Source organism: Vombatus ursinus, unplaced genomic scaffold, assembly GCF_900497805.2.
Source record: "Vombatus ursinus unplaced genomic scaffold, bare-nosed wombat genome assembly UNPS02008996.1, whole genome shotgun sequence".
Classification (NCBI taxonomy): domain Eukaryota; kingdom Metazoa; phylum Chordata; class Mammalia; order Diprotodontia; family Vombatidae; genus Vombatus; species Vombatus ursinus.
Window position 1 is genome coordinate 12,672,923 of NW_020948774.1, and position 130,272 is coordinate 12,803,194.

A 130,272-nucleotide genomic window follows, 5' to 3' on the forward strand; every position below is an offset into this window, starting at 1 on the left:
TTCTTTTTTATTAATTTCTTTTGATTTATCAACAATCACTTCCATATGCTTTTGAGTTTAAAATTTTTCCCCCTCCTTCCCCACCACCCTCTACAAGACGGTGCACAATCTGATATAGGCTATACATTTACATTCCTATTAAACATATTTTCACATTAGTGATGTTGTAAGTAAAAATTAAAACCAATAGGAGGAACCATCAGAAAGAGGAAACAAAATTCAACAGAAGAGAAAAAAATAGCAATTTAACTTCCATAGTTCTTTCTTTGGATTTGTATAGCATTTCCATCATGAGGCCTCTGGAGATGTCTTAGATCCTCGTATTGCTGGGAAGAGTTAAGTTTATCACTATTAGTCATCGCACAACGTGGCTGTTACTGTGTACAACATTCTCTTGGTTCTGCTCACTTCACTCAGCATCAAACCATACAAGTCTTTCCAGGTTTTCTGAAGTCAGCCTGTTCATCATTTCTTATAGCACAATAGTATTCCAATACATTCATATACCACAGCTTGCTCAGCCATTCCCCAATTGATGGGCATCCTCTCAATTTACAATTCTTTGCCACCAGAAAAAGAACTGGTATAAATGTTTTTGTGCATGTGGGTCCTTTTCCCTTTTGTATGATCTCTTTGGGATATAGCCCTAGAAGTGCTATTGCTGGGTCATGCACATTTTTATAGCCCCTTGGGCATAGTTCCAAATTGTTCTCCAAAATGGTTGGATCATTTCACAACTCCACCAACAATGCATTAGTGTTCCAATTTTCCCACATCTTCTCCAACATTTATCATTTTCCTGTTTTGTCATGTTGGCCAATCTGATAGGTGTGATGTGGTACCTTAGAGTTGTTTTGATTTGCATTTCTCTAATCAATAGTGATTTAGAGCATTTTTTCATATGACTATAGATGGTTTTAATTTCTTCATCTGAGAACTGTCTGTTCATATCCTTTGACCATTTATTAATTGGGGAATGGCTTGTATTCTTATAAATTTGACTTCTCCATATATTTTAGAAATGAGTCCCTTATCAGAGAGACTGGTTGTAAAAATTCTTTCCCAATTTTCTACCTTCCTTCTAATCTTAGTTGCATTGGCTTTGTTTGTGCAAAAACTTTTCAATTTAATGTAATCAAAATTATCCATTTTGCTTTTCATAATGTTCCCTGTCTCCTGTTTGGTCATGAATTCTTCTGTTCTCCATAGATCTGATAGGTAAACTATTCCTTGCTCTCCCTTTGCTTACAGTATCTGCCTTTATATCTAAATCATGAACCCATTTTGACTTTATTTTGGTTATATGGTGTGAGATTTTGGTCTATGCCTAGTTTCTGCCATACTCTTTTCCAGTTTTCCCAGCAGTTTTTTTCAAAGAGTGGGTCCTTATCCCAGAAGCTGGGGTCTTTGGGCTTATCAAATAATAGATTACTATAGTCATGGACCACTGTGTCTTGCATATTTAACCTATTCCACTGATCCACCACTCTATTTCTTAGCCAGTACCAAGCAGTTTTGATGATTGCTGCTTTATAATACAATTGAAGATCTGGAATGGTTAGGCTACTTTCCCCTCCATTTCTTTCCATTAGTTCCCTTGATATTCTGGGATATTCTTTTGTTATTCCAAATGAATCTTGTTATTATTTTTTCTAACTCTATAAAATTATTTTTGGGTAGTTTGATTGGTATGGCACTGAATAAGCAAACTAGTTTCGGTAGAATTGTCATTTTTATTATACTAGCTTGGCCTACCCATGAGCAACTGAAGTTTTTCCATTTATTTAGATCTGACTTTATTTGTGTGAAAAATGTTTTGTAAATGTGCTCATAGAGTTCCTGGCTTTGTTTCAGGAGGTAGACTCCTAAATATTTTATAATGTCTACAGTAAATTTAAATGGAATTTTTCTTTCTATCTTGTGCTGTTGGGTTTTGTTGATAATATATAGAAATGCCAATGATTTATGTGGGTTTATATGTATTTTATTCTTGTGCTTACATAAATGTGAATAATGGATTTTCTAGCTCCAGGATAGTTACCAAAGATCACACTGATTCAGAGTACAGGAATGAAAACACATACAACTTAAACACATGTACATGCTTATGAACAAATGTAAAAAACATATACCTAACTCAATAGCCTATAAACAAAGATCACAATTCTCCCTTTCCAGGAACATCCCATTTCCCCCCAGGACCATAGAGTTCTGCAGACTCAGCACCTCCCCAAGTTTGGACAGACTTTGGAAGAGCACTGAATTTGAGATTGTCAATAGAATATTCCTCTGCAAGGTCCATCCACTTCTCCCACTGGTGAATTCTTCTTGAGGCCTCCACTTTGTGGAGTGGCCCAGGACAGCCAGCTTTCCTCACACCCGGGACCTCTTTCTCCCACCCTTACTTTTCATCTCCCTTTGTATGTTGTCTTCTCCCATTAAAATACAAGCTCCTTGAGGACACGAACTTTTTCTCTTTTGGCTTGTACTTGTACCCCCAGAGCTTAGCACAGAGCCTGGAAGATAAGTATCCTTTCTTTTTTCCTTCCTTCCTTCTTTCTTTGTATAACACCCTGACAGTCTAGTGAATCTCTCTCCCACAGGATCCTAAACAATCCCCTCCGATGATTTGTAGTACCATCCTGTGATTTGGGATCCTCCCATAAGGGGTAGGTAACCCACTTTGTAATTCCTAGATAGCCAACTGTTTCCCATCAGACCTATACTATCTGATTAGCCCACTGTAATAGCAAGGAGCAAAGCCAAGGCCTTTTGCTCCCCTAGTTTCATAGCTTTGGCTCCTCCGACTATATAAGTGTTGGTGGGGCATGGAGGAGAGTGAAGAGCAAAAAGGTCTCTTATTTCTCTGAGAGACACAGTGCTTAGGAAAATCCCCCTTTCTATACAGAAAGCCAGATATCCAAATTTCAAGTTTGAGATTACTTATGAGGTAAAACCCAAAGCTAGTGCTCTCAAGAAATCTCCCTTCTGACTAGAAGGCTAGATTCTAGAATCACACTGGCAAGGAAATACCTTTCTTTTCACTAGAAGTTAGGGGTTCTTTTTTGCTGTTGTTGTTCTCTTTTTTTTTATTAATGTATATTGATTTATCAACAATCACATATGCTTTTGAGTTTAAAATTTTTCTCCCCCTCCCTCCCCACCACCCTCTCCAAGATGGTGCACAATCTGATATAGGCTATATGTTTACATTCCTATTAAACATATTTTCACATTAGTGATATTATAAGTAAGAATTAGAACCAGTAGGAGGAATCATCAGAAAGAGGAAACTAAATTCAACAGAAGAAAAAAATAGCAAATAGTATGCTTCAATCTGCATTCAAACTCCATAGTTCTTTCTTTGGATGTGGATAGCATTTTCCATCATGAGGCCTTTGCAGATGTCTTAGATCCTTGTACTGTTAGGAAGGGTTAAGTTTATCAATATTAATCATCACACAACGTGGCTGTTGTTGTGTACAATGTTCTCTTGGTTCTCCTCACTTCACTCAGCATCAGACTATACAAGTCTTGCCAGGTTTTTCTGAAGTCAGCCTGTTCATCATTTCTTATAGCACAATAGTATTCCATTACATTCATATACCACAACTTGTTCAGCCATTCCCCAATTGATGGGCATCTTCTCAATTTCCAATTCTTTGCCACCACAAAAAGAGGTGCTATAAATATTTTCATACATGTGGGTCTTTTTCCCATTTGTATGATCTCTTTGGGAAAAAGTCCTAGAAGTGCTATTGCTGGGTCAAAGGGTATGCACATTTTTATAGCCCTTTGTGCATAGTTCCAAATTGCTCTCCAAAATGGTTGGATCATTTCACAACTTCACCAACAATGCATTAATGTTCCAATTTTCCCACATCTTCTCCAACATTTAACATTTTCCTGTTTTGTCATGTTGGCCAATCTGATACGTGTGATGTAGTACCTCAGAGTTGTTTTGATTTGCATTTCTTTAATCAATACCGGGAAGTTAGGGGTTCTGGAATGACATTGTAAATAGTTAAGCTCTCTTGATCTATGAGGGTGGAATGCATATAATTAGTTCCTGAAGACTTCTCCAGGATACTCCACCACTGTCTTAACTGCCCTAAATCCACCTTCAAGTCAAAAGGAAAAAGACAGGCAAAATATAGCTAGTAAATTTCCTCATGGGCTACATGGACTAAAGTTTCAAGTACTTTTGCCCCAAGAAAGTCATTAATGATTCCTACAGTGCTCTCTGCAGAAGATAGGTAAAAGGCAAAGATAAAAAAGAAGCTCAGAGTCTTTAATGAAGAATTATTTTAGAATCAGATAACTCTTTTGCCCCAAGAATTTGAGCCAATCAATTCATCTTGGGGGCTTAATTAGAAGTTATCTTTTTTTCTCTCGAAAAATGTATATGGTCATCTCCATACATTCTGTGGGGAAAGATATGGGTATTTAAATGTTACAGGTAAAGCTTACTTCCCAGTAAATTCTTTAATCAAACTGATTAAGGAATTTTCTGGTCACTACAACCCCCATTCTCCACTTCCCCTTACACTGGATATAGGTTGAGGTCCATGACCAACTTTACATTGAGCCAGTAACCCTGGGAAATCCTCCACCTCCTCAGCAAAAGAGTCCAGGGAACTCCCAGAGAGCTGAATATATAGTCATTAAATGACTTAGGAGCTTACTTTCTACAGAGTAACAAATACTTCTTGAATTATAACTATGTCCTCAGAGATCCAATTATTACTGCAGTTACCAGATCTCTAGAACAAGTGGAGACTTGCAGTCAAATGAATGCAATTTCAGTGAGGGCCAGGACTATTTAATTTTCATCATTGTAGCTCCATTGCATAAATGTAGTGCCTGGCACATAAAAGGCACTTAATGAATGTTTGTAAATTGTTTGTTTGTTTGATTGATTGATTGATAGCACTCCAGTCAACTGTTTCACAGTTGACAACAAGCAGTAAATTTAATGTAGTCAACAATATAGCTTTATCTTTTACACATATCAATGATTAGGGCAAGCACTGGATTGGGGAAAGAACAAAGTCCCTCTTAGACCCACACAGCAGAAGGAAGTCCCTTTCCCCACTTCTTCTTTTTCTTCCTCTTCCTTCAAGGGATGGGTGGGTACAGAAGATGGAAAGCCTGAGGTTGCTCCTCTTTGCACTGAAGGTTCTCCACATCCCAGTTGGGATATTGGGCTGGCAGCAAAAGGTAGAGGTTGCCATGTGCTGCCACAGATGGAGGTTGTCTCTTTGAGACAGACATAAGACACAGGGCATAGCACCTTGCCACTTCTTCACCTGAGGCTTGAGATCAGGTGGCAGTAGGAAATGGTAGACTCCTTGCACAAGGGGAAGTCATCTGGGGGTAGATGGAAGATGCCAGGCCAGGACCGTTGCTGCTACAATAGGTGCCTCCACTTTCTCTCTTCAACCCTTCCTTACAACCTCATCATTACACCGAAACTATACTCTCCAAATTTGCCATATCCAATGGCCTTGTTTCAATCCTCATCATTCTTCACCTCTTTCAGACTTTGACACTGTTGATCACTCTATCCTCCTTGATATTCTCTTCTCTCCAGGTTTTCAGGACACCACTCTCTCTTGGTTTTCCTTTGCTGCATCCTCATCCAGGTCATACCCTTTAACTGTAGGTGTACCAAAGAATTCTGACTTTAGTTCTCTTCTCTTCCTCCTTTATACAACTTCACTTGGTGATGTCCTCAGATTCCACAGATTTAATTACCATGTCCATGGTGATAATTTTCAAATCTATCTATTCTGCCCTAACCTTTCTGCTGACTTTCAGTCTCACATCTCCAACTGCCTTTCAGATATTTCAAACTTGATATCCAGTAGACATCTTAAACTCAATATGTTCAAAACTAAACTCATTATCTTTACACTCCTCTCCCCTTCCTCCCCGAATCCTACCCCCAACATTTCGCTATTATTGTCAAAGACAACACCATCCTCCAAATCCTTTAGGTTTGCAACTTAGGTGTCATCTCCAACTCCTACCTCTTACTTCCTGCAGCCAATCTGTTGCCAAAACTTGTTGATTTCACCTTTGCAACTTCTAATACTTCTCTTCTCCAACATTGCCACTGGTCTTGTGCAGGCCCTCATTACTTCATACCCAAACTATTACAATAGACCTCTTCTGCCAGAAGATCAAGTCTCTCTCCACTCCAATCCATCCTTCACTTAGCCACCAAAGTAGTTTATCTAAAGCACAGTTGATTGACTGTTTGAGACATACAAAGAATTCTGAGTTAGTATAATAACATTTTTCCTTACCACAGAGAATATTCGAGATTTTAAGATAAAATGCATCTGACTTAGACTGACTTGAGTATCATTAACAAATTAATCTGGAGTCTATAACCTTAGACAGCTTAACATAGATACAAAAATACTTATTTTACCAGAGTCATTCAGGATTATAAATCAATATCATAGATCAAATTATTAGGCATATGTTGGGAAAATGAAGAAGGGGAGAACCAAGGAAGAGGGAAGACAAAGAAGGCTTAGTCCAAGGGATAGTCTACTCTTTAAAAGGTTTTTTTTTTTCTTTAGGATGTAATAGGTTACTTAATAATTGTCTTCCACAAAAAACTTGCAATGGCCCGGCAATGAAAAGTCTATTACTGTTACATTATGAATTAGTACAACTTAGACACCTTGTGTGTGCTTTGTCTGGGATCCTTTTTGATATATTTGTTGGAGTACATATAAGACAGCTAGGTTCCTCTATGGTCTTTCACATCACCATTTTAAATGGAAACCTAGACAAGTAGAATTGGGCAATTTTAGAGTTGGAAGGAGCCTTAGAAATCATGTTGTTCAAAGCCGAGTTTATAAATAAAGACAAGGATGCCAGAAGAGCTTGGGTAATCAGCTCGTGGTTGCACATATAGTGGCAGAGGTGAGACTAGAAACTTCGTCTTGACACCTAGTCCAATGTTGTTTTTACTTACTAGACTATACTGTTTCTCATCACTATTATCACCATGGAATGGAAGAGCATTTATTAAGCATTTACCCTGTGACAAATGTTATTGAGACAAAACCAGCCAATCACTGCTCTTAAAGAGCTCACATTCTATTCTATTTGGCCCGATGGTCCTTAGGGTATATCAGTAGGACTCATGGCAAAGCCCAGATCCTTAGAGAACGTTTTTGGGAAAAAGAGGTCCTGGTGGGAATCTGGGTGAGTGGAGCTATTAGAAGGTCTCGCATCTTCCAGTGGGTTCTTCTCTCCATCACCCAAAGGTGGTTAATTGAGGAAAGTTCACTATTTCTGCACTTATTACAAAGATAAGTTCTTTGCTGTGTTGCTTCTAGTATCTGCTCAATGCTTTCTTACATTTATTACACAAATAAGAATTATTTTCTACTGGGGATCCTCTGATGATGAGTAAGAATGGCCCCTCTGAATAAACACTGCCACACTCAGTGCTCCCACTAAAGCGTTTCCTACATTCTTTACATTTATAGGGTCTCTCTCTGGTGTGGATTCTCCAATGATCAATAACCTTTGAGATTCTCCTAAAGGAAATGCAAGAAAAATGATGATACATTTCTGACAAAACACCTATGCTATTCCAGGATGGTTTTACTCCTATTTTCGTAGATTTAAAATTTGGGACACTGGGAACAATAGGAGGCAAAGACCAGAAGCTAGCAGGCCTCACATTTTGCCTCTTTGGAAGTGTTTGTCTTAAAGAGTAAACTTGAGTAAATATCAGGAACTAAATTAGCTTTTCTTGTTTTTGGTTTTTTTTGGGGGGGGGTGCCCCACATACCAGCTGTTTTGATACCCATAGCAATATGTATTTACCATTCCACAGTCCATATACCAAATGACATATAGATAATATATAGATGAACTAAAGAATACCAGTAATAGTTGTGACTATAGTAAAAGATAATCACACAAGATTAAATAGATATATTTCTAGGTATTTGAGGCCCATTAAAAAAAAGTTAGTTCCTATGTCCTGCAAATAAGCTGGCTTTTGAATCCTTATGGCAAATATTCAGATGGAGAGAGAACAGCACTGTCTTTCAAGCAGCCATATATTTAGTTTATGTAGAGAATTAATATAGTTGGTATGGATAACCTTAAGGCAAAGGAACTTGTCTTGGCATCTCAATATTGCTTGATTATCTTTTTTTCTTACTAAAAATCTCTTTAATGAGAATGACTTAAAAGCTTGTTCCACTTATTTCATATACTTTAAAATTCCACTAATTATTTTACTTAGAACTAATTCAATTAAATTTTCATTGTTTCATTAATACTTGGAGTTCAATTCTCTAAATTCCTTGCTCAGTATTGTTCTTAATTATTTTCTCCAATTTCATTCTGTTTATTTTATTTAGTATTGAAATCTGTACCTTATTAACTTAAGAATGTAATTCTTTACTGTTGACCTTAGTTATTGGGTTTATTCTTGGGGTTTTCCCTTTGACTAATAATAGCTCTGGTCTGATTTGTCATCTTACCAAACATGGGGGAAACATCTCTGTACCAAATTCTTACACCACGACAACGTAGAAGGCTGTTCTCCCTTCCTAAACCAGCCCTGAGAAACACTGTCACACTTATTCTAATCTTTTTTTTTATCCATCTGGGTAACAAATAAAAGAAACTGCTTCTTTCAGGCAGGAGGTTCCTTTGTTCTAGAGTCTCTAGCAAAAGACAGGGTTTCAAGTTCTAATATTCACCATTCTCTGATAATGTGTGGGGCTTGGCTCTCTGTAATAATCATATACCATTTCCTTACAAATGGTTTCCTACCTCTGTGGAATCTGAAGAAAATTAAATATATTTGGACTTGTTAATACTCACATCAACCTCATAAGGTTGTTGTGAGGACAAAATAAGATAATTGCAAAACGTACTTAGCACAGTGCCTGATACCTAGCAGGTGCTATATAAATAACTAAAACCAACAGTAAGTTCTCTAATACAGATACAATCTCTTCACCACTGGAGGGGAAAAGGGTGGATGGGTGGAGGGCGTAGTCCTGCAGTCAAGTCTGAAGATCCTTATTATGGTTCTAGCATAGCTCCAGCACTAACAGCTCTAAGAACTGTTCCTTTGTGTCCATCTCTGGCCTCAGCCATTGATGGCAAAGGTCCTAGAGTTGGCCTCACGATTTAAGTGTCTCCTGGTATTAGAACTGCCTGGAGTCTTGAAGAATTTTCTGGGATCCAAGAAGTATCATCATCTGCCACTGTGACTATCAGAAGCCCCTTCTGCTCATCTGGACAGTGAAGAGCTAAGGCTCCAATCATTTTGCCTTAGAATTTCTTCCATTCACCTGTGGTCTGTGGTTGGGATATAGTCCCTTCGAAACATTCTTCAAGTGACAGCATAAGAGAGCAGATCTCAACTGGTCCTTTTAGAAGGATCCTTTGTGCTCCACATATCAAGGTGAGTACCATGAGATAATGGTACTATTGCAGGGGTCTTCAATATGGGTGCTGTGTCTATACTGCTAGGAAGGTGTATTGCAGCGAGGAGGAAAATTAATTTTGGGACAGAAAAGATTAAAGGTAGAAAAGCAAAGATAAAAGGAAAACTTGTTCTCTGTTGCCCGTAAAAAATGTTTCCATTGTTGCCTTTTAGAATAAATTTTAGGATTTATGGCAGCATCAGACTGAGACCAGGGTATCAGTGCACGTATGATCTGTCTCTTATTTAGTCAAGCACTTTTCTGTCGTGAGTATGTAACTCTTAACTAGAGGCAGCAAATGAATTCATTGAGTAAGGGAGCAAAACTAGATTGAATTGTACAGAATGTAGTTTTGGGCCAGGAAACTCTTCAGAGAGACAAGTCTTGATATCATGCGAAAAGCTCTCTGAATATGAGGGCGGGAGACTGGCCACATCTGCAGGAGAGAGGCAGGGAAGCGCCATCCCAGTGGAGTGCAGTCAGGCCACTGCCCCGCTCTCCAAGACGAGACTATGGAGCTCTGGAGGACGACCTAGTTGTTATCCTTCGTTTTTGAAGAGGTCCAAAATGACATCACTATGCTGGAGTTAAGTTTCAGTACCCACCTCCTGTCCTGGAGGGCCGGCAGTGGAGTCGGGAGCTGCACTCCACAAGACACGAATACATATAGAATCTACGGACCAATAGCATTGAAGCCTAAGGTCAAGACTAAGCTTAGGGTCAAGATGAAGCAGAAAACCCTCCTTATACTTCTTTCTAGGTTTCCTAGAGGCTTCTTAGGCTTCCAAGCTCTCTAACTTTTCCTACCACTGCATGGGTATTACAGCCTGTAGACGAGAGGGGAAAGAAGCGGCTTCCCAGACGCTTGGTCTCCTGCATTAAAATGTAAACTCTTCAGGGACCGGAATGGTTTCATTTTTGTCTATATCCCCAGCGTATATCATCACGTCTGGGACACACCGCTTAACATGACTGAGGGAAACTGATAAAAAACAAACAAACAAACAAACAACAACAACAACAACAACAAAAAAAAACACTGCTCCTTCCCCTTTCCCGCAGTGTTATTTTACTTAGTACCACTTGCTCCACGAGTTTCAGCCAAAGTTGATTAAAATTTTTTCTTTAATATTTTCAATGCTGAGGTTTTGACTTATGCCCCTGCCTATTGCCTTCAGGCAGTGGTGTGTGCTGAAGCCAGCTCAGATCAGGGTGTCGTTTGTTAAATTTTCAACGTGAGCATTTACACCTCAGAAATCTGCAAACTACAAATCAGGGCTTGATTTATCGTTTTGATTGTCTAGACTTAAAAGTAATGGAGAAAATTTTAGTGCATATTAAACTTAAAAATGTCTCCTCACCCCCAACCCTCCCACCACTACGTTGGTTGTTAAACATTTTATCAGCACACCTATGCCTCCAGCATCAGAATAAATTTCCGTTTGGCTTTCGAAGTTCTTAATAACTTGTTTCCTTCCTACCTTCTCACACTTGACTCTTCTCAAGGCACTCTAGGTTCCAGCCAACATTTCCTCTTGCAATTCCTCCGTGACATTCTATCACCAGGCTTCACGATTGGACATCGTAGTTCCCCCTACACCTAGAATCTGGAATGTTCTACTGCCTTCACATCTGCTTCTTGGTTTGCATGATGTCCTTCAAAACTCAGCTCAAATCCTACCTACTCCAGGATGCCTTTCTGCCTCACCCCCACCACCCTCTGGGATAATGCCCTCTCAGATTTCTTTCCATTTACTCTGTATATACCTTGTATTTACCTAATTGTATACTTGTCGTCTCCACCCCCACCCACTCCCTTAGAATGTAAGCTCCAGGAAGGCAGATTTTATTTTTGCTTGTCATTGTATCCCTAGCACTTACTAGTGTCTTGGACACATGCACTTAACACTTGACAATCTCCCTATGAATACTGAAGATTTATCCAATAATTTAAGTGACATGCCCATACAAAACTGGAGTTAGGTGCCCAAAACAAGGCTGGAGCTCTAAAACTGTCACACCATATTGGTAGATTTTATATCTCTACCACTCAGAGACAGAAGGAGCCTTCTCATGGTATGTGATTCTTCTTTCAGCGTTCCTTAAATTCTCCATAAGGGGTACAATACAAGAGACTGAAAGTTCTCTAGCATTTTTTTCCCTCTTTACCCTGCAACTGGACTTGTGATTTTCGATGGTATAGGGACAACACAGGTCCACAGCCACTCTGAAATCACATTGCCTTAGTTGCCTGGAGCAACGAAAAGATTAAGTGACTTGCCCAGGGTGTAGCAACCAAGTGCTATTCAGTTATGTCTGACTCTTTGTGTCCCCATGGACCATACTGTCCACCGGGTTTTCTTGGCAAAGATACTAGAGTGGTTTGCCATTTCCTTTTCCATTGGAATAAAGCAAACAAAGGTTAAGTGACTTGTACAAGGTCACACTGCTAGCGTCTGAGGTTGGATCTGAACTCAGGTCTTTCTCACTCCACTTTCTCACTCTATCCACTGAGCCATCTAGCTGCCTCCTAGCAGCTGGCAGGACTAACAATAAGGCTTTCCTGTATGGAAAGGCATTTCTCTCTATCTACTATGGTCATGCTGACTCTCCCTTTCATTCACTAATGCAAATACAATTCTATCTATCCCACCTTTCCTCTCATTTTCTCTGAAAGTCCCCACAATCCCCACCCTTCCCCATCAGAGAGGCCCTCAGTAATTCATGTTCTTTTATGCCACATAAGTACTTTATGCTATTTTTTGCACTGGTCATTCTTAATAATGTGTTGTTTGTTTACACCCATGAGCCTTTATACTATCCCTAATATAATTCAGATTTCAAGATTTTATAATTTGTAACCATGTAGCATCAAGAGAATATTAACTTTATGCACAGAAGAGCTTTTGCAGAAGTATGCAGTTTGGGATAAGTGAAAGCAGTGCCCATGTAATCAGCACTTCCTTATCCTCTTCCTGCTCAGTTTTGGGCCTAGCTCACTGATCATTGGAAGTTTTACGAGGCATGTACACTGATTATTATTTATTTATTTATTGGTGAGGCAATTGGGGTTAAGTGACTTGCCTAGGGTCACACAGCTAATGCACTGATTGATTATTCAACTGGTCCCAATCAGCTCCATGTTTGCCTCTGGATAAGATGCATTTTTTGCTTACTTTTTAGGATATGGATGGTTAGACTCGGTCATTACTACATATTTCACCAAGAAAGCAGTTCAGAAACTTTGGTACAATTAAGACAATGTCATCTGGGAAGAGAAAACAGAGAACCTTGGTAATAGTGAACCTTTTCATGAGGACAGTATTTTCATAATGGCAAACACCATCTTTTGGTGTTAACTAATAGGGGACTGCTGAACTAACATATCTCAGTTAAATCTGTCAAATTCTTGAAGGATTTTTTTCCCCCTTTTTACCCCCCACATTTCTTGAATGATTTTGATGTGCACCTAGGAGGAAAAAAAACACCACACCTTAGAATTTTTAAGACGACATTTTGCTCCAAGTTAAATATTTTATTAAATCAGTAAAAAATGGATGATCTTATATTCTCTACACAGCTCAGCTGTTTGTGTGAAAGTCATTATGTTGGTTCAAACCCATTCTCACTAAAGAAGTTTCTGAAATGTTTTCCTTTCCTGAAATGAAACACTATAGGTCTTGTGAAGCTTGAATTTAACTCTGTATCTACTGTATGTGTGTGTGTGTGTGTGTATATGTATATGTATATATATAAAAAAGACCATTGTGGAGTCATGTCTTCATGAACCTTCAAAATAAGAGGACTAAATGTAGCTACTTGTAATCAGTATGCTAAAACTTCCACCAAAGCCCTACTCTAATGCTTCAATAAAAGGTGGAGGTGACTCTTGTTCACAAGGCTTTGACAACAAAATGCAAGCTCTGTCATGTCTTTATCATAGAAAGGTTTTGAGTATGGGCCTCATAGTGTACTGCCTATTGTCTGGAGTCCAACCAGACTATGTTTAGAGAGGTGTCACCACTAGGTGGTTTTTTTTTTTTTTCTGCAATAGCAACTTAGGTTTCAAGGTAAAATCCAAGAAAAAAGATCCTAAGAAGTAGAACAGCAGTGAGAGATGAAGAATGTGATAGAAGAAAGAAACAAAGACTACCAAAGTAGTAAATATTATTTAGGCTCTTTGCATAGACTGGAAAGATGGATGCTCTGAAGAAGCAACTGTCAGCACTCCAGTAAGTGATAATGAGGTTCCACAGGAAGATTATCCATTGAGAGTAAGAGGGAAAAAAGATGAGTACCAATGGTTGGTAATCTGAATGTCAAGGCAGTTATTTGTCCATTTAACATGAACAAAAGTGAGATCTACCGTTTTAGTAAGGCAAGTAAATGGTATATGAGGTGAGCATTCCCAAGATTTGTGATTCATGAGGACAAATAACAGTGTTAGAAGGAAGTTACAGTAGAAAGTACTGCTAGGCAGTACAGAGTACAGAGCATTAAAGTGTTAGGAGCAGATATGGTATTATCTACTACTAACTACTAGTAGTATTATCTACTACTAACTAATGCCAGAAGCTTTGGAAGGAAAGGTAGATTTGGAAAGAGAGTTGGTTTGGTAGATGATGTCTAAAAACAGGATTTGGGTTTTTTAGATCACAATTTAAAATGCAGGAATCATAAATTTAGAGCTAGAAGAGCCCTGAGAGTCCATCTAGTCTCCCCTACCTTATTTTATAAACAAGGAGGTTGAGACTTGCCCAAGATAATACAGGTAATAAGGGGAACACAGATTCAAACCAAGATTTTCCTACTCCAAATACAACATTCTTTCCATCATACCATGCTGCCTTTTTGATGGACTCCTAGGCAGTGACTGATGTAATGAATAAGGACTGGTTAAAAAAAAAAAACAAAGGTTTTTTTGCCTAGAATCTTACAATTCCAATCAAGAGCTGAACAAGCTCTTCAATAAGCTGAAAAAAAGAAAGGGAAAAGGACAAAACTTCCTACAGCCATTCACCAAGCCAGATAGCACAGAGGATAGTATCTACTAAATTTCTATTTAGATAGAATATACTCAGTATATATTTCAGGATAGAAATACTCAGTAATTAATAGGAGACAAAAATCTATAAATACCCTAGAAATAAAATCCATGGCACAAAGTACAAGCAAACTAGAAAAATTTTACTTCATTAGATATCCCTGAAATTTTGTGAAATAGGACTCATGACTGGAACATAGTTCTAAAGGGATATAATTCAGTGAAAAGATAAATAAAGGAAAGTGGCATAGAAATATTATACTAAGTAAATACACTCACGAGAAAAAAATCCAGGAATCATATTGGGGAAGTATCATGGAAAAGCATTTGGCTGAAAATGAGGAGAGGGAAAACCAAAAGCAATATTGTTATTGTTGTATACTATAGGCCACCAGGACAGATGAAGGAAATAGATAAACTATTTAGGAACAAATCATAATTCTGTTACTGATACATGATTAAGTAGTGAGAGAGGATACCTGCTAAAGAGTTCTCTCTGCCAAAAAACAAAGCAGTCATTTTAATGATATTTTCATCCTTTTGAAGCTAGAATAAGGTAGGTGGAGAACTGCTGTTCTTGAATTAATTCTGGCCAATGAAAAGGAATTGGTCTTGAAATAGAAATAGTTAACAATAGCCAGCATTTACACAGTACTTCAAAGACTGCATAGTGCTGTACATGTTACCTCATTTGATCCTCATGAACAATCCTATGAAGTAGGCACTATCTTTTTCTCTACTTTTTCCAGGGAGAAAAATGAGGTTAAAAAGTTAAGTGACTTGCCCAGGATCACATAGCTAACGTCTGAGGTAAGATTTGAACTTGGGTCTTCATGACTCCAAATCCAACACTTTAGCCTACTGTACCACCTAGCTGCTTACAATAATAAAAAAAAATGATGGGATTCTTATAGAGGTCACTTCTCCTCTATCAGAATCTGTGATAGAGAATAAAGTTGGGCAACACCTGGCATATACCCTAGATTCTGAGACAGTAGCTTTCAGAGGATTCAGGGAACAGATATATAAGATTTTATGGGCCTAAAAGTCTTTAGGGTGAATTAGCCCAGGAGGGATGGGAGGCTCTCTCAATACTGAAATTCTGAAAATATAAACTATTCCTATGAGAAAGGAAAAAGGGATACATGTGGAAAGACCATTATGGAGACAGAGAAAAGTCATCAATCAACTCTGATTTAAACATATAGTAATTGAAGATGAATACAAGACCACAGCACAGTCCTTTAAGAATGGTATCAGGACTGCTAATGCTCAGAATGAACTAAGGCTGGCAAAGAATGCTAATAAAAACAAAGGGTTGTGGGGGTTTGGGGTTTGTTTTGTTTGTTAAAAAAAAACAAAAACAACCTTACAGTATGGTGAGAGTAAAAAGTTCAACAAAGAAGGGACAGAACCACTTTATCACTGATAATGGCTCAGTAGTCACATCTCCCAATTTTTTCAGGAGCTGAGGATGTAATTCATCTGGGCCAGATGATTTTAATTCATCAAAGAAAGCCTTTTTCTTACTCTTTCTTTACGTATCTCAGGTAGCAACTCCCTATTAGTTGTTTAGGATTTTTTAAAAGGTTGTTTAGGGTTTTTAAAACTTGTTTTAAAAAATTATATTGGTAGAAAAAGGATGATCAAAATGGAATGGGACCTCTGCTTGGGGTGGGTGGGATAAGTGGCAACAGAGAAAAAACAGAGCTTCTCAATTCTTATCACGCATTTGTCTTCTCAGTCAAGAAAGATGACCCTTATCCTGGATTTAACAGAATAAAAATGGCTAATAGGGAGGTTGGACAACAGAAGAGGTACCACAAGATTGGAAAAGGACAAATGTACCCATTTTCAAAAAAAGGAAAGAGACCAGAATCTGCAAACTATAGGTCAGTAATCTTGAATTCCTGAAGAAATCCCAAAGGAGATCATTTAAGAGATAATTGGCAAACACAGAAAAAGAAGGGGTGATTTCATGAACAGGCCATGCCAGACTAACCTAATTTCCTTTCGTGACTAGATTAATACTAAACTAGCAGCTAAGGGGAATGCTGTAAATATTATTTACTTAGATTGTATCAAAATTATTGATAAAAAATATCTCCTACTATTCTTGTAAAGATGATGGAGAGATGTAGACTGGATGGCCAGACTCAAAGAGTATTTATAAATGGTTCAACATTAACATGACAGAAGGCCTGTAGGTAGAATATGCTAGGGATTTGACCTTGGCTACTTGCTGTTTGACAATTAAATCAATGACTCCAATAAAGCACAGATGGCATACTCATTAACTATCACTAGAAGTTTTCAAACAGAATCTGAATGAGCAATTACTGAGGATACTGTAGAGGAAATTCTTGGTTAAGTGTGTGATTGTCTCAGATGCTTTCTGTTTGCCCCTGCAAACTCTTAAATGCTGTGATTCTGGAAAAGGAAAAGAGTATTTTATAGCAGTAATTTTTATAACATTTAATAGAGTAATTTTTTTCTGAAGATTTTCCTTCCTACTTATGGCTGACAGAAGATGAAGTAAAAATGGTTGTTAGATTAAAATGGGTGTTACTTGGAAATACCTGTTCCCTTGCTGAGTTGGAAGATACAACCCCAACTTCTAATTGCCACCCATTAGACTCCTTCTACTGAGGAGAATGTGGGTCTGGGGATGTCTCATCCTCAGCCTATGTCAGCTTTCGTGTTAGCAGAGTGATGAGGAGCATGCTGTGCCACTGACCCACTGGTAATAGACCATTAGGGTGAAAATCATCAAGATAAACACTGACTCTGATGATTTAACCAGAAGCTTATCTCATTTATGCAATAAGGTACACCTGAGATGTAGGTGATGTCAGACAGACTTAGGGCTGAAAGATACTTCAGGATAAAAGAAAAATCAAGTTTATTATATCTAGTTCCATTGTTACCTTGACATACACACTACTGAGTGAACCCAAACAAAGGGCTGTTCAATCTTAAAATCTTACAGACCACATGCATATGTAATACACCATTAAAACCAAGAATATGTACTTTTTCTAAAAGCAAACTACAAATAATTCTACTTTTCTTCTGACTTTTACTGATTTTGTATATATCTAGCCTAAGGCCTAACAACCCTACGTTCCCAAGTCCCTTAGCATTCCTAATTTAAGCAGAAGTGGACAAGCAATTACTAAGGGATTAGAGAGATTCCTATTTCCTTTCTTAAGCCCAAAATAATCCTTGAGGGTAGATAAATTCTTCACAGATAAGAAGCTTGTGATTTTATATTCTTTCAATCTTTGCTTTCTTAGATTGCAGACTGGCTGATTATTTGGTCTTATGAGTAATAATGGATATTGTCTTACGCAGCCAGGCCTTAAAAAATTAGCTTGTACGTATTCCCCAAACACATAATAAGTGGCAGGAACTAATACTGAAGGGGGTAGGAAGGAAGCCGAAGACAGCTTAAAAATTCATTAGTTGATAATCCATACAGTGAACAATACATACTTTCATTTAACAAACATTTATTAAATTCCTACAATGTGCTCAGCACTGTACTAGGCACTATAGGATACAAAGTAAAAGATACTGTCCCCTGCCCGCAAGGAGCTTACAATCTAGCTGTAAGACAACACAAAGTGAATCTATAGTACTAGCTAGCTCTTATCATTTAGGAAGTACAAGATAATAAAATATAAACTATGAGTAATCAGTGTAAATAATGTGAGATTAGTTATGGAAAGCTGAGAACAGATGATTTGAGCTCCATCTTAAAGTAAGTAATGGACATGGAATGATTTTAGGCTAGAGCAATTCCTAAGCAAGGAAAACAGGATGAACAAAGTATTAATAAAAAAGGCATATGAAACATATATGAAACATATATAGAACATATTTAGAACACATGAAAAATGGTCTAAAAAATCTGAACTAGCTGGAAGCAAAGAGTAACAAGAAATGAGATTAGCTACTTCTGAATAGCAAACTGATGGAGGACCTAGAGGGCAGGGTAAGTTTAAATTAAATCTGATAAATAAGGAATCATTATAGGTCTTGTGGGAAAAGATGCCATGAAAGTAATGTTTAACTTGTGCAGAATACATTGGAGGAGGTATAGAAGAGATGGGGAGAGCAACCACGTGACTTAAAATAATTCATGTATATGATAACGGGCCAGTTTGATGGGAAGAGTGGCTGTGGAAATGTAGGCTTAAGGTCTGAGACATAATGCTAAATAAGAATCTAAGTAGGTGGCACTGCAGAAGGAGAGCAGTTCAAAAGAATTAGAAGGTTGAGATATCAGTAGATTTAGAGGATAATGATACTATATAGGGTAATGGGGAAATTGAGGTGATGCCATTTTGGGAACAGGGAGAAGAAAGGGAGAGGAACAGTGATTATACAGTTTTCTTTCCAATATATCAAATTGCAGGTGTTCATGTTAGGTATATCCCTTTGAGTCTGTGCAATAGGCAACTGGAAAAGTAATACTAGAAGGAGATGATATCCCTGAAGAAATGGGTATTGAGGGTAAAGAACAGAAGCTTAAAAATTAAGCCCTGATAACCAGAGTTCAAAGGTTGGGGGAAAAGACCCACAAAAAAAAGTGGAACATGTTAGAAGAACCATGGAAATATAGTTACAGAAGAAATTTTAAGGAAGATGTGATCATACTTGTTAGATGGAGTTGTGGCAAAGAAATATGAAAACTGGAAAGAGACCTTTTGGTCTGGTCAGGGCATTAGTGATCATTTTTAATGACTACACCTACGTGGTGAGAATGGAAGCAGAGTTATAGTTCAAGGACTTAGTAAGAAAATAGAAAGAGGAATAGATAACTCATTTGACAAGGCAGAAAAGATAGCAAAGAAATGAGGTTATTACCAATTTAAGAAACTAGGAGGTGACTAGGTGGCACAGCAGAAAGAATGTTGGAGTGAGGGAGACTTGTTTTTAAATCTGGCCTCAGACATTTACTGGCTATATGACCTTGAGCAGGTCACTTAACCTCTGTCCAACATAGGTTTTTCAACTGTAAAATGGGAATAATAGCACCTACCTCCCAGAGTTGTTGTGAAGATCAAATAAGATACTTGTAAAGCACTTAGCACAGTATCTGACATATAGAAGGCATTTATAAATGCTTATTTCCTCCATTCCAAGAAGAGTAGAAGAGAAATAAGATTGTAGTTGGAAGAAGTAACTGGATTAAGAGAAGGTTCTTCATATTTCAGCCAGTGGGTGAACTAGAACTTTTGTCAATTCTTTTTTTTTTCCATCTCTTATATTGAGGACAAAACCTCCACTTTCATTCACTTTGCTCAACATATCTCACTTCCCCTTAACTGAGAGGAACATTAGATGTTTTAAGGTAATTGCTTTATTTATGCAGAGTAATTCTCCTAAACTCCATGTCCTATGGGCACAGCTCTACATATTTCCTCTTAACAGAGAAAAACAAAATGACAAAGATTTGTATTTTTCACCTCATCCCGAACAGACCTAAGACTTACCCTAAATGTAAAACAGAGAAATTTAATTTTTGTTGGGTGGCAAGGCACTTAACCTTTGTGGATCTCAGATTCCTCACTTGTAAAATGAGTAATCCATCCCTTACAACTTCAAAATATTATGATTTTAATATATTGTAATACTGTAATAAAAAAACAAGTGGTTTTGGAAAAGCAGTTATACGTCATGACAGTTGGTGGTTGACTGGGAAGGGAGGACAACTGATTTTAAACTAAAAAAGGAGGGAGAAAACTGCCTAAGTTCTTTTACAAAGCAAACTACCAAAGAGAGCAGCAATTATAACACAGGAAGAATAATTCACAGAAAGCAAAATTTAAGCAATAAAACCCATGGTCTCAAGTTAGGGATAGGGTCAACTAGAGACCTGAGTGAAAGATTTTGTGGCCTGAGACCTATGCCTGGATTATAGTTCTAGAATACTTTACTGAAAAAGAACAGAAGAGATTAAAAGGGTACAGAGTGGTATTAAATATAAAGAAGATGAACTCCAAAAACCAGAGTGGGAAAACTTGAAAGCATCTGGGTGAAGATCAGCAGAGGGAGAAACAGCAGTAATTCTGTCATGAGAGTATATTATAGACCTACCTGGACAGGATGAGGAGAACTAAATAAGGAGTTCAAGAAAGAGAACACAGGAACATACTATAGTGATTCAGGATTCTGATTATCTATGTATCTGCTGGAGCTCTCTCACTGCCCAAATAAATTTTTGCTTTGGCATTCATCCTTCTAGAAGCAGATGGGGGGGCGGGGAAGGAGAGAAAGATAGAGAGAGACTGGGACACTACTGTTTTGGACCTGATTCTTATCAATAAAGAAACAATGAGAAGCATTTTAGAATTTATGACAGCAAAGAAGGTTGCTAAGTTTAAAATGCACTCTAGATTTTGGCAGATTTTGAAAGGTTCAAAGCAAGAATAGAAAAAGTCCCACGGCCCAAATCGACAGGGTAAGCCCCCAAAGGGTGGAAAGGTCTCACAGAATAAAACTCTGAAGACAGACAGACAGACACACAAATTTCAAGGAGTAAGGTGAGTCTAAAAGAGGCAAAATGTGGACTAGCTTTGGTAGAAAACAGGATGAATAAAAAACACGGCATGATGCTATAAAGTATAGAGACTAGAGGACTAAAGCTCAGAATAAGCTTCTAGATAAGCAAGAAATGAAATTTTTTTTTAGGTTTCGTTAGAGTATCAAAGAAGGGATAGGCCTAGTCTTGGAGTGGATTAGATGATGATGAAAAGACTGGAAAGGATAAATTCATTAATTCTTACTTTGATTTTATTTTCTCCATCAAGGTGCATAAAGGCTGAATGCCTAATAAGGATTTGACATCCTAAGTAAGAATACAATAAGAAAGCTCCTGAATGTTATCTGTTCCAAATAACTACACATCAAAGATACTGGAAAAAACTGCCAGATATGGGTGATGAGTCACTGTTAGTAATCTTTCAAAGACCATGATAATTATCTTCAAGTATCTGAAGGGCTGTTAAGTAGAAGCATCATTAGGCATTTTCTGCTTGGTCTCAGTGGGAAGAACTATGACAATGGTCAGAATCTGCAGATTTAGGCTTGTAACAAGAAAAAGCTCCCAACCAATTAAACCTATCTAAAAGTGGAGTGCCTGTCTAAGGAGGTAGATTACTCATTAGTGGATATCTGTATAGACTGTACAATCTCTTGCTGGGAATGTTTTAAAAAGCACTCTTGGTCAAGAATGGATTGAGGATGGCCCCTGGGTCTTTTCCAACTTTGAAATCCCCTAACTATAACTGTAACATTTTAGAATGTAAGCTCCATGAAGGCAAGTACTATTTTCTAAATTGTTTTTTAATCTCCCCTAGAATCTAGTAAAGAGGTCTCCTTACAGAAGGCACATAATTAATGTCTGTTGAATAAATGAAAAGGGGAGGGATAAGAGACATGATAGAGTCCACATCAAAGATGTTTTTATTGTCCATCAGAAATCTCACCCTAAGGAACATGTCTGTACACAAAATATGTCCTAAGCAAAATCTATATCTTAAGGAAACTAAGGAAGAATAAGAAGAATAAGAATCTATAGTAGGTTAGTGAGTAGGCTTGGTTCTGGAATTTTCTAAATCATTACTTAACAAGTATATATCTGAAAGGAGCTTTCTACGGGATTATCTATGGCTGGATATTACAATGGACTAAGAGACGGGAAGTGAGGAAGGGGGAAGGGCTAAAGATTTCGATAATGAGGTATTGGGTGACTAACGGAGAAGGGTCAGTGTAGAAGGCAAGCAATATGAGCTGAAACTAAATATAATACTCAAAAACACAGTTTGGTGGGGGGAAATTTAATTAAGGAAGGGTGCCATAAAGATGTCACATGGGAGATTTTAGTGGGGGGCAGGGTAAAAGGAGGAGGTTTGATCTACTATAACATATGACCTATAAGGTTATGAGATTAAAAAAACAAACACATATGAGAATCTGATTTTGTCAGTGTTAAGTAGGGAACTCTTGCTTTGGAAGGGAAAAGTCCCTTCCACTACCACAGATTACAACCCATCTATGATGTAGATGTGTCCAAGGGAACTGATTAAGTCACATATAATTGCTTGTGACATACCCAGCATCACAAAATTACTGTCAGAAGCAAGATCTGAAGCTAAGTTTTCCTAACTCCAAGTCCAGCATTCTATCTACTATTCTATACTGCTTCTCATATACCTCTAAATAATTGCTATCCTTTTAAAGTAGTTACATTAGAAGACCTTATAATCATTCCAACCAAGTAAATACTCAAAGCATTCCTTGAGATTCCTTTGGAATTACATTCAGATACCATATCACATGCTTTTTAATATCCTTACAAGTGGAAAATCTTTTGATTGATGGTATCTGGTTTTCAAAAACAACCCAGAGGAGTCTGTATCCAAGCTACTAATAAAGGGATTATCAAATTGGAAAATACAATTTTAGAAAAAATTTTGAGTTAAAACTATTAGTAATAGGCATGAGTTTCTTGAATGACTTTTAAATTGGCTCAGAAGCTAACTACAAATAAGGAGTTCCAAGGAAATCGTGAGGAGTAATAGTATCACTGGAAAAACCATATGGCTTCCTGATTTCTGGTATGGTAGTTTAAAATATCAACCTCTCATTTTATAGTCACACCTCATATCCTGGAAACCTCTGCGAGCAGAGAATTATGATCATCAAGTTCATGGTGTGTCCCTGGTGGTTAGTCTGCCTGATGGAGAGTAGAGATGGAGGTCAATATAGTCCAGGAGAGAAAGGACCTTTAAAACTGAGGTTATGCCTGGGTTATCAAAACAGATGCTAAAATCACTGAAGTTAATAGCCAGAAACAAAGAAAAAAAAGAACAGTATGTACCAGCTGCTTATGTCATTTATGGAGGTTAAATCCAGGGTAGTGACAAACAACCCAATTAACAAGCTGGATAATAGAGAACATGACAGAGAACAGAAATAATGGTCCAGAAGAAATGTATATTCTTTAGAAATATTTTATCTTGAGCCTCTGTTTTTCCCCAGTCTGTGGCATCCTTAGTGTTGCATGGCATGGGTTTAGCAGGGGGAGCTATAAAATAAAATTCACTTGGACAGAAAAACTAGGCAAAGGTTTCTGCTCACCTATTTTTCTAAATTACTCTTACCATAATTACTTTGCTTTCACTTCCTTTGATGACTTCACCAAAAGTAATAGACATAATATTGGTTTGTGTATCCAAAGGAGTCAATAAATGACATGACAAAAAGAAAGACCCTTTGGGTATGGTTTTTAAAATATAGCATTCTGAATTCAAATAGCAATAAAGAATTCACAAACAGTGGAGACAATCACAGAAGCATTTACAATAAAATGTGGATATATTAGCATGATGGGATTAAGTATTTTTCCAAAGTTTTTCTATGTCTTATAAAGCTTGAAGTTTTTCATGAAGCCTCATGATATTCTAAAGTAGTACTATACATCCAATTAGGCACATGACAGTAATTTCAACAAAGATACATGAAGGAAAACAATGAGAAAGACAAAATGCAGTGGTGAAAGAAGTAGTAGTGGCTCTCAAATCCATAGCTACTTGACCAGAACCACAGTTAAATTCCTTGGGTGGTAAATAAGCAGCTAATTGAAACACATTTTTCAATTTCAGAGAATAAACAGGCAACTTAAAAGCTTTGTCCCATTACTTAAAGGGTCAAAATATCAGTAAATTTTGCCCAACTTGCTCTGAAGAGCTAGTATAATGTGGCTATACCATGTGAATTCTATGATACTAGATAATAGATACGGTTATAACAGTGACTAACTTTTCACTCATTTACAACAATGACAGGGACTCTCTCCAGTGTAGTTTCAATTCAAATTCAACAAACATTTATTAAGCACCCTACTAGTTGCAAAGCACTCTTCTAGGCTCTGAGGGATGGCATCTAATTCTCTAATGGTTGAATAATGCCTGAATTGTAATTGAAAGCTTTCATACATATTATGTAGATTCAGATTTTTCTGCACTGTGTATTCTCTGATGTCGAATAAGACTCGACCTTTGAATAAAGGCCTTTCCACATGCACTACACTGATAAGGTTTCTCCCCAGTATGGATTCTCAGGTGTTGAATAAGGCCTGTGTTCCCATTGAAAGCTTTCCCACATTCTTTACATTTATAGGGTCTCTCTCCTGTGTGGATTCTTTGATGTTCAATAAGGCCTGACTTCTGACTGAATGCTCTCCCACATTCACCACACTTGTAGGGTTTCTCCCCAGTGTGGCTTCTCTGATGGCCAATGAGGTGTGAGCTCCTCCTGAAAGTTTTTCCACACTCATCACATTCATAGGGTTTCTCCCCAGTGTGGATTCTCTGATGTCCAATAAGGTGAGAACTATGACTAAAAGCTTTTCCACATTCATTACATTCATAGGGTTTTTCCCCACTGTGGATTCTCTGATGTAGAATTAGGCCTGCACTCTGACTAAAAGCCTTCCCACACTGATTACATTCATAGGGCTTTTCCCCAGTGTGGATTCTCTGATGTAGAATAAGTCCTGTGTTTTGACTAAAGGCTTTCCCACACTCCTTACAATGATAGCGTTTTACTTTGTTGTGGATATCCTGATGTGAAAGAAGGGCTGACCTGTAACTGAAGGCTTTACCACACACATTACACTGATAAGGTTTTTCCCCAGTGTGGATTCTCCAGTGTCGTACAAGGCCTGAGCTTTGGGCAAAGCTCTTCCCACATTCCTCACATTTATGTCGTCTTTCTCCGGTGGTGGGGTTTCCTCGCCGTCGGTCTAACCTGCCCGTATATTCACTAGCTTGTCCATGGTCAATACTCTCAGGAACATTTCCATTGCGTTTGGCAGTTCTCTCTCCATTTGGTTCCATTTCAGCAGATATTACCTGTTTCTGAGTTAAATCCCTGTTCTCACTCCTGGTCTCACCACCTGAAACAAACCAAAGAAAGCAAATAGCATCTATCCCCTGAGATGGGAGAGAAGAGATTGTTAGAAGAGGAATAGGAAAATTTGAATGGCATATGTATTAGGAGTCCAGGGCTTGACAGCAAAATGGTAACACATTTCAGGAAAGGAAGTACCAGGTTTCAAGTAAAAATACCAGGATTCAAGTAAAAATATCAGGAGACAACAGTGATGTAGAGTTAGCAGACAGGGAGGACAAAGCTCCCAGCCAGAGTTAATCAAAGAAAATGACAAAAGTAATTCTATGTATTTACCCATTCCTAATTGTTCATCTAGATCTTATCTTTCTCATCTTAGCATGAAAGGGAGAGGGAAGAATAGGAAGAGCCTAGAAGAATGACAGATGCTCTGTTAATGTGTACTGTTTAAGAATGTTTTCTAAATGCTAAATCACTATTGATTAGAGAAATGCAAATCAAAACAACTCTGAGGTACCACATCACACCTATCAGATTGGCCAACATGACAAAACAGGAAAATGATAAATGTTGGAGAAGATGTGGGAAAACTGGAACACTAATGCATCGTTGGTGGAGTTGTGAACTGATCCAACCATTTGGGAGAGCAATTTGGAACTATGCTCAAAGGGCTATAAAAATGTGCATACCCTTTGACTCAGCAATAGCACTTCTAGGGCTATATTCCAAAGAGATCATACAAATGGGAAAAGGACCCACATGTACAAAAATATTCATAGCAGCTTTTTTTGTGGTGGCAGAGAATTGTAAATTGAGAGGATGCCTATCAATTGGGGAATGGCTGAGCAAGTTGTGGTATATGAATGTAATGGAATGCTATTGTGCTATAAGAAATGATGAACAGGCTGACTTCAGAAAAATCTGGAAAGACTTGTATGGTCTGATGCTGAGTGAAGTGAGCAGAACCAAGAGAACGTTGTACACAATAACAAGCACATTGTGTGATGATTAATACTGATAAACTTAACCCTTCCCAGCAATAGAAGGATCTAAGACATCTCCAAAGGACTTGTGATGGAAAATGCTATCCACATCCAAAGAAAGAACTACGGAAGTTGAACTGCTATTTTTTTTCTCTTCTTTTGATATTTGTTTCCTCTTTCTGGTGGTTCCTCCTTTGGTTCTAATTCTTCCTTACAACATCACTAATGTGAAAATATGTTTAATAGGAATGTAAATGTATAGCCTATATTAGATTGTGTGCCGTCTTGGGAAGGGTGGTGGGGAGGAAGGGGGAGAAAAATTTTAAACTCAAAAGCATATGGAAGTGATTGTTGATAAATCAAAAGAAATAAAAAATTTAAAAAAAAGAATGTTTTCTAACTGTAAGCTGGAACCTAAAAAACCATTCCCTTGAAAAGAACAGTGGATAGATGGTGGGAAGAAGTATGCTCAGCATGCTCAGAGCAATGTAGCCAGGTTGGGGTCTGAAGTCTTTAAGCATCAGGTGTTCAAAGGCTCTTGGAAGAATCTACCATCTAATTCTTGCCAATAAGTGGGGAGCTAGGGTCAGGCCACCAAAAAGGTATATGGTCAGACTAACAGAGATCATCAGTCTAGGAGGGAAGCTCAAGCTGGAAGCCCAGAAAGGGCATGGAGGTTTTTACTTATGACTCTGACTTCTGGAAGCACAGGGACTGGTGCCAAACTAGTGCAAAACGTATAAAGTTAACATAACCACATAGGATAGAACCAGTTACTACAATGCAACTTGGTAAGTCTAAAGTGAGAGAAACTTGGCCCCGTGAATTGGGGAGACTACAGAAAAGAGTTGTCTGTTTCAAGTCCTAGGTTTCTATTCTCAGACCTGAGGGTTGAAAGAAGTAGATTGGAGAGGCTGACCTGTAAACCATACCTGCAAGGTCAAACCCACAAACAAAGAGAACTATAATTAACTTCTCATTAAGAACAAGGCCTGACATATGCCATTCCATAAGGAAGAGGAAAAAAAGGGTAACTAAAAGAACATTCTATTTCTCATACCTGGCATATAGGGGAAGGATTCATTCATTCGTAAGAGCTCTGTGAGTTTCCTCTTTAAGTTATTATTGTATGTCTCCTCTAGTGTCTAATCATAAACTCTTTTAAAATAATAAACCCTAGGGGGCAGCTAGGTGGCACAGTGGATACAGCACTGGCCCTGAAGTCATGAGGACCTGAGTTCAAATCCGGCCTCAGACCAGACACTTGATACTTACTAGCTGTGTGACCCTGGGCAAGTCACTTAACCCCAATTGCCTCACTAAAAAAAACAAAACAAATAAAATAATAAATCCTAAAGAAATGCTGGGTGCTATTTCCAAAAGCAACACAAAGGAGTAAGGAAAATGACTGTTATGAAGAAAAGATACTTGGATTTGAGTCACTTGAGTTATGTGACTCTGGGTAATTCACTTCATTTCCTTGGACCTCAGTTTCCTTACCTATAAAATGAGGGAATAAGCTAGACAATCTCAGAGGTCCTTTTCAGACCCCACAATTAAGCTGAATAATGAGAAAAGGTACTAGGTGGTACCATGAGTCAAATAATGGGACTTGGGCACAGAACCAACAGAGGTTGAATGGATTGTAAAGGTAATCAGAGTCATCTAGGCCAAGCCCCTAGTTTTATAGATAAGGTGAGGAAAGGAAGAAATTATTTAATCTAAGGTTAGGTGGTATAGTGGTTAGAGCACTGGAGGTGCAATCAGAGATTTGAATTCAAATCCAGCCTCAGACACTTACTAGCTGTGCGACCCTGGTCAAGTCAATCAACCTGCCTGCCTCACCTTTTTCATCTGTAAAATGGGGATAACAGCACCTACCTCACAGGCTTATCGTGAGAACCAAAGTGAATGGTTCATTGTCTGACACACAGTAGGCACTTAATAAGTGCTTATTTCCTTCCTTCAATGTCACACAGGTAGCTCGGCAGAGCCAGAATTCAAACCCAGGTCACTTGACTAAAAATGTATCATCTTTTTTACTCCATCTTATAAAAAAGTTTTTTTTTACCCCATTGGCTTATGGAGTGACTTGGCTTCTCTATTTTCGTCTTTCTTAATGCTGAGCCCAATGGGAGGCAGAATGTTGTAGAAAAAAGAAAATTATTTTTGTAGTAAAATTCCAGCTATTATCTATGTGACCTTGGGCAAGTCATTTAACTTTTCTTGGCCTCAGTTTCCTCATCTATAAAATTGTGTGATTAAATTAGATTATCTCAAGCCCCTCCTCATTCTAAATCTATGATCTTTACAGGTGTAAAAGGCTCAAGAGAGAAAAGATATAAGTTGGACTTTGGTTTGAATAATTAATGGAGGAAGAATATCAAGAATTAAAGGAATGAAGGAATTGCTAATTCTATGGGTCATTTATGGTAAGAAGATCTAGCAAAGGTAGTAAGAATGGGAAAATGTCAAGACTGGTTAAAAAAGGTAAAAAAAGGACAAACAACAGTAAATAAAATTTGAAATCTCCATGTCAGATATCTATCTGGGAACTGGGAAGATGGGTAAGGTAAGAACTAAGGAAAAAAAACAAATTTATTTGTTTCCAACCAAAAGTAACAAAATGTCCTTTGGAATAAGAGAGCAAGAACATGTTGCAGGAGCTCTTTTTATGGTGGCCAAGAAATGGAAATTGAGGGGATGCCCATCAATTAGAGAATAGCTGAACAAGTTGTTGCATATGAATGTAATGGAGTACTACTGTTCCATAAGAAATAACAAGCAGGAAGACTTCAGAAAAACCTGGAAAGACTTACATGAACTGATGCTGAATGAAGTGAGCAGAACCAGCACACAGTACACAGTAACAGTAACATTGTTTGATAACGAATTTTGATAGACCTACCTCTTCTTAGCAATGCAAGATCTAAGAAAATTCCAAAAGACTCATGATGGAAAATGCTATCCACATCCAGAAAAAGAATTATGGAGTCTGAATGCAGATTGAAGCATATTATTTGCTCTCTCTCTCTCTCTTTTTTGTTTCTTCTTTCTCGTGGTTCCTCCCATTGGTTCTAATTCTTTTTTACAACACGACTATTGTGAAAATGTTTAATATGAATGTATATGTAAAGCCTATATCAGACTGCACACCATCTTGTTGTGGGGGGAGTGGAGGGAGGGGGAGAAAATTTAAAATTCAAAATTTTATGAAAGTGAATGTTGAAAACTAAAAATAAATTAATTTAAAAAAAAAGACACGTTGCAGGCAAGCTAGGCAGTGACTAAAGTACTGGGCTTGAGATTCAGGAAAACCTGAGTTCAAATCCTGCTTCAGACTCTTACTAGCTGTGTGACTCATGGCAAGTCACTTAATCTCTCTTAGCTTGTTTCTTTATCTGTAAAATGGGAATAATACCACCTACTTCAAAAGCTGTTGTGAGCAACAAATGAGATAACATATTATTTCAAGGTCTTAATATTTTAGTTACCTGAGCCTAAACTCAATTGAGTCCTTCTTACACTTCATGGCTACTATCCTATGAATAAGTCAATAAAGTTTTAAAAAATGCTAATCTTCTGTTGGTCCTTACCCAAGGAGTACACGTGGCCATAATTGTCTGGCCTGCCATCGCTACAGAGGTCTTTCTGTGCTGGATCAAGAAGTCCCCACTCCTCCTGAATGAGAGACACTGCCATGTCCTCGATCTTCACCAAAGTCTGGAACGACACAAAATCCCCACTGAGGTCTATTATTATTAGGTCTACCCCTAAAAGGTACAGTCCCACTACTCTAACCCAGAGCAAGGAAATGAACTAGCAGAATCAGTGTAGAACAAAAAGGAAGACAGTATATTTGATGAAATGGGTAGAGTGTTGGGTTGAAATAGGGAGAAAAACAGAAAAGGTGACCATCAGAAAACCAGAATGGATCTCTCTGGGAAGAGGTATTTAGGGTAAATACTCTAGGTAGAACCCACTAGAAGCTTCAGGATTATAACAAAGAATCAAGTAGCAGCTACACTGTCTTAATGAGGAGTACAGCAGACCATAGCTCACCTGGAACCCAGCTGTAAGAAGTGCAGCTGCCATCTCCTGGTCTCGTGGGTTTCCCTTCTGAGACGAAGCAGGAGCCTGGGAAATGGGCAGAACTAAGAGAAAAGAAAGAAGGCATAAACAGTATTAGCCTTGTCCTCAGGCCTCTCCTCACTAGGAGCCTGTGGGATTTTGAATTAACTACCCACCAATTTCAAACTTGTCTCTTACATTTCTGAAACCTACAATGGATATTTTGAAACTAGTTTTATATTTCAGGCTTCTTCCATTCTATACTTGAATGCTCTACAGAACTTACTTCATCCCTTAAACAAGACTCTCTTTTCAATTTCTCCATTACTATCAATAGCATGACCAAGTGTGACAAATAGCCCCTACTGCTTGTGTCTTAGTATAGTATCTCTTGGATCCAGATCTTTGATTAACTGTCCAATTAACCAGGGAACCTACCTGCAGAACTAATTTAACTTAATTAATGCTTTCTCTAATGTCTTCTTTGACCTCCAGTGCCCACTTCCTATCATAAAACTTATTACTAAAATCAACACAGATCTACCCAGTTTAGAGTTTCAAGCTTCAGAGCTTTTGCTCTGAAAGTTCACATTTAGTAGTTAGAATAGGAATGAAAGGGAAACTAAGTGAAATCACACGGTTCCATGGTGAAAAGATCTAACAAAAGTAATAAGTAAATGGTAAACACACTCTACTGTAGAAGCAGAGGAGTGTGAACAGATTTGTGGTATTCTTACTGACTTTTTGAACTCAGTGGGTTACCAACCTTCCCTAATACATGTGATTTTATTTATATATGTACACACACACACACACATACACACATGTGACTATCAGCAGGCTAGACAGAAATGCAATGTATTTATCTTCAGGTTCTTCTTCAGTGCAGTCTTCCCAGAAGTAGAAAGAAAGGTACTGGGCTCCTCTCCGTGGCATAAAAAAAATCTTTAGGAGTTTATTATTATGTCTCTGTCAAGGTTAGAACTCTTCAGTTCTACTTCCTTTTCCCACAAATTATTCAAATAAAAGCTGTCATGTTTCCTCTGTTCTTAGTAAGGTAAATAGTTTAAGAACATCTAGGAAACCTAGTGGTGATCACAAAGAGATACATGGTTTCATTAATTACAGATCAGTATAAACTAATCTTATTTCCTTTTCTGAGGGGTTACAAAAACTAGTACATCAGAGGAATACTATAGATATAGTTAGCAAGATTTTTGATATTCTGGTGGAAAAGAGGGAGTCATGGGCTAAGTGACAGTATAATGAGAAAACTTCAAAACTGGTTGAATAGCTTGACTCAAAGAGTTGGTTCCACGTCAATTCAGAAGAGTTCTGGCTTGGTTCTGTGCTGCTGAACGTTTTCATAAATAATCTGGATAAAGTTACAGATAATAAATATCATAGATTTGGAGGTAGGATGTACCTTATAGACCACTTAATCCAACATCTTCATTTTATAGAAAAGAAAACTGGGGCCTAGAAATGTTAAGTGAATTGTCTGAGGTCATATAAGTAGCAAGTGGCAGAGCCAGGATTTGGATCAAGGTCTCAGACTCCAAATCCAGTGCTTTCCAATGCACCACAGGCTTATCCAATAAGCAGACAACGTAAAGCTGGAAAGAACGCACAATAGATTGGATGATATTTAGGATCTAAAAAGATCTTGACAGGTAAACTCTGAAATCTAAAACAAATTTAATTAAAATAAATCTTAAGTTAAAAAAAAAACTTCAAAAAAATAAGCCTGGGGGGGCATGATTAGACAACAGTTTATCTGAATAAGATCCAAGGGTTTTAGTGTACTATTGCTGTTCATTGTCCTTTGGGGACCATAAGATCAGGAGGTGATGCCATGACATACAAGTAAATTGGATTTAAGTGAGAGAGGGCTCTACAAAGTCACCAGTTTCACTTTCTCCTCAGGAGCCATCTGGAGAACTAAGGACAAACCACCTCTGTGAGTAGCAGGAGCTGACCCACTGGGGACTCAGCTGAAACTTCCTAACTTCCTTTCCTGGGGGTGCTCTGTCCAAAGGAATTAAATTTTGGTGTCTGAAATCTTACAAGATATCTTGGGTTTTACCAGCTAGATTTCTTTCTTGAGGTCTAAGCCTTAAACCCAAATCACTGGCTCTCACTGATTGGTCAACAATAGGTTCCAGGCCAAGCCCCACTTGGTCATTGTCTGGGCCTGGACTGGCTCTGAGTGAATGTAAATAGCAATTGTTTCTATTTTGGCCAGAAACCCTGAGGGTCTTCCCCTCCCAGATTGATTTTTTTTTTAGAACTAGGTAAAAGAGGCTATTTTTTGCATCCTTTCTTACCTAGCCTTAATCACTGAATGGCATTGTCTCAGTCAAACTAAGCTCTATTAAAGACCTTAGCTTAAAAAAGGCCAAGGTCTCCCACTGTATCCAGGGCCATCTCCAGGTATATTGATCTAAAGGACTATAAGCTGAATATGACAACAATATGACAGGGCAGTCAAAAAAGTCACTATGATCATGGACTGCATCGTTAGACACTGTTTCTAGGAATAAGGAAATGATGTTCTGATTTAGTCAGACTATATCTGGATTACAGTATGCGGTTCTGGGCACATCAGTTAAGGAAGGCCATGGACAAGCTGGTGAGCATGCGGTGGAAACCACTAAGAATAGTGAAGGGCCTTGAGTTCATTCCATATTGGTTAAAGGAACTGAGAATGTTTCGCCTAGAGATAACATGATCTATGACTTCAACTACATGAAAAAGGAATATGAGTTATTCTGTTTGAACCCACAAGGGCCAAACTAGGAGCAATGGGAAGTTACAAAAAAGCAAATTTAGGCTTGGCATAAAGAAAAACTTCCCCCAAATGCAAAAATGAAATAGCTAACTAGGGAGGAAGTAGGGTTCCCCTCATAGAAGGTTCTGAAGTAAAAGTCAAATGGCAATCATTTATGCTGTGGTGGGCATTCCTTTTCAGGGTAGGGTTGGACTAGATGGTCACTCAATTTCTCTCCAATTCTGAAATTCCGTAATTATGATTTCATACCTTATCAATAAGGTCTGTACCTGATAAGTTACTGTTTAATTAAAATATTTCCTGTTCTTCAATTGAATCAACTCTTTCCACCAAGTTAATGTAGTACCTTTCTATCAAGGGTCTCAAGGTATAGACAGAAAGCAACAGTTCAATGTTATTTGTTTCAGGTACTAGATGCTTGTTTTATTCTATAAATTAAAAAATAAAAAAAAGAATGCCTTTCTTAAGACAGGACTTAAAAAAAACTATCTAAAGAGCTTCCCTGCCACCACTATTCCTGTGTTAGGTCTTAGTTACAATGGCTCCTCAAAAAAGTCTATATTATTGTCTAATTCCAGCCTTATTTATACCCCAGCTTTAGGCTGAGCTGTTCCAGTATGCTCCTATTGCTCAAGAGACTCTTCTAATTTTTCAGTTTCTGTTGCTGGCTTAGTCTGAGCTGATATTCCTGTCCTTTCAAGGAGTAGTTTTATTATGACCCCAGCTTCTACTGAACTCCCTAACTCATTCCTCTTCTCTTTACTATTTAAATCAGGGTGTAGCATGTGTTCAGGGAAGACTAGTACTTCTGGTGTGAGAGCTGCTGAGCCCTTTTCATGGCTACTTTCCACCTTTGGTGTCCACCTGATCCACCTAACTCTCACATGTGGCTCCAAGAAGCTGTAGCATGTACAGCAGCCACGCCTTGGTAAATTGTTTCAGCAAATGGGTTAAACAAAGTTGAGGATAACCAAGGGGTCTCAAACCAGTCGATGAATTAGTCCACCCCAAGCATGCGAAGCATTCCTGGTGGAATGGGCAGATGGGAACAATTTGTTCCAATGGCCATGAAGACAGCTGAAGCAGGTGCTGGGAAGTGCTTAGAGCTTGGTTAGATATTGAAGACACCAAGGTCATCTACTGGATCTTGAGCCATCACTAGTTGTCTTGACTTGGTCATGCCACTGGACTGTGATGATTCTGGAACAAAGAGTGAGGCTGACGACTTCATGCAACTCTGCCTCACTTAAATCCAATTTATGCGTGAATCAAAAGACAAAATCTATATAATTTTGCCATTGTTACCTATCTCAAAATCCTGTGGTGACAGGCAAGTGACTAGCAGCAGGTGTGCATACATTGGGAGTTGTAGTCACAACTCTGCCCAGGCCATAGGGTCTTCTCACTGGGATTCAGCAGTCCCCTTGGGTGTCTGAGCATCCTTTTAAGGATCACACTGCTCATCTTCTGATGTGAGGAATAGTCTGGAAAAGGTGCCCTAAAAATTGTCTTTTAACCCAACCCTGGCTTGATTACCAAGTCAAGTGGGGATTCCACCCTGAAGTCAAAACACAAAAAAATGTACAAAAACTTCTACAAAGATGACTCCACTCACCATCAGTACATGGAATATGTGCACACTTATAGACAACACAAAATCCAGTAGACCTGAAAGACAGCAGGTATCACATTCAAATAGCAGCTCTAAGTGAAACAAGGCCGGCAAATGAAGGCCAGATTACTGAAGATGGAGCTGGATACATGTTTTTCTGGAGAGGCTACCGTAAGATGGAACACTGTAAAGTTGGTGTAGTTTTTGCAATCAAAACTAATCTAGTCAACAAGCTTGCATGCCTACCGAAAAGAGTAAACGACAGGCTCATGACAATGTGATTGTCACTTGCAGGAAAACTCCATGCCACTATCATCAGTGCCTATGCTCTCTGATGATGTCAAAGAAAAATTTTATGAAGACCTGGAGACTGTTCTCATCAATGTGCCAGAAGAGGACAAACCGATAATTCTGGGTGATTTTAATGCTAGAGCAGGCTTAGACCACCAGACATGGCAGGGAGTCTTTAGGAGGAATGGAGTTAGAAACAGCAACAGCAATGGTCACTTACTACTGAAGACTTGTACATATCATAACCTTCTCATCATCAACACTGTCTTCCATTTACCTAAATGCAATAAAACTTCATGGATGCATCCTCGAAGCAAACATTGGCATTTAACAGACTATGTGATTGTAAGGAGAAGAGACAGACAGGATGTGAGAGTGATGAAGGCAATGTGTGGCACAGAGTGCTGGACTGATCATAGACTTATCCTCTCCCGAGCTAAATATTCACATTCAACAAAAGCAGTGGACCCAAGGCAAAATGATTACCAGAAGAATTAATGTCAATAGATTAGAGCATTTCTGAGCAGGAACAGTTTATTTCTAACTTGGAGGGAAAGTTAGGCCAACCCTCAGTTGGCAACAGCAGAGCAAAAAAGGAGTGGGCAGCTTTTAGAGATTTGGTGTACAGCACTGTATTTGATCATCTGGGTCAGAACACTCACATACTTCAAAACTGGTTTGACAAAAATGTTGGGGAAATTCAGAAGCTGTGAAGTAAAAAACGAGAACTCCACAGGGTTTATCAGCAGGATACTTCATCCATCTCTAAGGCAGCATTTAATTCCATCAAAAATAAAATACAAGCAAAAGTTAGAGAGATGCAGGATTCTTAGCTCAATAAGACAGATGAAATTGTTTTATGCTGATAGCAACAATTAGAAGTGCTTTGATGATGCCCTGAAGGTTATTTATGGGCCAAAGACCAATGGTACTGATGCAGCACTACTCAGCACTGATGGAGTCACATTGATTAGCGATTAGAACATGATCCTAGAGAGATGGGCTGACACTTCCATAGTGCTCTAATTGAAAAGGAGGTTTTGAATGCCATTAGGCTCTATTCGTGTTGCAAAGCCCCTGGTGCTGATTCTATTCCAGCTGAGATTGACAAGGTGAGGGACCACTGCTTATACAAAAGCTGACTGAAATTTTCTGGATTATGTGGCAAGAGGAGATTATCCCCGAGAAGTTCAAGGATGCCTCCACCATCTATCTCTATAAAAGTAAAAGAAACAGACTGTCCTGTGACAATCACAGGGGGATCTCTCTCTTAGTCACTGCAGGCAAGATTCTTCCTCCTTCACCTGGAAGATGGTCATCTACTTGAGAGCCAGTGTGGCTCGAGAAATGCCAACAGCGGAACAGAAGTCTGTACACAATGTTTGTAAATCTGATCAAAGCCTGTCAGTCACAAGGGCTTACGGAAAATTGTCAAAATTTGGTTGCCTGGAGAAGTTCATCAGTATTGTACATCAATTTCATGATGGCATGCTTGCCTGAGTTCTGCATAATGGACAATGCTCTCGAACTTTCCTGGTCATCCATGGAGTGAAACAAGGCTGTGCACTTGCTCTCAAGCTTTTTAGCATGATGTTTTCAGCCATGTTATCAAATGCCTTCAATGAGGATAAACATGGCATTAAGGTCAGCTACCACACTGATGGTAAATTCTTCAACTTGAGATGGCAACAAGACAAGACCAGAGTGGAGAGAGTGTTGGTGCATGATTTTTTGTTTGCAGATGACTGTGTACTCAATGCAGCCTCTGAAGCTGAGATGCAACAAAGTATTTCTCTGCTGCCTGTGCTAATTTTGGCCTAACAATTAACACCAAGAAAACACTGGTGCTCCATCAGCCAGCACCACACCATCCATACATGGAACCATTAGTTACAGCAAATGGATAAGTATTGAATACTGTGGATAAGTCCACTTACCTTGGCAGTATACTTTCTAGGGATGTACACATTGATAATGAGGTTGACACAACCCACTGCCAGAGCTAGGTTCCGAAGGAAAGTGTGAGAGAGAAGAGGTATTAGACTGACTACCAACTGAAGGTCTACAGAACCACTGTGCTGATCTCATTGTTGCATGCCTGTGAAATCTGGACAGTCTATCAGAGCCATGCCAGGAAACTGAATCACTTCCATTTGAACTTTCTTAGGAAGATTCTGAAGATCACCTGGCAGGATAAGATATCAGACACTGAGGTCCTTTCTTGAACTAAACTGCCAAGCATTCAAACTCTATTTCAGAGAGCACAACTCCAATGGGCTGGCCATGTTGTTTGAATGCCAAACACACACTTGCAAAAAAGATTATTTTATGGAGAACTCACAAAGGGCAAGCACTCACATGGTGGTCCGAAAAAGTGATAAGAGGACACTCTCAGAGTCTCTCTTAAGAACTCTGGAACTGATTGTGTAACATGGGAGACACCAGCACAGTGTGCCCTCATTAGAGAAGGTGCTGTGCTCTATAAGCTAAGCAGAATTGAAATAGCTCAAAAGAAATGCAAGATGCACAAATTTAGAGAATCCATCCCAAATATTCATGTGGACTACTTGTGCCCAACCTGTGGTAGAACATTCTGAGCTTGTATTGGTCTGATCAGCCAGTCGGATGCACTGTAACTTGATTCTAGCATAGCAATGTCATTTTGATTCTCTTCAAAAAGGAAGGACAACAAGCAACCAACTATTTAAATCACAGTTGTCAGAACACCTCTTTCTTACTCCAATGAACATTAATTTATTTTTCAGCATTCATTTTAGTTTTGCTTATTTTTTTAAAATGTTTTACATATAGCTTTTTTAAACATTACAGTCATTTCTAGGTATACCTCCTTGCCCCAAACAACATGCACTGAGCACTCTCTTATAAAGAATAAAAAAGTTGAGCAAAACCAACTTACAGGAACCAATTAGATAGTATATACAAGTTTCTGCTTCTATTCTGAAAGGAGGGACGTGCATTTCATTGTCTTCAATGTTCATTTTAAAGAATGTAGTTTTCTGTGATGAAATTATACAGTAGAATGACTGGTTTTTCAGTAATCAATTAACTTTTCAATATGTTAGCATAGCTATTCAAAGAGTAACACATCAAAAAGTTATCACATATACAAGGGACTTAAATTATATTGATTCCAGCTTTCTAACTTCACAGTAGCATTTAATTCTTCTCCTTATCTCCACCCCACAATATCCAATTTCAAAGATTTTTCCTTTAAGATGATCATATGAATTGAGTCTTTCATTTTCATTTCCACAACTATAATCTATATATAATCACTGCCCTCTAGAAGATTTCTTACTTCTAATCGCTCCACATTTCAATCCATATTCACCTGGCTAGGGGAACAATCTTATTCATATACTATTTTTATGATACCACACTCACAGTCAGAAGTCTATAATACACTTTCAAGGTCTAAATTCCCTAGTTTTCTATTGTAGGTACTAAATAAAATTATTCTGTGTAGTTGATTAAACTTTTTACAGCACTTCAGTTCACTTATACAACAGCTGTATGCATTTTCTACTTTTATCATGTTCTATTCAGTGTAGTTGTTCTTTGTTAAACATAATTCAATGATTGTACATTATGCAAATTTAGTTATATTAAAAGTTGATTAATGTTCCACATATATAATATCTTACATGAATTTTCCCTCATCTCTAAAGTTAGGTTATGGAGTAGATACAATATTATTCAATTTTTCCTATACATCCACACTTAAGGAGGCAACAAGAGAGTTGGTAGTAATGCCAGTTTCAGACACTTAGGAAATTTCTAACATAGGCCAAAATGAAAGCTCATGGAGAGACAGTCATCTGAGAGTTCTTTATACAGATACCTATTTTTTCAAATTACGTATAACTAGGGATGACTATAAAGAGAGGTTTTCATGACTAAAAACACCCTAGCAGCTTTTAAAGCAGGGTCTCTTGAACTCAGATCAGAGCAAACATGAACAGTAAATGGGAAGCATACTTTAAGAGTAGCTAGGGAAAGTCATAAAAACAGGGGAGTTCAATTTTAGCGGGTATGGAGGGCAATAAAAATGATCATTGATTCAGAGCTCATATCATAGCATCTCAGTTAGAAGGAATAGCAGCTCTCCAACATGTACTTGAACAACAATCTAAAATATACCTGACAAGCGACTACAAAGCCCTTGCTTGAAGCCCTCCAATAGTACTCTGAACTCAATTCCACTGACATGCAGAAGGCAGCAGGAAAACAGAAAGTCCTTTCACTTCTTCTCTAGATAGAGAATAGATGTAAACCTTAAAGATTTTAAGTATATTTTAGAGGGAAATCAGTTAGGTGTGAATTAAATAATATGGTCCAGAACTCTACTGCTCTGGTCTTGAATATTAGACCAATGTAGTAGCTCACCTAAGATTTTTTGACCTGTCCCTCTTCACAGGGATGGCTGGCTGCTCAACACACTCCTCCCCTCCCCTTTGTCCCTTCTGTAAGCTGTGTACAGTAAAAATTGTCCTTACTGTATTTTTAGTTTTTGGTAATGTAATAAACATGATGGTGCCTTCTCTTAATACATCATTCTAGTCTCACTGGTGATTTTGTACCAAAAAACAAACAAAAAACAAAAAAACAAATAAAAAAAAACCCCAAACCACAACCTCCAACTTTAATAGCTCTAATTGATAGGAAGGTATCTTCCTTACATCAAGCCTAAATCTGCCTCTGCAACCACAACCCATTATCTATAGGATGGTAGCTGAGACCAAAGAGGAAAACAAAGGTAAAAAGGATACTAAGGAGACAGGTAGTTAGGAAATAGATAGAAGAATCTGACCCTAAAGAAGAAAGGCAAAATGGTCTCTAAGCAATGGAATTATTTAATAGGTGTGAGATTCTGGCCACGGAAGGCAAATCTGTTTCTGCTGAGGAGGAAGCAGATTCTTGTAATCCACAGAAAAATAAGGGGGATTATCCATTCCTGGCCCCAGAAATAAGAAATGTGTCTTGGTAGTAAATGACTTCTTCCTAAAACATACAGTCATGACCCTGACATGACTAATGAGAAAGTATGCTTTCTATTTGGAATGTGCATTCAGGAAGTGACAGTTTCAGGAGAATTATCAAACTTGAAAAATGGTGATTCATATGGGAACAAGTGATATTGCCAGAAGGAATCTAGAAACACTCTAGGGATTATGAAGTCCTGGGCAGGAAAATGAAGGAATCTTTACTATCTCTGGGTAATACTTTTATCCCCACTGCCAAATGAAAATAAGGGCCTTAAAAGGGAAAAACTACATAGTAAAGGAGTCACCAAGAAGATGATCTCAGGAAATGAGATTCAACTTTCTGGACTATGGAATCAAATATATTTGACCAGGAGTATATCTAATTAGGTCCATGAAAAATTTCTTTGCTATCTTGTTTTTCTAACTGGCTAAGACTGCTATCAAGGGTTAGATGAGTTTCTCCTAAGAACCAGTTGTGGTTTGTGAGTCAAAATTAGTATATCCCTCATATGCTAAGAAAGATTATTTGAAAATGATTTATGTTTATGACTCTCTGACCATTATTAGATGCCTTACAGATCACAGGTAACTTCTAAAATGCTTATTATATAGCTCTCCAATTCTCACCTTGTTCAAAAACACTGTGGTACTTCTAAGTCATACATCTAAATCAATTTCTTAGCAAAATTTTGGTGAGATTTATAAGCCAAATAAAATGGTAAAATGACAAAAGAAGGGTGTGGGGATGGGAAGAATTTTTATATCTGAAGACCTGATAATCATATTAAGAGAGTTTAAACTGAAAGTGGGAAAGGATGGAGAAAAGTACCCAGATACAACTGCTAAACCAATTACTGTAGAGAACAAAAGGTAAAGTAAAGATGCTTAGTAAATCACAGACAATGACCACAACTGGGAAGAGATGGAGAAATGATACTACTGAGTATAGATGTTTTTACATCAATATGTGGAAGGTGAGCAATAGATTTTTAATAAGAAGAAGATATAAATATGATCTAAGTATCAATCTGACTTAATTGGGTGGGATTAGAATATGGGAATGGAGAGGTACCTCTTGTGTGGAAACCCATCAACCTAAGGAGAAAAGCAGCATGGTAGAGAGCATTTGTATCAAGATGAAAGTAGGACAAAACAGGCCAGATATAATGAATGGCAGAATTATAATATGGGCTATCAGGAAAATCCTGACTCTTTGATGAACCAATTCAACTCTATACCATCTTCTACTTTTAAATCTTACCTATGATCATACCTTTCCAAACCCCAAAAGTGGATTAGCATTCACCCAGCATTCACTTCATTTCCCTCTTATTTACAAGTTGTTAAATGGAAAAAAGTCATGAAACCATACTGATTAGGCCCACCACAAATTCATGTTATTTAATTTCATCTGGGCCCTCACAGTAGCAAGGCTTCACAATAGCAAACCTTACTCTTCTCAAATTGATTCTATACCACTCATCATAGCAGCTGTTCCAAACCTTCTCATCTCTCTTCAAACCTTCCATGACACCAGCTCCCCAAATGTTCTCTGCTGAGGACCTGCCCTCATGTTTCATAGAAAAAAATAAGGCCATGCACCAAGAGTTCCCGGTCCTCTCTTTCTCATCTAACACTACTTCAGATGTGTTCCCACACTACATTCTCATTCATTACTGTCTCAAATGAAGAAATGGCCCTTCTTTCCAAGGCAAATCTCTACCTCACTAAATCTACCCTTGATACCATCCTCTTCATGTCTTCTCCTGCAGACTGTCCTATTATTATCCCCACTCGCTCTCTAATCTTCAGTCTCTCTCTAATTACTAGCTCCTTCCCTGATGCCTAAAAACAGACACAGGTCTCTTAATGTTCTAATGTCTTAGAACTTGGCCAAAAATCAAAGTCAAGCTTACCACCTTATATTTGGTAGACTCCATTCTCTTTTCTATTTTGAGATTAGGATGTGTGTTTGTAGAAAGCAGGGAAATAGACAGTAGATAGGAAAAGGTTAAAGATAAGTGAGAGAGTAGGGATGATGGAAGGGACAATCTGCTAGAGAAGATAGCATAGAATGGGAATGCTGTGAATGTTCCTCCTTAATATATGTCAGTTTTTTATTATCTCCTTAATACTCATCAAGCTGGGGTTAGTGGTGGTACTGGAGGGCTAAGTATTACTATTTTCTCTGGGTTTGTTAACACAAAGCACATTGCCTCCATAGTGTCAGGAGTCCTATGATGGGCTAGCTGGTTGAGGGCTATAGCATCACCTCCCAGGTAGGAGGTAATCCTACCTATTTTTTGCTGGTGATGGCAAAATAAGTAAAATGGGTGTTAGTGAGGAGCCCAGATATGACATCCTTAAGCTCTGTTTGAATTCAGGTAATTCAGTTTTCCAACCATGAAGTATCAAATCCACCTCATAGCCAGACTTAGGAGTAGCCAGGTGAGTAAAATTCCTTTTTAAAGAAACATAATGGGGAAACTGAGCCAGGAGGATCCCATCTTAGACTGAGGCTAAAATTGTCCTCTCAGCTTTTCCTGATGCTGACTTCCCACCAGTATCACATTTTCTGAGTAGCTTGTGGCATTTCTCTCAGATGGTGGATTATTGATTATCGATGAATTATTATGATCCATCAGACAACTCAAAATAAAATCATTTATGGTCCCATGAGCTTTTACTCAAACAGCAAGTTTCACTAATCACAGCTTAGGAAAAACTTTTCCAGGATTTACATCTCAAACTTAAATTTATCCTGGTGTAAAAAGTCAATCATTAGAGATTTCTATACACTTGAAAATTCTCAGCAAGCCATAACCCAACAAGCTTTTTGGCTAGTTTACACATTAAAACAATAACCAACAATAGCCTAGTGGTAACCAAATTATGAAAAGTTGCATGACATAACTGATATAACTGACATAACTGAAACTTGAAAGAAACCCATTACCAATCAGATGACTTCAATTTTGTTAAATTCATTTCCAAATTACTTTACACAGAGAATCAACATCTCATCACAAACAGTTAAAACCACAAATTTAAAAGAGCGTGCTTACCCAAGTTCGGAGGCTAGCATCTTTACCTTGAGCAGGATGTGCTGAACCTGGGTGATACTTCCAGGCAAAGATTGCCTTGGGGCCCAAGGCTGTTGCCAGGGGGGCCCATGCTGTAGCTGCTCTTCCCACCTCCTTCCTTTCCCAGGTGGGGGAGGGTGAAATCAAAGGTGAGGGGTAAAGGGTGAAACTCTTTTCTCCTATGAGAAGGATTAACAGATACCCTATTGACTCAAGGGAAGGGAGTGGGAGAAAGGAGTTACCAGGGTTGTAAGGAGGAGTTTCAAAACTGCTTAATGATTCAAAACCTCCACAATCTGCCAAGATAGTTTTAGCTGTTCTAACTTTTCCCTGTAACCTCCATAAAGGAAGATTCAGGGGTGTAGAGGGAAGGGGGTAAGTAAGCCTTAGGGAACCAAAAAGCAACTGCAGTTTTCCCCAGTTCCCTAGCACCGAGAGATTAACAGAATTGGACATACACTTCCAGATAAGGCATCCATCCTTGTCCTCTATGTTGTTGTGATTTTGGGGTCCCGGCACCTCTAAATCCTTAAATCTCAACATTTTGGTGGCTCATACAGGGAAACTGCCTAACCCCAAGTTTTTCTCCAGCCAAGACCAGAAGGTCTGTAAGCCTCCCTTCCCCTCCCTTCCTTTCTTGCTCTGTAGTTGGGGTTGCTCTCCAAGCACCTACTTCTTTTTCTCTCACTATCTTCCCAATTCTCTGCAGGTTTGGTTTCTGACTTCATCATTCAAATGAAATATCTTTGACCAATTTTATAGACGAAGAAGCTAAGGTAGCCAGGTTAAGTGACTTGTTCAAGGCCAAATATATAGTATCTTAGGCTAGATTTGAACTCAAGTATTCCTGACTCCAGGCTCAGTGCTCTATTCACAGTGCCACCTACAATCTCTGGAAACAAAGAGGAATCTAACTATAGAATGGAGGTTTTAGGTGTAATAATGCAAGAGAATGGCAAAGAGGAAGACAGGGACTGGTATCAGTAGGTTTTTGGCCTAAGCAGAGAATGATTTTGAGTTATTGATATAAACGAAATAAAGAGATGGAAGTGTTAAGCCATAGCACAGGGGTAATACTAATTTATGTGACTCAGTATTCAGAGTCCTGCTATAACAGTGGATGGTGAAAGCCTGTTTTCTCTCAGATGCCAACGAACATGGGATAGAAGCAGTCTGGGAGTCTGGGCTGTGCATTCTGGTTGGTAAATACCTGGTAATTGTGTTGCTAAGTCTTACTGAATTCAAAATTAATGCCAGTTCCTTTGCCTTACCCCAAGAAGCACAACCAGAAGATACTGTACCTGTGGAAAAATGTACTATAAAATGTTCCTGATATCTAAAAGCCTGGTCTTAGACTGGTGCTGGAGGCAAGAAGCCTTGTGTGGACGTTTGTTAGGGATAGCTGAAGCATTGTTTTTTTCAGATGATTTGATAAAGCTGGCCATGTGGCAATACGTTCTAATGGCAGTTCTCCAAATCCAGTCTCTGAGAGGAACTTAGATTGGACACACACCTTTCTGGGTACAGTAATGATAAATAAAGGCTGGAGTAGGTTCTGCTGGGGTCTAGGTGTCAACAGTGTCTCTACCTATCTGAGTGCTTTGTGCTTGAAGAGTGCTGAGGCACAGTTGATTTGCCAGGCAGTAACGAAAGGTATAGGGCAGAGTTAAGTCCAATCAATCAATTAATTAATATCTACTAAGCACCTACAAAGTTCCAGGAACTATACTAAGCACTGGGGATACAAAAAGGAGCAAAAGACAATCTCTTTCTTCAAGAAACTTAAAATCCGGCTCTAATTCTTAAAATCTGGCCTGCTTGCATTAGCGATGCAAATACTTAGATTCCTTAAGAGTCTGGCTAACATGGCAGATCTTTAATAAAACTTTCTTTAGCTGAAAGAAGGCTTGGGTGGAATTCATTTGGGCAGGACCTGCATGTTGCTATTTTGGGGTCCCAGCACCCCTAAACCTCAACATATGGTTCCCTGAACCTCAACATTTTGGTTGCCAGTACAGGGAACCAAATCTGAAGCTCTTCTCCAGCCAAGAATGGAAGGTATGTAAGCCTCCCCGTATCTCCTTCAGTGGGGTTGCTCTCCAAGCACCTAGGAAAGCTTGGAGGTACTTTTTGGGCAGACAGTTATGAGGCTGTCTCACACTCTGCCTGACACTCTCAGGGTCCTGGTCCAGTGGTTCAGGTTGAGGCCATGGGCACACCTTCTGTAGCAAAGAGGACAAGGACAGATGACCTATCCGGAAGCATATGCCCAATTCTGTCAATTCTCTCGGTGCTAGGAAACTGGGAAAACTGCAGGTGCTTTTTGGTTCCCTGAGGCTTATTCCCTTCCCTCTCCACCCCTGGATCCTCCTTCTAGGAGGCTACAGGGAAAAGTTAGAACAGCTAAAACCATCTTTGCAGATTCTGGAGGTTTTGTGATTGATCATTAAGGAGTTTTGAAACTCCTCTTTACAACCCTGGTCACCCCCTGCCCCCACTCCTTCCCTGCAGCCAAGAGGGTTAACCCCTCTCATCCCAAATCAGACTAGGAGAAGAGAGTTTCACCCTCTCCCCCCCATCACCCTTCCCACCTGGTGAAAGGAAGGAGGGGGAAGGGGCAGCAGTTACAGCATGGGCCCCACTGGCAATGGCCTTGGGCTCTGGGGCAACCTTAGCTGGGAAGCACCACCCAGGTTCGGCACATCCTGCTCACCAACACCTTGCCCCTCTTCAATTCCCAGCAGCCCTGGGGAGAGAGGGAAGGGGGATCGGTCAAGGTAAGCCAGCCAGCCTCTGAACTTGGGTAAGCCCTCTCTTTTAAAGTTGTAGTTTTTTTGTTTGTTTGTTTGTTTGTTTGTTTTGGCTAGGCAATGGGGTTAAGTGACTTGCCCAGGGTCACACAGTTAGTAAGTGTTATGTGTCTGAGGGGGAATTTGAACTCGGGTCCTCCTGACTATCCACTGTGCCACCTAGCGGCCCCTTAAAGTTGTAGTTTTAACATGTTAATGATGAGATGTCGATTCTCCGTGTAAAATAACTGGGAAATGCATTTAACAAAACTGAAGTCACCTGATTGGTATAAATCTCAGACTGGTAAACTTTTTGTATCAGTTATATCAAGCAACTTTTCATAATTAGGTTACAGTTAAAACAATTTGGCTATTGTTGGTTATTATTTTAATGTGTAAATTTGCCAAAAAGTCTTATTTGGGTTATGGCTTGCTGAGAATTTGCAAGTATATAGAAATAATCTCTAACAATTGGCTTTTTACACCAGGATAAATTTAAATTTGAAACGTAAATCCTGGAAAAGTTTTTTCTAAGCTGTGATTAGTGAAACTTGCTGTTTGAATAAAAGCTCATGGGACCCTAAATGATTTTATTTTGAGTTGTCTGATGGATCATAAAAATCCATCATTAATTAATAATCCACCATCTGAGAGAAATACCACAAGTTACTCAGAAAGAATATGATACTGGTGGGAAGTCAGCATCAGGAAAAGCCGAGAGGACAACTTTAGCCTCAGTCTAAGATGGGATCCTCCTGGTTCAGTTTCCCCATTATGTTCCTTTGAAAAGGAATGTGACCCACCTGGCTATTCTTGAGTTTGGTTATGAGGTGTACTTAATTATGCATGGTTAGAAAACTGAATTACTTGAATTCAAACAGATTTAAGGATATTTTATCCTGTCATTTGGGCCTTAAATCTTGTCCCTGCTTTATACTTTTACAGCAAATTTCTATAGACAGAGCAAACAGACAGTAAAAGATATAAGCACAATGCAAATATGTGAGATCTTGCTGTTTTGACCTGAATGTGTAGTCATTCCATACTCCAAATTACTGAAATTAAATCACAAACATCTTCAATTTGGTTTGGGGAGAAGAATTTCAGTGCAGTCAAGTCAATTCTCTTAGAGGGATGATAACCTATTTGGCCTAATCGTTACTTAAGTATCCTCTCAAGTCTTTTGTTATAATTGAAGTAAAAGTCAGTCTATAGCAAATTCATTTGTATAACTACTGAAAACTTCTTGTATAACTGGAAAACTTCTACCCACTTACTTAAACTTTTGAGAAAGTAACAAGATCAGATAATCCTGTAGGTCAAATGTAAATGATTTTCATGTGGCTCTTGCACTTTTACTTCTCCCCATATCTGGGCCCTGAAGTCTGTGAGATCTGTGTCTTCCAGATTACAGGCCACTCACCTACAGTTGGTATCAAACAGTGGATACCAATGTCTCCCCCATTGTCCCCTGAAAGCATCGTCCCTGGATGCAGCCTGTGCTCTGTTCCAATCAACCTCCTCTTTGGGACTCCCTCAAGGGAGGAACAGCTCTATGCCCCTTGTCAGCAGGAAGCAGTTTCAGAAGCTGAGACCTTCGCCCCTTATCACAAAAGAATTTGGGTGCCATTTATCTATGGGCCCTAGAAAACCTCATTTTGGACTCTCTTTGAACTCCCACTAGATCAAGGAAATCTCTAACATTTGCCTGAGGCTATAATCCTATCAACTGGCCTACTCCCATCTCCCAATTCTGTTTAATGTGGTCTAGACCTTCATTGTCTATTACCTCTCCATGCATGCCCCTATCCCCTCCACTTCCCACCCTAGATCCTCCCTAGACCCCTTCTGAAGTCACCTCAAACTACCTGGCCACTCCTAGATCCCTCCCTCCCACAGTCTTTCTGTATATAAGGTCCATCTGGCCTCCATTAAGGTGCTCAGATTCTTTAAGAGTCTAGTCAAGGGCTTAGATTCTTAAAATCTAGCCAATAGCTCACAAATGTTCAGATTCCTTAAGAGTCTGGCCAATGTTGGCTGAAAAAAAAAAAAACACAAAACTTAAAATATAAGGGGGAAGACAACATGCAAACAAATATATACAAAACAAGCTTTGTACAGGATAAATAGGAAATAATGTACAGAGGGAAGACACTGGAATTAAGAAGGGTTAGGAAAGGCTGCCTGTAGAAGGTGGAATTTTAGGTGGGACGTAAAGGAAGCCAGGGAGCTCTGTAAACAGAGTGGAGGAGGGAGTTTTCCAGACATGGGAGACAGATAAACAAATGCCTGGAGTCAAGAGATGGAGTGTCTTGTTTGTGAAACAGCCAGGATGCCAGTGTCACTGAAGTGAAGATTGTGGTGGCTAGGAGAAAGATGTAAGAAGGTTTTCAAAGTGGGAGGGGGTTAGGTTATGAAGGGCTTCAAATTCCAAAGAGAGCATTTTCTATCTGCTCTTGGAGGCAACAGGAAACCACTGGAGTTTATTGAGTAGGGGGCTGATATGATCAGACCTGTGCTTTAAAGAAAATCACTATAGTGGCTGATTAGAGGATGACTGGAGTGGAGAGAGACTTTAGGCAGGCAGATCCACCAACAGGCTATTACAATAATCCAGGAGTGAGGTGATGAGGGTTTCACTAGAATGGTGGTGGTGTCAGAGGAGAGAAGGAGATGAAATCAAAAGACACTGCAAAGGTGAAATAAACAGCTCTTGACAACAGATTAGATATGGGGTTGAGGGATAGTGAGGAATCCAGAATGAATCCTAGGTTATAAATTTGAGGGACTGGAAGGATGGTGTTGTCCTCTATGATAATTGGGAAGCCAGGAGCAGAAGAGACTTTAGGGGTAAAGATAAAGTCTATTTTGGACATACTGAGCTTAAGATTTCTACTGAATAACCAGTCTGAGATGACTGAAAGGCAGTTGGAGATGCGAGACTGGAGGTCAGCAAAAAGTCTGGGTATCTACCTCCCAGGGTTATTATGAGGATAAAATAAGAATGTGTATTAGGCTTCAACATATACCAACACAGACAATATTATGCTAAGACTAACAAGTTCAGGAAGTGCTGAGCTTGGATGCTAAGAATAATTGCTGAACCTTGGGAGCTAAGCGAAAAAAATATGTCAAGCATCATTCTGCCACAACATAAAGAAAAAGAGGGAGTTCTTTCCCATAATAAAAATCAAGTCACTTGGACATCTGGATAAAAGAGGATCCCAAGAGGGAGGAATGGTCATGATAAAGACTATAGATAAGAAACCTAAACCCCTGATGGAAAAAGCATGACCAAATGCAACCACTCAAACTGCAGCAAGGAGAATTAGCCAGGCTAACCATTAAACAAAGGATAAACACAGGTAATATCCAAAAGGATTTTAATAGGCTTGGCTATTAAGCTGAATCTAATAAAATGAAATTCATTAAAGATAAAGGTACAGTCTTGCACTTAGTCACACACACACACACACACACACACACAAATCAACTTCACAAATATACCACAAGTCCTAATAATTTTACCCCCACAAAATCTCTCAATCTATTCCCTTCTCTCCATTCACACAGCCATCAACCTAGTTCAGGCTATTTTCACCTCTCACCTGGACTGTTGCAATAGTCTCCTGACTGGTCTCCCTGCCCCAAGTTTCCTCCTTTCTCCAACTATCCTCCACAGAGCAGCCAACTTGAAACTCTTAAAACAAAGCTTTGACCATGTCACTCTCCTGCTCAAGAAGCTTCAATAACTTCCTTTTACCTCCAAGATAAAATAAAAACTTTTCCATTTGGCTGCCTTCTGAGAGTATGGTATAGTGGATAAAGAATAACTTTTGCCACCAGAATGATCTGAAGTCATCTCAGCTCTGACACATACTAGCTGTGTGACCATAGGCAAATTATATCCTCTCAGTATTTTACACAACTCTAAAAGTTACCAAAAATGCAAGGTCTTTTAGAGTGGAGACTTTTTTTTTTTAAATCTTTGTGTAGCACCTAACAGTACCTAGCAAACAGCTTACTGAATTAATAAACTGAATTGACTAGTTTACCTACTAGCTCATGATGTCTAACTACAACCAGATCCTCACTGTTACATGACAATCATTTTATTCTTCTGACTGATTCTTGCACTATATTCCCTATAGTAGCTGTTCTTTTTCTCTCCTCAAATCCTTGTTCTTCCTTCTCAGCAGATGACTTCACCTGCTACTTTTCGAGAAAATGAGACCATCTATCACAGCCTTTCTCCTCTTCCCTAACTCCATTCCTCAAAACCCTTCAACATCATCTCATTTTTTTCCTCCTTTGCTTCAGTTTTTGAGGAAGAAATGTTCCTTCTCCTTGTTAAGGACAACCCCTCCATTTTTGCCTTTGATCATCTCCTTTCCCATGACTCCCAGGAGTCATTTCCTCTTCTCTCATCTTTAATCTCCATTTCTTCAATCTCTGTCTCCTTTTCCACTGCCTACAAGCATGTTCACGACTTTTTCATGCATAAAAACACACAAAAACTTTTAATTGGCCCTTTCATTTCCCATCGATTTGATAACACTTCTCTCTCTTAGTACAAGCCCAGAAAAAGTCAGCTAATATTTATCACTTCCATTTTATTCTCTCTCATTTCTCATCCCTTTATAATTCAGTTTCTACATTGAAGTGACCTTGTTTTCTCTAAGGTTTCCAACGGTCTCTTAAGTACTAATCTTATGGCTTTTTCTCAGTCCTCATTCTACTATGGTCCACAATTTTTGTCACTCTGACCACCCCTTCATAATGGATACTCTGCTCCATGGATTTCTCAAACACTGTAATATCTATCCTCTCATCAGACCTCATCGATAATACTGTCTTCAGTCCTGGGTGAAATGATTTAAGGAAGGAGGGAAATTAGCGAGTGTCCAGAAGAAACAACAACCAGAATGACGAAGGACCTTGGGTTAATGCTGTAGAAACAAAATATTTATAAATAAATGAAATTAAGTAATGCATGAAGCTTAACTAAAAGTTGCTAAGCCTTTAAATTTACAAGCTAAAATTATAATTTACATTGGAAGCAGTGGATGCACTGGGCCCGGAGTCCAGGAAGATGTGAGCTCAAATCCAGCCTCAGATACTTACTGGCCGTGTGACCCTGGGCAAGTCACTTAACCTCTGTTTGCCTTAATCCACTGGAGGAAGAAATAGAAAACTACTCCAATATGTTTGCCAAGAAAACCTCATGGACAACATTGGCAAGAGGTCATGAAGAGTTGGACACGACTGGACAAAAACAGAAGTTGTTAATTAAAACAAAATAGCCTACATGGAGATTCCAGAATTCATTATAAGTTATCAGAAGACACTAACATTTTATACACACAAGAGATAATTTGATTTATTCTCATTAATATTCATGAAACAACGATTGTGTGATTATGTGGGAAAATGTGTCTCTTATACGTGGGAATATTTTTAACTCATCCTGAAAGTCCTTGAAGCAATGATACTATGATTTAAAATCAGGAAACGTAACTTCAAGCTCTGTTTCTAGATTGTAACTATGATTATGTAGTACTCTCTCTTAATTCTCCTCCTGCTTCTCTGACTGCTCCTTCTTAGTTTCCTTTATTGGATCATCATCCATCTACTACCTAAGTGTGGGTGTTCCCAAAGGCTCTTTCCTGGGTTCTCTTCTCTTCTCTTTAATCAACTCTTGGGAATTCAATTTTCTCTAAAGAGATGATGCTCAGATCCATATATCAAACCCTAATTTATCTCTAGTCTCACACCACCAACTCTCTTCTGGACATCTACAACTGAATCTTCTTGCATTTCAAAACAGAAATAAGTAAACTCATACTTCTCTCTAAATCTACCCCTCCTTCAATCACCTCTATTTCTGTTGAAGGCACCACCATTATGTCAGTCATCTAATTTCATAACCTAAGAGTCATCCTTATATCTTTTCAGAGCTTAGCTCTATCATATAGTAGCCACTTAATAAATATTTACTAACTTGATTTGACTCCTCTCATCCTAATATCTAAGTAGTTGCCTCATCTGGTGAGTTTTACACCCATAATATGCATAGCAGCTTTTGACTTTTCTTCACTCAGAATGCCACTACCTTGATTTGGTCCTTATCACTTCTTGCCTAGAACACTGTAACAGCCTTTTAAATGATCTCAATGCCTACAACATTTCTACTTCTACAACTCAACCTCCACAAAACTCAAAATAATTCTGAGTGACTGTGTCACTCCCTTGCTTAAAAATTTTCAGTGGTTCCTTTGACTTTAGAATAAAAGCTCTTTAGCCTGGTACTTAAAAGCCCTGTGTGTACTCTGGCCCCAAAGTACTTTCTAGATTCCATACTGCTCCATATTCCAGATAAACTGATTTACTGTTTCTCAAACAGTATTCCATCTTCCATCTTCATGCCTTCACATAGACTGACTCACCCACCCACACTCCTCATTTATACTTCTTAAATACTAATCTTTCAAGATTCATCTCAGATGCCACCTCCTATGCAAAATAATTCCATGATCTCCTCAGTTGTTAGAGCATTCTCTTCTTCTAATTACCTGGTACTTACCTAGGTCCATACTGTATCTCACCAGTAGACTAACTTATTGAGGTCAGGAACTGTTTCATTTTTGTTGGTTTTCTTAGCATATAGGAATATTTTAAAAATGTTTGCTGAGTTGACTTATTCCCACTTGCTCTGATTCTCTCACTTGTTTTCTGTCCTTCTTGGGAACTCCTGTCCCTTAATCATTCCACTTCTACCAGAGTTATGAGCCCCCATTTCTTACCTCCTTACTCAACTTGGACCCTGTGGTCAGTCATTTCAACCATACTTTTACTAACACCCTAGAATTGCCTGCCCCTTTGACTTTTTGCTGTACTTGCTTCACCAATTCCAAAACTTGGATAAACTCCACCATCTATCTCTTACATCTCAGACTTCTAAGATCTGTTACTGAAAACCATATAAGTATGTCAAATAACTACTATATGTTTAATACCTAAACTTACGTGTACCTTTCACTACTATCTTGCAATCCTTTTATTCATCATTTACTGGCTCCCAATTATATTCACCAAAACAGCTATCTCGTAATACTATACTATAAGTTCCTTGGAGGCAGAGATTATATTTTATCCATCTTTTGCATATTCCATATTACACAGAATGGTGCCTTACAAAAAATAAAAAATCATTTGTGGAACTGAAATGATAGACAAAGAAGTTAACAGACTGAGTTAAAGATTGAGAAGCTAAGAGTGTAGCACTGGACTTTTAAATTAAAAATATCAACAGATTCAAAGAGTAATTTATTGATACTATAATCTAATGAGTTAAGGGAAAGCTAAGGATGTCAGAAATATATTATACAAGGAAGTACCCATGATCTTCTCAAAATGTCCCTGAGAATCATCATCCTCTTAGAATCCTTCACTTTCCTTAAAACTCAACAAATGAGCTGGAGAAAGTTTATCCAGATTCCCTTCAATCTCCAATTGCTAATATCCTCAACTTTGGAAATTACTTTGTACATAATTTTGTATTTAATTTACAGGATTGTTTCCACCCAATAGGAATATAAGTTCCTTGAGGGTGAGAACTATTTAGTTTTTGTCTGTATACCTCCAGTGGCCAGGAGTTTAATAAATTTTATTGAATTTAATTCAACTGAATCCTCATTTTAGAGATGAAGAAACTGAGGCTCAGAGAGGTTAACTGACTTCCTTATGGTTACAAAATTAGTATGTGTCAGAAGCTGGACTTAAATCCAAGTCTCTGGCATTCTTCCTACTATACTATGCTGCCTCTCTTAAGTACACAAATACACAAACACACACAACACACCTGTGGATCTAGGCAGATCTATTCCATGTATTCAGACCTGAAGAATATGTTTCCCGAGTTAAATAATACTGAACACATAATAATTTCTTTGGGTAATAAAATTTCTTGGTAAAAACCTAACAGTCTAATACCACATTGTGTGCCCTTGGTTATCAAAGCTAGCCAAGCTGAGGGACACTAATAGCTCTCTCCCTAAAAAAAAGCATTTTATCTCCTATCCAGTACTTTATTCCTCAAATAAGAAAAAGCTCAAAGGAGAAAGGTTCAGATGGGACGAGATATAAGCTGACCTGTTCTGAGAAAGGAACTATATTTTGGCAAAGTCAGGACCTAGAGTATAATTGTGTGGCTGTAAAGATAGATGGAAATCTTACAGTTCTCTAGAGTTGATATCTAAGACTAATCACACTTAATGTGGAATTTTAGCCCCAGTTTGTAAGTACATAGTTCTTTAGATTTGTAAAAGTTATAATCATAGTTCCTGGAACTGGCCCATATAGTGATTTTATGTCTTGTTTCTTCAAACATGGAGAGACTAATACAGAAGAAGAAAACCACAGCTGTTCTAACTCCTCTGTAAATATTTATCACTACTCCCTTCCTGAATAAAATTCCATTCCTTACCTCTTTCTTGTAGAATCTGGGGATCTGAAGAGTCACACTTAAGTCCCATAGGCTGTGGCTGGATACTTGGTGGCTCTTGTGCTCCCAGAGTTGTTCTCTCTTCCCAGGGCATTCCACTGGCATGAGCTGGGACCTGGTGATATTGGGTTCAGACAGACTCATAAGAGTTAATCACTTTGAGAGTAAGATATCTATCTTCAGTACAAATTAAAGGGATTATCCCCAAGAACACTACACAGATATAAGAGCAAATGAAAATTTAATATAACCCTATAAAAATCCTATGATACCTCATCATAATATAGAAAAGACTCTGGGTTTCTGGAGACTATATAAGCATAATGATCTTGAAGCTAAGGGGGTAGCCATCAATTGGAGAATGGATTAAAAAAAACATGGCATATGATTTTAATTGTATATAATTGTTTTACAAGAACTGATGAAGGACAGTTTGAGAGAAACCTGGCAAGACTCATGAACTGATGCAAGGTAAAGTGAGTAGAACAGGAAAACAACTTATGCAATAACAACACTGTAAAAACAAACAATTTTGTTTTTACAACTCTCATCATTGATCAGAACTGATCAATACAGTGATCAACCAGGACTCCAGTGGGCTGATGACGAGAGAGCTGATAGATTAAACATGTAGAATAAGAATCATATTTTTGGATGTAGACAATATGGGAATTTGTTTACATGATTATGAATATTGGTTACAGGGGTTTTTTTCTTTTTCTTTCTTTTTTTTTGGAGGAGAGAATAGGAGAGGAAGAAAATATATGCCTGTTAATTGAAAAAAACTAATTAGAAAAAGGTATACCAAGTTATACATTTTAAAACGAAAGCAAGTTGTATTTAAAAGAGATTGAAGTTTCATATACAGTCCCTTTTTTCTCTTCTACTATGCACGGAAATACTCATCGTATTGGATGCCTAAGTTCACAATAAAACAAAACATGAACTTAATTACATCTTAACAGACTGGTTACTAATTTTGAGGTTATTGTCAAATTGGCAAAGCTTCACATATTCAAAGCACTTACCAAAATCACACTATGTACAGAAAGAAATATATAAACAAGAAAGTACAATTAAAATAGTTGCAAAGAGGCAAAATATACTTCACACAGCTCATCCCAATCTAAGACAGATCACATGAGTAAAGTCTTACTGAAAACCATGCAATTAATATATATTCCCCTTACCCCTATAACATAAAGGAGAATGAAGTTAGCCACTTCTGAATGAAATGGATTTTACTTTCTCACAGTTTAAGTCACTAACTCCTCTCCCAAAAGTTAGCATTTAGGCCACAGGCATTCTAAAGATTTTTTCACTGAAAAACAGGATAATGTCAGAGAATCAAAGTGGAAGAACACTGATGGTTGTTACTTCAAATGTGAGATATTTTTATATATAATCAATCTGGCAAGTGAAATATATCCCACATCATCTAAAGTTTAGTCCAAAAATTTCCTGTTGGCAATATCACCAGAAAAGGTCCTATGAATTTCTAGGATCATCTGTTGGACTATAAGATCCAGTTAGCTTTCTAGAACATTAGGAATTTTTATTTTATAACCTCCTTTACAGATCTCACCACCTCCAGATGTTTCCTCAGGAGAGCATGGGCACCAATATTTTTTTTGGCAATAATCTCGTACAAAAGGATTACTTTTTGCACTGCAGCCTTTACCAGAGGGAGATTCCCATTTCTTGTAATGGATAATCATTTGGGTCTCCTGCAATAAGTACAAACTTTGAAGGACCAGAGCATCCAAAAGCACCTAGTACCTGGCTATATTACTTACCACCTTGGAGGCAGAAAAAACAAATACAAAGGAATAAAAGGAGTTAAACACTGAGGAATGTTGTCTTAATGCAAAGACTAAAGATAATGGAATGTTATGACAAGGAGAAACAAGTTGAGCTGCAGAAGAAAATCTAAATGTCCAACATTTTTGGCAATTTTGGGGTATAATTCCAAATTGCTTTACAGAGTGGTTGCACAATTTCAAAGCTCCACCAGAAGTGCATGCCTACCTCCTCCAAAAACTGTAATTTTTTTTTCATCTTTGCCAATCTTATGGGCGAGGTAGAACCTCAGAATGATTTAACTTACATTTTGTTATTATGGGCCATTTGGAGCATATTTTCATATTGCTGATAGCTTGTCTCCATTCCTCTGAGGCTTGTCCATGTTCTCTTGGGAAATGGGTATTGTTACATTTGCAATGATTCCTTAAATATCTTGGAGATCAGAGCTTCATCAGAAAAATATGCTACCTAGTTTCCACCAGTTAACCATATCCTTTGTAATTCTAGTACTAATTTAGTTTCTACAAAAACTCTTCAGTTGTATGTAAAAAAACCATCCATTTTGTCTCATGAGACCTCTGTATTAATCTTGTTTGGTCGAGAACTCTTCCCCTACTCATACCAATGAAAGACATCTCCTTTCAAATCCGGCCTCAGATACCTGACACTTACTAACTGTGTGACCCTGGTCAAGTCACTTAACCCCAACTGATTCAACAAAAAGCCAAAAAAAAAAAAGACATCTCTTACACTACTCCTTCTAATTTGTTTATGACATTTTAAAAATCTACATTTTTATATCCATTGGAATTTGAGGCATATGGTGTGAAAATGGTGGTCTAAATCTGTTTTCCAATTTTCCCTTAAGTTTTTGTCTAACAGTCCTTACACCAGTGGTTGGGAGAACTTGAGTTTCTAATACACTATGCTATTAGGTTCAATTACTTCTGGGTTTGTGTACCTAATCTGTTTCACTGATCAACTTTTCTACTTTTTACCAGCAATAAAGACTTTTGATGATTACTACTTTGTACTATACTTCTAATGATCTACTTCTGCTAGGACTCATTCCTCCCAATTTTTTTTCTTTGTCAGTGTTTCCCTTGGGATTAGCAGCACACAGCGTGGCATATAAGAAGCACTTAAATGAACACTGACTAACCAGGATTCTTGACCTTTTGGTACTTCCATATAAATTTTGTTATTTTGTATAGTTCTATAAAGTAATTCTTTGGTAATCTGATTGGTAAAGCAGTGAATCTACAAATTAACTTAAATAGTATTGTCATTGTTTTATTATATTAACATGACCCAACAAAGTAATTACTATCTATTCATTTGTTTAGGTCTTTGATAGGATTAATGTCTACCAGCACCACTTCCTCTCCCCGCCATGTAGTTCTAGTTCTTTGCCTAAAAAGAAGTTGTCATGGATAGAGTACTGGCCCTGGAGTCAGGAGGACCTGAGTTTAGATCCAGCCTCAGACACATAACACTTCAGTAGCTGTGTGACTCTGGACAAGTCATTTAACCCTAATTGCCCTCACCAAAAAAAAAAAAAAAAATTTTAAAAAATTAAAAAACTAAAAAAATAGAAAGAAGTTGTCCCCAAGATTCAACTGGCTCAAGCTCAAGTCTCACAGGTGTCAAGTCACAGAACCAGCTTCCCAGTGGCCTCAGGCCATGCTGACAAGGCTTCTTGGTCACCCTAGGCCCCACCCATATGGAGCTGAGGCCCTTCAGGGCTGGTGGATGTCACAAGGTCTCACAAGTTACCATACCCTGAATTTTTTTGAACAGACATATTTCAGTATGGAGACAAAGAAAGCTGATTTATCTGACCAAAGTGCTGTACCTCCTTGTTAAGAATCATTTGTATGCTATGCCATTCTCCCTGGAATTCTCTCCCTCCTCATCTCTGTCTCATGGCCTCCTTCAGGTTCTAGTTAAAATCTGACCTTCTATAAGACTCTGCCTTTCTTAATTTCCCTTAATGCTAGTGCCCTCCACCTGATGATTATCTTCAATTTATCCTATAGATATCTTGCTTGTACACAGTTGTTTTCATGTTGTCCTCCCATTAGAATGTGAACTCCGTGAGAACAGAGAATGGTTTCTTTTTGCCTTTCTTTGTATTCCCAGCACTTAACACAGAGTCAGGCACATAGTAAGTAGGTGTTTAATAAATGCTTGTTGACTGACAAAGTCTCATTTTGTTCAAATATCAGATGTAAACTATCAGGGGACCAGTCTGAGTTAGGCCCAGCCCCCAACGTATCATATAGTCAGTCACTGGAATATACTGCCATCAGACAATACAAATATGAAGAAGTGATCAAACAGCCAGCTACAGCAGTGAGGCACCCTATAGCAGAAAAAGACACCACTCATGAGGCATATTTAGCTCTGTTGGTGCTGAGAAGGCTGACAATACAGGTAAAGACAGAAACAAGGACTTCTGAATAATAATGTAGCCTGAAAAGAGACAGCCAGCCCAGATCCTACATATCTACTTCAACAAAACCCTAGAAATGACCCTATAACAAATAATTTTCAAGCAATACAATGAGTAACTATAGTAACTAACTTATTCTACCTCAGAAATGCATAAAAAGTTAGCCAGAGGACCACAGACAACTGGAAACAAGGCCCAGAAGACAAGTTAACACAGGCAACAAAGTCAGAAGCCACTGAGAGGGCCAGAGAAATTTCAGAAGTTTGACCTCTGGTTTTCTCATTTTTGCAATTTATGTAATATCAGAACTTTTTTTTCAGTACCTTACATTTTCTTCTATTTTTTTTTTCATCTTTTGACCTTATTCCACTATTTCTTGTTGTTAAATTCTATTTGCTCCATGCTACCAATCTGGATGAGGTGGCTGGTATTAGGCCACTAGGACTTAATCTGTGCCTCCTGTTTCAGTATCCTGGTGATCCACAGCTAATCCTGGATTTGACCAGTTTCTGTCTTCTTACACAATCTCTAATCCATGCCCTGCTATGGCCCTGACAAGTCCCAAAGGGGAGTCTGAGATCATACTTGTCTCAAGTCATATCCCCCATGCAACAGTGCTCACATATACTGCTGGACCTGTCTTCTACAAAGTGTACCCCATTGCAGTGACCTATATGTGAGTACTAGTTCTGTCACCTATTTCTGTTCTGACAGGCTATGATCTAGCTTCATAACTAATTACTGAGCTTGCATAGGCTTGTGATCCATCCTCTTCAGAGTACTGGTTGGCTTCAGGTCTATTTATAAAAGCTCATGCCTTATCTTCAAAACATATTCAAATGAAAAGTGCAGAGCTTACAAGATTCCAACTGTGCATACTGATTGTTGAGTATAAAAAAGCATTTCATTTGATAAAACAAATCTTCAAGGTTCCTCTTCCAAAAATGGGGCTCCTATGAATATGTCAAAGTCAAAAAGGTTGTCTGAAAGATGCAGTGATAGAAATAATATTGAACCTCTGATTATTAATACCAAGTGAAAGAAAGCTGGGAGATATATGCTTGCCAAATGTGTTTGCCAGTGCCAAGGAAGATGTTCAAACGAAAGCAGCATTCCCTATAGATGATGAGGTAGTTCCGATGATTCTGTTTGTAGATGATGTTTTACTGATTACACTAAGGCCAGAACACTGCAGAGCCTCCTAGATGAAATCCAAAAATATTCAAGAATTGAACTATACAAAATAGGAAAAACCAAGTGGACAAAAAACCTCCTATTTTCCAGACAGTTACATAGAAAATCCATAGAACTGGTTCATCAGTATATACAAGGTATAAAAATCTTAGTGCACTTTTAAGTTTAACTGAGTCTAAATAAGCTTAAAACTGCACTAAGACTCTTGGGACACCTTGTGTATCTGGGATAGACAATACAGCTAGACAATTAACTTGACCAAGAATTGAATAGGAAGAAAGCAGACTAGATTGCATTTGGGAAATTGCCATACTTTTAATGATACCAAGCTTCTCCCTGGGACAAAACAAAGGCCCACCACTTTAGCTCCAATATTTTTCTAGTGATACTACATGGCTACAAATCATGAAATACCACAGTCACTCAAGAACTAATGTTGCAGATCACCCAGAACACAATGGAGAGATATACATCAGATAAGAATGAGCTGCTATATATTCAAAAGCAGCATAAAATTAATTGAAAAAATGTAACAATGGAAGAGGAAGTCATTCAATCACATGATAGCAGATAGCTAGCCAATATGCTCCACTGGTACCCATGTAATGTCAAGAGATGTCAAGGAAAGTTCTTGAGAATGTTAGGTGAACTTTCTGTGAAAGACTTGTAGGAGAACACGGAAAAGAATTGCAAAGAATGAAAAGGTATGGATAGGTTACAATCTATACCCAACAACATATCCCAGGGCACTGAGGAAGTTAAGTGAGAGACAAAGACTAAACATTTCAGCCCAGTGCAGTACAGATTAAATCCCACTGCTTAGGTAGTGCCCCTCACACTTGCTTAGACATACAATTTTTTTTTTTCTGTTTTTGGGAATAAAATAGGAAAGAGATACACATAGAGAAAGTAAAGGCAGCAGTTTTATGAAAGAGTACTTGATTGGTGATCAAGAAAAATGGTTTTTACTCTTAGATTTAGCATTAATTAGAAATGGGAGCCTAGGAAAATCAATTAGCTTCTTAGTATGTTTGCTCATTTGTCAAGGTGTCAATGGGGAAATAGCTTCACAGGGATCCTATAAAGTTAAAAATAATATGACATTTACTTTGACAAAGTTTAAAGCATTATACATTATGTATATGCATATATATGTATACAGCCACACACACACATATACAAGGCAGCTGGTGTTAGAGCAAATAGAGTACTGGGTCTGAAGTCAGGAAGGCCTAATTTCAATTTGATGACAGACACTTACTAGTTATGACCTTGAGAAAGTCACTTGACCTACATGCCTCAATTTCCTCATCTGTTAAATGTGGATTAATAATTAATAATGGGGATTAATAACACTTCAGAGGGTTGTTGTGAGGATCAAATGAGGTAATATTTCTAAAAAGCACTAAGCACAGTTTCTGGCACAGAGCAGGCATTATATAAAATGCTTATTCTCTTTCCCTTCCTTCTACTCTGTGTGTGTGTGTGTAGTACTGTATTATTATTACTATATGCAGCCCAGCACATAGGAGACTAACATTTAGCCACTCTCAACTTGCTCAATTCAGTTCAAAGTTCCATGGTTCCTTACTTATAAAAAACACAATTCCTTCTACTTACCTCTTGTCCTAGTATGTTAATATGTCTCTCCAAATCCTCCAACACTGTTACCACCTCCTCTCCACTTTCTAGATGATGCTCCTGAACCAATGTCTGAAGTTCCCCAGGTAGGATGGACAGGAATTGCTCTAGCACCAGCAGTTCCAGGATCTGCTCCTTTGTGTGCAAATCTGGTCTTAGCCACTGATGGCAAAGGGCTCGAAGCTGGATCAAAGCTTCACGGGGCCCCAGTGTCTCCCTGTAGCAGAACTGTCTGAAGCGCTGGCGGAAGACCTCCTGGCCATGAGGGTTAGGCTCATGGAAGCTGGATTCCTGGTCCCAGTTGTGGTCTTCCTCCTCTACTTTTACTATCACAAGACCTTCCTCTGGAGCCTGTACCAGAGGAGATAGGCCTACAGTCTCCCTTGATTCTACAGCCATCTGGAGCTGGAAGAGCTTGGGACAAAGCTTACTTTAATTGGGTTCTTTTCAAGGAAAGATCCTCTTGAAACTCTTCTCACAGGGTGTTGTTTCTGAGGTATAAGAAAATGATATGTTGCTATTTAAAGTTAGTCAGAAAACAATTACAATACCAATTTAACAAAGCTCATTACCCAGTCTAGCCTTTTTGGTTAGTCATTTCAAGGATGTCCTTGTTATCACTGAGAATCACTCACCTCCTTGAACTCTCATTATGCCAATCTCTAACCCTTAACATCTACTTTCTCAGATTAACAGGTTACCATACACTTGTAGAAAAATTAATACTGTACTAATTTGATCCACTACAAATTCCTGTTGTATAGTCTAAAATGGGACATCGTTGTTTCTCAGCAAACTTTCTTAGTCTGTGTGACTTGGATCTCTTTCATATTCCCTAAACTTTTTCACACTGACTAGATAAAGGCCCATCAATATGAGTTTCAACTTCCTTCAAAGTTTCCCTTCTGACTCAGAGAAAAGAATGTATCTTCTCCCTTCCATCTCATTAATCCTTCTGGATAGCCATCCCCAAGCCTGAGGTTTTTGAAGGAAGGTCTAAGGCTTGGGAACATAGAGTTCCATGGGGAGAAAGGAGGAAGAAAAATGAAATACTGAAGGGTAGTGCTTTCAGTTGGGGGGAAGAGGGTGGTTAGTATGGCAAAAGATCCATCTTAGAGGTAATGTGTTTTTAGGAGACTGAGGATAGAGAAGCTAAAATTGTTGTGGCTTTACCACTGCCAGTGGTCTAAGGTCAAGCATAAGATGGGGGATACTGGGTCCTTGTATCCACAGAGCCTCTAAGACTTATGATGGTCTACCTCTAGGAAGTCACATTTATTTATTTTTTATAGTATTTTATTTTTTATAATTACATATAAAGACAAATTTTAACATTGATTTAAAAACTGAGTTCCTAATTTTCTTCCTCCCTTTCTAAGATACTAAACAATCTGATATAGGTTATGTATGTGCAATCATGTAAAATCTATTTCCATATTAGTCATGTTGTGAAAGAAGACCAAAAGAAAAAAAAAACACAAAAAATAATAAAATGAAAATAGTATGTTTCAATTAACATTGAGACTCCATCAGTTCTTTCTCCGGATGTGAATAGCATTTTTCCTCATGAGATCTTTGGAACTGTCTTGGATCACTGTTTTGCCAGGAACAGCTAAGTCATTCATAGTTGATCATGCACAATGTTGCTGTTACTGTGTACAATGGTTTTGTTCATGGAAGTCTTTCCAGGTTTTTCTGAAATCGGTCTGCTCATCATTTCTTATAGCACAATAGTATGGGAATGGATAGATATCCCCTCAATTTCCAATTCTTTGCCACCACAAAAAGAGCTGTTACAAATATTTTTGAACAAGCAGGTCCTTTTCCATTTTTTTTTTCTCTTTAGGACACAGACCTAGTAGCTGGATCAAACGGTTATGGCTGTGGTTGTGTGTGGTTTGTCCTTCCTTCTCAAAGAGGACAATGACATCAGTGAGATGATGACATGACTTGCAAATGACTTTGATTTCAGGGAGGGAGGGCTGTGCAAAGTCACCAGCCTCACTTTCTCCTCTAGAGCCACCTGAGTCCAGTGGCCAGATATCCATCAGGATGACTGGAGATGGCTCATGATGCAATGGGAGACCTTGGTCCTTTTAAAAGAAGGTCTTGGGGCACCTAGGTGGCACAGTGGATAGAGCACCAGCCCTGAAGTCAGGAGGACCTGAGTTCAAACACTTGACACGTACTAGCTGTGTGACCCTGGGCAAGTCACTTAACCCCAACTGCCTTGCAAAAAAAAAAAAAGAATTAAAAGAAGGTCTTTTTAGGTTCTCACTCTGAGTGAGGCAAAGCCCATTTCATAAATAGGCCTCTTTAAGAATTGAGTCAAGGGATGGCCCATTTAATTAAAAAAAAAAAAAAAATCAAACTGGGAAGGGAAGACCCTCAGGGTTGCTGGCCAAAAGAGAAACACTTACTATTTACATCCACTCTGAGCCAGGAGGGCTCAGATCAAAAGGTATACACAATTTGATTGTCCTTTGGGTATAGTTCGAAATCGCTCTCCAGAATGATGGGATCAGTTCACAACTCTACCAATGGTGCATTAGAGTCCCAATTTTCCCACCTCCCCTCCAACATTTATCATTTTCCTTTTCTGACATATTAGCCAATCTGATAGGGATGAAGTGTACCTCTGAGTTGTTTTAATTTGCATTTCTCTAATCAATGGTGATTTACAGTATCTTTTCATATGTCTATAGACAGTTTTGATTTCTTCTGAAAACTGCCTGTTCAATGACTTATATTCTCATAAATTTGCCTTTGTTCTCTATATATTTTAGGCCTTTAACAGAGACATATGATGAAAAAATGTTTGGGAAGCCACAATTAGCACTTATTAGAACTGAGAGCCAGATGGTAGAACAAACTTTTAGTTTTGAAGATGCCGTAGATAACAATCTATAATATGGTTAAAGACACTGATTGATATTACAATGATTTTAGTATTTATGTAGTAGCGTTTTGCTTGTTTAAATTGAGTGTATAAAGTTTACGGATAAGTTTGCAACTTATATTTCAATCAGCAAATTCAGTTGACTTCTTAAACTAGGGAATTATAATTTAGATATATTTAACATTTCTGTCCTTAGATGAGTTAGATCCAGAGTAGGTGCTTTGCTTGGCTGGTTTATAGTTTAATGGACCTCTAATAAATTTGAGAGAGTAGAAATCAAAACTTAAAACACATCTGTCCTTTGCCAATAGAATGTGAAAGAAGAAACTATTTGGATTTTGTCTTTGCATCCCCAGCTTCCAGCACAACGCCTTAGGTGTTTAATAAATGCTGAATTAAGTTGAACCCTCTGAAGCCTTAAGCAATCCACTGTACCTTTTCTCACTCATGTTTTTAATCTTTCTCTCTACTGACTTTGCCTACAAACATAATAATAAATTATATTTATATAGCATTTCATAGTTAAAAAGCATTTATTATTACTATTTTTACTCTGAGTATTATTCCAAAGAAGCTCAGGTCTCATCTTAAATTCAGAAACCTTTCCTTGACCTTCATACCTTTCAAACTGTTGTCATCTCTCTCAGCCTTCTTTTACCACCAAATTTCTCAAGAGAACAAACTAGACAAACTACTTCACTACCCACTCATTCCTTAAATCCTTGCAATCTGGTTTCTGCTTCCCACATACTACAGTAACTGCTTTCTTTTTAAAGTTACCAATAATCTTCTAATCTCTAAAATCAACTACTTCCCTTTTGACTTCTCTACAGCATTTGGGACTGCAATATTTAACATACATATTTAACATGAGATGTCGTGGCTTCTTGTAATTTCTTTGTTTTCCTAACTTCTCCTCAGCAAATGCTCTTTGAAATACCATTCATTCCAAATCAAAGTAGATTTGCTGGTGCTCAAACATAACTTGTACTGCCTCGCCTTTGCCCCTTGGATGCCATTTTCTCTTCTAAAAGTGTCCTCTTTCCAAATCTCCATTATTCAGAATTCCACTAATCCTTCAAGGCCTAGCTCAGATTTTACCTCCTCCATGATGACCCTGATTACCTTAGAAGATTTTTGCCTTGAATTTCTACAGCATACATTTCAATTTCTACAGATAAAATCTTCATTTTATGGTACTAATCACGAACTGTTTTTTTTTTAAGTCATTTGTACATATAGCTCCTCTACCAAATTGTATGCTTCTTTAGAGAAGAAACTGATTCCTCTTCAGATACTCTTACAGAGGTATTTAAATGCCTACAAACATAATAAATTATATTTACACAACATAAATGTATTTTATATATTTTACATAAATACATTTTTCTATTTTAAATGATCTGTAGTGGAATGAATAAATGAAAGCTGTGTAAAGTGATCAACAGTTAAGAAATTCAATTTCTTTGTGGACTGTGGGTCTGTTTCTTTTCAGCATTTGGCACTTGAAAAAATCAGGTTAACAACCCCAGGAATACACTTACTACTCTGTGCAGAGGAGATGACACTGAGCACTGATTTTATTGGGAGTAGTGCAAAGTAGGGGTGCTAAGTAATGTGCAGGAAGAGTAAAGTTGAGTAGGAGGCAGTGATTACCACAGGTACCACAAAGGAAAAACTGGGGTGATGTGGGCTTAAATAAAATTGGGGAAGAGGGAAAATTTTTGCAGAAGGGTAGATCTGAAGTAGGGGCAAGAAGGCTGGAGTAATAACAATGATATAAGTTGTTTTATTATTTTTTAATTAAAAAACAAATTTTCACATTAGTATTAAATTTTCTTAACATACACTTTTATAAGCAAAATGCCAAGATTATGCAATTGAAGTTAAAACAAGCTAAAATTCAAAGATCATGATGGAATAAGGACAACCAGTAATTTAATAGTATTTGAAATATTATGTATTAAAACTTTTGAAAAGTCTTATAAATATAGCAGATACATTATCTTCAGCTAATTTCTTGCTAATATTTTCAACAGTCACAATAGAATAAGGATCAATATTTAACTTCTGAAAAACTAGTTCCTCCATAATACCCACTACAAAATATGTCATTTCTCAGTCTAAATAAAGAACTCTGATGATGCTATTGTTAAGCACTTGGACAAACCATTTGAAACCATAATTAATTTCCAAATCCTGTCATCAGTACAGGCCCTCATCACCAGCCACCTGATTTACTACCTAAGCTTTCCCCCTCCAATACGTTAATCTTCTTAAAATGCCATTTTCATCATTTTACAGCCCAATTTCAAAAACTTACAATGTGCTCTATTCCATATTGGATCGAGGTCAAAAATCTCAAATCCGGGCTACATTTAACCCTAAACTAGCTACACATTGTGTTCCGTTACTAGCCAAATACAAACCTGCTCCAGTTATGCCACCACTTCCTCTGACCCTTCTATATACTCCAATCATTCAAAACTATGCTTCTGCTTAATATTTTAACTGACCAAGAAGCCCTTTCTAAATTCTCTGCCTAAGGTGGAAGGTCCCTTGCTCAAGTTTATGCCCTTCACAAATATCTCATGACCTACTAATTCACTCCACCCTTCACCATCATCTGTAAGTGCTCCAGTTCCCTAAACAAAAACTACTCCTAACAAAAAATATTCTTCTATTTTACCATAGTCTCCTATTATTCCATCTCACCTTTCTAAACCTATTTCTCATCTTCCTAAGCCTATTCTTTACTCTCATCATGATCTGCAATTCCATCACTCCACAGCACTTTCTTAGGCTTTGACTTTACTCTCCTTTTCCAATCTGAAACCTAAATGCACACCAATTCATCTCTATCCTGTATTCTACTCTTAAACCACTCTGTCCCTATCATTGCTCACCCCTTTCAAAATCTCAGCCCTGAGTTACCCTTGCCATCTGGCCTCCTCTGGTCTTCTAATGTACTGCTGAATGGAACTATAAGTCACACAACTGTTTTAATTGGGTACATTATGAATTCATACTATCCAACTTTAACTGGGCTCTCACTACAGCAAAGAAATCCTTTTATTCCTCCCCCATAACTCATTCCCTGTCTCAATCCCCAAAGAAGTTATTTCAAACCTCTCCTCACGTTTCTCGACAGAGGTACCTGGTAGCACAGTTGATAGAGGGCTGGGTCTGGAGTAAGGAACACCTGAGTTCAAATGTGATCTCAGACACTTCCTAGTTGACCCTAGACAAGTCACTTAATTTCTGTTGTTTTTTTTTTCCCCCCAGTTTCCTCAACTACAAAATGGGGATAATAACAGCACATGTCTTGAAGGGCTGCTGTGAGGATCAAAACACTTAGCATAGTGCCATACAGATTCTTGTTCTCTTCCCCCCACCCTCCTCTTTGCTACTTCTTCCAGTGGCCCTTCTCCTTGCCCAAGCCAATTCCTCATTATGTGCCCTTGATTCCATCCCTTCCAGTCTTCTCCAACAGATTGCAACCTCAATCATCCTCTTGGTTCCTTCTTATGGCATTCAAACATACCGTACAAAACCTTCATTAGACCATACCATTTTCCTGAGCTATCATCTTAAATATCTTCTCTCTCAAACAAACTCTCAGAAAAAGCTGTACAGGGGCACAGTGGATAGAGCACTAGGCTTGGAATCAGTAAGACTCATCTTCATGAGTTCAAATCTGACCTCATTAGCTATGTGACCCTGGGCAAGTCATTTAACCCTATTTGCCTCAGTTCTCCATCTGTAAAATGAAGAAAATGACAAACCACTCTAGCATCTGCCAAGAAAAACCCAAATGGGATCACAGAGTCAGACATGACTGAAAAATGACTGAACAACAACACACATCACCTTTCCAGTTTTCTTGCACCTTATTCCCCACTTTGATCCAATGACACTTGCTGTGCCTTAAATAAGACACTCCATCTTGCAGCTCTGGACATTATCTCTGGCTGTCCCCCATGACAGGAATTCTCTCTCTCCTCACGTTCACATACTGGCTCCCCTTGCTTCCTTCAAGTTCCAACTAAAATTCCATCTTCTACAGGACACCTTTGCAAATTCCTCTTAATTCTGGTTCTTTCTTTCTTATAATTACTTCCTATTTTTCCTGTATATAGCTTATTCATACATGTTTGTTTGATTGTTGTATCCCCTATTCAATTTCGAGCTCCTTGAGGTCATAGACTGCCTTTTGCCTCTTTTTTGGATCCCCAACACTTAGTACAGTGCCTGGCAAATAGCAGGCATTTAATGTTTACTGACTGACAACTTCCATTTCTTCTTTTCTCATTGACTCCACAATCCCTTACAGTCTGGCTTCCAACCTCATCATTCAACTGACACTGTTCTCTGCAAAGTTACAAAGGATTTCTTAACTGGTCTTTTCTCAGTTCTCATCCTTCTCACCCTAGCTACTGCATTCCACATCGTTGGGTTAAAAATCCAATAATGTCCATGAACTTGGATAGGAGGGGGAAAAAATTACATCTTCATTTTCAATAACTTCTGATTAAAATTGAGGATGTATTTCAATTACCCATATTTTTAAAAAGCCATTATTCTGAGAAGGGGTTTATAGGCTTCACTAGGCTGCCAAAGGGGTCTATGACACAAGTACAAAAACTTGCCCTCTGGGTTTCTGGTGACACTACTTTTTCCTGGTCCTCCTCCTCCTCCCTATCAATCTCATTTGCTGATTGATCATCTACATCATTCCCTCTTACTCCTTTCTACAATGGACCACTACAATTAGCACACTACAATAAAATTGTTTTATGTGTTTGAAACAGCAGTCTGAGGTAATAGGTCCTTAAATTTATATATGTGGATAGATATATATGCATATAGGTGTACATACACACCAAAATAGATTATAAACTTAAATAATTATGTAACTATGAAAGTCACATACATCCCAGCTTTTAAAAGCATTACATTTTCTACAATTACAGAAATATTACCTACTTTGAGCTAATTATAAATTGAGAAAATATTTAGAAGTGGAAAAAATATAAATCATCTTTCTTTTCCAGACTACGAATAAACAGAAAGTAAAGACCAAGATGCAATATTTTAAATTTCTCATATTGACTAAATTGAATTAATCTTTGGTTATTGCTTTTAAAAACAGTAAAATTCCCTAAAACTGATAGATTTCACATTTATGAACGGAACATTTTTCTAAAATATATATCCTTTATATTACCAACAAAGTCTAGCTGCAAGAGACAGAAAGAGAAATTCCATTTAAAAAAACTACAGACCATATAAAGTACTTGGAAGTCTACCTGCAAAGACAAACTCAAGAGCTACAAGAACAGAACAATAAAACACTTTTCACACAAAAAAAATGAGATATAAATAACTGGGAAAATATTAATTGCTCATGGGTAGGCTGAGTCTATATGATAAAAATGACAATTCTACCCAAATTAATCTCTTTATTCAGTGCCATGCCAAACTATCAAAAAATTATTTTATAGAGCTAGAAAAAATAATAACAAAATTCATCTGGAAGAACAAAAAGTTCAGAATATCAAGGGAATTAATGAAAAGAAATGCAAAGGAAGGTGGTCTAGCCATACTAGATCTTAAATTGTATTATAAAGCAGCAATCATCAAAACTACTTGGTACTGGCTAAGAAACAGAGCGGTGGATCAGTGGAATAGATTAGGTACACAAGATCAATCAATGACTATGGTAACCTACTGTTTGATAAACCCAAAGACCCCAGCTTCTGGGTAAGAACTCATCATTTAACAAAACCTGCTGGGAAAACTGGCAGAAACTAAGCATAGACTAACATCTTACATGGTATAACAAGATAAAGTCAAAATGGGTACACAATTTAGATGCAAAGGCTGATACTATAAGCAAACTAGGAGAGCAAGGAATAGTTTACCTGTCAGATTTATGGAAAATGGAAGAATTTATGACAAACAAGAGATAGAGAACATTATGAAATGCAAAATGGAAAATTCTGATTACATTAAATTGGAAAGTTCTTGCACAAATAAAGCCAATGCAACCAAGATTAGAAGGGAAGCAGAAAGCTGGGAAACAATTTTACAACTACTGTCTCTGATTAAGGCCTCATTTCTAAAATACAGAGAGAATAGAGTTAAATTTATAAGAATACAAGTCATTCCCCAATTGTTAAATGGTCAAAGGATAAGAACAGGCAATTTTCAGATGAAGAAATTAAAGTTATCTACAGTCATATGAAAAAATGTTCCAAATCACTATTGATTAGAAAAATGCAAATCAAAACAGCTCTGAGGTACCACATCACACCTATCAGATTGGCTAATATGACAAAAAAAGGAAAATGATAAATGTTGGAGGAGATGAGGGAAAATTGGAACATTAATGCATTGTTGGTGGAGTTGTGAACTTATCCAACCATTCTGGAGAGCAATTTGAAACTATGCCCAAAGTGCTATAAAACTGTGCCCTTTGATCCAGCAATACCACTGCTAGGTTTATATCCCAAAGACATCCAAAAAAAGGGAAAAGAATCTATTTGTACAAAAATATTTATAGCAGCTCTTTTTGTAGTGGCTAAAAGTTGGAAATCAAAGGGATGCCCATCAACTGGGAAATGGCTAAACAAGCTGTGGTATATGATTTGTAATGGAATATTATTGTGTTATAAGAAATGACAAGCAGGAAAACCTGGAAAGACTTACACAAACTGATGCACAGAGAAGTGAACAGAAGCAGAACATTGTACACAATAACAACAATATTGTTCGATGAAGAATTGTAAATGACTTAGCTACTCTCAGCAATACAATGATCCAAGACAATCCTAAAGGACTAATGATGAAGCACACTATTAACCTCCAGAGAAACAACTGATATTGATCGAACACAAACTGAAGCATGCTATTTTTCATTTTCTTTCATTTTTTCCCTTTTATTCGAGTCTTTTCATACAAAATGACTAATAATGAAATGTTTTACATAATTGCATATGTACAACCTAAATCTGATTGCTTACTGTCTGGGAGAGGGGAGAGAGGGATAGAATTTGGAACTTAGAACTTTAAATAAAAATGTTAAAAAATTGGAAAATTTTTAATGTATGTGTGGATGTATCTATATATGTGTTTGTATCTATCTATCTATCTATCTATCTATCTATTTGTGTGTGTCTATATTCTTGATTTTTTAAAATAACCATGACACTGGAGAACAGCATAATGATTCAGGGAAGTAAACAATTTAAATATCTGCAGATTCTTGCTGGACATAGTTGTCCTACTACACTAAGAGAAAAACAATGCCCAAACATCCATGATTACCTATTAAATTAGGGGTGGCTCACCTCTTAATAATGTCACATTTCTTGTTAGTTTTGATCCATTTCAGGGGGGGGTGGGGGGGTGGAAACCTGTGATTTCATTTTTATAAGGAACTACCAATGAAGGCAGGGCCTCCAGCTGGTACTTGTTCTATATTTTTGGTTCTTCTTTCTTTACTTTGCATTATTTTACATAGATCTTAACATATTTCTTATGTTTGGTTTAATTACCATTGTTACAGGAAATTTCTAGATGAGGAAACTTGTTCTATCAAGAGCAATGAGATATTAAGTGACTTGCTCAAGGTCACACAGCTAGTATATGTCAAGAGTTAAGATTCATATCTTCTGGCTCTGAGGTCAGCTCTCTATCCACTAGAGTCCCCTGCCTCTCTTCCATTGATACAGCATAATTTATTTCACCATTCCCTAATTGTTGCACATTTGGGTTGTGTTTCTATGTGCATGTGTGTATCTGTATATGTGTGTGTATATATGTACACATACACATGTGTGTGTGTATACATACACATAACAAATAATGCTGCTATAAGAGGTACCAGAAGGAAAAGTGCTTAACTTGGAATCAAGAAAGATGAAGTCAAATGTGACACTAGTTTCCCCATCTCTAAAATGGGAATAACAACACATGTAGTAACTATCTTACTGGGTGATGTGACAATAAAATGAGATAATGTATGTAAAGTGCTCTGCAAAACCAGAGAGTATAATTCTGACAAACAATATTTGCCTATGGCTGTGAGAATAGTACCTGAAAATTGTTTTAATTTGATTTTTTTTTTATTACTGAAGTTGAATACTATTTTGGTTGATTATCTACAATTTGTAATTCATATGCTTTGACTTTGGGAATTGGGTTTTTCCTAAATGTGTCAATTCCTCATTGTAGAGTTGACTACATCTACATAAAAAGAAAATGTATATAAAATATAGCTAAATATATCCCCAGCTCTTAGCACAGTGCCTGGCAAATAGAAGTCACATAACAATGGTTTATTTATTGAAAGAACAAAAAAAAATTAAAAGAACTGATAACCTGTTACCGATATTTTCAGTTTTACTCAAATATAAAAAGGTATAAAGTATGTTCAATTGATTTTGTTGATACTGTCCTTAATGCTATTTTAAAAAATCGCCAGAAAGATATATCAGCATAGCACGCCAACTGTTTGTAAAGTTAAAAATATTGTAAAAAATTTCGGATATGAGGTTTGACCTGTGGGGAAAACAAGTAATGACAAAAATGCAGTTCATTAGCATAACACTGATCTCTACTCAGTACCAGTGAGGATCAATATTCCCCAGAGAGGGGCAGCTGAACCCCTCAGGTACAGAAGAACCCCATTCAGAAAATCTGAGCCAGTTACTAGCACCTTTTCCAAGTCACTTAAATTATAGCTCTCAGCTTCAGTTTACCCACCTGGCTACTTTGTTATTGGGATCGAAATCATGATCACAAACGTTTTAAAAGCTGATGCCCTAAATAAATGTTTCTCAATGTTCAAAGGCGCCAACAGGGAAAAGTGGGGCCGATTCCTGCGCCAAAGATGGGCCTTTTCTGCCCAAAGAGAGGCGGGTGCGTCCTCCGAAGCCCCCGCACTTCAGGATGGGCTTTCCCAGAGGCCCTCTCTCCGAGGAGAGGACACTTCTGCAGCCTCCAAGGCTGGCGATGGAGAGATGGGCTTCTCCGCAACCCGCCCAGGACTGGCCTCTGTCTGGCTACAAAGCCCGTTCCCCTGCCCAGACCCCGCACCCGACTCACCGTGAACTCCAGGCCCAGCCGGAATTGTGTGAAGGCGGTAGAGGGGAGAGCTGGAGAAGGGAAGGTGACTGACCGGGAAACCGTTCCCAAAAGAGAACCTAAAAGCAGAAAGAGGCCGCAAAACACCTATGGCCGCACCCGGGAGTGGATCACAAGCAGCCGACCCCTAGAGAGCACTTCCGGAGACTTTCTCTAGGAACCTTGGGAGGCTTAGGCATCTCTATGATTTCCGTTTTAGCTGACGGGGGAAAGAGGAAGCGAATCCAGTTTTAGACCCCATTTTTTTTTTTCTTGTCTGTTTCACACAGGAACACAGAGACACACTCTCAAGTTCCGCGTCCCCTTCCCGGCGTCTGTCTCTGTCTCTGTCTCTCATTTCCAACACTTCTTAAGTATAATGCCTTCACTTAATTATTTCTATTTACCTGTAAATATAGCTTTGCGTGGACATATTTACTTGTTGTCTCCATTTGATCGTGAGCTCCTTGATGGCACGAGCTGTCTTTTGCCCCTTTTTGTATCTCCGGCACTTAGCACCGTGCCTGACACATAGCAAGCGTTTAATAAATGTTGATAGACTACCTGCTTTTGTCTGTCTCCGAGTCTCTCCCCCCAACAAATGGTGTGAGTGTCATTTAACAATAAAATCACATTTAAACAGCAATTTACTGATAAAAGCCAATAAATACGTAGAAATCACTGATGGTGAAATCCACACCATATTTGTACACTGACAAACGTCTGGGTTCAGATGCTGTCAAATTTACAGACTAGTCTTTATAATTATGTTTTCTAACAGTCATGTGTTGAAGTTAATTTAAAACATCTAATTTTCTTAATGAATTGCATTCTTTTAGTCTAGTGATGGTTCCCATCAATAATATCACATCAGAGTTTGATTGCCATTTTTTTTTTTGCACACACACAGAACTATAACTCTCTTCCCACAATATAACTTAGGCTGAACTATTTATTGTCTTCTGGTCTCCACAGCTAACTGGCCTAATCTTAGATATTTTCTGCTCAGGTATTCAAGAATATATCCAAGTAGTACAAAAGTGAATTTGTAAATATTGGGAGGGTGAGGATGGAATTTTGAAGGTTCTAAATGGGGAGAAAGCCAAAATATGATGTGCACTGATAAATACAGTGGAAACTTGAGGATCATCTCCATTAAGCAATTTTTCCAGGGTGTCCAGTGAGAATCTCCTCCAAAATGCCAAGAAGTATGTGTTGTTTGGGTAAGATTCTCTGCCAGTGTCCTCAGGAAAATGAGGGAAACTGGTGGATTAAGGAACTACTCTGAGTGACAGAAATGATAATGTGGTACTAGAAATAGTAATGTAAGAGTTGAAGGAGTTAAGTAGGTTTAATCTGGAGAAGGGCTGTCCATATGGAAGAGGAAGACTAGTTCTATGTTGTTCCAACAAGTAATCAAGGTAGAATAGGTAAGAAAAAACAGATACAGCTAATATTGTAGCTAATATAGAGAGCTTTATCATTTGTAAGTAATTCATTATCTTACTTTTTATCCTCACAACAATATTGTGAGAAAAGTCAATCAATGGTCAACAAACATTTATTAAGAACTTATTATATGCCAAGCACTGTGCTAACTGCCAGGGTTACAAAGAAAGGCAAAAAACAGCCCCTGCTATGAAGAAGCTCAGTTCTGTGGGAGAAACAACCTAGATACATACATACATTACACACACACACACACACACAGACACACACACACACACACACACACACACCTATCTACAAAAATAGGATAAATTATAAATTATCACAGAGGGAAGGCACTAAAAGATTAAGGAGGGCTGGGAAAAGCTTCTTGTAGAAGCTGGGCTCAGACAGTTTGAATTCAGTGCTTTTCCTACCACTATCAATTTTGATAGCTCCTGAAGTTTTATGATATTAAAAGTGTGTGTTTTATAAAATGGATTACATTGCCAGAATGAATAAAAATAGTGGAAAGAACAATGGACAATTACCAGCTAGCTGTGCCACTTTGGATAGAGCTCTTAAACTCTATGGGCTTCAATTCTTTCATCTGCAGGAGGAAATTATTAGTAAGATTAATAGTTAGCATTTTATACAGCACTTCTGTAAAGTTCTGTAAAGCCCTTTAAAAATATTATCTCATTTGTTCTACACAACAACTCTGGGAAGTAGATACTATTATTATCCACATTAAGAAAATTAAGGAAACTAAGGCAGGCAGTGGTTAACTTCCAGTGCTCTAACTGCCTCCATTTAGAGGGGTTAGAATTAGACTTAGCAGATGCTCCCTTCCACCACTAAGGTTCTATGATTCAACCTCCAGGCATTCCAAAAATATTTATTTGGCTATGTTGTAGGCTGTATATATGTAATGATAATAGATAACCCAATGATATCCACCATGCTTATTCAGTTCTTTTTCTATCTATGATAATGAATACAAACAGCATTTTTTAACTGCATTAAAGTTATTATCTCCATTTTTCAAGTGAGGAAACTGAAGATCAGAGAAGTTAAAGAGCAGAGCTCAGATTTCAGCTGAAGTCTTCTGATTCTAAATCAATTGATACCATAATGCACAGGCAGATTTCATGTCAACATGAAAAATTATAATAGAGTGGGTCCAACAATGGAAACTGCTGTTTCACAGATAAATGAACTCCTTGACACTGAAAATGTACAAGCAGAAACTACGTAACTATCTGGATTGTTATAGAAGGATTTTCTACATGAGGGAAGTAATGACCTCTAAGGGTTTTTCCCCTTGCCCCAACAAATATAATATTCTGATTTACTCTCCCCTCATACTGCTCCCTATCTACTGGCTCACTTCCTACTGCCTACAAACATGCTTATGTCTTCCCATCCTACGAAAAAAAAAAAAAAACAAAAAAAAAACAAAACCCCTCTCTTGATCCTTTCATTCCCATTATCATCCTATATCTCTTCTGCCCTTTGTGGCTAAACTCCTCTAAAAGGCCATCTAACAAAAAGGCACCTCAACCCTCTTCTTAACTCCATATAATCCAACTTCTGACTTTATCTTTCTACTGAAACTGCTCTTTCCAGTGTTTTAAAGGATCTCTTAATTGCCAATTCTAATGAATTTTTCTTAATCTTTCTTCTCCTTGAACTTTCTGTAGCCTTTGACATTGTTGATCACTCTTTCCTCCTTGATAGTCTTATCTCTCTAGGTTTTCTCTCCTAGTTCTCCTCTTACTTACCCGATCACTCCTGTCTTCTTTGCTGGATCATCCTCCAGATTATGCCCTCAGCATATGTTATGTGTTCCTCAGCATTCTGTCTTGAGCCCTCTTCTCTCTCCACACTACATGTGGTTATCCCATTAGCTCCCATGGATTTCATTACCATCTCTATGCTGTTGATTCTCAAATCTATGTACAGTCTCTCTGTTGTCTTCCAATCTCACATCTTCAACTGCCTTTCAGATATATCAAACTAGATGTCCAGTAGACACTTTAAACTCAATATGTTCAAAAGAGAATTCATCTTTCCCCTTAAAACTTCCCCTTTCCTACCTTCCCTATTACTGTAAAAGGCAGCACCATCCTCCCATCCCTCAGGTTCACAACCTAGCTATCATCCTGGATTCCTCATAATCCTCACCCTCCATTTCCAATCTTTTTCTAAGGCTTGTTGATTTTACCTTTTATACTGCCAACACTTATACTTTATCTATTATACTGCCACCACACTACTGCAGGCCTTCACTTCATGCCTGGACTATTGCAATAGTCTGCTGGTGGGTCTGCCTGCCTCAAGTCTCTCCCTATTCCAGTCCATCCTCCAGTCAGCCACTAAAGTGATTTTCCTAAAGCACAGGTTCATTCCTCTCTCTCTCTCTCTGTCTCTCTCTCTCTCTCTCTCTCACACACACACACACACTCTCTCTCTCTCTCTCTCTCTCTCTCTCTCTCTCTCAACTCCAGCAGTTTTCTATTGCCTTCAAGAACAAATACAAAATGCCCTGCTTGGTATTCAAAACTCTTCATAATCTAGCCCCCTCCTACTTTTCCAGTCTTCTTACATCTTACTCCTTGCCACATGATCTCTGATCCAGTGACACTGGCCTCCTGCCTGTTCCACAAACAAGTAACTCAATTTCTCACCTACAGGCATTTACTCTTGCTCTTTCCCTGGAACACTTTTACTCCTCCACTCCAACTACTGACCTCCCTGGCATCCTTTAAGTCTCAGCTAAAATCCCACCTTCTACAAGAAGCCTTCCTCTTCTCCAACCTTTCTTAATTTTAGTGCCTTCCCAGATAATTATTTCCTATTTATAGCTTGCTTAGTATATATGTTTTCATATTGTCTCCCTCATTCAATTGTAAGCTCCTTGAAAGCAGGGACTGTCTTTTGCCTCTTTTTGTATTCTCAGTGCTTAGCACAGTGCCTGGCATATCAATAGTCACTTAATAAATGCTCATTGTTGACTGATTATAGTAACACAATTGATAAATATGCACAAACCTATCACTAATCACTCCATTTTCTGAACTCTTACAGAATTCAATTATAAACTATTTTGTAATACTTGTTAATTGTTTCACGTATGGTACTATAATCTCCCTGATTAGGGAAATAAGAATTGTAGCTTGTGGAAGGCAGTGACTGTCAGATTCCTTTTATAACTCCTACAGGCAGTATTTTACCTACAGTAGAAGCTATGGGTATAGAAACTAAAAAGAAACAGTCTCTACATCGAGAAGTTTATAATCTAGTTGAAATAACAGAAGGCATGGGAAGGACATGTGCATTCATACAATATCTATTATGTGCCAGGCACTGTTACTAAGCCCTTTACAAATATCATTTCATTTGACAAATGAATAAAAATTATTTATTAAATGCTATGTTCTAAACACTGCACTAAGCTCTGACGATATAAATACAAGAAGTGAAACAATTCCTGCCATTAAGGAGCTTACATTCTAATAGAGAACAGAACACATATTGAGGGGAGCCAAGGGAGGTTGAGGCCATGGGAAGAGTATCAGAGGTGTCAAAGACATGGTGAATTAATCCATAGAGAAGTCAATTGACACACCTTTTCCAGAAGCAATGCTGTTATTGATTTTAAGTCCCAGACTGCAGGGGTGAGGAACCTGAAGCCTCAAGGCCACATGTGGCCTTATAGGTCTTTGAGTGTGGCCTTTTGACTGAGTCCAAGTTTTAAAGAACAAATCCTTTTATTAAGGGGATTTGTTCTGTGAAGTTTAGTTTCAGTCAAAGGGCTGCACTTGAGGACGTAGAGGGCCACATGTGGCCTCAAGGCCACAGGTTCGCCACCCCTGGCCCAGAGGCCACATGTGGCCTCAAGTCCACAGGTTCCCCAGCCCTGGCCCAGAGCAAGAGGTGGAAAGGGGGGAAAGTATTATATCTATATTGACAGACAGATGGCAAAATTTCTCAGGTGAATAGCTAGATGGTATATGAAAGGGAAGCATGGTTTGGCATAGGTCCAGCTAGACACTGTGGTCTAAATAAGTTTGTAATCACTCAGTCTCTAATCAAAATAGCTGGCAGGATCTCTGAAGATGAGTGACGATCATGTTGTAAATATGTGAAAACTAGAGTAAGTAAAAGATAGAAACAGTGTTAGTGTGTTAGACTGGAAGAAAGGAAGATCTGTGTTCAAATCCTCTAACCATGTGACCCTTTACAAGTTACTTAACCCCCGTGCCTCAGGCAGTTCCTTAGGACTAAATCAAGTAAATCATAGATTTTACCTGTTTTGATGGAGAGTTCTCACAGAAGAATGTCTGTTTCTAACAAAATCACAGATCCATCAAATATAAGAGAAAAATAGCAGTTCAGTTACAATGTAAGATGGAGACAGAATGATATAGTGGAAAAAGTGCCATATTTGTCATTAGACATGGGTTCAAATCCTAACTTTGCTGCTTACAACTTTTGTGGATTTTCTTGAGACTTAGTCTACTCATCTATGAAGTAAAGGACCTGTTATGTCCCTTCCAGCACTACATACAATATCATAAGATGGCAAGTAAGTCATTAAATGTAAAGTGAATAGCAGCCATAAATGCTTTATGAATTCATCCCCATAGTAGTTTCTCCTTCTTTGGGAGTAGCCTGGGAAGGCTTAATGGAGTAGAATGGAATGGTCCAAATAGATTTAATGTAGTTTTCTTCTCTGTACATAAATTCTTTTTTTTAATCTATTTATTCTTAGCATTCTTTTTTTAAATTTTGAGTTTTAAATTCTCTTTCTCTTCCCTCCCCTACCCATTGAGAAGGCAAGTAATACATCAATTATCCATGTGAAGTCATAAAAGTATTTCCATATTAGCCCTGTATATAAATTTTTCATGACTGTTTTAGACGGTGTTCTTCCAGAGAAAAGAGACTTATTCTGTGTATCTTGCTAGTTGAGCATCCAGCAGTATCTAATGCAAGAATGTAGCAAATGCAAATACAATGAACCATTGTGCCTGGTGCAATTTCCGAAAAACTATGGACTAAATCAGGATATGGAGAGGCTGTGAGGAAGTTTGTCTCTGTTATCTCCTCTTATTTTAATCATTCAATTAATAAACATTTATTAAACACCTACTATGTACCAGGCACTATGGTAAGTGCTAGGGATACAAAAAGAGGCAAAAGATAGTCTCCTCAAGGAGCTTATAATCTAATAGAGACAACATGCAAGTAAATATATGCAAAGCAAGCTATGTACAGGATAAATAGAAAATAATTAACATAAGGAAGGCACTACTCCCTGCAATTTGATCTTCAGTATAGGTGGCCAAGAATGGCACTGTCTCTACTTGGAGAGGGAAAAATAAGCTCACAAAAAAGGCATGAGATAACAGGGGATTATAGCAGGAAGGAGTGAAAAGTAAAAGGCTAGCTTCATTTTTTAAAAGACCTGTACACAATCTTAGTGCACTGGTGAACCTCCCCTAGGAAGAGTGTAGGTACTGAGAAATGATAAGGGAAAGGGCGAGTATGGCTCAAAGCAGAACTTGTATAGGACAGCAAATACCAACTGTTGCCCATCCCCCTAAATCTTCACTTAATTTCTTTTTTTTTTTTTACTAGCTTTCCCTCATTCATGTCCCACACTTTCCATACTCGTGCTTTTGCTTACTTCATTATCTGCAGAACCACTACCTGCTTTTTCCTTCCCCTTCTCACTGACATATATTATCATCATCTCACTGTCCATGAACAATGGTCCTATCCTTACTTTCAACGTAGCTAAATAATCCCTTTTTGTTTTTCTTAGTATTGGATTAGTATTCTGAGTTTATTTTAGGCCTTAGCATTCCTGCTATCATTCTTACAGTACCACGCTATGGTTTTGTATTTATTCTTAGTTACTTGCTCTTGCTTATCTTCTAAATATATATCTTAAGTATGAGTTAATCAATGCGCAACTACATCAGTCTTTTTATGCAACTGTCTCTTCCTTCTTGTCAGAATAATTTTTGCCTGTGTCTTCTGAATGTTATTCTTTAGTTTTCTGTCTCATTAACTCCAGTGATTCCCTATTACTTCCAAAATCAAATATAAATTTTTTTGTTCAACTTTTAAAATTCTTCCCAACCTGGCCCCTTCCTATGTTTCTAGTCTTTGCTCTCTGGATACTCTACAGTCCAGTGAAACTAGCCTTCATGCTTTTCTTGCACACGACGCTCCATCTCTCAGCTCTATCCCTTTTCACTCATTGTCCTCATGACTGGAATGTTATCCCTTCTTTCTTCTACCTCCTGATTTCCTTCAAGATTCAGCCCAAATCCCAGCTCCATTGCCAGTTCCTTCCCTCAGAGATTACACCTTAAACTGTATATATCTTGTGTATACACAGTGTTTGAATATTATCTCCCATATTAAAATATGAGCGCTTTGAGGACAGGAGCCAAGGTATTTTTGCCTTTCTTTACAGCTATCTCCAGTGCTTAACAAAGTTCCTGGCATATAGTAAGCACTTAATAAATGCTTGTTGACTTAATAACTGGGCTGATTTCTCTTGTGGAATTTTAAAGCAGGTTGTCAGGAATTACTATTCTTACCCTTTTTCTTATCCTTACTAGATAATCTCTTTCCTAATGACATTTGTGGATCCAGTTCATCATCCCTTAAAACACAAACTGCTGGCTAAGGGTAAAAAAAGGAGTTCCTGCCAAACAAGGGACAGAGGTAATTACAAAAGATAAAACAGATCATTTTGATAACATGAAATTGAACACCTTTTGTTCAAACAAAATTAAGATGTGCAGGATAAGAAGGAAATGGTCAACTGGGGGAAAAGTCTTTTTATCAAACATCTCAGGTAAGGATTTGATATCCAAAACAGACACCCTAATATATTGTTGATGGAGCTGTGAACTGATACAACCATTCTGAACAGCAAATTGGAATTATGCAAATAAAGTAACTAAAATCACTGTGTGGGACCCAAAGTTTCCGCTGCTAGGCATATACTACAAGGAGATCATTGACAAAAAAAAAAAAAAGGGTTCTATGTACACCAATATATTTATAGGAGTACTTTTTGTGGTTTTAAAAAAAAACACAAAGAACTGGAATAAAGTAAATGTACATGGATTGGGAAATGGCTAATCAAATTATGGTATATGAATGTAATGAAATATTATTATGCTTTAAAATATCATGATGAGTACAGGGAAGACATATACACAATTACTGCAACAGTGTAAATGGAAAGGACATCCACTATACTAAATTATAAAGACCATGCTTGGCACCAGAAAACATATATGAGAAGACTCTTTCCTCTGGAGAAGTGAGGGTCCCACAGGTGTGTAACAAGGTGTATATTAGGGTATTGTTGTTGTTGTTTGATGTGTTGATTGGTTTTGCTCAATTTATTTCTTTAAAAAAATCTAGTTCATAAGGAAGGGCTCTCTGGGAGGAAGAGGAGGGGCAGAGATACAAGGGGAAAATATAAGAGATGTAAAAAAATTAAAATATTAAAAAAAAGCATTCAGGTCCCCAGTCAGTAGGAATTCTCATACCTAGTACATACTTCCAAATGGTCAGTAGTTCTTTATATAGCACATTCTAAAACAGCTTAGGATTTCCTTTTACCTCTTCAGTTCCTAGGTCTTCTTTGCTTTTACCTAGGAGCCCTTACACTTTAATTCTTTCCAATAACTTGGAAAATAGAAATGCATTCCCCTAGCACTTTTGCATCATTCCTAGGAAGGAAATCAACCTGCACTTTGTGCATATATAGTACTGACTTGGCCACAGCAAAAAGACAAACATTCTACATTTTAAAAAGTCACTTCAACATTCCCCTTGCTCTCTCCATACTTATTAGAAATAGGATCCTCATCTCTCAGTGTTCTTGGTGGTAGCTCCTGAGGCTACCTCTCATGGAAAATCACTGCAGGAAACTGCCTATTGGCCATATTTGCTTAACCTCTTAGAGCTTCTAATCAAGTTTTCATTCATTTATAACAATCTTTCTACATTTTCGATGGAAATAAGCAAGATTACTCAATAGCTTATGGCTGGTAATTAGCAGCTTCCTGCCAAAGGTCTAGTACAAACTACAGTTGAACACAGCTGGTATATATTGTAGTTTTTTGCATATATTGTCTCACCTGATAGAATGTTAAGTTCCTTAACAGCAGGATTATTTCATTTTTTAATTTGTATCCACAGTACCTGGCATAGTGCCTGACACATAACAGACACTTATTTATACTGTTAATGAATGGATTTTTATCTGAATCCAACTACGAGCCACTTTCCTACTCTTCTGTCATCTCCCAAAGATGTTTTCAGAAGCTTCCTATTTTTTTTTCTCTGCCACTCATCTGCCCATTGCCCTTTTCACCCGCCCTCACAATAAGACCAGCTCCCTCTCCCCTAACCAGCAGCTACTTAGAGCTGATCCTGTTCACAACTTAGGCAGTTAGGCATCACAGTGAATAGAGAGCTAGACCTCAAATCAGGAAGACTTAAGTTCAAATCTGCCTCCAGATGTTTATTAGCTGTATGACCCTGGACAAATAACACATCTGTCTACCTCAGTTTCTTCCTTTGTAAGATAGAGATAATAATAGCACCTACTTCAAAGGGTTGTTTGAGAATATTATTTGTAAAACACTTTGCAAACCTTAAAATACTATATAAAAGCTAGTTATTATTAGAAATGATGATGTGTGAATTATTTGGGACAAGCAAAATTTTGATATGGTTTCATTTTGTGACAGCAACGTAAATGTTTGTACTTCTAACCATAGGCTAAGAACATCTGACATTCATCAGAAGATACCAGATTGAGCTGGTTTCCACTTTTTGTTAATTCAGTCAGATGAGTACTAGATTTTGTGCCATACACACATTTCATTGCTTTTAGTGTCCTTTTAACTCTGTGCACTTAAGAATGCATATTATTCCAAGGAAACATTCAAAAGTTGTAACTCTTAAAAAGCACATTTCAATGACTATTTGAAAGATGGCAAGAACTGTTGGCATAGGGAAATCAAGTGTTCAAAGGATCATTCAGGCTCACAACGAACCAGGATAAGCCACACTGAAACACAAAGCAAAGCGCTACTGAAAATGAAAAGACCAACAAATTAATGCTGTAAACTAATACTGTAATACAGCCTCCGGTATTTAAGTATAACCTATACTTTATAATCCATCTATACTCCTTAAATATAATCCTCAGAAACAATCAAAGACCTTCAGAGGAACCTGACAGCTGGAAGAATGGTTAAGGGATTCCTTAACAAAAGGCTTCTTAAGCTGGAGTTAACTTGTGTTTTTAAAAATATTTTTATAATTACATTTCAATATAATTGGTTTCCTTTGTAATCCTATGTATTTTACTTTATCATCTAAAATTCTGAGAGGAGGTCTGTAGGTTTCAACAGACTATCAAAAGGGTTCATGACACAAAAAGGTTCAGAACTCTTGATCTTCAGGCTTGATGTAGTTGGAAGAACAAGACCAGTTTCTTTCTTTCTTTTTTTTTTTGTGTGTGTGTGAAAGCTGCTAACTCTTCCTATGAAGAAATAATGCATATCCTAGACAACACAATGCAAAGATTGGAATACTAAAGATTGGGAAAAGATTGTTTGTACTGATAAAATTCACTTTTTCATCTGAGGCTATACCAAAACCATTGTTAGAAGTCCAGATGAGCTTGTAAGATCTGGGCATCATCATCAGACTGTGAAACATCCACCCCTAAAAATGTTTGGGGGATTTTTTTTTACCTCCAGTGGGCCTAAAAGTCTTGTCCCTATTGAAGGGATAATGAACTCTGAAAAATATATTGATACACTGTAAAGCAAAATTGGTCCACAATTACAGAATTCCTGAAGACTGAATACTGCAAAATTATCTTGTACTATGCCATACATCATTACCCCTCCCCCCAATCTTAACAAAAGGTTAAGAAATTTATCTAAATAAAATAAATATGCTTCAATGGACTGAGAACTCTTCTGATTTAACTCTGGGCTATCATCAAAGCTAGACTTGGAAAAATGGATTGGTCATCAAAGGTATACTTAATATCTAGGGTGATAAAAGCATAGTTTTATGATGATCAATTAAAGAATGTCAAAATTTTGTAAACGCAAATGTCAAATCATGTAAAAAACTGCAGCAAAATTGAGAACATGATACACATTAAATTTTTAAAAATATAAAAAGTTGTAAGGTTTATTGTATAAGTCAATATGTTTATTTTACTTTGTCCCAAGTAATCAGTATACTACTCTAAATACTAAAACTATACAAACAAGTTCAGCCTTGCATTCTAGTGAGACTGTGATAAAAGCAAGGTTAGACTTGTAAACATTTCTTGTTCTACCATCCTACTAAATTCATCTAAGTCCTGCTTAGGCTAATTTATATTTATTACCATATATCACTTTCATGGGGTAACAAATAAAATGTTTACTCCCATACAATACAGTGTTTCCTTTAAGCCCATGTTTACCCTATCAAAATTCTTTATGATTTCTAGACTTTCATCCTATTTTTTGGGCTGAATCTTTTAAAAAAAAGAGTCCTAATTATTTTTAGTCTATTTTCACATATGTGGTTTCTCACATGATGAATAATTCTTGATTAATACTTAATAGTTCACTCGAAGACTTCCTTCATTCTATTTGGAAATATATTTTTCTACATTGTGGATTCTCTGATGTTGAATAAGGCTTGACCTCCAAAGGAACTCTTTACCACACACATCACATTGAAAAGGTTTCTCTCCAGTATGGATTCTCTGATGTTGAATAAGGCTTGATCTCCAAATAAATTCTTTGCCACATACATCACACTGAAATGCTTTCTCCCCAGTGTGGATTCTCTGATGTTGGATAAGTCCTGTACTCCCACTAAAGCCTTTCCCACATTCTTTACACTTGTAGGGTCTCTCTCCAGTGTGGCTTCTCTGATGTTCAGTAAGACCTGACTTTTTTATGAAGGCTTTTCCACACTTAATACATTTGTGAGGTTTTTCACCAGTATGAATTCTCTGGTGTTCATTAAGGACAGTGTTACCATGGAAAGCTTTCCCACATTCTTTACATTTATAGGATCTCACTCCAGTGTGAATTCTCTGATGTTCAATAAGACCAGACCTCTTTCTAAAGTCTTTCCCACATTTACCACATTTATATGGTTTCTCCCCAGTGTGTATTCTATGATGTTCAATAAGGCCAGCATTGCCACTGAAAGCTTTCCCACATTCTTTACATTTATATGGCCTCACTCCAGTGTGACTTCTCTGATGTCCAATTAGGCGTGACTTCTTTCTAAAAGCTTTTCCACAATGATCACATTTGTATGGTTTTTCACCAGTGTGAATTCTCTGGTGTTCAATAAGCACTGATGTTTCTCTAAAAGCTTTTCCACATTCATCACATTTATAAGGTTTCTCCCCTGTATGAATTCTCTGATGTCGAATAAGACTTGACTTGTGAAAGAAGGCTTTTCCACACTCATCACATCGATAGGCTTTCTCCCCTGTATGTATCATCTGATGTTCAGCAAGGTCACTTTTCCTACTGAAAGCTTTCCCACATGCTTTGCATTTGAAGGGTCTCTCTCCACTGTGAATTCTTTGATGTTCAGTAAGACCTGACCTCTTACTGAAGGCTTTCCCACATTCATCACATTCATAGGGTTTCTCCCCACTATGTATTCTCCAATGCCTAATAAGATGTGAATTGTGACTAAAGGCTTTCCCACACTCATTACATTTGTAAGGTTTCTCCCCACTATGGATTCTTTGATGTAGAATAAGACCTGTACTCTGGCTAAAAGCTTTCCCACACTGATTACATTCATAGGGTTTCTCTCCAGTATGGACTCTCCAGTGTCGAATAAGATCTGAACTTTGAGTGAAGCTTTTCCCACACTCATCACATTTATGTCGTCTCCCTCTTATAGGGTTTCCCTGCTGTGTTTTTAACTCTTCATCATGTTCACAGGTTTCTCCATACTGTAGGACCTGGGAAACCTCACAGTTGAGTCTGTCAGATATTTTCCTTTGTGGTTCCATTTCTTCTGAATATTTCTCTTCAGGAATTAAGTTGGACTTGGTGTCATTAACTGGAAAAAAATACAACATGTAAATATCATCATTCTTCTATGCTGGAAATGGGGAAGTCTCCTTTTTTTTCTAAACTTATATACTGTACCTTTTATACCACTCTTATGGGTACTAGGGACATACTGCTTTACATTATAGCTATCTGTACAACCGTCTTATTTCCCCTATGACATTTAAGGTTGCTGAGGACAGGGACAATGCCCTTACACATATCATTATTCCCCAAACACCCAGCAGAGAGACTTAGACATAGAAAATAATTATAAATAATTGCTGAATTAGTAAATGAACCATTTGTAGATGAAATAAGATTGTCCAAGTTAAATAAGCATATTCTAAGCCTACATATGACTGAAAATAGTATTAAAATATGAGGACAGAAAAGGAACGAACTAGAGTTCAAACTAATTCAACTAGGTGGCCCTGACTACTGCTAAATAAAATTATTTTTATGTCTTTTTGTCCAATGATTCATCAAAGCAAATATTCCAAAGTCTCCATCATGAGCCTTCAAGCTCTAGGCCACGACCAGAAAATGTTTTACTTCCCCACAACTGTGTTTCTATGAAGATATTGCCCAAAGGGGATGAGAGGGGTCTAAAACTGTATTCTTACATAAATATCAGGACTTAACTATTTCAAAAGTTGTAACAGATACTATAAAAGTTTCTTTGAAAATGTATATGTATACTATATAGCAATGAAAATGATACTTCTTGTATATACACTGGATTTACTTATCTGTGTATATATTATATACCCCAGTAGAATGTAAGCATCTTCAGGGCAAAAACTGTTTTGTTTTTGTCTTTGCTACTTTCTCCCAAGGCTCCCTTCCTGGAACGTCCTTTCCATTACTATCCACCAATGAATTGAATATTCATTCAAAACACAGTTTCATGTCCCACGTCCTCCATATACCCTTTGCTGATTATTTTAGTCCACAGAGACCTGTTTATTCTTTGAAATTTTATCGTATTTATAAATCATACTATACATCAATTGCTAATATATCCTGCTTTGTTCTGTTTTCTAGTTTTTTTTCCCCCAAGTTGTATGTATGGTAATAATACTGCAATTCACAACACATGATAGTCTTGAATCTGAGTCTAGATGTTTCTTGCAGGATTTGTTGGTGTTGCATGGAGTGATGGCATGCACAGTGCAAAAGTATGCATGTTATGTTGTGTGTTCAGAATCAAGGCTGCAATGAAGTTGTACAACGCAACATGGGTAAGCTCTGGGAGAAACACCTCGGATTCATTGTGTATTTGATTTTGAATTAATTTTTGGTCATTGTGTGTTCAGAAATCTTTTATTGTTGCCAATTTTTTTGCAACCCCCACATTCAGTTACACAACCCCATATGGGATTGTGACCCACAGTTTAAGAAGTGCTGACCTAGACAGACAAGGCAACTCTCTAACAGAAGGATGACTACCATGAACTCCCTCCTTACCTATACACCTTTCAGAATCCTTGTCTTTCTTCAAGGCTCAGCTTAAGTTCCACCTCCTTCACGATCCCTCGTTGACAATACTTTCTCCCTTTTCAACTTTCTTTATACTATACTTATTTGTGTTCATGTTATACCTCACCAGTGGAATGTAAGTATCCCGAGAACAGGTACTGTTTTGTTTTAATCTTTGTATCTCTAGCACCCAGCATAAAGCCCTGCATTATAGTAAGTGCTTAATAACTTTTTAATTGAACTGACTCTCCTTAATGGCCTGCTATGACCCTATGTCAATTCTCTACTCAAAAATTTTCAGTGATTTCCTACTATCAAATCTCTACCTAATATGGCCCTAATCTCCCTGGCTAGCTTTACCTCATTTCAGTCCTCTTCATATTCTCTGTTTTCCAATTAAATTGGGCTAATCTCCATCCCTTGTTCTTGTTCTGGCAAGAACAGTGTGAGCAAATGCCTTTTGTATGAGCACTGCTCATACAATTTCCTATTCCTATAATGAATTCCTCCCATCATCTGTTGAAGTTCTTCCCTTCTTTGGAGACTTAATCTACCTCTTCCATTATTCCTTCCCTGACCCCCTCCCTCAGAGGAGAACAATATCTTCCCCAAGTTTCCTATAAGACTTTGACTAGATCTCTCCTTGCTTCATTCTCCCTTATTTCATAATTATTAGTATACTTGTCATCCCTCAACCCCTCCAACCTTAAATTATAAATTTCTTGAGAGATAAGGCCTTATCTTTGTATCCCTATCACTTAGCACAATATTCTGCATACAGTACGTACTGTGGAAGCAGACAAACCCTACCCCTTCCCTGTTTTATAAATATTAAGAGAGCATCTTTAAATCATCCTATTCTGAAGCCTTTGGACTAATCTAAAATTGAAACCTTATTGGTCTTTCTTTAACTATCAACACAGAAACAAAGCCCTGCTTCCCTTCTCTCTGATCAGCCCTCTGACTTTCCCCTTGAGGTAATTAAGAGTGATGACCAAATGAAACCCTAATTTTGATATTACTTTTTCTCCATGCCCTGAAAGGATTAGGTTAACTATCTACCTAAAAGAAGGAAGAAATTTCTTAGATTACTTAAATTAACAAAAGTTAGGATGGTCAAAAAGCTCAAAAAGGGTATCCTTTAATGGAGAGGTCAAAGAGGGATTGCATGTTCTTAGGGAAATGATTCTCCAAGAGTATGCCAGAAGTTAAGTATTATTCTGTTTGATGAAGCAAATGGTTAACTGAACTTTTATCTTGAGCTCTGTAACTACGTTTTCATATTGTGAATTTTTTTCTATTGTCCAGGAAAGCTATAACTAGAACTCTGAAATGGCTTGAGGTAAAGAGACTTCCATAGTCCTGGAGAAATGGCTCTATTCATCTCTGGTGTTTGTTGTTCTGCTCCCCCCCCCCCCCCACTAACCCAGGTATCTTTGTGTCTCTCTCATAAAAAGTTAGATTAACATAATCTAAAATTAATCAAGGCCATTTCTGGAAGGCTTATGCCCACAAATGAAGAGTAAGGGCAAAAGCAAGGTTCACTTGAATTTTGGATACTGAGAGGTTGTGAACACGATAAACTATGATGATTATAGTTGGTGGGAAACACTCCAAAGGGTTCATATTTTATCCTATAAGCAATGAGAAGGCACTAAATTTGTAACATAAGTGATACCTGCTATTTTACGTAAACTGGACTGGGTCATTTGCAAGTGGGGAAAGAAGGGTAGAAGGAAAGGAGCTGAGGAAGTCTGGCTTCCTTAACACTTGAGGTATATAAGGATCAGCCTAGAGGGAACTAGTGTCAGAGGTTTTACAGTAACTTCTACTGCCCAACAGTGACAACATGACTGATCTAGGGTGGCTGGTTGCTATGATGACTGTCGATGCTAAGGAGAACAGTGTTTTATTTGAGTTATTATCTTTTATTGCTTTAGAAATTGTATTCTTTTTAATCTCTCACTATCAGTAAAGTTGTTTTTATTGTATTTTATGGTTCACAAGTACACAATGAATTTTGACTCCCAAAGCTGAATCACTGGAATAGCTTAAGTTTGGCCCGTTCCAGAAGAGAAGGTTTTTGGGTAGGGGAGTAATATGATCAGATCAATGATTTAGAAAGATTGTTTTGATAGCTCTAAGAAGATGGGCTAGAGAAGGAAAAAAAGGAAGCTGGAAGATCAATTAGGGGAATTTTTAGTGAACTACTAACTCAATGTGACTTGGCAGCCAAAAAAGCTAATAACTGAGCTGCATTAAGAGTAGGAAAGGGAGCTGTGTGACCCTGGGCAAGTCACTTAACTCCAATTGCCTAAAAAAAAAAAAGAGTGGAAAAGAGAATAAGCATTTATATTGCATCTACTATGCAGCAGTCACTGTTCTAAGAACTTTTTTCCCCAAGGCAATTGGGGTCAAGTGACTTGTCCAGGGTCACACAGCTATTAAGTGTCAAGTGTCTGAGGCCAGATTTGAACTCAGGTCCTTCTGACTCCAGAGCTGGTGTTCTATCCATTGTGTCACCTAGCTGCCCCAGAACCTTTCTACAAATGTTATCTCATTTGATCTTCCCAACAACCCTGAGAGATAGGTGCTATTATTATCTTCATTTTATAGATAAGAAAATTAAGGCAGAGGTAAATGACTTGCCCAGGGTCACACAGCTAGTGTCTGAGGCCAGATCTGAACTTAAATCTTTCTGATTCCAGACCTGGTGCTCCATCCACTATACTACCTAGCTCCTCCAACTCTGTTTCAACAAGAATGGTGAAGGGCCAAATGTTCTTACTACAGGAGAACAGTTTGAAAGAACTAAGAATATTTACTCTAAAGAAAAGAAGGCTCAGATAAGCCATGATAACTGATTCAAGAATTCCTTGATTCAAGAATACAAAGAGCTAACTATGGAAGAAGTCAATCAAGAAGTATTTTTTTTTTTAGCATTTACTATGTGCAGGGCATTGTGCTAAGTGCTGAGGATACAAAAAAGTCAAGTACATAGTAATGCATCACAAGGAGGTTTTAGACTTGTTCTGTTTGACCCCAAAGCACAGAACCAAGAGCAGTGGGTGAAAGTTGTAAAAGGGAAAAATTTAGGATTCCTGTTAGGAAAAACTTCCCAACAATAAGAACTATCTATAAATGGAATGGACTACCTCAGCAAAAGGCTAGGCAACAATCTGTCAAGTATATCATAGTGAGGATTCCTTTTTGGATATGGCTTGGAGGAGTCGATGGCTGAGGTCCTTTCTAACTCCATATTTTGTGATTCTAGATGGCAGGTATGTGGAGATAAAATCAACATGGCTTATATCTAGTTACTGGATATAAGAGATAAGGGAAAGGAAAGAGTCAACCAGGATTCTAAAGTTACAAACCAAAATAGGTTTGTAACTAGGAAGATAATAGTGTCTTAAATGGAAATAAAGTAGTTTAGACATGAGGTAGGTTTATTAGGGCAAGTTGAGTCAATTTCTGATATACTGAGTTTTTGATGCTATCTGCATTCGGAGCTCTCCATTAAGAAACTGATGACATGTGTGATGAGTTCAGGAGATAAATTAGAAGAGAAGGAGAGAGGGAGGTTGAGAAAGTAAATGAATGAGAGAGAGACAGAGACAGTGAGAAAACATAGATGAGGTAAGCTCCCAGAGGACACAGGAGTGAGGGCACAAGAAGGATGGGAAGAAGCTGGTCTCGGCATGAAGTACCACCTCTTCTTCAGAGGAATAAAGGAGGAAAGGATGGGTGAAAATGTAAAGGAGTTGTAAGATAAGTAGTAGAAAAGAGAGAATTCATTGCAGATGGTATCTGTTTTCTCAGTAGACAACTGCACAAAGCTTTGGGGAAGGCACAAGCTTAAAAAAGAAGAGAATATTTGAACAGCTAAGGATGAATGGAACAGGAAGAATTCATCAAGGGAGAATAAAAGTATTACTATATAGTACTGATGGCCCAATTAAAATTAGATAACATAAATTTGTAGTGAACTCAGTCATTGTGGCATAATAGAATCAAAAGTGAAAGGGGTCATCCTGGGTTTAAGTGGTGTCAGGATAAAGGGACAAGAGAATTAAAAGTGGAGGATAATGTATAATTGAACTGGTCAAACATAAGATTAAAACTATGAAGAGAGGAGAGTGAAGTCTGAGCAAGAACAAGCCAAGGAAAGCAGGGAGAAACAGCGTGACCAAAGGTCACGCTGAAAATGAAGAATAGTTTTAGGAGAAGCAAAGGAGAGGGAGAAATATAGGACAAGAAATTATGATTAGAAAGAGAAATTTTAAGTTCAAAATCATGGAGATGATAGAATTATGGTAAGATCCACAGTATGACTATTGCTGTGGGCTAAGGTAAAGTGAAGCTCTAGGTCATGTGATTTGAGAAAACTGATGAACTGGGAGTCCAGGGTGTTTGATCAAAACAATATATACTGCAGCTTTCCCAAGTATGAGGGGTTGTATTGGAGAGAAAAAATGTGATCCAGGTACCAAAAAAAAAGGAAGGGAGGGTGACTTAGAGGTTAGTAGATCTGGACTGGATGACAGAAATAGCTGGAGTGAACCTCAACATAGAAAATGTTCCCAGATGTTGGTGGCAGAAGAGAAGGTCTGAAAACCATCTAGGTGGCACAGTGGACAAAGTGCTAGACTTGGAGTCAAGAAGACCTGAGTTCAAATCTGTCCTCAAGACAACTTATAAGCTGTGTAACTCTGGGCAAGTCACTTAACCTCTATTTGCCTTAGTTTCTTCATCTGTAAAACGGAGATAAAAACAGAACCTACCTCCCAGGGTTGTTGTAAGGATCAAATGAGATAATATATGTAAAGCACTCTGTAAGTCTTAAAGCTCTATGTAAATGCTAGTTATCATCATCATCATTATTTTTTAGTGGTAGTGGAGTATAAGGATTATGATAATTTTTCCTGACCCAATATGGCATAGGACACAAGAGAATAAGTAACCATTACTCAAAAAGATGGAATTAATGTGAAAATAAGATTGGGTATCTCACACTGTATACCAAGATAAGGTTAACAAGGGTACATGATTTAGACATAAAGGGTGCTAACATAAGGGGGATATCATAGGGGATATCACAGGGGAGCATATCTGTAGATAAGGGAAGAATTTATGACCAAACATGAGCATTACAGGAAGTAAAATGGATAATTTTGATTACATCAAATTAAAAAGGTTCTGAACAAACAAAGTCAATGCAGCCAAGATTAGCAGGAAAGCAGAAAATGGGGGAAATTTTTGACAGCAAGATTTTCTGATAAAGGCCTCATTTCTCAAATATATAGAGAAGTGAGTCAAATTTATAAGAATATACGTCATTCCCCAATTGATAAATGGTCAAAGAATATGAATAGGCAATTTTCAGAAGAAATCAAAGCTATCTATAGTCATATGAAAAAATACTCTAAATCACTACTGACTAGAGACATGCAAATTAAAACAACTCTGATGTACACCTCAAACCTATTAGATGGGCTAATGTGACAGAAAAGGAAAATAACAAATGTTGGAGGGGATGTGGGAAAACTGGGACACTACTGCATTGTTGGTGGAGTTGTAAACTGATCCAATCATTTTGGAGAGCAATTTGGAACTATGCCCAAAGTGCTATAAAACTGTGCATACCCTTTGACCCAACAATACCACTATTAAATCTGTATCTCCAATAGAGTTTTTTTTTTAAAGAAAAGGATATATGTCTACAAAAATATTGATAGCAGCTCTTTTTGTGATAGCAAAAATTGGAAATTGAGGGCATGCCCATGAATTGGGGAATGGCAGAACAGGTTGTGGCAGGTACTTCAAGAAATGATGAAAAAAAAAGAAATGATAAGCAGGACACTTTCAGAAAAACCTGGAAAGACTTGCATGAACTGATACAAAGTGAAGTGGGCAGAAGTAGAAGAACACTGTACACAGAGACAGCAATATTGTTATGACGATCAACTGGTGAATGACTTAGCTATTCTTAGCAATACAATGATACAAGACAATTCCCAAAGGACTCATGATGAAAAATGCTATCTACCTCCAGAGAAGTAACTGATGGAGTCTGAGTGCAGGTCAAAGCATACTTTTTGATACTTTCTTTACTTTTCTTGGTGTTTTTTGGCCTGTGTTTCTTTCGCAACATATCTAATATGGACAACATGTATAATCTATGTCAAATAGAATTTGGAACTCAAAATTTGTTAAAAGAATGTTAATAATTGCTTTTACATGTAATTGGTAAAGAAAATTTTCTTTAATTGTTGGGAATTTGACAAACATCAACAAACTTGAATATTTCAAAGTACAGAGAGGAGGAGAAAAGGAGAAAACTATATGAAACCATAAATGTCTTGCTTTTTTTGGGTATGTATAAATTTAATATAATAGTCAAAATATATATATATAGAAATGGAAAAGACAAGTGAAAAGGGCAAGTATGGAGGGAAGTTATGATTATATTATTATATTATATGAGGGGAGATTACTGGGTCAGAACTCCAAGCTTAAGAGATCTGCCAGGCTCAGCCTCTCTAGTAATAGTTGCTATTATAGGCATGTGCCAACCATGTCTGGCTTGATATTTTTAAATAATAAATTTGATAAACACCAAGTAAAATAAACATTTCCATATACATTGTAGAACATAAGGAGATGATTATACATGAAACTGAGAATGTCTATTACACTGATCAGAATTCCTAATTCTTTCAAAGTTGTGTTATTGTTTAAATTATTTTCCTGTTTCTGTTCATTTCACTCTGCATCAGTTCATACAAGTCTTCTCTGAAACTACCCCTTTCATCATTTCTTAAGCACAATAGTATTTCATCACATTTATATGCCAGAACTTATTCAGCCATTCCCCATTTATGGGTATCTCCTCAGATTCCCATTCTTTGCTACCTCAAAAAGAAGTTTATATCCTTAGAGTTTATTTTCGGGCTTAGGACCAATCCTCTCAGTGGAGACGTACTGGCAATGGGGAGAATTTCTTTTACTTGAGATGACGACTCCCAAAAGAAAGGAAAACCAATGTCCTGGTCTGACGGGTCAGGGTCTTCTGGAGATGCCTGCCTAATCTCATCAACTGTGGTGCACCAGTTACAGTAAGTTATATTTTGTCAGAGTCAGCCTTGAGTAGTAGCAGGACTCACAGTACGCCTGAAGAGGACAAGAAAGCAATGCAGGCCAACAGTAAACCTCTGCACAGTGGGGCAGAGTCAAGCCCCAGTAGTAGTAGTGCAATAGTGCTCAGGCATACTCTATCCCAGCACTGGGCTGAAGAGCTCAAGCCCTAATAGTGATACTTGTTCTACACAATCATAGTGGGTAGGAGCAGACCTGGGAAAAGAAGGCAGGAGGAAAACATACATGTCCCATTGGCAGTGGCAAGGGGACAGATGCTAACAGCACTGTGCAGGGGCAGCAGTCACAGATACAGGGCTCAATTGCGTTGGCCTAGAGGTCCCTGGGCACCAATGTAGATAACACCATCACTGGCTAGGAGCATCTGGTATGGCAGTAGATATAATCATTCAGTGGACAGAGATACAGGCCCCAGTGACAATGGAGAGCTGAGTGGCTCCCAGTTGCAATGGCGACCTGATGGCAAAAGAGTGGGCAATAGTATGTGCAATAGTAAAAGGCAGGCCCACTGTAGCCCATTGCTTATTGTAATATACAAGTGATTGGCCCCTCCATATTGTTATTAATGTAACACCCTGTGATCACTGTACAACTCCTCCACAAGGAGGGCTTAGAGGAACAAGAAATGGCAGTTTTGAAAGGGGAACTGCTTTCTGGCAATAAGAAGGAGATAAGTGTCTAACTAGCCTCCACATAAGAAGGAGGAATGGGGAGTCCTTCAGAAATCTCTCATGGAGTAAAGATTTTGGATTTCCCCCTGGAATTACCCATGGGAAGGAAGATCTTGGCTGCTGGGCCAAGGAAAATTAAATGGGTATTCATATGATTTTTTTCCCAGACAATTATCCCTGACCTGTGATGACGACCAAAGGCTATGCAGGAAGTGTCAGCATTTCTGCTTTACACGTCCCTGAGATCTCTGGTGCTGCTCCTGCTTATGATCACCTTTTTTAATTATACCTTTTACACTGTGAACTGCAAATGCATGGCATCATCTACCACATAAAGTTAATAATTTAGACCTAAGGTTCAATTGTTCCTGGGATTCTCACAAATTTATTGATTCCTTTGGAAAGCTGTTACATTATTTTGTTTTTGATATGTTTCTGTTTCAGCTTTTCTTTTCCTCCTTTATCTAGTCATTCAGCCATGTCTGACTTTTCTGGACCATGGATTGTCCATGGCGTTTTCTTGACAAAGTTATTGAAGTTATTTGTTATTTCCTTCTCCAGTGTGCCCCCATTTTACAGATGAGGAATTGAGGCAGACAGAGATTAAGTGACTTACCCAGGTCACACAGCCAGTAAATGTCTGAGGTCACATCTGAACTCAGATCTTCCTGACTCTAGGCCTCATGCTCTATCCAATGAACCACCTACCTGCCCCCTAACTGTCTATATCTAGCTTTTTCAATAATCCAAGGGTCAGGGTTGACCAATAATAGTCCTAAGGTCATTTAAGTGCTGGAAGGTCCTTTAGAAGACTTTAAGGACCTTACAACTAAGTGTGGTAGGAACATTATCCTAACCTCTGTCCCTATTCATGTTAGACTAGATTTTTATTGATAGGTATTGAGATAAGTATTGAGGTATTTGGTGACTAAAGACAGTTGATATAATTTCCTGATTACCTGAGTACAAAACAGGCATGAAGAGCACTCTCACATCCTTGGATGGTGGATGACTATGGGCAACTCAGACAAGGGAGCTTTGATAGCCAATATCCAGAGCTTCCAGATTAAAGAAAAAATACTGCAAGTAGCCAGAAAGAAAGAATTCTTTCACCAAGGTTCAGACATGATTTAGGAGCCACCACTATAAAACAGCAGAGAGTTTAGAATGCAGCATTCCAGAAAGAAAAAAGACAGTCAAGAAAAACTTACCCAGCCCAACTAAGTATGAAATCCTAAAGGGAAAAAAATGGACCTTTAATGAAATGCTTTCCCAAGCATTCCTGATAAAAACACTACAGCTGTGTAGAAACTCTGAAGTTCAAACAATTGAGTTAAAGAAACATAAAAAAGTAAACATGAACAAACATGTGATAAAGGGCTAAATAAGCATAAACTTCTTACATTCTAATATGAGGAGATAATACATGTGTTGCACTGCACTGTATCATCATCATCAAGGTTCTTAGAGGGAGTCTAAGCAAACAAAGCTTGAGGGTGGTTCTATTATGTCTGATCTTAAAAGAAGAATGGAAAGAGAAGGAAAGAGGAACTGGGCAGGGGGGGAGTGGTAGGGGGAGAAGGAAGGTTAGGAGAAATTATCGTATAATCAAGTTGCAGAAGTAGATATAATAACAAGTTGCACAAGTAGCAGCTGATCCCTGAATCTCACTCTTATCTGAACTGATCAAGGGAGGGAAAAATATACACACACACATACATACACAGTACAGAAATACATCTCACTCAACAGGAAAATAGGAGGGAAAAGAGGAGAAGGTAGAATTAGAGGGAGGATAAATTTAAAAAGGGATTAGTCCTAAGCAAAACAAACTCTAACTAAGGATATATACCTCTTTTTGACGTAGCAAAGAATGGGAATCTGAGGAGGTACTCATAAACTGGGAAATGGCTGAATAAGTTATGGTATACAAATGTGGTAGAATACTATTGTGCTACAAGAAATGATGAAAGGGATAGTTTTAGAGAAGACTTGTATGAACTGATACAGAGTGAAGTGAACAGAAACAGGAGAATAATTTAAACAATGACTACAGTAAACACAAACAACTTTGAAAGAATTAGGCATTCTTTTCAGTGTAATCACCAACCATGATTCCAAAGAATTAATGATGAAACATGCTGCCCATCTCCTGATGGCAAGGTGAAAGACACATAATGTGTGTGTGTGTATAGACATGGCCACTGTGGCATTTATTTTGTTTGACTATACATGTTCGTGACAAGGGTTTTGTTTTTCTTTTGTTCTCAGCTGGGGGCAGGGGAGGGGAGGTTGTGACATGAGGGAGAAAAGGCAAGTTTTTGCTAATTGAAAAAAATATTTTTTTTTAAACAAGAAATAAAAGAGTATTATTGAAACATTTAAAAACACACACAAAAGAACAGAAGGAAGTTCAGATGAGGTAACAGATAAGAAAGGCAATGTCAGTACTATCATGTTAAATTTCACATGTACACACATACATATGTAATACTTGCACTGTTTCATATACAGACCTCTTCTTCTGACTTTTGTATCTGGAAATGTTCATATTTGTTGATGATTTTCTAGTTAATAACAAAAAGGGGGGAAGTACCATTTAACTGATAAAAGTAAAAACTAATTAAAAAAACTAATTTAAGAAATTTAAATAGTCACTTAGTCTGTTTTTCTTTTCAAAGAAGTACTGGCAAAAACTCTGTTTAGACCAACACTTTATACCATATACCAAAATAAGACTGAAATGGATATGTGACTTAGATAGAAAAGGTCACATCATAAATGAGAGGGGCAAGAAAAAAATTACTTTTAGGATAGGTTAAGTATTCATGATCACACAAGTAATCAGGAGGATTACATAAGATAAAATGAACAATTTTTATTACATAAAATTTAAAAATTTTTACACAAGCAGGAAAAAAATTTGCAGTAAATATCTCTGATAAATGTCTGATAGATAAGATATATAGCTAACTGATTCAAATTTATAAGGCTAAAAGCCATTCCCCAATAGATAGGATATGAATAGACAGCTTTTAAAAGAAGAAATCTAGAAATTCATCAACCATATGAAAAAATGTTTTAGATAACTAATAATTAAAGAAATGAAAATTAACACAACACTGAAGTTCTACCTTACACCTATGAAACTAGCAAAGATGCCCAATGACGAAAATATCCAGTGTTAGAGGGGTTATGGGAAAACAGGCTGTGAACTGGTCCAGCCATTCTAGAAAGCATTTTGGAACTATGTCCCAAAAGTTTGACTCTGCTCTGCCCCAAAGACATCAAAGAAAGAAAAGATCTATGTGTACAAAAATATCAATAGCAGCTCTTCTCATGAGGCATCTCAAAATTGGAAAGGGACTGTCCTCCTATTAAGGAATGGCTAAACAACTAATTTTACATGAACGTAATGGAATGTTATTGTGCTATAAGAAATTATAAAATAAACAAGTAAACATAAATTGTTTAAAAAGAAAAAGCACATAAAAACCAAGAAAAAATGAAAAAGGTTTACATGACAATGCCAATAAAACCAATAACAGATTAAACAGATGAATAATTAGATGTTAAATACTCAGACTAATAGAGATAGAAAATTTATATAACCCAATCTCAGAATAGTAAATTGAACCACAAATGAACTCCAAAAAACGCCCCCCAAAAACAGGTCCAGATGAATTAAAAAATTAATTCTATGAAATAAACAGAATAATTCATTCTAATTGAAAAAAGAAGCTGGTTGAAAAATTAGGAAAAAATATACTATTATTGTCTTTCTATGATACAAATATCATTTTGATACCTAAACCAGAGGGAGAAATCATAGAAAGTACACTATAGACCAAAATTCTTCATGAATATCGATGCAAAGACATTGAATAAAATATTAGCACTGAAGCTATAGCAACATATTTTAAACATTATACACGATGATCAGGTTGGCTACATATTAAGAGTGCAAGATTGGTTAATATAAGAAAAAATTGTAAACATCATAGACTATATGACAACATCATGTGATTATAATTAATGATGAAAAGCTTTAGACAAAATGCAAAACCCATTTTTATAAAAAAAAACACTAGTAAGTATAGGAATAAATGGAATGTTCCTTAATATGATAAATAATATCTACCTAAACCAAAGGGTTAACGTTATTTGCAATGGAGAAATGCAGAGCCCTTTCCAATAAGTACAGGGTAAAGCGAAAAGTCCATTTATTGCCACTATTTTTTGACATAGTGTGAGAAAGGCTAATAAATGACAAGAAAAAGAAATATAGAGATTAACAAAGGCAAAGAAAGACAAAAAAATTATCCCTTTTTGAGAATATAATGTTCTATTAAAGCGAACCCTAGTAAACTAAAATATTAAGTGAAATAACTTCAACAAATTAGTAGGATATAAAATAAATCTATAAAAAATCAACAGCTTTTATTTACATTTGCAACAAATTTCATCAGGAAGAAATAGAAAAAAATTTCATTCAAGACAACTATATAATTTATAAGTACTTGGGAGTCCACCTATCAAGAAGCACACAAGAACTAGATGAACAAAACTTCAAAACATTAGTTATAAAAATAAATAGACCTACCTTATTAGAAAAATAATAATTTACAATATAATAAAAGTAAAAAATAAAAAAGTAAAGTAAAAAAGTAAAAAATTTAAAAATAGTAAGATCATGCCAATGTAACAAAAATGAGACTGGTAATTAAATTAATTTACTTATCAAGTGCCATCCCAATCAAACTACCAAAAGATTACTTTAGATAACTAGAAAAAAAATTTATCTGGAATACTGAAAAGTTAAGAATTTGGAGGAAAATAATGAAGAAAAAAATGGGAAAGAAAGATGCCTGGAGTACTCTCAAAATATACTAAAAAAAAAAAATCAGTATAATAAGTAAACAAATAAATTGTTTAAAAAGAAAAAAGCACATAACCAACAAAAAAATAAAAACAGTTTATAAGCCAATTATATGACAATAAAACCAATAGCTTAGATGAAATAGATGAATAATTAAATGTAAAATACCCAGACTACCAGAAGAAATAGAGAATATGTATCAAATATATGTATCAAGGCTTTTTGTTACTGGTTTAAAAAATAGAAAAATTGTTCAGATGAAGAGATTAAAGATACAATATACTGAAGCAAATGAACATAGTAGCAAGTGTTCATAACACTATGATAATAATATTCAACAAAAACTGCTAGGAAAACTGGAAAGCAATAGGGCACAAATTAGATTTAGACCAACTTCTGATACCATATACCAAGATAAGATTCAAATGGATACATGACTTAGATATAAATGGTCACATTATAAACAAACTAGAGGAGTAGGGATAGAAATACCTTTCACAACAGGGAACATCAAGGAACAACACAACATCAGTGAAGAATTCATAAACAAGGAATACAGAAGATCACAGAAAATAAAATAAACAATTATGACTACATAAAACAGAAAAGTAGTTGCACAAACAAAATCAACATAGTGAAAATTAAAAGGGAAACCATTAAGTGGGAAAAATATCTTTGCAGCAAGTTTCTCTGACAAAGTGAAATATTGATTCAAATTTACAAGAACAAGAGTCGTTTCCCAATAAATGGTCAAAGGACATAAACAGAAAGTTCTCAAAGGAATAAAAACTTATGTTTATAAGCTATTCATACCTTCATGAAAAATGCTCCAAACCATCAATAATTAGAGAAATGAAAATTATAACAACTCTGAGATTCCATTTCACACCTATCAAATTGACAAAGATGACAAACAAAATAAGAATTGTGAGAAAGACTGTGGAAAGGGTAGTCACACTAGTAGAGCTGTGAACTGGTCTAGGCTTTATGAAAAAAAAATGGAACTATGCCCCAAAAGTCACTAGATTGTGTATAGCTTTTGACCAAGTGATACATCTACTAGGCCTGTACCTGCAAAGGATCAATGAAAGAGCTTTTGGAAAAGATTCATATATACAAAAAATATTCATAGCAGCTCCATTTTTTTTTGTAGCAAAAAAATGGAAACTAAGGAGGTGTCCATCAATTAGGGAGTACCTGAACAAGTTATGGCATAAGAATATAATGGAATATTAGTGTGCAAGTGATGAAAGGAATGGTTTTGGAGAAGCCAGGGAAGACATGCATTGAACTAATGCATAGTAAAGTCAGCAGAACCAGAACAATTTATACAAAAACAATATTGTAAAGACAAACAATTTAAAAAGATTTAGGAATTGATCAATGCAATGACCAATTTCAGGGCATAAATGATGGTACATGCTACCCAACCTCTGACTGAGATAACAGACTCAAGATGCAAAATAAGACATATATTTTTGGATGGGGCCAATATGGTCATATGTTTTGCTTTACTATGCTTAACTAATATTTGTTGCAAGGATTTTTTTTCCTTTCTTTTTTCCATTTTGGAGGAACTGATGGAAATAATAGGGATAATACTAGTATTATCCTCTCCAAAAAAGAAAAGAAATTAAAGAGGGTCATTGAAGTATTTTTTTAAATATACAGAAGTGAACAGAATTTCAGAATGAAACAGGCTAGCAGGAGTGTTTTTAAAGCAACATATTGAATTTATTATAATATACTTGAAAAGCAAGCTGTGATTAATAGAGACTCATGGTTTCATATACTATCTTCCTTATCTGCTCTACTTAGTATATGGCAATGCTCATTTGATTTGGTGTTTTTTAAGTCCAATTTTTTTTAAAACATAGAAGAACCTCAGAATGCAAAGTCATAGAAGCCAAGGAAGGAGGCAGTGACCAGAAGAAGGGTATGGTAAAAGAATAAAATGCCAGGAAGAGGGCAAGGAAACAAAGACAAGAAAAAAAGAATTTTGATAAAGAAGAAGTCACTGGTGATTTCAGAGAGAACAATTTCAAGAGTGATGGTGCCAGAAGCAAGAGTGCAAGGCTAAGAAAAGGGTGGTTAAAGTAGAAAACAGTTTAGTGTATAGCACTCTTTCTAAAGAGTATAGTGGAAACCCAAAGAACTCTCCCATTTTTATTGCCGTGGAGTATTCTCCCATGATCGCCTTTACAAATGGGCTCTCTGGCCTAGCATCCTCTTCCCCTGAGCCAGGTCACCCTTGATTGTCTGCCGCAGCCTACTGCCTGACAAGAGCTGCTCAGAAGCCACCACTAAGGTTTACAACATCACAAGAAGAACAAGCAACATGGCAGCAATCCCATCCAATGGTTCACTCATAGCAACTCATAACTACTACTGAAGGTGTCTGGATTCTGCTTCCAGCAACAGCTTCTGTGGAAGTGCTGAGTACTCTGGGGAAGTGATTCCCCACCATCCTGGTCTTCTCAAATCAGACCCAGGCCACTGGTGGGCAAACTTCTTCTTCAGGAAGTCAAGTCATCCATTCGTTACAACTGTATTAGACTCCTCAGAGCACTCAGGAAATTTCCAGGCCACTCATGGCACAATCACCTGTGACCTGGCTCAGGAGGCCATGAGGAAGCGGTATGTCAGCAAACCCAGCAAAACCATTACTGGGCATTCTGTATGAGCAGCAGCACACTCCTTGCTGCTCCCCCCCCCCCCAGCTTCTGAAGTATGTTAGGCATCAGAGCCCATTTCCCCCTCCCCTTATTTCCCCCCCTTACTTCTCCCACCTATTTCCTTAGAACAGACAGGATGCTTAAGTGTAGAAGAAGTTGGGTTGTGTGTGTTCGTGTTTTTTTTTTTTAAAAGAAAAACCCCAAAGTTCCAAGTTCTAATACTTACCTCTCTCTTGTAGGGCATGAAGCTCTGGAAACTCACACTTGACCTGGGCCTCCATGGTATCGAGCTGGCCGTGCCATGATTCCTTATGTACCATCTCCTCTGAAAGAACCTCTTGTTCATAAGCACAGTTTGGGACCTGGAAACAATCAGGTATGATTGCATTCATGAGGAACTTGGCACTACAAATAACACCTTAAAGATGACACCATAGGGAATACACCCCAGAATTCCATTCGATCCCCAAGGTCATGAAGTGGAGGGGGAAATGAAAAAGAAAGACACAAAGACTACTACTCCAGCCCTCCTCAGTGCTCCTGTCAATGCTGTGTTGCTTCCCTGGACTTGTACTTGGAGATCACAACCCTGCTTTCTGAATGGAGCGTGTAATCTTCCCCTAGCACATTCCCACCTGCTGTCCTGGTTCATCAGGCTTTCTCTCCAAATCCTCCAATACAGTGACCACTTCCTCTCCGTTCTTTGGACGATGTTCTCTCACCCAGGCCTGGACTTCCTTGGGCAGGATGGTTAGGAACTGCTCTAGCACCAGCAACTCCAGGATCTGTTCTTTTGTGTGCATTTTTGGCCTCAGCCACTGACGACAAAGATTCCGGAGTTGGTTCAGCGTCTCACGTGGTCCAGGGGTCTCCTGGTAGCAGAACTGTCTGAATCGCTGACGGAAAATCTCCTGAGGAGAGAGTTTATCTCTTCTTAAGCTAGATTCCTGGTCCCAGGAGTCATCTTCCTCCTTCACCTTCACTGTTAAAAGTTCCAATTCCTCTTCTGAGATTTGGTTGTCCATGGTTACAGCCTCCATCAATCTAGTAGCAATCCTGAGCTTTAAGTGCTCAGAAGGCTTATTCAGTTGAGTTTTATACTTTGAGAAGATTTAATTCAAGTATTTCCTTTGCATAGGCTGTCCTAAAGCATAAGAAACCATTGTTAACTTATGGAGCTGACATGCTGCTTTAGAACTGATAAAATAAAAGTCAGTCATTAGAGCAATTCAGAGGAAAGGAAAGTAATTCAAAATCAACCAACCAACAAGTATAGTAATACTTCTATCACTATGCTGTACAAGTGAAAAAGAAAATTGGATAAAATAAAAATATAGGCTCTTGTTCTTGCCCTCAAGAAGTTTATAATCTCTTGGTGAGACTAACACGAATTAATTGCAGAATACAAGAGTGCATACAAATAACTTCTAAGTATGAAGCAAGTATGGAGTGGTGTTACCTTAAAAAAAAAAAGATCTATCCAGGTCAGAGCAGTGGAGTAAGGCTGTAAGAGCAAAAGGGTTTTGAACATCTTAACACAAAGCTAAGGAAAACAAAAAAGAATAAATCAAAGGTACTGTGTGCTTTGCCTTGCTTAGAACGGAAAAGTTGGTTTCTAAAAACTAAGAGCAAAACTTTAGAAAATATAAATAATATGCTGATCATGCGAAATTCGGGCAAAAGACATTTACTAGACATTACTTGGCCCTGGTTCTACTGGGAAATAAACTCCCACGGGAGAAATAAACTCTTTTGTTTGTTTTGTTAAAGTTTTGTTTTGTATAAAGGCTGAAGAAATGAAGCAGCGGGAGACTGTAATGAGAGGGAAACTTCCAAGGATCCAGGAGACCAGAGAAGGCTCCCCCGTGGGAAAGTGAGCTGCCACGTCACTTAAGCAAAGCAGCCAGACTTCAGCGCTTGCAGTCACTTAGGATTCCTCAGAGCGCACACCGGTCCAGAGGCACCGCCGACCTCCTAGGAGAACCGAGCCCAGCACGTGAGCCTGGCTGGCACCCGGAGGCGCGGCGGGAGCCGCAGCCCACAGCCCTACCCGCGTCCCCGAAGCCCAGATTTCTCCCAAGTCTCTATTTCTGTCTCTCCGCGAATATGCACTTCCTACAGCGGCCATGGCTGAGGGACCAGCGAGAGGGTTGTCGGGGGTACCCACGGGTCCGTACGGAGCTGAACAGACTCGCCTTGCTTCTCGAGCTCCCTCCGCCTCAGGCCTCTGCCCACTTACCGTGGCAGCACAGGTACAAGGAAGGTGAGAAGTGCTGCACACAAGCTTTCGGACCTGCAGAGGCCTTGACTCAACAGCCCCGGCCTTGAATTCTCCAATCCGTGGCCAGCCCACGCAACTCCAGTCACTTCTAGGTCTCTCTAGGAAATCTCCGTCTCGGTGGTAGAGCTTCTCTCCTCCGCTCAGCCGGATCTGGTTTGCCGGGGGCCGAGCACAAACTGTGGTGTGCGTTCTCTTCTGTCAACCTGCCCCGCGAACAGTTGCTCAAACTGAGGCCACAGTCTAAGTGAAACAATTACCAAGTTATCTCAGACAGCCACATTGGAGGAGACAGCAACGCAGAAAATCTACCGTGTGTGTGTGTGTGTGTGTGTGTGTGTGTGTGTGTGTGTGCGCGCGCGCGCACAGAAGATCTACCGTGTGTGTAATAGATATATGTAGAGATATATAGAGATATATATCTCTCTATATATCTATATATATACATATGTATGTGTATGTATGTATATATGTGGAATACAGAGGCCCTAAATTCCAAGTTCTCCAAACTCAGAAAATCCAGTGTGCCTTTATGCATTGGTGCAGTAAGGATTATGGCCTTCAGCGGTATTAGAAAGATTCCCCTGACCAGAACTACCCAGACATATTTGGGAAAGCATTTATTATTGGAAGAGCATTAAAAGTTCCAGCATATTTCGATGGGGCCGGCTCACTTCTTTCTGGTTCCAATGCCTCCACCTGAGTGAAAGCTGGAACTTTCAATATCTGGCACCCCCTAAAGGGCATCCATCAATTTACTTCAAAGTTATTTGGTACCCATTCAAGTATTACCTGTGTGTATCAGTGGCACTTCCCTAAAGGATGACCATCAGCTCCCCAGTGTAATGGCTCAAGCTCAAAGGCATCAGACATAGAAAAGGTTTTATTTAATATAGCAAAGGACCCAGAGAGAATTTGCAGCTGAGCCCACAGATAAACAAGAATCCCCTTTTCAGTAGGCCTTTTACAAGGATTATATAATAATCACAACTACACGTAATAGCCTCAGTAGGGTCTCCCTGATTAAGGAGACAAACTTCCGGCAGATAGTAAGACAACCACCCTCATAACCAGTGAGTGTCTTACACAGTGTCCACTCCCCACCTCCCTTAACAGTGAGCCAACCTCCTTAGGCCGCATTACCTACACTACTGCCTTGGATAGGGCTCAAAGGAGAATTAAAGTTTGCTGTTCTCTAGCTACCTGTGCCTCATTGCTTCTTCATTGACAGTTCCTCCAGCTACTACTCCACTCTAATTCTACCTCCACAAATTTCTGATTCTACCTCTTACATATGGCCCCTTCTCTCTGCCCACACAGCCATCACCCTAGTTCAGCCCCTTATCACCTTTTGCCTGTGCTATAGCAATTGCCTTCTAATTGTTCTATCTGCCTCGCATCTCTTCCATGCCAATCTGTTTTCCACACAGCTGCAAAAGTGATTTTTCCCTATTCAGAGATATGGCTGTTACTCACTCTAGTAAGAGCAATATTTCCTAGGACCCTTCCATATAAGCTGAGCTTCCTTTTCTAAGCCCCTACCCAACGCAAATTAGGCTAGTTCTTTTCCTTAAGAGGTTTCTAAACTCTCTTTGAGACTTGATTGGCTAAAGCTATAAGTTAAGGTTAATGACATGGCTTCCTGGTGGCCTAAGAACAAAAGGACCTCAGGAGAAGCTCCAGAACTCCCTCTGAGGTTTCTGACATGTACAAATAGCATGACTAATGAGTGCTCACCTGAAATAATGTGGTGTCTTCACTAAATATACTTGTTGAATGTCCTTTCTCTGCCATAGCTAAGAAAACCTCATTTTGCTAACTGTTGAATTGTCTCATTCTATTCCAGTATCAGACCTAAACTACCAGGGGAAATGCCTGAGTCAGGGGCAACCCACAACACTTTCCCATTCAATAAACTCCAATGGCTCCCAATTGCCTCCAAGACACAATATAAACTAACTGGCTTTTAAAAATCCTTAATATTTTGACAACAAGCAATTTTGCTGACCTCATTATACTTTCTTTGCTTCCCTTCTCCACACTAAGGTTAAACCAAACCGGGCTTCTCTCTGTTCATAATAAATAGTACATTTCCCTCCTCCAAGCACTTGAAATTTTTTTTTTTTGGCTAGGCAATGGGGTTAAGTGACTTGCCCAGGGTCACACAGCTAGTAAGTGTCAAGTGTCTGAGGTGAAATTTTTTAATGAAAATTTTTTTATTAACCTGTCAACTCAGTAAATAAAACAGTACTAGCTCTAAGAACAAAGATAAAGACCTGGAAATTTGGTCCTTTGCCAGAATCAAATAAATTGTTTAGATGATATTAGATTCATTCCTGTTCAGTTTGTATTGTTCTTAATCAGTCAGATACATTATTTCAATCTAAAGGGAAACACTTGTTAACAATTTAACAAGGCACAAATTCCATCCAATTCTTTGAGTTCTTTCATCCCATATAGATTTCCAACTCATGTCAGGTGGAGCTTGGAAATTTTCCAGGGAGATTCCTGGAAACCCTACAGAAAAAAAATATATAATCCATAGGAGTATTTGAATAGTAACATGTTACATTCTTTGGAAACATACTTTAATTTCATTCTGTATGATTTACTCCAATTTATTTGTCAGTATTATCCATTGATAGAATTTTTTTCTTTCAACAGGAATGGAATCTTGCATTCTATGAGACTGCGGCTTATCAAACATTTCTTTTATCTCATCTCTAGGGAAAAAGAAAAAGACCTAGAGATATGTTACCTTGATCAGTCAAATTAATGAACTAGTATGTGCCTATTTTAATCCCAGTGATATTTATTTTACTTAATCAATGAAATAGATTATTTCAAACTAAAGGAAAAGAATATCATAACTACTCATGGCAAGCCAGTTAAGACTTCCAGTCCATGTCAGATTATGGCCAATAGTAACATTGAAAATCATGCCAGCAAATCTCAAAATAATCAGTAGGAATCAATATATGTGACCAATAATTTGGTACATTCCTTGAATTAAATACATTTTAGACTATGTACTCTACTTTGCTTGTTATTGCAGTCAATGAAGTCTTGTTTCCTATGAGAATGCTACCTAAAAGATTATTCCTGATATCTCAGCAAATATAGCACAGTACAATGTCTAGGGACATAGTGGTAGAAGCAGATAATGAGTAGTTTCTTGGAGTTAAATAAATGGTTTTAAGGCTCACCTGATTAACTTCTATAGTGTTTGCATTACTCTTAACGGACTAGATTATTTTCATCTCAAGCAAAAGAATATAAATTGGGAAGCAAGACAGTTAAATCTCATTTAATTCTAATCAAATTGCCACTGGAAACTTCTAGATTGCAATGGGTAGGACAAATCCAGGAAACCCTGCAGGGCAAACAAAATATAATCTCTATGGATCACTGTATATAAACAGCAATCTAGTATATTGCTTGATTAATATTCTTTTTCTACATTTCAAATTTTTACTAATTTGTTTGTTACAGTCAATATAATATCTCTTTCAATCCACTATAAAAAAATTTCTTTCCTTTAACATGCTTCCTATAGAAAGATTCCTGAAAACTCATCAAATAAAACTCAATGCTATGTTTAGGAACAGAAAGAACTGGAAATCCAGTATCTTGCTGGAGTAAAATAAATGTTCCTGAACCTGCCTGATTCAATTCTATTGAGTTTGTACTATTCTTAATTAATGGGATAGATTATTTCAATCTAAAGCATAGCAATATGGAAACAGCAAAACAAGACACAAATCCCATTCAATTATTTGAAAACCTTCATCCAATAGCCAGTCAAGATTTCCAGTTAATGTTAGATCACTACCTATAATAGTAATCCTGGAAATTTTCAGGGGAAAAATGATATTTTTCCTCTTTCTTTGATCATTTTGGGGTATAGACATAATTGCCTAAAAAGCTGTTAGACTTTACATACCCTTTGATCCAGCAATATCACTACTAGGTCTGTATCCCAAAGGAATTAAAAAAAAAAGGAAAAAGAAAAGGAACTATTTGTTAAGTTTTTTCCTACATCTATTGAGATAATCAATGATTTTTGTTGTTTTTGTTATTGATATGATCAATTATGTTTTCTTAATATGGAAACCATCCCTGCATTCCTGGTATAAATCTATACAATAGTATGTCATAATGTCATAGTCATATTGTGTGATTGTTGTATGACATATTGCTCTCTTCTCCTTACAAATATTTTATTTAATTTTTTTTGCCTCAATCTTCATTATGGAAATTTGTTTATAGTTTTTTTCTCTGTTTTTGCCTCTTCCTGGTTTACATATCTAAACCATATTTGTAAGGGCAAAGCCAAGATGGCAGAGTAGAAGCAGCAACCCAACTGAACTCTCCCAACATTCTCCTCCAAACAACTTTAAAATAATACATCAAATTGAATTTTGGGGTTACATAGCTAACAAAATGTCAGGTTGACACATTTTTATAGCCCAAGACAACTTAGAAGGAAGGCAGGAGAGTTCTGTGAAAGTGAGGTGAAAGCCAGCCCAGAGTGTATGTGGCAGCAACACCAGTAGTGGGTCTTGAAGGTGGCTGGGTCAGCAGCAGTAGCAGTTTCAGGAGCTCTCAGACCAAACATAGTAAGGGGACTGGACAACTGATCAGAAAGAGATTACAGAGGACCCTGGACATAGGACTCTTTGGCAACCACATTGACCATATGCAGTTTGGGGTCATAGTTTCAGGGTAGAGAGAAGAGACTGTGATCAGGCACAGGAAAGAAAGGGCACTGGTCACAGTTCCAAGGCTGAGAAGAGCACTAGCACTTGAGGTTGCTGGTGAGGAGAGGTCCTTCCTAGATAAAGACCAGAGTGCAGACCAGGAAAGCAATAACTACATCTCTCCTAGGATAACACCACCCTGGAAGCAGTGCCAAAGACACCCAGAATTAGCTCTGAAAAAAGTGTGAAAAAACCTGAAGTTTGGGACAGTGCCTCCCCACCCCCAGGTGAGCAAAGCCCAACTTTAACATAAGGTTAAATAGGCTGGAAAAGAGATAAAACAACACAAAAAGAAGCTGATCATAAAAGCTACTATGGTGGCAGGGAAGATCAAGACCAAACTCAGAATAAGACAACAATGTGAAAATAGCTATGAGCAAAGCCACAAAGAAAAAAATGCAAATTAGACACAGGCTCATTAAAAATTGCTAGAAGAATTGAAGAAACAGATAAGAGTGATAGATGAAAAATTGGGAAAAGAAATGACAGTGATGCAAGAAAGAATCAATAGCTTGGTAAAGGAGGCATGAAAATATACTGAAGAAAATAACACCTTAAAAAATAAAATAGGCCAAATTGTAAAAGAGGTACAAAAATCCAATGAGGAGAAAAATACCTTGAAAATCAGAAATGACCAAATGCAAAAAGAAATATAAAAATTCACTGAAGAGAAGAACTCCTTAAAAAGCAGAATTAGTCAAATGGAAAAGGAGGTACAAAAGCTCACTGAAGAAAATATTTCCTTAAAAATTAGAATTGAGCAAGTGGAAGCTAATGACTTTGAGACATCAAGAAATAATAAAACAAGATCAAAATAATGAAAAAATAGAAGACAATGTGAAATATCTTACTGGAAAAATAACTGACCTGGTAAATAGATCAAGAAGACATAGTTTAAGAATTAGTGGACTACCTGAAAGCCATGATCCAACAAAGAGCCTAGACATCATATTTCAAGAAATTATAAAGGAAATTGTGCTAATAATATCTTAAATCCAGAGAGTAACACAAAAACTGAAAGAGTCTACTAATTACCTCCTGAAGGAGATCCCAAAATGAAAACTCCCAGGAATTTGTAGCCACATTCCAGAGCTATCAGGGTAAGGAGAAAATACTGCAAGCAGCCTGTAAGAAACCATTCAAATATTATGAAAGCACAGTCAGGACTGGCATATGATATTCTGGAAGGCAAAGGAGCTGGGATTAACCTACCCAGCTGAGTACATACTGAGTATAATCCTGCAGGGGGCAAAAATTAACATTTAATGAAATAGTGGACTTCCAAGCATTCCTGATGGAAAGACCAGAGTTGAATAGAAAATGACATTCAAACACAAGATTCAAGAGAAGCATAAAAAGGTAAACACGAAAGAGAAAGCAAAAGGGGTTAAATAAGGTTAAATTGTTTACCTTCCTATATGAGAAAATGATACATTTAACTCTTAACAACTTTATCATTATTAGGGCAGTTAGAAGGAATCTACATAAACAGAGGGCATGGGTGTGAGTCTAGTATGCTGGGATGATCTCAAAAAAAAATGAAGGGGTAAGAAAGAGGAATGCACTGGGAGAATGGGGAAGAAAAAGAGAGAAATTATCTCATAAAAGAGATGCATAAGAAAGAGCTTTTACAATAGAGGGGAACTGGGTGGAGGATGATGCTAAAAGCTTGAACCTCACAATCATCAGAATTGGTTCAAAGAGAGAAGAATACATATAAATGGTCACTTGAGTATAGAAATATATCTTACCCAACAGGAAAATAGGAGAGACAAGTGAAGAGTAATAAAAGGTTGTGGGGCAGGGAAAGATTAAAGGAGGCAGTCGTAAGAAGAAAAACAGACTTTTGAGGAGGAACAGGTAAAAAGACAGAGAGAGAAAGATAAACAAAAGAAAATGGAATGGAGAGAAATACATAGTTAGTAATCATAATTGTGAATGCGAATGAGATGGACTCACCCATAAATTTTTTTTTTTTTGGTTTGTTGTTTTTTTTTTTTTTTTTGATGAGTCAATCAGGGTTAAGTGACTTGCCCAAGGTCACACAGCTAGTACATGTCAAGTGTTTGGTCTGAGGCCAGATTTGAAATCAGGTCTTCCTGACATCAGGGCCGGTGCTCTATCCTCTGCGCCACCTAGCTGCCCCTTGTTGTTTTTGTTTTTTTGTTTTTTAGGTTTTTTTTGGATTCACCCATGAATGGAAGGAGATAGAAGAGTGGATTAGAAACCAGAATCAACAATATGTTGTTTATGAGAAACACACTTGAAAAAGAAGAGTTAAAATAAGGGGTTGGAGCAGAATCTACTGTGCTTCAGGTGAGGTTAAAAAAAAGGCAGGGGTAGCCATTCCCCAATTGATATGAATAGGCAGTTTTCAGATGAAGAAATCAAAGCTATCTATAGTCATATGAAGAAGTGCTCTAAATCACTTCTGATGAGAGAAATGGAAATTAAAACAACTTTGAGGTACCACCTTACACCTATCAGATTGGCTAATATGACAAGAAAGGAAAATGACAAATGTTGGAAAGGATATGGGAAAATTGGAACACTAATGCATTGTTGGTGGAATTGTGATCCAACCATTCTGGAGAGCAATTTGAAACTATGCCCAAAGGGCAACCAAACTGTGAAAATCTTTGATACAGCAATACCACCACTAGGTAGTAGAGATCATAAAAGACATCATAAAAAAGGGAGAAGGACGTACATGTGCAAAAATATTTAGCAACATTGTGTGATGATCAACTATCAATGACTAAGCTCTTTTCAGTAATACAATGATCCAAGTCAATTACAAAGGACTCATGAGGGAAAATGCTATTCACATCTAGAAAAAGAGCTGATGGACTTCGAATGCAGATTGACACATACTATTTTCACTTACTTTATTTCCGTGTGTGTGTGTGTGTGTGTGTGTGTGTGTGTGTGTGTGTGTGTATTTCCTTTTGGTCTGTTTCTTCTTTCACAACTGTGACTAACATGGAAATATGTTTTACATGATTGCACATATATAACCTATATCAAATTGCTTACCATTTTAGGAAGAAGAGAGAGAAAGGAGGGAGGCTGAAAAATTTGGAACTCAAAATCTTGTAAAAATGAGTGCTAAAAATATCTTTACATATAATTAGGAAAAAATAAAATACTATTTAAAAAAGGTAAAGGTAGCAATCATGATCACAGACTAAGCAAAAGAAAAAATTTACCTAATTAAAAGAACTCATCAGGGAAACTACATTTTGTGAACGGTACCATGAAGTTGTATCAAAAACTTTTACAGCAAGTTTCTCTGACAAAGGCTTCATTCTCAAATATATAGAGAACTGAGTCAAATTTATAAAAATAAGATACATTGCCCAATTGATAAATGGTCAAAGGACATGAACTGGCAGTTTTCAGAAGAAAAAAAATCATAGCTAAAATATAAGTCACATAAGACCAATTAATTATAAGAAAATAATTAACCAGGATACAAAATTAGGCAACCTAAATTCTAATTGGAGGGAAGATTAGAAGCTATCCAAATTAGGAAGGGGAGAGTTTTATTGGAATTAGGAGGGAGATGAGTAGGTTTCAGGATCTGTCTATTGATAGACTGGTGAGATGTTGATTAATTGCATCCACTTACATTTATGAAACAATAAATGGCTTACAGATGAAAGAGAATACATGTGGCAGCACAAGACAGAGTCAGTGTTGATGAAATAGAATATGATTAGTTCTTTTGATTCTTCCACCAAACCAATTCCATTTCGTAGCTGGTCTTCACTGAGAGGCCAGCCCACTTTCCATTAATCACCTATCTATATGTCAAATCAATAAGGTTTAATATATCCCCAGAAACAGAATCAGAATTGTGTAACTTAAAAAGACCACTAGATGTCACTCTCTCACAAATCTTAAGGCAACCGTTAACAGGCCAAAAATAAAAATCACACATAAAGTAACAGGTGCCCATTTGTCTATGGTGGCAAATAACCCATTACCTTGTAACCAAATAAACCAGAAGGAAGGATTCCACCAGGAGTATTTGGTTCAGGCAGTTGCGTCTCTGGTATAACCTACTGAATTTCATGGAGGTTCATTACAATTTCTCCTGACTGGTTAATTTAGGACCACCAAGATTGACTGATCATAGCATAGACCCTTCCCTTGTGATACTGTAATAAGATCTGGGACCATGCAATTTTGTAAGGCCAATTGTGCTAGGGAATCCACCTCAATTTGGAGGAAGGAAATAGATTTACCAGTGGCCTGAGCAAGTCTCTCAATTTCAAGTGACAGGTTTCTAGAGATCTACTCTAACACTACCATTCCAATGGATGGAAATAGGTACCAAAGATTCTTCATCCTCGGGCCATTTTCATTCACAGGGTTACTCACTAATGTTTCTTTTTTTTTTCTCACAGCTATGCCACTATGTACCCAGATTTCTTGTAGCACTTCTTCCCACCAGTCCAATGGTATGATTAAAGACTAAGACTGGCAGGACTAAATAGGCAATCTCCCAAGTTCCAAACCAGTGTGGGGGAAGAGAGGCATAAGCCTTATTCCTACAGATGACAAACTAACCTGGGGACACTAAACTCCATGTTAGATGGGTGGGAGTTCACCTTTGTCTGGCAAAACTGTTGTCAGATTTAATTCAATCTGTGCTGTTTCTGGTGAAATTTGCTAAGGAAACGTATTTGGGCTCATTGTCTACATGGTTATTTTGGAGACAAGCTCTGGCAGAGAGGAAAAAATCTCCCCTAGTTATATTAGGGAAGATAATGTTATGGATACAATTGTAACTTTGCCAAAGTCAGTGGTATTATAGGCACCAGAATCTCAGATAATACATAAAGGAAAAGGTGGTAGAGGTATAGCAACAGCAACAGAAATGGTTTGGGTCTTAGTATAATGTCATGTTCCCTTAGAAATGTTGATCTTAAATGAAATATAATAACTTTCAAGAGGGGACAAAGTCATGGATCGAGGGTTGGCCCAATTTAGTATCCTTCTATTAGGGGCATACTGAGGTTACACTGAACTAAAGCTACAACTGTAAAACTTCCAGTCAAAGGTAGGGCATAGCTAGATCTTGGTTATGGGAGAATATCATTCTCTGTGATAGGGACCACTTTCCGTGAGTTAGGCCTTCCTTGTATGTGATAACACACTCAACATCCATGAGGCCCAATAACTTTCAAACAATATAAAGTTTGTCCTATTTCACCATGCAGTTTAGTAATAGCATTGAGTATTTTCCAGTGTTCTTGGAAGGTATAGATGGGAGGGGTGAATACAACAGGTAATAATAGTAAATAACAATAGTAAAATTAAACGACAAGAAAACTAGGTTTATACATTAGGATAATCATAGTACTTAGGCCAAAAGCAATTAGCATAGCATAAACAAAAAGAATCCAATCTGCTTGTTGCACAGAAAATTCCAGGAAGCAAGGAAATTACTTTCAGGGTCCTCCCTCCTCAAGTCCTCCCTAAAGGAGTCGATGGAAGAGGAAAGAGCAACAGGAAATAACATCAAAATGAAAACAATAGAATAGGATTACACATACCATTTGTCACAATTAAAATGATTTAAAATGTGAAGCATAGAACAAACGTTAAAACAAAAAGCATCAATCTTCCTGAATTTGTTAACTTTCCAGAAAAATAGGTGCTTATCACTTTCCCACTCTCCTAGAATTAGCAGACTGGGAAGAATTATCAGAAGTAGAAAGAACAAATGACAAAATTAAAATTAGATAAACCATAAAATGCATTATGAATCTAAATAAGTAGCAGGTTTTACATGAGAACAGTGTATCCAAAGGTCTTTTTCTCTAATCTTGATTTTAAGTAAAGTCGTCAGCAATATCTAGAGCAGGCCTTCCCAGGCAGACTGAGTTCTGCTAGTCTAGTGGAAACTCTTAATGTAGATTTTATCTCCAAGATGGAAATCAAGCAGTGAAAAATCCAAAGGGCCAGTTTTTACTACTGCTTCTGGGGTTGTCTCAACCTGTTCCATAGTTCTTGTATGTAAGAGGCAACAGAAATATCTCCTCCTAATAATGATGTATATACTGAGAAGAAAGTTTTGCTTTTATAGGAGGATGAGCAAAAGGCATTTCAAAAGGAGAGACTTGTAATTTCCTCCTGGTTCTGCTTCTAAAGTAGAACAATGCAAGAGGAGGCACATGAGGCTACTTAAAGTGTGTTTCAGAGCACAGCCTGCCAGCCATAGTCTTAAATTCTTTGTTTACGTGTTCAACTTGACCAGAAGTTTGGGGGTGATAAAGCATATGAAATTTAGAAGTTATCCCAAGACAGAAATAAATTTGGAAGAGGACCATGTTATTGAAATGAGATACCCTATCTGAGTCAATGCGAGCTAGAGAGCCAAACAATTTGTTTGAGCATAATTCTAGTAACAAAACTAGCAGTAGCTCTTGCACTAGGGAAAACTTCCACCTGCCAAATTAGCTGATCGACCATTACAAGACTAACTTCAATTGCTTAATTGTTACTAATTGTTCATGGGTAGGAAGGGCTAATATAATAAAATGACAATTTTACCCAAACTAATTTATATATTCAACACCATCCTAATTACATTTCAAAAAAAATTTTTTACTAAATCATAAAAAATAATAAAATTCATTTGGAAGAACAAAAAGTCAAGAATATCAAAGGAAATAATGGGAAAAAATGTAAAGGAAGGAGGTTTAGCAGTACCAGATCTTAAATATAAGGTAGTCATTATCAATACTATTTGGTACTGGCTAAGAAACAGAAAGGTTGATCAATAGAATAGAGTAGACATATGATTTACAGCCGCAAATAAACAAATAGACATAATAACCTTGCATTTGACAAATGTAAAGACTTAATATTTTGGGATAAGAATTAATTATTTGGGTAAAATTTTCTGGGAAAACTGTAGGGCAGAAGCTGGGCATAGACCAATATCTTACATCATTTACAAGATAAGGTCAAAATGGATACATGACCTAGATATAAAGAGATTTTATAAGAAAATTAGAAAAACATGGAACATATTACTTATCAGACTTATGGATAGATGAATAATTTATGAATAAACCAGAGATAGAGAGCAGTTAGGTGTAAAATGGATAATTTTAATTACATTAAATTTAAAAGATTTTGTACAAATAAAACAAATGTAATCAAGATCAAAAGGAAAGCAGAAAATTGGGGGAAAATTTTATAGACAGTTTATCAGATAAAGATCTCATATCTAAAAGATATAAAGAACTTTGTCAAATCTATAAGAATAGAAGTCATTCTCCAATTGATAAATGATCAAAGGATATGAACAGGCAGTTTTCCAATGAAGAAATCAAAACAATTTATAGTCATGTGAAAAAAATGCTCTAAATTGTTGTTGATTAGAGAAATGCAAATTAAAATAACTTGAGATACCATTTTACACCTATCAGTTTGGCTAAAATTATTGAAGGGGAAAGTGAAAACTGGTAGAAGGGATGTGGAAAAAATGCGACATTAATTCATTGTTGGTGGAATTGTGAGCTGATCCAATCATTATGGAGAGCAATACAGAATCGTGCCCAAAGAGTTATTAAACTACCTATACTCTTTGACTTAGCAATACCACTACTAGGTTTATTTCCAAAGATGATTAGGGAAAAAGAAAAATAACCCATATGTTTTAAAATGTTTATAGCAGCTCTCTTTGTGGTGGCAAAGAGATGGCAATTGCAGGGATGCCCATCAATTGGGAAATGAAATGATGAGCTCAATAATCTTAGAAAAACATAGAAAGACTTGCACAAAATCATGAAGAGTGAAATAAGAAGAACCAAGAGAACGTTGTATACTACAACCGCAATATTGTTTTTTATTAATTTATTTTAAACTTAAATACTAAAACTTAAATACACAATAAGAAAAGAAAAATAAGCATATTATAAACTTAAATACAAAATAAGAAAAAAGCATTGCCATGTGTACAGCAGAACATAAGATTCAAAATATATGACAATAAATTTTCTTTTCAAGAAAGTCTATATAAAACTTAACCCTTCTCAGCAATACAAGGATCTAAGACATCTCCAAAGGCCTCATGATGGAAAATGCTATCCACATCCAAAGAAAGAACTATGGAATTTGAATGCAGAGCAAAGCATATTATTTGCTATTTTTTTTCTTCTGTTGTGTTTTGTTTCCTCTTTCTGGTGGTTCCTTCTATTGATTCTAATTCTTACTTACAACATCACTAATGTGAAAGTATGTTTAATAGGAATGTATATGTATAGCCTATATCAGATTGCGCACTGTCTTGGGAAGGGAGGTGGGGAGGGAGGGGGAGAAAAATTTAAAACTCAAAAGCTTATGGAAGTGATGGTTGATAAATCAAAATAAATTAATTTTTTAAAAAAGAAAGCCTATATAATAAATACTACACATTGTGTTCAGAGCTGTCCATTTTTTCTTTGCTTCCTTGTAAGTTTTCTTCTCTGCTATGCACTTTTTACTTAGTTCTTTTCCTCTCCTCCTCCTCACCCCCAAGAAAGCTACAATTAAGTGTGGATATATTTATATATACATATATGCATAGACATATACACACATATATGCATACACACATACACACATACATCTATACACATATACACACAAAGATACATATACACTTACATACACATACTTAGATATCTATAATCACTCATACATAGACATATACATTCATATGTCTCTATGACTTTGAATGAATAAGTTATTTTGACTATTATACTACTCAAATTAACTATAAAGGACATATGAAAAAAGATGCTATCTGCATCCAGAGAAAGAACTGATAAATAGAAATGTATATGTATATATATATATATGTGCATATACATATATATATATATACATATAACTATTTGTGCCTAATGGTGGCCATCTCCAGGGTGGGGTAGGGGGAGGGAAGAAAAAAAAAGCAATTTACATGATAACTTTGTTGTATATTTAAAAGGGACAGCAAGTTGTACATAGCTGATTTGCAGTTTCATGTGCAATCATCTTTTTTTTATTATACCATGTTATGGAAATGCTTGCTTTATTCCATAAATTAAAAACAAAATAAATTTAAAAAAAGAAAAAGGCAAACTTTGTAGTGATCAGATTAGGCATGTTAATGAAATCAATTTGCAAATGCTCAAAAGGGGTATAAGCAAAAGATCAGTGGCCAAAAGCAATGGCATGGAATATGTGTTGACCAAATGTATGACAAGTGGGACATGAGGAACAAATACATGCAGCAATAGGAGTAACATCAGGGGCAACCCACATCCTTCTAATCTAATCTAATTCTGTTGGGTGCCAAAATGGCCTCACTTGTAAATAGACAGATAAACCTGGTGATAGAAACTCTGAGAGAGTGGTTTACCTTTCACAGTCACCCTAACCCCAAATAACCTGTTTAACATGAAAACATCGTTTCCATTTAACAACCTCAGAGTCATTGTAAGAAAAAGAGAAGTGGAGTCATTTTCATCAGAAACAACAATCAGAAATAGAAAGGTAAAATACATGTGCAGGGCCATCAAGGGCAGCAAGTTTCGCAGCAGTGTCAGCATGGTTGTTTACTTTTGAAATACGGTTAGTTACATTAGTGTGGACAGGACAATAGATATTAGCCAGAGCAAAGTTGTAGCTTTAGCTGTTGTACTATTTAGGATTAGGAAGAAGTCAAGAAACCCCCCTGTAACCAGAGCATCCTAATAATGAAGGTATAACAGGAGTTAGTGTAGACAGTAGCACTTCAGCTTCAGCCAGACAGCAAGTTTGAGTAAGTGCAATTAATTCAGCAGCCTGAGCACTGAGATTAGATGGCAGAGAGGCTGCCCAAACATTGTCAAGATCAGTAACTACAGCAGTGCCTGTATAACAGACATCATCTCTCATAAAAGAGGAACCATCAATATACGGGACCAGGTCAAGATTCCGTAAGGGTATGTTAGGTCATTGCAGGATCTCTTGGCCATTTCAAACAGAGGAGCAATAATGGAAAAGTTTCCCCCTTGATGAGAAGATCAGGAAGCAACATGGCTGTGTTGAGAACAGAACAATGCTTAAGAGTCATATTTTTTTTTTGCCCAATAAGATCACTTCTTATCTAGTAAGTCTCTGATCAGTAAAGGCATGAGTGTGATGTGTCAATAAAAGAGCCGATGAGTGGGGCCCCCAAAACCAAATCACATGCCTTTTCAATTAGAAGGGTGGTGGCAGCTACTGCTCATAGGCAAGGGGGGAGCCCTTGTAGCCACAAAATCCAGTTGAGTGAACTAATAAGCTACAGGGCAAAAGGAAGGTCCAAAAGATTGAGTGAGGACACCTGAAGCCACCCACTGACACTGGTGAACAAAAAGAGAAAAGGGCTTACTGTAATTCTGAAGTCCCGACACTGGAGGTGACTATTTTGAGGTTTGCAAGTACAGTCAGGTGTTCAGGCTCTAGATGTAGAGGTTCTGGAACAGAGTCTCTAGTTAGAAAAAGTAAGGGTTTAGTGATCTCTTCAAAAGATGGAATCTACTGGTGGCAGTTTCTCACTGCTCTCAAAATAGCATGCAATTGTTTCTTGGTCTGGGGCATGGACAAGTGCTGGACAGCCTATTATGTGTTTAGGAGAAACAGAACAAGTGCCAGCAGACAAAATGAAACCAAGGTACTCAAACCTAGGCAAGGCACCACTGCACCTTTAATCCATTCTTCTATCTGCTTCCATTTTATGGTAGAGTTCATACCATTCACATTCACAGTTACGATTATTTATCGTGTATTTCCTTCCATCGAATTTTTCCTCCTGTTTATCCTTCTCTCTCTCCTTTCACCCTTTCCCATCTCACCAGTGTTTTCCTTCTGACCACTACCTCACCCTATCTGCACTCCCCTCTATCAATCCCCTGCCCCTTACTTAGCCCCTTCCTCTCCTACTTCCCTGTAGGGTAAGATAGATTTCTATATCCAACTGATTGTATATGTCATTCCCTCTTTGAGATAATTCTGATGAGATTAAGGTTTAAGCAATGCCCACCACATTCCTTTCCCTCCCACTGGGTCTTTCATGCCTCTTCATGTGAGATAATTTACCCCATTCTACCTCTTCCTTCCTTCTGCTTCAGTGTAATCCTCTTTCTCACCCTTTAATTTTTATGTCATCCCCTCAAAATCACCTTATACTTGCACCCACTGTCTATGTATATTCCTTCTAACTGCACTAATAGTGATACAGTTCTTAAGAATTACAAGTATCATCTTCCCATGTAGGGATATAAACAGTTTAACCTTTTTAAATTCCTTATACTTTATCTTTCCTTTTTACCTTCTTATACTTCTTTGGAGTCTTGAAATTAAAAATTAAAATTTTTGTTTAGCTCTGGTCTTTTCATTAGGAAAACTTGAAAGTCTTCTATTTCATCAGATGCCATTTTTTTTCTCTGAAGGATTATACTCAGTTTCACTGGGTAGTTGATAATTGGTTATATTCTTAGCTTCTATGCCTTCTGGAATATCACATTCCATGCCCGCTGATTCTTTAATGTTAAAGTTGCTAAATCCTGAGTAATCCTGACTGTGGCTCCCCAATATTTGAATTATTTCTTTCTGGCTGCTTGTGATATTTTCTCTTTGACTTGGAAGTTCTGGAATTTGGCTATAATGTTTTTGGCAGTTTTCATTTTGGGATCTCTTTCCAGAGGTGAACAGTGGATACTTTCAATGTCTATTTTATCTTCTGGTTCTAAGATATCAGGGTAGTTTTCTTTAATAATTTCTTGAAGTATGATGTCCAGGTCCTTTTTTTTTTGATCATGACTTTCAGGTAGTTCAATAATTCTTAAATTATCTCTCCTGTATCTGTTTTCCAGGTCAGTTTTTTTTTCCAATGGGGTATTTTATATTTTGTCCTATTTTTTCATTCTTTTGATTTTGTTTGATTCTTAGTGTCTCACAGAGTCATTAGCTTCCACTTGTCCAATTCTAATTTTTTAAAGAGTTATTTTCTTCAGCTAGCTTTTTTACCTCCTTTTCCATTTGGCCAATTCTACTTTTTAGGGAGTTGTTTTCTTCAGTAAATTTTTGTACATCTTTTTCTATTTTTGTGCTTCCTTTATCAAGCTATTGATTTTTTTTTTCATTTATTTATTTATTTAGAGGCAATTGGGGTTAAGGGACTTGCCCAGAGTCACACAGCTAGTATTGAGTGTTTGGTCTGAGGCCAGATTTGAACTCAGGTCCTCCTGACTTCAGGGCCGGTGCCCCATCCACTGTACCACCTAGGTGCCCCTTGACTTTTTTCTTCATGATTCTCTTGTTTCACTCTTGTTTCTTTCCCCAATTTTCCTTCTACTTCTCTTGCTTGATTTTTAAACTCCTTTTGGAACTCTTCAAGAAGTTCTTTTTGGGCTCGAGATCAATTCATATTTTTCTTTAAGGCTTTGCATGTAAGCGTTTTGATATTGCTGTCCTCTTCTGAGTCTGTGTCTGGATCTTTCCTGTCCCCTAATAACTTTCTTTTTTTTTTTTTAATGCAACTTCATTGAAGAAAAATAAATCAATTACTGGCAGAGCTATTAATTGATCACTCATCCATTGACAACTTGCATCATCTATTCACTGCTATTTTTTTTTCAGGCAATTGGGGTTAAGTGACTTGCCCAGGGTCACACAGCTAGTAAATGTTGAGTGTTTGGTCTGAAGCCGGATTTGAACTCAGGTCCTCCTTACTTCAGGGCTGGTGCTCTATCCACTGCACCACCTAGCTGCCCCTAATTCAGTGCTATGTTAAACAGCGTATTGGAAGATAGATTAACTAATAGCTCCAAGCCTCCTAACAAAATTTAAATGAAAATTACAAAAAGTTCAAGACTCTATTTTGGAATACAAGGGGTGTCTGACTTCCAATTTCCATTCTCTGTAGAACAAGAACAGGTCATTCCTTTGTTGACCTGCATAAAATACATCACATTTTCTACTCTGCTGATGCTATAAATTCAGTACCAATTCTCCAGTCACATCAGTTATAAGCATAAAGTTTATCATGAAACCTCAAATCTCTAACAATGGAAGGCTTAAACAAGATGGATGCTGCTACAGTAATGTTGCTTCCTTTGATATGACAATTTTGTATTCATCTCCCTCCCCCTCAGATGGTATCTTCAGCATCTGTTAGAGCAGTGAGGAATGGTTTTAGTCTCATAACCAAGTTAGAAGAAGACATCGGCCACATAATACACATGCCCTATTTTTTTTTAAAAAATTCTGAATCTTGGGCTTTACAGTTCCTAAAAGCAGTTATTGTCTAAAGCTGGAAGAACTTAAGTCTTCTTAGATGAGCACGTGCATGAATGAAGGCAGGTAAACAAAAAATAAAATTAAAAAAGATGAGGTCTGATAGGGGAGTAGCCAGATAAGAAAATCAAAAAAGGTGAAAGCAAAAGTATTGAGCTTCTGGGTGAATAAGGATACTAAAGAAGGTGGAGCAAAGATCTATCACAGTAAAACAGTTAACTTCACAAGGAATTGAGGAGACGATGGTCACAGGATTTAGTATTTAGTAAAAACACACGCTTTAATAGCTCATAAATCCTAAACAAAACAATAAACAGGTTTGTCATTGGAATCTAATTTGGGTTTCTTAATAGGGAGAATAGGGGAGATACAAGGAGATTTACATGGAACAATAAAACCCTTATCCCTCAGAGAGTCAATAATGGGTGAAATATCTTCAATGGACACCTTTGACAAAGGATATTGAAGAATGGATGGTGGACACTTTTCCTTAATCTTAATAGTAATGGGGATAGCAGATTTTAACAATTCCACATCTGAGGATGAAGTCACCCACAGAGAATCAGGGTTGTCCATTGATATGCCAGGGCAATCTACCAGATTCTCTTAAACATCTTGAATTTATACAGGGAACAACAGAGAGAGGGAGTCATCAGGTTGTTGCAAGGCCAGCAATTCATCCAAGGAGCAGGAAATAGTGGATCTCAATTTATAAAGATTATAACCTGACAGGTTAATGGGAGACTCAGGAATAAAGAGAAAGGAATGCTCCATGGAAAGAGGGCCAATAGTGACAATACAATCTGAGGATAGCTAAAGGCTTTCACAAGACTCCTACAATATCTGGAGATTCAACAGAACAGTCAGAATCTGGTTTACTCCTTACAACGTAATTGGAGAGGCGGGACCAAGATGGCTAAATCAAGGCAGGGACTCGACTGAGCTCTCCCTCAAATCCCTCCAAATATCTTTAAATAATGACTCTAAACAAATTATGGAGTGACAGAACCCACAAATGCTGACTTGCTGACTTAGAAGGTCAGCAAAAAACATTTGTTGCATAGGGGTGAAAGTGCAGCACAATTCAGTGCAGGCCCTGCCAGCGCAGCCCTGGCCCCAGCAAAACAGCAGAGCTGGGGAGCTACTGAATCAGCAGCAGCAGTAGCTACTTCTAGAGCTCTCAGCTCACAGACAGTGAGGGGGTCAAACAACTGGTTAGAAGGAGATTATAGGAGTCTCTTTGCTAGAATTGGGGGCAGCACTCTGTCCCTTTGCCCATACTCACATCTGGGTCACAGTTCTGGGTGGCAGTCCCAGGGTGAAGAGGAGCACTAGTACACCAGAACTTGTGGCTGCAATGGAGTGGGACCCTCCTCACAGTTCCAGGGCAGAAAAGAGTGCCTGTGGTTACTCACAGACCAGAGCACAGGCAAGAGTAATAAACATTTCTCCTTAGATCATACCACCTTGGAAGAACGGAAAATTTACAGGTATCTCTGAAAACAGTTGCACAAAACCCTTAAAGCTTGGGACTGCTTAAGAGTGTGCCCTCTGCCCAGGAAGCAGAGCCCTACTTTAACAAAGAGTTAAAAGTCAAGTAATAGGCTGGGAAAATGAGCAAACAATGAAAAAAATTCTGACCATAGAAAGTTAATTCCACTCACCATCAGTACTCGGAATGTGTGCACACTTATAGATAACACAAAATCAAGTAGACTTTAAAGATGAAGAGCTCCTGTTGCAAGAGAATTCAGCAGATATCACATCCAAATAGCTCAGATGCAACAAAGTATGGATCATTTCTCTACTGTCTGTGCTAATTTTGGCCTAACAATTAACACCAAGAAAACACAGGTGCTTCATCAGCCAGTATCACACTATCCATATATGGAACCATTAGTTATACAAATGGAGAAGTTTTTAATACTGTGGATAAGTCCACTTACCTCAGCAATATACTTTCTAGGGATATACACATTTATAATGAGGTTGACACATCCCATTGCCAGAACTAGTTCAGTGTTTGGGAGGCTCCGAAGGAAAGTGAGTGAGAGAAGAGGTATTAGATTGACTACCAACTGAAGGTCTACAGAGCCATTGTGCTGACCTCATTTTTGTATGCCTGTGAAATCTGGACAGTCTATCAGAGCCATGCCAGGAAGTTGAATCACTTCCATGTGAACTGTTTTAGGAAGATTCTGAAAATCACCTGGCAGGATAAGATACCAGATACTGAGGTTCTTTATTGAACTAAACTGCCAAGCATTCAAACTCTATTTCAGAGAGCACAATTCCAATAGGCTGGCCACGTTGTTTGAATGCCAAATGTACACTTGCCAAAAAGACTATTTTATGGAGAATTCACACAGGGCAAGCACTCACATGGTGGTCAGAAAAAGTGACAGAAAGACATTATCAAAGTCTCTCTTAAGAATTCTGGAATTGATTGTGTGACACAGAGACACTGGCACAGGCCCACCCAGCATAGCATGCCTTCATTAGAGAAGGTGCTGTGCTCTATGAGCAAAGCAGAATTGAAGTAGCTCAAAAGAAATGCAAGATGCACAAATTTAGAGAATCCACCCCAAATATTCACATGGACTATTGGTGTCCAACCTGTGGTAGAGCATTCTGAGCTCGTATTGGTCTAATCAGCCACAGTTGGACACATTGTAACTTGACTCTAACATAGTGATGTCATTTTGGTATTCTTCAAGAATGAAAAACTATCAGCCAATGATTTGAAATAATTTATCCCATTCTAACTCTCTCTCTGCCCTTCTCCCAATGCCTCCCTCTTTCTCATCCCTTAATTTTATTTTTTAGATATCATTCTATCATATTCAACTCACACCCATGCTGTTGGTCTATGAATACTTTAACTGCCTAAATAATGATAAAATTCTTAGAAGTTACAAATAATCATCTTTAACCTTATCGAATTCCTTATGACTTCTCTTTCCTTTTTTATGCTTCTCTTGAGTCTTATATTTGAAAGTCAAATTTTCTATTCAGCTCTGGTCTTTTCATCAAGAAGAATATATATTGCTTGGAAATGAGATTTGTTTAATACTTAACTTAGAACTGCAGCTTATGCTGAGCACCCCCTACCACCAAAAAACAAAAACAAAAATCTTCCAGGAGTGCTAAAGATTGATAAGGTGTATTATCTGGAAACTGCCTCCATGCTGGCCAATCAACTGTTGTTTCCTTGTTCCTTTGTTTGAACTCTATATAATGCAATACTTACAGAGACTTGGGGGGAACAGGTCACCCCCCTTTTCAGGTCTCCCCCTTGCCAGATGACTTAATAAACTTCTTTCTAAATGCTTCCAGGCCCAGGTTTGTTTTCTGCTGACAATTATGGTATCAGAAGCAGGACCGGAGGGTTGACCGGAGAAGCCCAAAGGCTCACTTGGGCAATGGGCCCTGAATAAGTCTCCATCAACTCAGCTGATGGAGGCTGGACCGACCTAGTTTGGGTTCAATCTGCATGGGGAGTCTGAACCCTTCCCCAAACCATTTTGAACCCCCAAGACCTGAGGAAGGCCTAAAACCTGGGTTGGCCAATCAGGAGAAAGACATTTTGGCCCACTCTGAGCTTAACTTATGAAAATGCCTTGCGTGCTCTGGCATAATGGACATGCATTGCTTTGCTCTCAGGGTGAACTCACAATATTCCTTCCTGTGTCAGCAACTACAAGGCCAGATGAGGTGCCTTGAACCAGACACTATCTTACATAATGGGACTTTTCTTATCTTGGTATTCTATAGACACGTTATGTCATGTTAATGATAGAAGAAACACAGACATCCTGGGTCTGTAATATCAATTGACACATTGACACTTCTCCTACCTTATTGTATTTACAATCTATCCACTTAGAAATTCCTTTCTCATATTGTGGTTAACACATATGGAGACTATAATTTTGGTTGACACAGGCATCCTGAGCCAGGAAGGGAGGGAGGGGTGAGAGGGAATTACTCTGAAGATATAAGGTCCCCTTTGTCTGTCCGTCCTTGGGTTCATTTTCTACAATGAACTCCCATGCATATCTCTATATGCATGTTCCGCAAGCTTTGAGAGAAATGAACCTGCACATGTAGCCTAATTTTTTTTGCCTTTCTTAGAATGAATTCAGTAATGGTTGACAGGAGAGAGCCAGGTAAGTAACCTAAATGTGGAACATAGTCTTTTTTCCTTTGTTTAAACTCTGGGAGGGTGTGGGGGGAAGTGTGACATCATGACCCAGGATTTGTCCTGTTGGATTGATCACCTAAGGGCTTTGAGGACAGTGCTGTCAGAATTTGCCCAGTCCTCCAGTAGACCTCTTTCTTTCTCTTCTTTCTTTCTTTTCCTGAACTTCCCTCAACCCTCTTGTGATTATTGGAAATAACCTGAATGGGGGAGGGAGCCAAGATGGCAGAGTAAAGAGAGGAACTCACCTGACTCTCCCCCAAATCCCTCCAACTACCTTTAAAAATGACTCTAAACAAATTCTAGAGCAGCAGAACCCACAAAAGACAGAGTGAAACAAATTTCAAGCCCAAGACAACCAGGAAAGTCAACAGGAAAGGTCTTTGGGACCAGGGAGAGAGATAAGCGCAGTCCAGTGCAGGCTGTGCCAGCACAGCCCTACTCCAGCAAAGCAGAAGCAGGCCTTGGAATGACTGAATCAGTAGTGGCAGCGGCAGCAGCAATGGCTGCTTCTGGATCTTTCAGCCCACAGATGGTAAAGGGATCAAACAACTGGCCAGAAGGAGATTAAAGGGGTCTCTTTGCTAGCACTGCGGTAGGATTCTGTTGCTTTGCCCATACTTGGATCTGGGTCACAGTCCTGGGGTGAGGAGGAGCACTAGTAGAGCAGAGCTTGCATTAGCAATGGAGAGAGGACCCTCCTCAAAGTTCCTTGGCAAAAAAGAGTGCATGTGGTCACTTACAGACCACAGCACAGGCTAGGAGAGGAGTAAACACTTCCCCTTAGATCATACCACCTTGGAAGAACTGAAAACTTACAGGTCCCTATCTCTGAAAACAGTTGCATAAAACCCCTGAAGTTTGGGACAGTTCGCCCTCCACACTGGAAGGAGAGCCTTCCCTTAACAAAGAGTTAAAAAATCAAGTTGGGAAAATGAGCAAACAACAGAAAAAAAAAAAAACTCTGACTATAGAAACTTACTTTGGTGACAAGGAAGATCAAAACACACACTCAAAAGAAGACAACAAAGACAGAGCCTCTACATCCAAAGCCTCCAAGAAAAATATGAACTAGTCTCAGGCCACGGAAGAGCTCAAAAAGGATTTTGAAAATCAAGTCAGAGAAGCAGAGGAAAAATTGGGAAGAGAAATGAGAGTGATGCAAGAAAATCATGAAAAACAAGTCAACAGCTTGTTAAAGGAGATAAAAAAAATACTGAAGAAAATAGCACCTTAAAAATAGACTAGACCAAATGGCAAAAAGAGGTCGAAAAAGCCAATGAGGAGAAGAATGTCTTAAAAGGCAGAATTGGACAAATGGAAAAGGAGGTCCAAAAGCTCACAGAAGAAAATAGTTCCTTAAAAATTAGAATGGAACAAATGGATGCTAATGACTTTATGAGAAATCAAGAAATTATAAAATAAAACCAAAAGAATGAAAAAATAGAAGACAATGTGAAATATCTCATTGGAAAAACAACTGACCTGGAAAATAGATCCAGGAGACATAATTTAAAAATTATTGGACTATCTGAAAGCCATGATCAAAAAAAGAGCCTAGACATCATCTTTCAAGAAATTATCAAG

At 37.8% G+C, this 130,272-nt stretch overlaps 2 protein-coding genes across 4 annotated transcripts; both read right to left on the reverse strand.

The window, feature by feature from the left end:
• Positions 1 to 19,593: 19,593 nt before the first annotated feature.
• Positions 19,594 to 73,850, reverse strand: ZKSCAN8 (zinc finger with KRAB and SCAN domains 8). 2 transcript variants are annotated; one of them, XM_027850266.1, is made up of 6 exons: positions 73,682 to 73,850; positions 61,651 to 62,162; positions 54,561 to 54,693; positions 30,495 to 30,586; positions 30,029 to 30,155; positions 19,594 to 25,495 (listed from the first exon to the last, which is right to left on the reverse strand). In XM_027850266.1, exons 2-6 carry the CDS (start codon positions 62,068 to 62,070, stop codon positions 24,537 to 24,539), a joined length of 1,731 nt encoding a protein of 576 aa, XP_027706067.1. In that variant the 5' UTR covers positions 62,071 to 62,162; positions 73,682 to 73,850; the 3' UTR covers positions 19,594 to 24,536. The 2 variants fall into 2 exon arrangements, with proteins under 2 accessions (XP_027706067.1, XP_027706068.1); XM_027850267.1 differs by lacking the exon at positions 61,651 to 62,162.
• Positions 73,851 to 85,386: 11,536 nt separating this feature from the next.
• LOC114034524 (zinc finger protein 883-like) lies at positions 85,387 to 106,721 on the reverse strand. 2 transcript variants are annotated; one of them, XM_027850265.1, is made up of 4 exons: positions 106,381 to 106,721; positions 104,777 to 105,280; positions 104,368 to 104,503; positions 85,387 to 87,286 (listed from the first exon to the last, which is right to left on the reverse strand). In XM_027850265.1, the coding sequence occupies exons 2-4, from the start codon at positions 105,179 to 105,181 to the stop codon at positions 85,836 to 85,838; spliced, it is 1,992 nt and encodes a 663-aa protein (XP_027706066.1). In that variant the 5' UTR covers positions 105,182 to 105,280; positions 106,381 to 106,721; the 3' UTR covers positions 85,387 to 85,835. The 2 variants fall into 2 exon arrangements, with proteins under 2 accessions (XP_027706066.1, XP_027706065.1); XM_027850264.1 differs by having other exon boundaries at positions 104,777 to 105,285.
• Positions 106,722 to 130,272: the final 23,551 nt, after the last annotated feature.

Bases quoted from the DNA above. Each gene is read 5' to 3' on its own strand.
- ZKSCAN8 (XM_027850266.1), bottom strand. From the start codon at position 62,070: ATGGCTGTAGAATCAAGGGAGACTGTAGGCCTATCTCCTCTGGTACAG. The intron at 30,587-54,560 runs GTAAGGAATGGA...CTTTTCTCTTAG, and splicing joins CCAGATTCTACAAGAAAGAG to TTCTGCCCATTTCCCAGGCT. The intron at 30,156-30,494 runs GTGAGCTATGGT...GTGTCGTTCCAG, and splicing joins TTCTTACAGCTGGGTTCCAG to ACTTTGGTGAAGATCGAGGA.
- LOC114034524 (XM_027850265.1), bottom strand. From the start codon at position 105,181: ATGGAGGCTGTAACCATGGACAACCAAATCTCAGAAGAGGAATTGGAA. The intron at 104,504-104,776 runs GTGGGAATGTGC...GATTGTTTCCAG, and splicing joins CTGATGAACCAGGACAGCAG to GTCCCAAACTGTGCTTATGA. The intron at 87,287-104,367 runs GTAAGTATTAGA...ATTTTTTTCCAG, and splicing joins TCATGCCCTACAAGAGAGAG to TTAATGACACCAAGTCCAAC.